Raw genomic sequence first — 121,896 nt, 5'->3', positions numbered from 1 at the left:
GCTTGTGGGGATAGGTTAATTGAATAATCCAAATTGTCACTAGGTGTGAATGTGTGAATGAAAGTGAGTGCGAATGGTTGTCTGTCCCTGTGTGTTGGCCCTGCGACAGACTGGCGACCTGTCCAGGGTGTACCCCGCCTCTCGCCCTATGACAGCTGGGATAGGCTCCAGCGCCCCCCGCGACCCTGAAAAGGACAAGCGGAAGCGAATGGATGGATGGATATATATATATATATATATATATATATATATATATATATATATATATATATATATATATATATATATATATATATAATAACATTTCAAACACAACAAGCAATTCAGTACAAAATGCGCTATAATTTCAGAGTTGAGATTGTCCACCACTGTCAACAAATTCCAAGATAACCAAAGTGTTGAGCAATAAGACAAAACCAAAAAGGGACTCAAAAACAAAAGTAGGGTTGTGTAATTGTTAAAGTACGAGAAAAGAAAAACAGTTGGCACATAAATCTAACAGTTAATGTCAGAGGGGCCAGCGCAGTAGCTGCTTAGGATATCTGATAGCTCGATGTATTTTTCTCAGCAAATTAATCTGTTGTTACAGACATACTATCTGGATAAACTGAATGTAATCAGCAATGAGGTCACCATTTCTTTCCCAAAACAGAACAGCAGAAACTGGCTCGAACCAGCGTGCGATGCTTTAGATGGCGTTTACTTTGAAAACTTTGTGAGAGAGTTCTACGAAGCTTTGTCCCTCTGATTGGGTTGGGTTTACAGGGTTAGGTTAAAGCATGAGTCATGAGGAATGATAATTGGTTGTTTTAGGCATGAGAAGTGAATCAGAGACACAGGAGGGTGAGCGCCATCAAGTATGTAACTTTCCCCTTGTTAAAGTGAAGGAATAATTGTGTATTTCCTCATTTTTTCTTTTATTTTTGGTTTACACACACACACACACACACACGTCACCCATCTTCTATATTTCTGTATAGACACTGTTGCTTCTGCTAAAGTGGGTCGCTCTAAACAACAAAGTGATGATAATACTCTTAGACTTGGTCCTGTTGTGGCATGCTACTTGGTCATCATTTCCATCATTATCGTTTAAACAACTTCTTTAAAAAATAGGTTAAAAAAGTTCAAAAGTAAATCATATATGATTTTTTGTTATACCAGGCCACACCTGCAGAGTCCTAACATGATCACGCTTGGCCTCAAACTTTAAGGAACGGGAAAACTTTAATTATTTACAAAAAATATAAGATCAGCAGAATTAAATTTTTACAGCTCGGTGCCATAAATAATAACATGAGGGGAAAAGGGAAAACATATTTACAGTGGAAACTATGGCCTCCACTGCTGTGAGTAGATATGGTTGTGGTAAACAGGAATCATATGAGCAGAGCAGAGTAAACACTTAACTGGTCAAGAGCAACATGGGGTTTAAAGTTAAGCGAAAACTGTCTTTAATAAGAGAACTGTTTGCACGTTGCAGAGCTGAAAATGCAATTTTAAATAAACAACGCTTGTCAGAGTTACTTGGTGTGACACTTTTGCCTCTCAGCAAGGGCACTCTAGTGGTCACTGTGACCACTTGGCTGCTGAGCTCGGTCAAACTCAGAGAATGAATGTCCTCGGGAGGATCAATACATGTGAAGTACCTCGATAAATCTTTCTTCATTCCCACCGACTCACAGAAATATAAGAGGTCTATAGTGGGGACAAGGTACAAGCAGATAATTACACAGAGAGCAGAAAGAATGGGGCCTTAATCAAATAAATTAGATGTGACATCAAACTAATGTGAGGATAATTTTAAACAAGGCTGTCTTCGAAAAGTCGGAATAATTCAGCAGTGCTGCTCTGCACGATTAAGTGTCCAAACTTCCAGATTGACCCATTATTTTCTCTATGTTAGTTCATATTAACTGAGGTAAAACATTTTGTATTCTAATGGGGAAAAAGGTGATATGAGGGAAACACATGATGATGAATCATTTGCGGATTCAAAGATTTGCTTTTACAGTTTGTTTGTTTTTTATTCAATTGCTTTGGCACATTTTTCAAAAGATTTTTGAAGTTTATTTTCTCAGTTCTCTTCTCTGCATTTCCCAAAACTGCTCATACATGCAGGCAAATTCAAGTTTTTCTGTGCAAATGAATAAGTGTTTAAAGCCAGGCAGAAAAATGCATAGACATTTAGTTTGTTTGTTCTCTTCATGTTTCCTTACAGTCTTGTCCTTCGTGTTTTCAGTAACAACAAATGCATTTTGAATAAAACTGTTATTCCTTCCTGAGAATACCTGCTACATTTGTGGTCTGAAGTTTAAATGTAGACTCATCATGGACATAAATGTCACAGTAATTTGGGGGTTTTGATGATTTCTTTGAGCTGTTCTTTGTGCTCAAATATACCCAAAGAGCCCAACTAAAATTTGGTTAAATGTGCCTTAGAAAGTTGCACCCCAATCAGATGCTTTTGGTAGACATCAACAAGCTTCTGGCATAATTCTGGCTGGATATTTGACCACTGTTCTTGGCAGAATTGACATAGGTCATTTAAATTGGTTGTTTTCCTAGTGCAGATCCAGCTTTTAAAGAATTTTTAATAAGGTTGAGGTCAGGGCCTTTCAGAAGCTTAATATTAGCCTGCTTTATCCATTTCAAAATCAGTTTTGATGTGTGTTTGGGATTATTGTCTTGACAGAAAATCCAAAATAAATTCAAACCTGTGGATCCAATTCTTTTTTCTTTTTTTTAAGTGATTAAAGATGCATGCTGTATAATTGTTCCACCCTGTAAAACAAAAAGCTCAACAAAACCATTAAAAGTACAAAGCTACCATGACATTCATGACCATGATTAGTGTATGTAAACCTCTGACTCCACAACTGTATATGAGAGTGTGCACGTTTATGGTTTTACATTCGACATGCAAACAAAATGTTTTCTGTGATTTGCATGTTTTATGAGTCATTTTTCCTCTAAATGGCTGCACATTACAGTTATAGTTACAGAAAAACTGAAAAAACAGAGACAAAACACATCAGCTATCAGTGCCAAAAAACACATACTGTGGAAACAAAACACGAGTCTGCTACGTGCAATAGAATGCTACAATAACAAAGCTGTGCTGTGAAATCACTGGATCCTTTTGCCCGCAGGCTCTATTAAACCTCACACCTAATGCTCTCCCTTACAAGGTAACAGGGGATTTGTTGCATCCAACCTCTGCACTTCTTCTGCATCCCTCTGTATTCTGCTGACTTCCCGTTGGTACACTGCCATATCTTTGCTCCTCTTTCTTTTTCACCAGCTAATAAATGTTTGTCTGAGCAGACTCTTTCATATTCTATACATATATATGCACAAAAAAATTATTTCTATTCATAATTTACACCTGTGAGTTTGGCAGATTGTGACAGTTAACCACCCCATTTTCTGAAGATGATGACATATTCAATTAAATGACGCTAGCATATTCTTAAGACTAACTGATCAATAAATTGTGGTCAAATAACGAGAAATGTTCTTTCAAATGTCCACCAGTAATAAGATGTTACTGGATTGTTAGATGTCATCCCTCTCTGTATTTTTTGAGTATTGTGCAACTGAGAAGACTAAATTAAGTGGCAATATCGACACCCAGCTAATTACCCTGTGACCACAGGAGGGCAGTGTAGTTCAGATGCTGGCTGGGCTCTCCATGTTTGACAGCACAGATGTTGACAAGTTATAATTAGGGACTGACATCTTGCGCCTGAATAATAATACCTCTCTCTCATTACATTTTAACGTGAAGCCTCTGATGCATGAAGTTTTAGCTTGTGAACATTAAGGGTGCTTTTTTATATATCTATTACACGTGTAAATGTTTGTGACAGAATAGGTAAGACTAGGAGTTTGTAAGACGAATGTTGCTGTCTGGCGACGCACACTTTCATAAACACACGTAGATTAAATGTTTCGCATAAAATATATTTTAGCGGAAATCCTACTGAGAGCCCCCAAAAAAACCTGTGTTTATATTTTCTTTACTAAATAAGAATTTCTGCCAAACAACATGGCAGCTATGGAGTCTATGTTGGAGTGATGCCTGTGCAGACTGGCACCATTACCACTTCAGCACACTAAACTGGATACCACATCGGATCCTAGTTGGACAGGGGACAGTTTAATTACACGCTCCTTCACTTCACTGACTGCCTTGTGGACCTGATAATGAACACGTCAAAACCTACCAGGAATTGAGCTGGTATATTAACCACCTTATTAGTATTAACGTTGGCGAGGACACGCTGTATCCTGAGTGCTCGTAAATGATCACAGTGGAGTAGTGTCGCCCCCGCTCCACAGAGCCCTGTCACAGAGCCAAAGGGTAGTTTGTCTGTTAATGCAGTTACAGAGCACTGGACTTAATGTTGCCCTGTAAAGAATTATGAAAGCAAATAAAAAAGGTTTCCCCAACACCGCACCTGCTACAACAGGGAAAAGACTAAATCTCCCCAGCTTCAGATTTAATTTTTTCAATTGTATAGAACAGATCTGTTTAGTGTTAAAACTGATAATCACATTAATGCTGTGTTTAAATCTCTGAGTGAATGTGCAGTATTCTATATGGGCTACAAATAATTAATTCAATTTATAAAATATTGCTCATCTACTGCAGATCACCTGCTTTGTAAAATTATGTATCAACCTCATAATGATTCATCTCTGATGATTTATGTTCAATTTCAATGACAGAAACGAATCCCGAGAATGTTTCTTTCTTTTCACAAAAGCTCTGTTGCCCACCTAAGCTGCTTATTTTCCTTTATCTTTCTGCTACACTGATGCAGGACCTAAATAGGTCTACAAGCAATTTAAGAAAAAAGAAAATTAAGTAGCTTCTATGTCTCTTCGGCTTTAGACTTCACACTCACCCCGAGGCCTGTTTTTCCCTCAGTCAAACTCACCAGGCCAAGGATAACCCCGAGCCCACAGCAGCTCGTGGAATCTGTCTGAACCCTCCATGCCAGCAATGGAAAGGCTTGCACCGAGCTCTGACACAGAGAAGCTTTCTGTCTTTTGTTCTACAGTCCCAGCCTGCACACTTTCAGTCTTCCTTGCTCATAAGCTATCTTTCTATTGTATTCTTGCTTCGTATGCGTATGCAATAGCCCTGGCAAGCAGTTTAGCATTCCTGCATGGCAGACTTCCCACAATAAAAACTGCCAGATCACAGATTTGACCACAGCGGAGATATGACCTGCTAATGCCCCCACCTCCTACTTGAGGTGGGGGCTTTCCAAGCTTCCAAGCTTCTGTCTTGCACAAAAATACGTTGGTTTTTTAGCTTATAGGTGGCATAAATAAAGGGGGATGGTAGCTATGGGCTTTATTCCTACTTTCACAATCACAGGTGAGCTCAGTCGTTAGCTTGGCAAGTGAAAGCCCCCAGCTAACTCAGAATAAGGGAACACCAGGTTTGACAGAAGCATTAATATGCAGGCTGTCAGTGTGTTTTATTGACACTGCTTGCACAATCACACCAATAGGTTCAGATGAAAGCTGATAGTTAAATAAGGAACAGCCTGATGGTGGTGTTTACCTCTTTACCTCTTGACCTGCACCATGTGGCACCTATGCTGACATAAGTGAGGCAGCTTGTAAAGGAGCGTTGCCCTGAGCCCATTTCTCTTCAGCTACTTCACACAGCGATTATGTTAGCGCAGGCCATAACAGAGGCTTTCGGGTGCATTAGGAGCTTTACATCTCTATGCCATCACTGTGATCATGTTAGCAGAGCAGATTGTGTGGTCAAGCGCTGTGTGCTCCTGATCTTACTGCTCAGTGCAGCAGTGAGTCATTCCTCTGAGGAAGGTTGCAGGTTCTCTGCTGCGGATCAGAAGTGAATCCACAGCCTGTACAGCATAGAACGTGAAATGACCAAAGATATTTTCTGCATTAAAGTCAGGCATTTTTTTGATTATTTCTTTGATTATCAGTGATAATGTAGCACCTCAACATGAGCAGATGCGCTCATGGGGAATAGGCTGCTTTTGTCAGCCATGAAACATGACAGAGGTTTCAAGCCTTCATCTACATAGTGCTCAGGTTGCAGTTTTGCTTTCAGCCTCTTTTACATGTTTGGTTAAGAGGGTTAGCTATTTCTTTTCCCCACTGAAGATCGGCCGTAGCTCAGGCTGCTTCCACATCAGTGACGTCAACACAATGCACAACAAATTCTGAAAGCAACACAATGCTTTGGCATGTGCAGCTGTGCTACCCTGCACCTACAGGGGAAAACAAATTACAAAAAAAAATATGTTTTCGGAGGGGGCTACACATCCCGAGAGTGGGTCTTAACCTGCATCCAAATATAGTGCTCAGTGTGAAATGTTCTGGACTACAGAGGTGACAAACTGAATGTTTTGTTTGTTCATTACTGCACATGAGAAAATCTTCAATAATGGATGCCCGCTGGAGAAAAACAAAATCTTAACCCGGATGTGATACATGTTATGTTATCCACGCATCGATATCCATAGTTTGCAGAACAGATCTGGCAGGTCTTCGCCCAGCCTGTCGCTAACATGTTCTGATTGTTTGACAGTGCTGAATGGGCCCAGGGCTTCTGGGAGCTTATGACGACCCCTGTTGAAGGTTTTTTTGGGGGGTCATTTTGCAGCCTTTTCAGGACTTTGCCTTCAGTGGTAACAAATAACAGTCCCATAGATTGCTAAGTACATCCTCAGAAGACTAGAGTCACATCTACAGTATAGCAGAATCATATACTATTAATTGCCTCAGAAAAAAAACACATGTCACTGACACATCGTGATTTTTCTGTTGCGGCTTTTGTGTCTTTCTGATGTCTGACTCATAAAAACTGTACTTTTTCAGTGAGTCATCAGAACTGGACTGCCACTTTTTGGAATGGCAGTGTAATAGCATTGCTTTATCCTGGCTGCTAAAACATCATACACTAAAAGCCACAGCTGCACTGAAGGTCGTGTGATAGGTCAGAGTAACAATTGGCATTATGCGCTTACTGGAGTTTTTCCAAGGTGCATGCCAGCCAGACAACAGACTAACTCCAAAATAGCAAACTGCACAGGTCTTAGATGGTTTGAGAGCTTGAGTGTTTGTGGTTGGTCATGTCAGGAGTTGTTGCTGCGGCCTGTTGATGGGATCACCTGACAGTATCTGAGGGGGGAGGTGGCAGTGAGCTATGTATGGCTGGATCCATTTATACTTGGGCTAACATACACTGTTTCCATCTGTCTCTGTGTAGGTTCGCTCAAACCAGACACTGACAATTTAAGTCATCTCCCATTTGAAGATATTGAGGAACAAACTGCAGCCATGACTAATCATTTCTCAAGCATTCACTCATCAGATTTTTTTTTTGTTCTTTTTACAATTTTATGCACCATCTCCCCCATGAAGCCACAGTCAAACAGAGCAACAGAAGAAGAGCGTGCCAAATTATTTTCCTGTGTGTTTCTCTTGTGTTTCATTGCATTTTAAAGACAATATCCCCTTGATCATTATGATTTAGTTCCTTCTCTCCTTTTCTAGCATTTCTACAAGCTGGTGCTGACAGGCCAGTCATATTTTTTGTGACATCATTCCTAATAAAGGAAATTATAGTTAGCTCAAGATTTAAATCAAGCGCTTGAATATGTCACTGTCATGAAATTACATGATTCAGGCTCCTACAAAACTGATGATTAAAGGATTTGTTTCACATTATTCAGTATTTCCACTTCCTAACAGAGGATTTACCAAACTTACCATCAGGCAATGTTGACTTCATTAGTTGACATTTTTATCACATGAGCTTGATGGGAGCTCTTTAAAGGCTTTAAAGGCAAGCCAAGAGCAGCTGCTGACAAGCATCTTTCCTTGAAAAGACATGGAGATGTAATCATGATCAGTCTGTAGAGTGAAGACATGGAGCACATCGAGCATATATTTCTAAAAACAGGCCAAATTTATACATTTTCCCTGCTGTAGAATCTGTAGCTGCTATTTTTCACACTGCTTTCATTCTTGTGTATTTAGGCACAGTTCAAATTTCATCCTCCACAGATCGCAGCACCAGAACAAAAAATCAAAATACTCCACTGCCTTGCTCACCACTTACCTTTAGCCCCTCGAAAGAAAAATGAGTTCTGAAAATTCAGAAAACTGCGACTGTTTAATCACAGCGTTAAAAGAGAGAGAGAGAGAGAGAGAGAAGCCCTTTTTAGTCTTGGAGGAGTGTAGACAATCAATTGAAGATTGCTGTCTTTATAATTACGATAATAAAAATTATTTTTGACTTCATTTTTACCTGCTGTCATGTGAACCAAAGAAATGAGATGTTCATAGCATATCAGCATTTGGATTTTGTGGTTTTTACGCACTGTTAAAGTTTTTATATGGACAAATGTCCTTAATCAAGCTACGCGAGACCTCATGTTACCTAACCAATCTTTGACTATTGACCTTGTTCGGTGAAGTGTAGCATTTATTAGTGAGGAGAGGAAGACGAAAATGATGATATCTGAACAAGAGGGGAAGTTGCTTAAATTCCAGTGCCACAATGCTCTGTGATGAACAGCAATTATCCTTGATTATTATTCAAAATTACAACCAATGAGACGGCATCATCCGCTGTGCACACTGTGTGCCAGGACAAGCCTTTATGATGACCGTTTATCTAGTGTGATCAGAGGGATTTTCAGGCCATTAAAATAGGATTCACCAAGTGTTGTGTCTGTGTGATCTTAGTCTTGCGAGGGTGATTATATGTGTACAAACCACTCGCAAAGTTGAATACAACAAACAGAGAAGTGAATAAAGTAATCTGTGATAACACTGGGTGCTGCTTTGTGTAGCTGCCATTCACACTTGAATGCAGACACAGGGTGGTAGCTGTCTGATGTTTTCGGTTTTATTCACATAGTTATGAACTCAGAATCATGTGTGCAAGAATAACTCACACAAACATGCAATTAATTTGCTAATTAACGCAGAGTGAAATTTCTTGGAAATGAAAGGTCATGCTTGACATTCATATTAGCATCACAGTTCCTGTGATTTTCTGACTTTACAAATCTTGATTAAGATGTGTGGATGTATCCACACGTGACTTGTTTATCCAGCTACAGAAATAAACCCACTGTAATGCACTTTGGTTCATGATCAGGTTGGACTACCTTTTCCCCTTTTCTTCATGGGATAGATTCATAAAGGGTCTGGAAACATTTCTCAGGGATTTGAGATATTGTAGCATTACTCAGCTGCACATTCATGATGAAAATTTCCTGATCCTAAAAGTCTTTTTTCCTGTCTTCCTTCTCTCACCCCAGCTGGTCACGGCAGATGGCCGCCCCTCGCTGAGCTTGGTTGTTCTGGAAATTTCTTCCTGTTAAAAGGAAGTTTTTCCTTACCAATGTTGCCAAAGTGCTTGCTCATAGGGTTGTTTACTTTTTCTCTGTGTATTATTGTAGGGTCTGCCTTATAATATAAAGCGCATTCAGGTGACTCTTGTGATTTGGAGCTGTATAAATAAAACTGAATTGAATTGTTCCATCATAATATTACACAATGTTCAGCTGGAACTAAGAGGTCCAAAGTGGGCCATTACACCAGCACCAACAGCCTGAACTGTTAATACAAGACAGGATGGATCCATGTGTTCATGTTGTTTGTGCCAAATTCTGACCCTGCCGTGTGAATGTTAAAGCAGAAAGTAAACTCATCAGACCAGGCAACAATCTTCTATTGTTCAATTTATTTATTTTTTTACTAAAACTTGTGTAACTTTAGGCTAAAATTCCTGTTCTTAGCTGACAGGAGTGGCACTCAGTGTGGTCTTCTGCTTCTGTAGCAGAAGGGTTGGTTGCAATGAGTACTTATTTGAGTTACTGCTTATTTTCTCTTTTTTAAACCACTCTCTGTAAACTCCAGAGATGGTAGATCAACAGTTTCTGAAATACTGAGACCACTTCGTCAGGCAACAGAAGTCATGTTATATTCAAAATTACTGAAGTCAACGACCTTCCTCATTCTGCTCAGCAGGTCATCCTGATTATGTCTGTATGCTTAAAAGTACTGAGTCCCAGCAATATGACTGACTGATTAATTGAACTGATGTAGCTAACAAAGAGACCAGTGAGCGTATAAAAATATTGTAAAAAGCAAGCCGTCCATTCACAGATCCAGCGGAGACTTAATTATTCATGCTCATAAAGAGCATGTTCATGGATGCATTGTGGATTTGACATTTTAAAAGTTTGTAGATCTTTGTTAACACTTTCTTCTTTTTGAGTATTTTTGTACGACATCATTCTGTCACTAAAGCATTTTTCTCTGCATCTATAGAAGATTGTGCAAATAAGTCTGATCTACGCTCATATTTCATTAACAGAAGGAACCAGGCCCGGGGATCTCAGCTAATGTAGTTTTCCATCACTCCTGTCTTGATGATGTTATACACACAACAACCTTTGTCTTAAATAGAAGCACAAAGGCATATCCTTTTATAGTCCTCCCCTATTGTTGGCACTGTGGGGGTGGAGGTGACACCTGTGAACAGTGGATAAAGGGCCTCTAATCACCCATCTCTGACCGCAGTGTCCAGGATCACTCTACTGTGTGTCAGTCCTCCCCTTTGTCTCTTCCAATGGCCCCTAAGAAGAAAGAAGAGCCAAAACCTGCCGCACCAGCTGCCCCCAAACCCCCAGAGCCTGAGCGCCCCAAGACCCCGGAGTTTGACCCAACATCAGTGACGGTAAAATATCAACAGATATTATTATTGTACGCACAGATTGTGGATCGGCTTCAGATAGAGGTTGTTGGTGAATTTAACCCCTTTTTTTATTCAATCATATTAGACAGATAAGGAGACTTCATTTCAAGAGTCCAATGCTGTTACCTATGCCTGTGTTTAAAGTGCATCAGAGACCCCATGTGACATTTACTTGGCAGTGCAAGACAAACAGGAGGGTAAAGATTTTTCAAGGCATTATGGTGATTCTTGTAATATTTTTTCTAACCTTCATAGCTTTACAGAATTTTTCATAAACTGCGCACATCTTTGACAGTTATGGGGGAAAAAGCACATAACTCACTGTCAGGGCGAGGTTCAGAAGCAAACTACTTGATACGTCAGACATCATGGAAACATTGTCTTCTGCTGACTTGGCCCTTTCTCAATGGATAAATGTTTTCTTGGTTGAGCGAGCTGCCATGTTACAATGGACCGTGGTTAAATCCACAAAATATGATCTTCATTATGTCTGCAAATAGCAGACCACCCTCACCATTCCTCTGTGGGGAAAAAGGGGTGGAAAAACTGGGAGGAAGAAAAATACAGATAATTATAGCCATCTTCATCCATCTTTAAACATGCTTAGATACGTTTTTGGATAATATTTTTACAAAACCTCACAAAGGGTCTAGGGGTCTGTAGATGTAGCCTGACATGAGACAGAAACAGGGGCGTGCCCTGACAGTTCAAAATATGCTTGAAGTGCAAAACTTCAAAAGTTGTTGTGGTTACTGAGGCCAAAGCTATTTTTAGATTTAAAATAACAGATTTTAATGGAGCACAAAGCTGATTGTAGAAACGAGCTGTACAGCTGGTTTAACATTCAGTTCTCTTTCTACTATATATTCTACCACCTGAGTGTCAAACATGTGCAGTTTCCCAGGAAAAGCAAAGATACTGTGCAGGACCCTCAAGCACCCAGGTCTCTGGTAGAGGACCCGAGCTTGAAGGATAAAGACCGCCCTGCCCTCTCTCTCTCACACAAACACAAAAATTTAAAAATTTAAAAATGAGATGAAACAGATGGGTTCCCCTTCAAGGTTTTGTTCTGCTTGTTCTGCTGAACAAATAGAAGAATAATTAGAAGCATATATAAATCGCTGGATCTCAGGTTTTCTAACTCTAAATGGTGTTTAACAGATTTTATGTACTTTACACTCTTTATATCTAATAATGCTGCTCGTGTGCATATGCACATGACATTATGGCCTTGTTACTTCCCCGTGGAGCTGACAGCACCAAAGATTCCACGTTACATCTAAAAATAAACTCAAATGACGCCGACACTGGTAGACAGTATACATCTAGTAAGAAGGGGGTTTTAGCCTCAAGGTCACAACTCGACCTGCTAAAATGGCTTGCTGTAGGAGGGTCATCAAGTTCACCGTCTTAAATGAATTCACTGTGTTTGCGGTACTATGTCCCAAATGATCAGCATCCCTCAGTCGCTTTGTTTTCTATGTCTTTTTGCAGCTGGAATTTACTCCTGAACAACTTGAGGGTAAGGCTCAGGCGGCTGTTACAGTTGTCTTCTGGGCTGCATGGTTTGTGAGTTATTTATAGAGTGAATAAATTGTTTGTGTGATCATGCCACCCATAAGTGTGTGAGAAATGTTCAGCAGCAGCTGGTGATACACTAGAGCCAGCATATGCTATTATATTAAAATAAACATCCATCTGTGTCAGTCGCTTTGAAAAGGCTTTAAGATGCATGTCAGTCTAGGTAGAGAGGAACATCTGAGGGTTTGACTCCTTCATTAGCGGTGGGCTCTTTTATGTGAGGCGTGCAATTATGCTGTTGATCGTTACACAAACAGAGAGCATGTGATGCCTTTTCTCAAAGACTTTGCATGTTCTCTTAGATTACAATAACAAGATGAGAAATCAAAAGGAATAATGCGCTTTCTTTTCATTCACAGACTTCAAAGATGCTTTCCAGCTGTTTGACAGGACCCCAACCAGTGAGATGAAAATCACTTATGCCCAGTGTGGTGACCTAATAAGAGCTTTGGGCCAGAATCCCACAAATACAGAGATAATGTACGTGCTTGGAAAGCCCAAAGCTGAAGGTTAGTAATGAGACAAGTGTGCAAACTGAGTCATTGCTGTTGTTAAGCGTTGGAGCTGGATGTAGTTCAAGAATCTGTACAATATCGGACTAAATAAAGTTCACCACTACAAAGGAATTCCGTCTTTCTTTCTTTTTTTTTTTGTGCTTTATTTGTTACACTTTCATTATTTTCTGCAGATATGAATACCAAGATGCTGGACTTTGACCAGTTTCTACCCATCCACCAACACATCTGCAAAGCCAAGGACCGTGGAACATTTGAGGACTTTGTAGAGGGCCTCCGGGTGTTTGACAAGGAGGGGAACGGCACGGTCATGGGTGCAGAACTCAGACACGTTTTGGCAACACTGGGTGAGTTAATTAACAACTTTAATTCATGAATCTGTCATCATAAGGAAATGTACTGAACTGACTGCTTTCCTGTGTTCTTCCTTGGGGATCATAGGTGAGAAGATGAGGGAGGACGAGGTGGAGCAGCTAATGCAAAACCAAGAGGATGCTAATGGGTGCATAAATTATGAAGCTTTTGTTAAGTACATTATGGCATCTTAAGAGGGGCCGATGTTTCTTTCAGCCTCATTGTCATTCTGGTGCTACATCGCAGTACATAATGAAATCAATATGAGTGAGTAATGAGTTTGTCTCTCCTTCATTGTGAATTCTTGACCGCAAAAGATTTCTGTACATCTCATCTTGTATATTTTTCATTTCCATGCATCTTGGATTGATCTACAGCATAATTCATCAATATTTCAATGTTTTATTTTTTTTTCTAAGGTCCCTGATGTTAATGCTGTGCGCACACTGCACATTGCCCCTGTTTATTTTGTAGAGCATGGTAAATAAAAACACTCATTGTGGCTGTACTCGATTTTTCAAAAACGAACGCAGAAATGTGTGTTATTGTCTGCGCCTTTCACATAAGGCAGTTCATTTTGCTTCAGATTGAGTCATAATATATAATATAGTGCATTAAGAAGCAAATCAGAGACTCCATGGTTTAGTAGTTAGCACATTAGCCAAATCTAAAAGCTCACTGGTTTCAGGAAAAAAAAATGCTGATTAAAAAATGTGGAACCATCCACTGTGGTGACCCCTCATGAATAAAAGAAGCTATACTAACAGACAAATCAATAGAGTGTCCTGTTTGTTATTCTTAAGATAGCAACAGGACAACAATTAAAATAGGAAACTATATAAAATCTCTGTAGTTTGCTGTAAATGAGCATATATTTGATTCAATTACTTCTTCTAAAAATGTTATACCTAAATTTCGTTTCTCAAAATGTATTTTATTTTGTCAAAGTCCCCAAGAGAAAAGCATCTTTAGAGTAAAAAAATAAATACTGACATTTAAAGTCTGTATTAAACCTAATATAGGGCAGCAGCACTTACTACAGTGTCAATCACAGGAAATTTTGAAAAAATAGTACTTTCCCTAATCAGCCAACAGAGGGAGCTGTTGCTCAAAAAATTTCTCACTTGCGGTAAATGTGGGGATTCTGTAAACACTGACGAATGAAAAACAACATGCCATTCTTCACCTCCAGCCCTGCTACAAATATACAAATGAGGAACATTAAGGTGCCACAGCCTATCCATCCTGCTAGTCCCACATTACGGAAAGTCATTTAAATTCTGGTTGGCATTTTATCCAATGGCAGGGTTAGTTTCATAATGCTCGTTAATCAGCGTGTAAACCCACGCCTCTAGTAAGACCCATAATGAGCCAATTTACCATAACTGATAAAATTTTCGCTGTTTGTGAGCATTGTTATGTAGTACTGCTTAAATACTATTTTGGTGGTAAAGTTCATACAAGCTTAACGACATCAACCCTGTACAAGGATCTTCCTTTTATTTCCCCAAGAGGAACAAAAGCGCTCAGATTTCTGAACAATATCGTCATTGTCATGTTGTAGATTAGGTTGAACAGGTGCTCTATGGACCTACGCAATAATAAGTAAAATATTCAGCGCCGTTGCTTTATGCCTGCACCATTCAATTAAATGAATCACAATCTTAGACATTATTTATACTTGTGGGGTTTCGCTAGTTGTGAATGAGTTGAAAAGGACCCACTTACTACATTCGTTTGTTACCTGAGGCCTGAGGCTACAAATACAAACATGCTACGCCTACATTATTTTCCTGATATTGCTGAAAAACAAACAACATATTTCAACATAAGTCTGAAATCTGAATATAAAATAGAAATTTCTTTGATTTTTCGCTTGTATCTTGACATTACAGTAAAGACTATCCCATTTTGGGATTAACTCATTTCGAAACAAGTTCACCGTGGCATTATCCTTCACCTTAAATAGCTTTTCAAGCACTTCTTTTTCACTGCTCTGCTGACCTTCATCATAATCTTTTTCAGTCTGCTTTCCTCATCCAGCCGCTTCAGGCTATATAGTATATTTACCTATTATGTGTTCACAGCCAATTTTCCACCAGACGGCTAGACTGGCACCAGTTTATAGTTGCTGGGACATATTGACTGTATGGTTTAAGTAATGCAGTAAACTGGCAGCATCATATTGGAATAATTTCCACATTAATTCCGTTTAATAACAAAACTCCTGGAAGAAAACAGTTTATATATTTTAATGCCATTCACCCTTAAGGTTTACCCTTAAGGAAAAATCAAGTATTCATGTTTAAAAAGTCCTGGTTTACTTTGAATTGCCTGTTACCTGTGTAATTGTAAGCATGGTGCTTCTCCAGAGAAGAAAAAAAGAAAGAGATGCTTATTCTGTTGTGTCAAATTCGTTTTTAAGATCAAGAGTTTTAAAGCCAGAGAGCATAATTTACATTAAACCCCTTGCTAACTGAGTTGACTCAATGCTGATTAGGCCCATCATCACAAAGTAACATTAAAGCAGAGCTATAAATCCGGTGTGACTGAAGACATTAATGTGCTGGCACAGTGGTTCTGACTCATTTCAAGTCAACCAGTAAGAACTGTTTTGCCAGTGGTGAAGATGTGAGCAACTGCCAGTGGGAGTAGCTTCCCTTTACGGCTTATTGACAGAGAGCTTTAATTTCTTTTGTAATGTTTTCAGTTTCCAGGTGCTGTTGGTTATTTTTAAGCAACAAAACTACTTGGTAAGGCTTAGAATAATATTAGGGATTGGATTAAAATATATCCTCTCGCTACAATGTCGAGAATTTCTCTGCCAGAAAACCTTGAAGGCAAATACCACCAAAAACATTGTTTTCTTAGCCCCACCAGGCTGGTAAATGTGTTTTTAAGGTTTACTCCACCCTCTATGTGCACATGTGATGCACACCATCTTTTAGAAATTTGTAGTCTTGAAGTCTGAAGTTGAAAACGCAAACTTAATAAAGTTCCTTTACAGCCAGGCTGAAGGATGCTGCCTGTGGGAATTGCTATTAACTTACCTTTATGTATAAAATCAGCAGGGTGACCTTTGCAGGAGTTTTGGCTTAAAGCAGCAATAATTAAGTGATGGGAGATACTTCATTAAGCGAGGTCATTTATTAGTTTATCTGAGCTTAAGATATAAATATTATATTACAGATGGGTTTATTTTGAAATTCGAGGCTTAGTGGCAGCCTTTTGTTGTCATGCTGGTTATTTATTTTTAGTTGATGCAATGTGGAATGCTTGATTGGGCTACATCAGAGTCCCGGCCGATTGTTTGGGGATGTATAACTCAAATCCTGAGGGTTCTGGGGATAGGCTGTAGTTTCTGCTCCATTTCACTCCAGTCAAGCCTGAAGTGTATGAAACAGTGTCTAGCAAGTGCTCTCTGAGTGTGTCTTCCATTCTGTGAGTAAAAACTACAATTTCAGATCAGGAAATGCCAGTGAAGCAGCAGTCGTTCAGTCTATCAGAAAAATAAGTATGAGATTGGATCATTATAAAACTGCTGTATTTATTTTATAAAGTGCCTGGAGGTGAGGGAGATACACAGCAAATGAATCAGCTGAACAGATTCTATTAGTGCAATCTGTGACTTTTGTAAGATTTTCAAACTGTATGGACCCAATGCACTGAAATGCCCCCCTCCAAAATATATAGTGTGTTATATAATTTAAAGTAAAATTTTAATCAAAATCTGGGTTGTTCAACAAAGAGTTTTTATAAAATTATGTCTGACATCAAACAGCACTGAATACACATCATGTACAACAAACGATGTACAAAATAAACAAGATTTGGTCGACAAAGTCCAGTGGAAATAATAGAAATACATAGGCAGTTAAAAAGTCAGTATGTCAGTAAACATGGTTTCTCTCTTTGGTGAGTTCAAATAAAATATAGTTTTATTTATATTTTATTCACATTTGTTTAAAAAAAGTTTCTTTATGAAAATACGTCACAGTTGTAATGTAATGTGGTACACTTTGTATGTATGTAACATATTGAAGTCTTGGGAGGATGCGCAATGTCATGGCTAACTTATGACGCCCTTGATCAGAGTTATATATTAATGGGTAAATAATGAGAGGTGATCAGTATTTACCAGCTAACATCAAGCGTCATCAAGCAGCAACAGCAAAAATGAACTAAGATCAACAGAAACAGATGTTGTAATGTAGCAAAAGTTTACAAAATACTTTTTTTACATCAAGATGTGATTAAATATTTTGTGTTATGTACACCATCTTCACATGGGTTCAGTTTTTGAAATAAATTCTGGATGTTTTATGTGACACTTTTAAATACAAACCCCGATATCAATGCAAATATAATCTGAAATAAATACAGAAACGTAATAAATAAATAAAACATGGGAAGGTCATTCACTTTCTGTCCGAAGCTTGCAAAATCTTCTTAATGACCCCTCTGGAGTATCACAGTATTAAGCGTTATTGTTAAATCCACACAAAACACACATCAAACAGAAATGAGGGGTGCTGATTTTGCCACCCATCAAATGTCAGACAGTTTTTATTTAACAGATGTGTAGCTAATCTATCAACACAGAAGGGAATATGTGCATCAAAATGTAAGCTTGCTGTAATTGATCGATAAACCTTTTCATAACAAACGTTTCCTCCCTTATTATTATCTGTCCATACATGGCTGTTTAAATTACTATTGGGTGAGCAGCCTTAGGAGGTGTAAGAGCCGGGGTTACAGGCAAGCAGAAGGTTGATCTCACCAGAGCAAGGGTTTAGGAAAAGGATCGGTCCTCATATTGTCAAGCTCCTCTTCCTTTGACCCAGAAGCTTAGTATGTGACACTGATTATAAGGAAGCCACAAGGATTTCGTAAAGCCAAAAGAATTTAATCTGCTTCCACTGTGCCTGCATGACAAATCCATGCGCAGCACTTAACAGATTACATAAATGAGAATCACTTGGCTCCATAAAATAATGTATATATAATCATACCTTTCCTCGTCTGCAAGAGAACTCTAAGTTGGGAACGCTCATTTATCGCTCTCGGGGAGTTCAAACACATAATACGTTAAATTGCTCTTTATGTCAACACCTTCCTTGCACAGTAAAAAAAAAAAAGCAACAAAAAAATAAGACCAAGTCTAACAAAAGGAAATAAAAATAGTTGTAAAATCAAATCCTCAGAACAAAGAGGGGAAAAAAGTATTTACCAATGTTTACAACAGTAAGAAAGATGTAAAAAAGAAAGAAGAAAAATGATTTTAAAAAAAGACACATTATAAAAGCTTCTTAACAATGGCTTGTTTGTATAAAATAGCCACATCTCACATTAACCAAAACATCATGTGTTGAGACTGTGTTTTAGTTTAAAAAAAAGCAGTTGATGACTGTACGTTAAATTGTTTTCACTTCAGAGTGTTATGACTCATTTTTTATTATTTTGTTTTTACTCTGTGCTGTTTTCTGTTTTCTTCCTTACCAAAAAGCTTCTTTCTGTCAAATTAAGCTGCTGATAAAGAGCAGGTAATTCAAAGAGCAGTTTAGCATTTTTATCATAATAGATACAAATGGCAGTTTTGGCAACATATGAATGCGTCATGGTCAGTCAAATTTCAAGTACTCATAACCAGTAACAACACTAAAATTATAGGGTCAAACCTGATGTAATGTGACCATTAAACCATTTCGTTGTTTCGAAAAAACCCAGCCCGTCTACGTCCCGAACGGTACCTTATAACGAGAACTTCATGTCATTTTTGTGCAGTTAAAATGAACTTTTGTCACCAGGCAAAATAAATCGCATGACTCCTTAGTCATACCGGACAAACAGCGACCTTGCTGGAGGAATCAGTATGGAGATTGCGTGTTTCTGTGGTCACACGGCTGTGGTCTGTTTGATGCTGTGGAAGCTGATCCTGGTCGGAGAGGTCGGGATAGACATGGCTCGTGCCACTCGAACTCGAAGAGCGTGGTTGTCCTGCCAGCGGTGCCACCGTTTTCTTACTGCTGAGCGAACCTACAACGATAACAAGATATATAGAGAATAAAAGAATATTACAATAAACTTCAAATTATTTTTTAAGATATTATACAACATTTTGGGAAGTCATTTTAATTGTTTAATGTAAAGATAGAGCCATGTGAATAAATAATTGTTTTAGAAGATTCTGTGCAGTCCTGTGAAACTCCATTATTCAGTTCAGCTTGTAGAAAGCACCTTTAGCGCTCCTTAACTTGAAGTATTGTTTTCTGTATGACTTCCAGTCTCTGGAAGAACCCACACTTCTTTACAACACTTCAGTTCATTGAGGTTTGTAGGCATTTGTTTATGCACAGCTCTCTTAAGGTCCTGCTCCATCATTTCAGTCACGTTTAGGTCTTGACTTTGGCATTATAACACTTTGACTCTTTTCTTTTTCAGATTCTGTTATAGATTTGCTGCTGATTTAGCTATTGGACAAATGGCTTCACATTTGAAAGAGTACTTTGGTATACAGAGGAGTTTGTGGTCGACTCAGTGACCGCAAGGTACCCAGGTCCTGTAACAGCAAAAAACAGCCGAAATCATCAGCCCTCCAACACGGTGCTGACAGTTGGTCTCAGGTGTTTGTGCTGATTTGCTGTGTTTGGGTTCCTCCACACATGGTACTGTGCTTTATGGCGAAACATCCCTACTTTGGCCTCACATGTCCAAAGGACATTGTTCCAGACGTTTTGTGGTTTGTTCAGTTGCAACTTTGCAAACCTAAGCGTTCCTGCCATGTGATTTTGGAGATGCTTTCTCCTGACAACCCTTTTAAACAAACCGTGCTTGCTCGTTTTTCTTCTAATTATACTTTCATGAACTTTAACACTTAACATGCTAACTAAATCCTGTAGAGTCTGCGATGTGGTTCTTGGATTTTTTGCTGTTTCTGTCACCAAAGAGGTTGTCACACTTGTTGATGAGCAGCTGATCGAGTGCATTTGATTAGCAGCACCTGGCTGCTACTTACAATACCCACTGCATTCCTGTGGAAGCAGTAAGGGTGTGCTAAGTTTTTAACAAGATTATAATGAGTCCTGTTAAAACTCTGATTTTCTCATGACTGTAAATGTATGACTTTAACGGTAGACTATGAGACCGTAAACACATTAACTAATTAACTAACTAATGAAAAATAATATTCAGGTAAAAATGTTATATTAAAAAAATATAACTTTTTTGCCAATAATTTAAAGGGCTCTGTTCCCACAATGTGTGTCTTTATGTATAAATTAAACCCCATTATTATACTGATTTAATTTCTGTTTCCTCTCGATTACGATCAAACGTGACATAATCGTTATACTCCCCGTCTGTTGTCCTTTTGTCTCGATTTATAGGTTTTTCTTTTATTAAAAATTTCTGAATGTGATTCTTAATAAAAGTCACCTTCACAACCTTCCACCATGATCTGGCGTTATATTTTAAAATCAAATAAATGGTGATTTCAGCATATTTGGCCACAAAACCTAATTTCTGTCTCTGCTGCTCATCCACCTCCCCGTGTCCGTATTCAGTCCTTTGAATCCAAGTCAGGTACAAAGTTTTCCACACTCACATTAATTTTAATGACTGCAGTCAATGTTTTTCGATGCAGGTCCTGCCACTTGCTAGGACTTGACATCTTCTTAACACTTTTAGGCAGTTATTTGGGCACTTATTTTAAAGACCCCATTTAAAAGAATGGGAATTTCAATGGTCCCCCAGAACATAAAAATTGCATGCATCAAATCATTGAGTGAAACTGCTTAAAAGGCCTGGCAACTTTGCCCTGGAAAAAAAAGGTTTCTTTCTCAGAAGTTATACGTCTACTTCACTTGTGAAGAGTTACACAGCATTTTGGCTTCACTATCGGCTCAATCAAGAGTCCCAACACAATCCTCCTGACTCATTCCACCAGACCACTGAAGAAAAGCCAGTTTAATTAATATGGGTACAGTAAACTAAGAAAAACAACACTACGCATATTTATGTCTATCCCCAAAATGTTGAAACTTGACTGTGCACTTGTAACAACATGACTTACTAATTTGTTTTATGGTTTGGCTGCAAAAATTTCTGGCACAACTTCACCTACTTCCAAGGTGCATGGAGAGGATGAAAGAATTCACAATGCAGGAACTCCAGCAACACTTGAGGGAAGATGTGGCCTGATGAAGGCCCTGATGAAGGCCACAAGCCGAAAAGTGTCAGTCAATTATTAAAGTTGTTCATCTTCCCTCAAGTGTTTCATGGTTTGGCTGCCAGAAAGCATCTGATTGATTCATTTGGGTTAAGAGCGGAAAATGCGGTCCCTCTCATTATGAAATCCTCCAACAGAGTTTTATTCAGGAATCTTTCTTTCCATCACAATGATGCATATGCCTCAGTGTTTCTGTTTGCTTTGATCAATTCAAGATCTTTGACTAAAGAGCCTCAACAATTCCAGATAACATCAATATTAATCCAAAAGTCTCAAAAAGCAAAATCCTTGCTACAAAATTACAACCACGTTACCTCAACTCAAGATAATCAACTCAATCAGTATACCTTTAAGTCAGGGGTGTCCAACTCCAGGCCTGAAGGGCCGGTGTCCTGCAGGTTTTAGATCTCACCCTGGGTCAAAACACCTGAATCAAATGATTAGTTCATTCCCAGGCCTCTGGAGAACTTCAAGACATGTTGAGGAGGTCATTTAGCCATTTAAATCTGCTGTGTTGGATCAAGGACACATCTAAAACCTGCAGGACATCGTCCCTTCAGGCCTGGAGTTGGACACCACTGACTTAAGTCAACGCTTCAAATTTCCTACTAAACATGCTAACACTATGCCTCACTATATAAATAAATGCATCCTTTAGACTTGAAGGACGTAATGTTTCATTTGATTTCAATGGCTTGCCGGTCTATAATTGACCCAGTATCTGAAACTGTCATGGACCTGGGTCGTTGACCTAGTGTTTTGAGTTTGTTTGGCTTCATGAGGCATTTTGTTTTGCATTGTTTGCTCTTGTTCTTTCTTCATGGAGTATTTGTGATTATTATGTTCAGTTTGAGAGCCCTGGGGTTATTTCTTCGTACATCAAGTTTTGTTCCCTTTCGTGTCCCGTTTGTCTCGGTCTGTGTGCATCCTCCCCAGAATCTCCTGTGTTAGTTATTTGTGCCTCCCTGTGAAGTCTCTCTTGTCTCCCTGTTTATTCGCCTGTTTCCCAGTCATGTCTCTGTGTGTCTGACTGGTTGCTCTCACTCTCTTGCCCCCTGTCTGTGTCTACCTACTCGTCTCTTTCTCCTCCCTCTGTTCCCTGTATTCAGTCAGTCTGCGGCTCAGTGCATGTTTCTTGTTTTATTCTGACAGTCTCTTGTCCTGTGTGCATCTTGTTCAGTTTTGGTTCCCTTGTCTCGCAATGGCGTGTCCAGCGGCCCCCAACCAGACTGACCACCCCAGGTGCCACCCCAAAGGCAAAACAATAAAATTCAATCAAATATCAAATGTCCGATTATGTTTTCACGGTGAAGCTCAGATATCCGAGTGTAAGTGAATGCAGCATCGGCTTCTGCGCTATGTGCATCACGTTAGCAAAGGTAGGAGAGCCAAGCACGAAAGACGGCACTGCAGGAAACAATTTTTCGGTGAAAGAAAATGAGGACAGAATAAATGTCCCGGTAAGTAATATTAAGTTTGTTGAGTTTAGTAAACTTCGGTGAAATTAGAATACCAAGGAAAAAATAACACTTAAAGAATTATTGCAGCCGTCGAATATATCAGACAGTATGCTACAGAGGGGAGCTAACATAAGAGTTATGAGTTATAAGATATAATCCAAGTCGTAACATTGCTGTATGGAGCTGCAGATTTGGTTGCAGGTTAACATAGCTGGACTGGCCATCGGGCATACCGGGCATATGCCCGATGACTTATTTTTTATTTTTTTTTGTAATGGCATGAACAATGAGAGGTGGTGGATTGGCCAGATGCAGGTCGATGTGTAGAAATAACTCCGTTGTTTGGTGGTGGCTATGGCGGGGCTTCCACAGAGGCAACAGGTGGATGAGGGAAGGGGAGGCAGGAGGAGAGACCCGAAGCAGCCGCCAGTCCGAGTGTCAGGTGAACTGAACTTCAGGTAAGAAGTTATGACCTGCAGTCTATCTGGGTCAGATATGAACTAAGTTTAGGTGGAGTTTATTTTCGTTGTGCTGACTTTTTACTGTCAGTTGCAATAACTCATACTGCGTTCTAGCTAGCTTGGAGTTTTTATACAGCTGTTCGGTTGCTATGATGTTACTGATAGTGAACTTTATTTTATTCATAAGGTTAGTAGAGTTGCCAATGGCTCCTTAAAAAAATGGAATGGTCCCTCAATCAGAGAAAATATTACACGTTTCGTATTGAGCTGAGAAGAGACGCAGTTTGTCCCGAACTTCAGCTAGAATGGAAAAAGACACAAAGCTGGATTTATTCTGTCTTTACGCTGCACAGCTGCCTCTTCTCTCATCCTGCCTCTCCTGTTGCTACTTCAATCATGAAACTGATCGATGATCAGCTGATCGGCTTTTCTCTCTTGTTTGTTTATCGCCCACTTTGCGCCAGAAAGACGAAACCAGCAGATGTTGCGCTAAACAACAGCAGCACGTTTAAGCTTGATCGGCTGTTGTTAGAATTTATTTAATATTAATTTCTAGTATCAGCTGATGTTTGCTGGAGCCACAGCTGTAAAGCTGCTGGTCATGATGTCGGTTTGGATATCTGGTGAGAGGGAAACGTGAAGACCACCCACCAGGATCCTTTTTTATGTAGCTGACAGCTGGTAACTGTGCAGGGGCGGGTCTAGCAAAGTTTTGCCAGGGGGCCAGGTAGGGCATTAACAGGGAAAGGGGGCACAAAGAAATACTTTTCTTTCTTATTCTCATTTAAAATATCTAGCTTTTATTAAATAATTATCTAAATCTTACAACCAAAGTTTTTATCTGACGTAAAATGTATAGAAATCATACATATACCAAAAAGACTGTACATCACTGTCACAACAGGGTTTGTTTTCATTCAAAGGCTTTATGGCTTTAATACCTGGTGGGTCGGTCTGTAGTCAAAATGCCCGATTTTCTGTCCCAGTCCAGCCCTGCAGGTTATACTGGCAGTGTCACCATGCCAGCTGAATGTATTTCATCATCAGCCAGTGTTGTTCTTTATCAATATTACCAAAGTTTACCATAAGGCAGCATAGAAAGTTTTATTCAAATGTTAGTCTTTTCAGTTGTTTCTCCACTTTTTTCCTGTTTCAAAATCAAACACCAGTTTGTGAGAAGATTATCTTCTTTTTTTAACAGGCAGAGAAAGTTTTACATTGGAACTGGCTAATTTGTCAATTGTTTGCTACAAATGTTCGTATTTTAATATTCAAAAATGTTTTTGCCCAAAACATATGTGCAGTATATGTCAGTAAAAATACTATGCAAATATTGCTGTCCTTGAATGCTGAGTAAACACTGACAAAGCACTGATTGTATCTCTTGTACTTTATCAACGCAGTATCTAAAAACTTTGCACTGTAGTGGTTAAAATCTCATTCTAATAAGAGTTAAAAGTGCATTTGGTTATTAGGTTTATAGGATTATTGAATTATGGTTAATGGTTGGTAGAATTTTTTTTTTTTAAACATTATCTGCCAATTAAATCTGCCACCCTTCTCCAAATCTGTGCCCCTACCTGGCCCCCCCAACAAAAATTTTCTAGACACGCCACTGTTGTCTCGTCAGTTAGATTATGTCCAGCCGTGTTTCCCAGGTGTTTCCTCTCTGCCCTTAATCCTGGTGTGTATATGCCTGTGTCTCCTCCGGCCTCTTCTTGATCTCCCTCATTCCTCTGGCTGTGTATTCTGGCTGTTTAGTTTCTTAGTGTCATTCCAGTTTTGTTTTGTTTAGTTTTTCAGTTAGCTTAGTTTCTGAATCCAGCAGTAAAGTGAGTTCAGCCCTGCATGTGTGTTCTGCGTTTTTGGGTCCTATTCCTGCCTGCCTCACACAGCGTTATGACAGAAAAAGGATGTTTTGACACAAATTCTTTCAATTAACACTTGTTCTGTGTCTAGATAACTGACAGTAGTAAACATAACACGGTTTGACTTTGACCACTGCAGAAGAAATTAATAATTGGATCCCCTGGTACTGGATATTTTTGTCTTATGAACCACGTCAGTAGCCAATTGAATCAATTTCAGTTTGAGTCCTGCAAATAGATCTATTAGTCTCTCATTAGTCTTGATTCTACTTGTGTTAAGCTCTATTTATGTCAGATGATATATAAACTATACTGACCATTCTCAGATCCCTGTCCGTCTTTCGGCAATAAAAAGCTGGATAGCTCCAAATTTCCTTCCAACTAATGAAGCCAAATCAGGGGTTATATTAAAGTGTCACACCCACCCTGACAGCTCACATAAAAAGGGAGCGTAAGTTTTGATGACATTTCTATATTTGTGGTATTTGTCATTTTGTATTTTGTTTTATATTAGTGGAGCATTTTGTAGCTGTGGTTTGAAAAGTGTTCTACATATTTATGCACTATTTCTTTTTCTAAAAATGATACTAAAACCAGACAAAGACAGGAAGCCAGAATGTCCATATGGACAAAAACCAAAATCGGAAAACAACAAGCTGTGACAGAGCTGGGTGGTTTTTATGCACTATACTAGCAAAATCATATAATAAATAGCAATAGTTAAGTCAAGCCTCCTAATTTTTCATTTTTTAAATAAGGACCACTTTACAGCAGTCGTTTGTAATGTGGCCTAAAGTCACACAATTGCTTTTTTCGTTTTGTTGTTTGCCACTCAGAGTCTTAAATTGCAATTAATATCTGTTCAAATAGGATGACTCAATTTCTTCACATCACGTCATTAAATTAACAAACTCTTTACCCCCGAGTTTCAATAATTTTAGGGATGAGAGCGCGCAGCAAGAGAGTCCTTCATTTTTTTTCTATCACAATTTATCACAATTTATGTGTAATCATAATGGCGTTAATGACTTTCAACCAGCTGGAGTTTTGGTAATTTGCTTTTATTTCAATCAGGCAAAAATGAGACAGCCTCATAAAAGTTTTCTATGCTGTTATTTCACTGACTGCACGGAAACTCTTTGGCATTTTCTTTTCTATTACAGCTACTTGATCCTCCCCCTGGTTGAACATAAAAATGTTAACTTGGAGGCAAGTTAGAAAAACAATATTAAAACGAATTAAGGCTATCAATTTATGGTTTTATTAAGCTTGTGTATCAAAGAAAAAAACCCAAAGACATTGACAGTAAAATTAACATCATAAATAACGGGCGTTTTGCTAAACTCCAGTGACTCACCTCTCCGTTTAGAAAGCAGTAAAACACTGACACAAAGAACCCCTGCAAAATAAGACACATTAGAATTAGAAGCAGAAAATGTGCCTGTATTATGTAATGGCACTGTAATTAGACGCAATCATTATAAAGAAAAGGCAAAACAAATTTCCAAAGCAAAATATAGAATTTTTAAAGCTCTACTCGAACCCCCCCTCCCCCTACTCAGCCCTACATTTAAGCACAGGAGATAAATAAATAAATAAATAATAGCCACAGAGCAGAAATCATGCCCACATGGCTCTGTTATTCCTGACAGCTGAGAGCACTGAACATGAGGTAGGAGGGCCATGTTGTGTGTAAGCGCAGCCAGGATGCTACTTCAAATCATCTTCCCACAAGAAGCCTTAGAACCTGAAAAGTCGCTCTTTAAAGTAGCGATACAACTCTGAGATAAAAACACATTAAGAAATCAGAATGATTCATATTTTTAGCTTTGTGGGCAGTGAGTGTGAGCTTTCAAACTCTGGCCACTGTCACACTGTATTATTAATCATAATCTCACCTGAAAAGACTGTAGAAAGGAGTTGAAATAGATGAACACAATTTGCGAGATGTCATCCTCCCCCGGATTCACAAAGAAGAGCATGTAGGTGATGCCGAGCAGAGGTAGCAAGACTAGTGTTGCTTTCACGGCTTTTCTGTGAAGACAGAGTTGGAGTCTCATTTATAGAATTGCAAAAATTGAGCCTTGAATGTCAGCCCAGTGGATTCTGGAAAATGCATGACTCTGTGTCAGCGGCAGACAGGGATAAAAATAAAAATGTCACCCTCCACCACATGGATGTTTCAGATTGGAAGATGGGCCCCTTTTCAGGGGTAGCAAAAATATGTATGTCACATATAATTCTAGCTCTTCTGTAATAATTTTGACAGTGTGAATAAGAGCAAAGTTTAGCTTTCTTGGTTTTGCAATGCAACAATAAGCCATCACATCTATAGATGAAAATGTGGATGATTTATGTCCTCCTCCACTGCATCCATAAACCTCCTCTGTGGTCCTGTCACATGTCCACTACGCCTCCTCTGAGCACGTCCAAGCCAATTTTGCTTCGGCTCTCTGAATTTGTTTTTCAAAATAAAGCTCAAACTGTCCCATACTTTGAAATGTTCACAAGAGGATCCAATAAGCAGACACAGCAGGCACTGGCAAGTGGATGGATAAACTAGAAACCTTAATCTAGAACTCATAGACAACCAAAAGCAGTGTGAAGTGTGATGGAAAAACTCAAATGAATCCAAATCCATGGAATCTAAAACCCAACAGGAGCAATCCAAAACACAGGGAGGCAGCAGAAAACAAGGGAGTCTCGAGAACAGGCGAGAGATGTAACAACGCCTATACGGACTAGGGAGAGGGATAATAAGACACAGGAGAAATCAATCAAATCAGGGTGGAAAAAGAAAGTGAAAACACATAAAGCCACATGAGGAAAACAAAAGGGCAAGTAAAAGAAAGAAGGACAAAAAAAACCAATACTTGCAGAACAAAATACACACAGGCTCAGACAGGGAAAACTCTGAAAGCACTCACGTGAGAAAAAGATTCAAGATCATAAGGGCAACAGCCAAACCTAATTCAAGGAATAACAGAAAAGACCATGGTGGGGACTTTTAATATGAGCTATGACAGTCCCATAATTTAGGGATGACCACAAACCTTTCTTTGCCCTTACTGATTATAATTTTCATTTTAAAACAATCGGTTTTTTTAAGGTCAAGAAGTTCAGCTTGAAACCCCTGTGCTTCATTTGCTTAAATTTGTATGGCTCACAACAACCACCAGCAATCCAGCCCCAGCCTGAAAAGACTACACTCAGATTGTCTGAGCCGTGACACTGAAAACACTCTGTGCGCTTGAAATAATCCCCACTGGAGAAAAACACACTTGACACAGTAACAGCAGGTAGGTAAACAAGCTCACTCTTTTAGCAATTTCAGCCATTCCAGATCTACAACCTAACAGCATAATTCAGGTATGCACTCAGCTCGTGCCTCTCAAGCGCACGCTAAATCTCTGCTCTCTTCTCAGGCACACAGAATCAGACAAACCCAAGGTTTTTCCCCTTTAACTGTTACTAGTGCGTGTAAATGAAAGAACTTCTTGCATGAAGTATTGCAACTGAGTTCACTAAGGTTGAGGCGTTTGTCTTGAATCTTTATTTTATGGGTAAGAAGCACATTTGTAGTACTTTTGCAGTGTCCTGTAATAAGTTACAAGACAAGACAATATACTTATTTTGTTTCAGGCTTATATTATTATTATTATATACTTTATTAAGCACACTGGTTACCAGGTTAGACCTGTGTTGGACCCCTGTTTGCCTTTAGAACTGCATTAATCCTTTGTGGCATAGTTTGAATAAGGTTCCTCAAACATTCCTCAGAGACTTTGATCCGTTTTAACATGACGGCATCTCGCAGTTGCTGTAGATTTGTCAGCTGCACATTCATGATGTGAACCTCCCATTCACCAGATCCGAAAGGTGCACTGTTGAATTGACATGTGGCGACATTTGGCATTTGCGAAGTGAATTTATTGTCATGTCGAAGAAACCACTTGGAGATGATTTGAGCTTTGTGCCGTCAGATGATGGGTACACTGTAGTCATGAAGGGATGGAGGTGGTCAGTGTTTAAATGATGATCATGTAGTACAACAGGGCCCAGTGTATGTCAAGAAAATATCCCCCATACACCATCACAGCACCACCAAAAGCCTGAACCATTCATACAAGGTTGGATGGATGCTTTCATGTGGTCTATGACTCTACCATCCAAATTTCACAAGACACCAAATCACAGCACAGTTTTTTAGTGAAGTTAGTTTCTTTTCCCACAAAATTTCCAATACTTAGCCTTAAAGTCATAAGGCAAAAGTCACAACCACAATAACAGATTTCTTCCTTAATAGCAGTTTGATTTAATTATCATTAACACCGGACCCTTTGATCACCAAACATCTGTTCACTGATAGGATATTAACGCTCTTAGATTTGTATGAAATGAGGTCTGATGCTGATGATAAAGGTTTAAATGAGTCTAATCACTCTAAAAATGTGCTTCTTCTGAAACACTCCTTAATGTCCTTGAAAGAAGGAAGACAAAGTGTACTGCTCCTAAATTTATATGCAGTTACCAACAGAATCAACTCACCTGTACTGTATTGTTTCTGATGTGGTTGAAGCTCTTAGTTTGGTCATAAGAATTCGAACTATATTGAAGAGGAAAACAAAGTTTATCTAGAAGAAGAAGACATAAGGAAATTATTACTTTAAAATGCTGTGCTAATGACTTATATTATACAGAGGGGAAAATATCAGACAGCTCAGTCAGTGTTGAGCTGGGAGAGAAGAAGTAACACTCGTCACAGCATATAATCTTCCTTAACAAGACAGTGATTAATCATATTACATGTTGCTAAGGACTTACATAAGCACAAACATTTATGTGAAATCAATTTCTTATTTTCAGAAGTCTTTTGTTTGGAAACCCTTAAGACTACAGTTCTGTGCAAAAGTCATGAGTCATCCCTCATTTCTTTATATTTAGCTTCAAAGGAGTCAGAAGTTTTTCTTTGGACATTGAGTCCTTTTTAATTAATTTTCAGTCCAGTCCTTGCACCTGACCATTTTCAGTGGGATGCTTTTTGTTTGTCAGTTCACTTAATGCTGACCACTGGCCATATGTAAAAACATGAAGCTGTGTCCTGCTTTGGGGCTGTATTTTTCATATGGAATCAAAAATGCAGAAAAGTGAAATTAATTGATATTGATTAACTATGTAATATCATATCTAAAGCATCTGATTGGCAACAGCTTGGGGTTTTTTTGTATTTCAAACAATCTATATACTAAAGTCTTACCTGGATAGAAAAACACAGTGGAATACTATTAGTCATGGATTGGCCTCCACAGAGCTGAGACCACAACATTGTTGAAAAAGTGTAGGATCATCTTCATGGAGAACAGAACAAAACACAACATCCAAAGAAAAGCTTTTGATGTCCTTCAAAGAAGCCTAATTCTGAAGACTACTTAAAGAAATTACAAAAAAAGCTTGTCTAAGAGAGTCCAGACTGTCCTGAAGAATACTTGAAAGTCAATATGTTGGTATGACCAGCTGGTCGTGCTGCCTTTGAAGCTTGCTGGTATTGTAAAAGTTCTTTTTCGAGCCTGAAGGCTGCTTAAAGGAATTGCTGGAAAGCTTGCCGAAGAGAGCTCAGGCTGTGTTGAAGAATAAAGGTGGTCACACCAAAAATGTTCCATGTTTGCACATTTCAATAAATGGCTGCACAAAATATTCAAAAGTGAGGGGCTCAGTACTTTTGCACTGTACTGCTTTTGTGACTTTCTAATCTAGTCACTGCATAGAAATGCAAAAAAAAAAAAATCAGTATAGGGCAGATTTTCTATGTTAATTAGCAAATAATGTCAAATTAATGGCAATAAATTTACAGTCCGTTTTCTTTGTTGTAGCTCACCAAAAGCACAAGAATAACAGGTCCCTGGTAAATGTAGTCCATGTATTTTCCAGGTTCTTTACCAAACCAGCATCTGTTGACAGGAAAAGAAGAAGAAACGTACCGTTAATTAAAGAAATTATCCAGAAAACATTCTAATTATGTGGCCACAAATTATTAGGGGATTTCTTACTGTTCATTTTCATAATACAGCTTTCCTATGGCCCAAGCCACAATTATAGGACACGGAATACCTGGAGTAACAAGGAAGAGTCGTGTAAGTGGAAATAAAATAAAACGTATTTGGTAAACAGATTTTTTTTTTCATGGAATTGAAGAAAGAAGGTCAGAATAATAAAGACAAAAATCAAAGATTGTTTTTTTTTTTCTTTGCTTTTCGGTTTTTGTTTTGTTACATGCACAGCCATGGGGAGGGGGAGGGGATAACAAACTAACACGCTTCAACTACAAAGAATCAAGTTAAAACAGAACATGCTCCAATTTTTACTGCCCTCAAGGGTTATAGAGTAACGGCAACAGTAGCATAATCTCTGCCAAAAGGGGCTTCAGAGTCATACCATATAACTCATGAATCACAACTGCTTCCCCTAGTCCAGCATGTAATGTATATCTGGAAAAAGTTTTGATGTTGATGCTTTGACAAAGTAAATAGAAGGTTTTTCACATATAAAACAAACAACATGCACGTTCAAATCAAAACAATCTTTTTTAACTGCTTTAATAAAACAAAAAAGGACCAGTTCACCATACCTCTAAAATCAGTCACTGCTGAATAAAGGCCATGCGTTAACGTGTCAAATCAGCGTGTTAGGTGCCAGGCCTGACAAAGTAAGACCAAGTGTGCTTGAATAGGCTGAGATTTCTTATAAAAAGCATTGACCTCTCCAGAAAAGAGCAACTGCACTGACCGTATCAATCAAACGCGAATGCAATCACCGTTCAGAGCATACTAATTTTATTAGCTGTCTTCAGACTGTTTTTCATCAAATTTTTCGTTACATGTAACATATAACAGCTTTGCAGGAGGAAAATGTCCACAAATCGGACGAAATGTTCGTAAATCTGAAAAGTATCAGTAAAATCACTTTAAATAAAACACACATCAAAAGCAGTTTTGATCCCAGCTCATCAGACCTGTGGTAGCGGACAGATTTCATGCGCCCCACTTCTATCACCTCCTAATGAAATTAATTAGAAGCCTCTCCAAATGAAACCCAATGAGAAAGCACCTGCAATAACCCCATTTAAAATAAAGCATATATTATATTGTACATACTCTATGATTGTTAATATGAAATTAACGACTTAAATGGATAATACTTTATATATAGAGGTGGAGTGGATGAGTGGACCTGCAAATAGGAACTACTCTGCTAATCTAATCTTTTTGAGACAAGCTGCCAGTACTTACTATTATATTCTTATTAAAATCATATTAGAGAATTAAAAATCTGATGAATATGTGTGAGATCTTTTTTTTTATTTCTATTTCACTACTACCTCACCGACAGACCACAGTACGTCAGGCTGAAGGACATCACGTCTGACACTGTGGTCAGCAGCACAGGAGCACCACAGGGAACTGTGCTGTCCCCTCTTCTCTTCACCCTGTACACCTCTGACTTCTGCTACAACTCTGAATTATGCCATATTCAGAAGTTTGCAGATGACACGGCCATCATGGGGTGTATCTGGGATGATCAGGAAGAGGAGTACAGAAGTCTGGTGAGGAACTTTGTCGCATGGAGTCACACAAACCACCTGCAACTCAACACCTCAAAGACTAAGGAACTGGTTGTGGACTTCGGGAGGTCCAGAGAAGGTCCACTGCCGGTTCAGATAGAGGGGGAGGAGGTGGAGGTGGTCAACAAGTACAAGTACCTCGGGCTGTGGGTGGACAATAAACTGGACTGGTCATGCAACACAGAGCACCTGTATAAAAAAGCCCAAAGCCGACTGTACTTCCTCAGGAGGCTGAGGTCTTTTAACATCTGCAGGAAGCTCCTGAGGATGTTTTACCAGTCGGTGGTTGCTGGAGTACTTTTCTATGCTGTGGTGTGCTGGGGGAGCAGCACAGCAAAGAGGGACTCATCCAGGCTGGAGAAACTGATCAGGAAGGCTAGCTCTGTGGTCGGCATGAAGCTGGACACTCTGGTGACAGTGGCAGAGAAGAGGACCTTAAAGAAACTGATGGACATTATGGACAATGCCAGGCATCCTCTGCACACGGCCATAAACAATCAGAAGAGTCTGTTCAGTGACAGGTTGCTTCTCCCCAAGACAAGAACTAACAGACTTAAAACTCCTTTGTCCCACACGCCATCAAACTGTTTAACTCCTCTCTGGAGGGGAGAGGGAGGGGAAACAGGAGGACAAAGGAGGGGGGAACAACTAAGCTGTAGTGCCTCTTCACCTCACTGTACAATACCTTGTGCAATACTTTTTGTAAATAGTCAACAGTGCAATAGACTCAATACTTGAAATGTGCAATTCACTTGTATTTTTTATTCCTATTTATTCTATTTATCCCCTTTGTATATTTTATTTATATTTGTCTCTGTATTTATATATATATATATATATATATATATATATATATATATATATATATATATGTGTGTGTGTGTGTGTGTGTGTGTGTGTATGTATATGTATATATATATATATATATATATATATATATATATATATATATATATATAAATAACAATTCTGTAACTGTAACTTCGGTCGTTGCTGTGCTTTTTGGAAGTCGAATTTCCCAGAGGAACCCACCCGAGGGATTAATAAAGTTCTATCTTATCTTATCTTATCTTCAAAGCTAACATTAGCTTCCCAATAATATCATCCATCTGTCATTCACCGTCATCTACTCTCTACATCTGCTGATAAGACTTCATATTTTAATCTTGTGCTCACAAAGCTCCATTAACTCATTTTCTCATGACCTAGTTTGAAGTAAAGTATGAGGGGTTTTTTCTTTCTGCTGAGCACACTATGTCCATTACATAAACAGAAGGAGAAAATCTCAGTGTTTCCGGGAAGCATGCGAGCAGAATACTTTGTGTATTTCTGTCCCTGATGATGTTGGCTCTGTACAGCATATAATATGCTTGATTTGTCAGTCAAGGTGAGATCATTTATAGGGTCATGATGGGATATCTGCTGTATATTCAGGACTCAAAGTCAAGCACGCTGCATGCCGGTTCTTTCATTAAATTAAAGTCTTATCTCGGATATGAACCACTAAAGAGTTTCCCTCCTCTTCACTGGAGAAGTGATTGTACTCTCGGGCACATGTTCAGTTCAAACAATAACGCCTGATAACAGTGTTTTGTCACAACCTGGTTTTCAATTAATGCAAGAAAAGTGAAATTCTCCTTTTGAGTATATGTATTGTTTGACAAACTGTTCTTTTTCTAATTTTGAGCACATTCACCAGTCACTCTGTTAGTTACAGCTTGCTAGCGCCATGTTGGATCCAATTTTGCCTTTAAAACTGCCTTAATATTTCATGGCATAGATCGAACAAGGTTGAATTCCTCAAAGCCTTTGGTTCATACTGACATAACAGCATCAAACACACAACAAAACCAAACGTGTGCCATAGTCAGCTCTACAGAAGACAAGCGAGTATTAAAGGAGTGACGTTTTGATCACAGGGAGAGAAAAGAAAGAGCGCTAACGTCACTCAGAGAAAGATAAGAAAGGCGGGACAGGAGATGAAGAACAGAGGTTAGATTTAAAGGTAAGGACTGCTCAGTAGTGTTTGATAAATTGGATATGCAAGTTTTCAAATTTTTTAATCAGGTATGTACAGGTCTGTAAATGCGACATGTTTTTTTTTTTTTCATATTGTGAAACATGCTGCAAAACAAACTGAGCAAGACTAACTGTGCTATTTAACCTCCTAGGACCTGGCATCCACATATGTGGACATCACATTTTGGGTTATTTAGACCAAAATACAGTTTTGCTCTACAAGGGCCTGATATCCACTTATGAGGACATTATACTGCTACTGTTCTATCAAAATTTTAAATGAATATCCTCATATGCGGCTCTCATTTTTCATAAAAAGAAAAACAAGGTAAAAAAAAATGCATGCCGTGGAAGAGTTTAGGTCTTAGGAGGTTAAAGGTTGCATGAAAATACTCTGCAGGTTAGTGCAGGATAAACTGGTTAACTTGCTGCACTGTGGTGGATTTAGATCAGCTGATCACAGCCGCTACATTAAGAAAACCTACTGGAGCTCTCAATAGAAATTATTGTGAGCTGCGATTCTTTTTCCCCACGCTGAACCACAACTAATATTAGGGTTCCCTCACCTGCTGAATCCCACTTTAACCTCTTCGCTACTCATGTTCCTCGTTAGAGGCAAAGTTACCCTCTACAATGTAGGCAACAAAAAACAGAGCTATTTTTCATTTTCCTTCTTTTTTTCTGCTCATGTTCTCTTTAACTGATTCAAGCTGAGTACATTTAAGGATTATTTCAATTTACATAAAAATTGTATACTTATATACTAGTATTTTATCATCACATTGCCACCTCTGTTCATGCTGTTTCCACCATTCTGACAGTGCTGCAGAAAATATTGAGAGTCATTAGGCCAGACAACATTTTTCCAATCTTCTGTTGTACAATTTCGGTGAGCCTGTGTGAATTGGAGCCTCACTTTCCTGTTCTTAGCTGGCAGGAGTGGCGCCAAGTCTGATCTTCTGACGTGGCTGCAAGGTCTGAAGAGCTGTGCATTCAGAGATGCTCTTCTTGGTTGTAATGAGTGGTTACTGCTGCCTTTCCACTAGCTTGCAGCAGTCTTTCCATTCTCCTCTGACCTCTGATATCAAAGAGGTATTTTCACCCAGGGAACTGTTTTTTGTTTTGTTTTGTTTTTTTGTTTTTTTAATCGTTCTCTGTAAATTCTCAAGATGATTTATTAAAAAATCCCAGCTATGTTCAAAGTCGCTTAAATCACCTTTCTTCCCCATTCTGATGCTTGGTTTGAACTTCAGCAGGCCGTCTTGATCATGTCTACATGTTTAAATGCATGTGTGCCCTGGTTGCTGATTTAATGATTACCTGATTATGTATGTCCTTCAAGAATCAATAACACAAATAAATAAATATTTGACATTCGTACGAGCCGCTTTCCAATTTTTTTTCTGCTGTACTTTAATCTTCTAAAGAAATGTCTTATAACCTTATCAGCTAGTTTTTAGAGAGATCAGAGTATAGTAAAATGGAAAAAAAAAAACTTCTATAAATACAGTGACAGATTTTAATAACACAGTGGATAGAAATATCATTGCTGTGCCCTGTTTTTAGATTTATTCAAGGCCTTTGAAATGGTGCATTTTACACAATCCACTCATTTAAAAGTATTGGTTCATCAAAGGAAAGCTTATGTTCATTGTGTCCAAACAGATGATAGCTTGGCTTAAGGTAAAGGTAATGTCACCTAATAATACTTTGTCTTATTTTGTTTCATTTTACCATTTTATTAAACTAAAGTCTGTATATTCAGCCTGTTTATGCTTTGAATAGAGTTTATAAAGCACTATGGTTTTTCCATAGAGTATGAAATGTGTTTCATAAAAAAATGCCTTGAGCTGAATATAGCATGACAAATGCATTGATAACAATCATACTTACACCAGCCGATAAACAGGAAGACCCACTTTCTCAGCTTATCAGTTGAATATGTCATTACAATGGCTGTGTGAAGGTAGCATCCTTCAACAAACATCCAGAAAAAGTTTGTCACCACAAAGTAGTTGTATATAGTCGTTATTAAGCGACACCAAGGCTGAAAAAAAAGAATTCAGAAAAGATTTTAAAGACTTTGTATTGGTAAATTAACACCTCAGTGATACTTTCAAACCCCATAACACATCACTACTGTTACCTCATTGCTCTCATGGATATTGTGGTCAATCAGCTGAAGCAAAAACCACATAACATTCCTCAGTATAAAGGTGGTGATTAAGTTCCAGTGGATGATGTTTCGAAGACATCGTATGCTCCTAAAACAATAAGCCAAACGCAGACGGCTGATTAAGATGTTTTGAAAAACAAACTCAAGTCAGGTCAGTTTAATTACTGCATCTAGACCGTTTAAGCACACGACACATGAACCAACGTGCTATCACAGAAACAATACAAAATGATTTAAGAACAAGAAATAAAATATAATTATTTAAGCTACTAAATTAATGAAATTAATGAATGAAAATGGCACAATAAATTAAAACTACAGTAATTTGAGCTGAAAAGAAAAGCTAATAAGAAGATGTAGGTTTTCAGTTGGATTGGGTTACTGAGGAAAATGATCTAATCCAGAAACAGAGACAATTCCAAGGCTGCGACTAAGACTGCAGGGTGATCTGCACAAGCCAATTACTGTAAGACGTTAATCAGCGGACATAAGTGAGTAGGGCTGTGCGATATGACCAAAATCTCATATCCCAATATAAGAATTCTATCGTCCGATAACGATATAAATCACACAAATGTAACATTTTCTGTGAATCTCGGGCAGCTCATCTTGCCTTAAGTGTTTCCAGCTGCGCGTTGCGTACCTGGAGTCGAGTGTTTTAACCGATGCATGAAACTATACATTTTTAGGCATAAGTTGTAACAGCCGCTGTTTTCTTTGTGAGTATTTATTACACGGCGTGCTGCGGGGAAACGCCTGCTCTAACGTTTGAGTCTAAGGTTTATTTTTTAGCACCTGGTGGATCTTTTTTACTTCTCATCAGTAAATAATCTGCTCTTTCACGTGATTCAGCTTATTTTGAAAAGTCTCAACAGGATCTTGAGCTTTATTGTGAAAGGTTTATGTGGAACATAAACAAGCGGACACGCGATGGTGTTACCGTCATTGTTGCTAATGACAACGCATAAAAACAGGCGCTTGTCCGTCCACAGTGTGGTTATATTAAATATAAGAGAAAGAGAGAACTTTAAGAAATTAACATAGCCACTACAGTGACCATCAAAACCATAAAAAAAAATATTGCCGTAAACAGTTTATTTTGCGACACCACGAAACAAACGATAGCGTCAAATGAAACGATAGACGTTTTTATATCATCATCCGATATATATCGTTACATCATATGCCCTATTAGTGAGTGGCATGGGATGTAGGACTGTAAAATGTCTGATAGATAACCTGGAGCGAGCCCATTCAACCTCTTATATGTGAGCCACAATATTTTGAAATTCAACCTGTATGTCTCAGGAAGCCAGTGTTGCGTTTTAAGACAGGGCTAAATACGACTGTGCTTCTGACTGTGCTTCTGTGTACCTGTCAGAAGTCAGCATTTTGAACCAGTTGTACAATGCAGCATTAATTCTAAGAAGTGAGATCGTATGAAGAAAAAATTTAGAAAGCTGTCGCACAATGCAGGAGAACGACTTGGAAAGATAGAGGCAGTGTGGTTAAGGACAAAACTGATAGTGCTGAACAGGATCCTTCATCTGCTGGAGTAAGGAGAAATAAATAAAGCATTTGTTTCTCAAGGCCTTGACAGCCTCCTGATATGTGTTTAGAGAATGTCTTAAAATTTCACAAGGCACTTTTTTTCTGCTTCTTTTGTGCTCTCCTGCATCATTGTCTAAGTGTCAAAAGTTTAAAAGTAAAGGACAGTTTATTCACAGTGAGATGACATTATAGGCTGGAATATTGACAGAATAAGTTTATACTTGGGATGAAGCCGCTGCAATGGTTTGCCCGGTTATTGGCTTTTACACCTTTGATCAATTTTCTGGCAGTTCTGTAATTGCAGTCAGTGTGTGAAAACTGAGCCTTTTTTAGGCCAATCAATTTTTTCCAGTTGCCAGTTCCTGTTTGCAGGCAATTATTACGAGATTAGTTTCGAACTACATAAAACTTCATGATAAACTAAAAGTGTGCTAACTCTAAAAATGCATGTATAATGTTTGTGTGCTCAGATTTGACACAGTTATGACTCAGGGAACAGGCACTTTCATGCAAATTAGGGTTTTACTTTTTTTTAAAATGTAGACATCTTCAGCTTTAAAACACTGCTGAAAGTTAATCTTTGTACAAGATTTAGCACTGACTTATAGTTGCAGGTGATTCTTCAAATGCATTTCCCAAAATGGCCAAGAATAAATATATATGTGGAGAAATAGTTGCTGATTTCTCTGTGAAGTCTAGGGAGATTTAACCTCAGAAGACAATAACTATTTTAGTCTCCATGAAATAATCGGTATTTGCTTTCAGAAGCCCATATTGATCTAACCTCAGTACACAAAGTATCTCAGGATGCTGGTGTTTGCCCTCTTTTGTCATAACTGATATATCGTGTGTGTGTGTGTGTGTGTGTGTGTGTGTGTGTGTGTGTGTGTGTGTGTGTGTGTGTGTGTGTGTGTGTGTGTGTGTGTGTGTGTGTGTGTGTGTGTGTGTGTGTGTTGAAGCCAGGATATGAAAAGAGATACAACTTCAAACACAAGTGTTGGGAAACGCACATTAGGCCCTTCCATGCCTGAGTGCTCCATCGCGGCTGAGCTGCAGAGTTCTATTCATCTGACATAAGCAAGTTAATGATAAGCAGTGTGAGTATGATGTGGATTTCACTGATTGTCTTCCATGAGGTGCATACAGGACACGTTTCAAATATGCACTATTTTTGTACTTGCCTTAAGCACAAGAAGAGAATGAAGGCCACGACAAGAGCTCCCACAGAGATGCAATGGCCTAAGTAGTTGATGATCAGCGCTATTTTATAATGCATCGGATATTTTCTCTGAAAAGACAGCCCATGAATTACTTCTTTATTGTTACAGCTGCATAATAGAAACAAAGACAAAGCAATGTATAAACACAGTGGAAGAACCTATCTAGTGCATGCAGTTTAACAACAAGAGTGCCTTTTCCCTGCAAATTTTAGATGTTAATACATGTTCAGTGCACTAATAGGTCGTCACAAGTAATTACATGCTTAGGTCGTGACAATAGTAGAGGAACCAAGAGGCAGTGGCATGCAGAGTGCATTCAAAGCCAAGCTTTTACATTACTGATGCAAATAATCATTCATCTTTAATGAAGCAGTTAGCAAAGTATTCTATGCTTGAATGAAAGTAGGTTTTTTGTCTTTTAAACTGTTCCATTTGCAAACATTATTGAGAGACCTAATGATCCCAACATTGGTGGAGCAAATACGTTTCCCTTAGGCTGCAGTTAAATAATTTTAGTCCGAGATTTTTGAATTTGAATGATAACAAGAACATAATTTGTATGAGAGGGCTGTCTCTACATCATTTCAGCTGCTACTCAATCCAGGCTTCATTGTACTGAGATTTAACTATGATTATAAAAAGCAAATGTCATTGACATACTTCAGTCTTGGCTTAAAATTATCTAAGAATATAGAGCAAGACACAGAATCGGAGCCACAGTACGAGGTAATCAGGCCAAAACTTGCTACATACAGTGCATCGCTCCTGCAGTTTGTCCTCCGGCTTTGTTTACAAAGACACAGACAATACTGCTCAAAAAGAACATGTTTTAAAGTGGGGGGGGGGGGGGGGGGGGGTTTAACCGCACCGCATCATAAAGGGACATACGGTTCTGTTTGGTTCTTTTTCATTGTTGCATCCGATTGCAATTTTTCTGACGATGATGAGTGTTTTTCTGAAGAACTGCAGGATTTACTCCCGCCTGCAGTCACCTACCTTCTCCTCCAAAATGGGTTCACAGTTGGAGTAATTACTCTTCAGCGCCCATGTTCCGTTATCCATACATTCCCTGTAAGCGCTCCCTGCAAGAAAAGAGAAAACGGTAAAGCTTTGGCATTCTCGCAAACATATTGTTTTAAAATGCACGTTGAGCTATAAAGATAAATACAGATCTTGCATATTCATAATTCCAAAGCACTGCAATCAGCTAAGTCAAGAGCAGGCATAAACCAGTGATTTGCTGTTACAGTAAAGTGTTTTCCAAGTAGGTAAGCTAAACCATCCTTGTAATTTCTTCAGAGCTCAGTTCAAAGTTGAGCACTACTATCCGTCTGACTCTCACCCAGAATACCAATTTAGCAATACAAATTTTTATTCATAGGGGGAAATGCAAAGCCTCTTACTCTGTCAGTTTATTTGCATATCTCTTAAAACCCGCTCCCCATAATCAACTTTGAACTGCATTTTCCATTTTGAAGTTCTTCCTTGTGCATTCAGTGGGTTCTTGTTATCTCTTTAACACTAGGAAATGTATAGAGGGCAGGGGGGAACACAGCAGCATGTTTCTGCCTTTGTATTATTATGATGGCCAATTAAAGTATTCATTTAATCAATTTTATTCCTTTATTTAACTAATTTGTGCAGTTTTCCAAATCCATGCAATCATTAATGTAACTTATTATCCTGCAAGGTTTTGATATTGTCCTGAAAATAAGCATTGTTGAATGAATAAATGCATTCCTCTGAACGTTTAGAAAACTGATATCATACCCAACTGTAAACTGCAACATTCACATTAACCCATCTTAATTCAAACATTCTTGTCAACAACAAAATAAAAAGCGAGGACAACGTCCACCTCAATTTTTGAAGCAGTGGCAGGAACAGAGTAATATCCTTTGCATTCAATTTAATGTTATATAATGTGACAGTTTTGACAGCAGAGACCACAAAACTGCTTGTGGCAGCTACACAAGACAAGGAGAAATAAGATTTAAAATGAGCTTGGTTTAAGCTCTTCACTTGACTGATGGCGACACGTCGTGACTGCAGAATGTTTTGTGCTCTTCATGAGGGAAAATCCTAGTTCTCAGCCATGTGAGAGGGATCGACTTGTGCAGGCATAGTGGCAATTAAAGTTTGATTCAAACAAATGAGAGAACCTGCATTTTTTTTTAAATTTGTTGTTTTTACAAGCAGTGAAGACGGCAAGGATCTCTAACAGGAGCATTACTTCAACACATTGCATTCATTTGGAGGCAACATGCATAAAATAGCTGAAAAGGATCATTTTAGTAAGATAAGATAAGATAAGATAAGATAAAACTTTATTAATCCCTCGGGTGGGTTCCTGTGGGAAATTCAGTTTCCAAAAGCACAGCACCGACAGAAGTTACAGAGTTACAGAATATTATATACACACGCACACATATATATAAATACAGAGACATATATAAATAAAATAAAATATACGAAGGGGATAAATAGAATAAATAGGAATAAAAATAAAAATACAAGTGAATTGTATTTTTTATAATAGTAGAGAGAAAAGGAAGATTATAGCAGTTTAAACTGAACTGCAGAATTAGAAATGTCAGGTGTGGTCGTGCTCGTCTTGCATTCGGGTCCATCTAGCAATCATAAGGTCAGTGGTTCAGTTTTCCACCTAGGCATCCAGCTGTGGGTGTGAAAGCCACTTTAAAGGCATAGAAAAGAGTGCAACGTGAATGTGGCTTGTAGTGCTCAGAGTAGAAAAGACACTCTTTTGAATTAAATACTGATTAAATACTGCATCACCACATGTCTGTGAAGCACAACGCCAAGATATTTTAAAAACATGCCGAGACTTTGATGTGTAGTGTAGTGTCACCATAACCACTTCACTCATTACTTGCAGTTTGCAAATTGTCTTACTGAGCTACTGCAATGGTTCTCAGGGAAGTAAATTTAAGCTTGTTGAATTAACAAAAATAGAACAGCAAATTATTTTTATTTCAATCTGTGGCTGCTACTGAGCAGCAAATAAATAAGGTATTAAAAACATTTTTTCACATTTATTACAAAAGAAGAGTAATCACAGGTGTCTCAGTTTAGGCGAATAAAGCTAAAAGTCAGTATGATGACATTAACAGGATGACTGTATTACTTAAAGGTATTAACAGACAAAATTCCTCAAGGCACTTTTGATTCATTATTTTTAATCTGTGTGAAAAAAAAACACATATTTTAAAATCTCATTAACTTAATATCCATTTTAATAGGACGTGACGCCTTCAAGTAAGCTAAGCTATTATTATAACTGCAGCACAAAGTACTTTCCAGTTACTTTCCAAGTATCCTACTGTGTTTGCGAATCAATCAGCGAAGGTGAAGAAACAGAGGAAGGGGAGCAGGTTGTGGATTTCTCCCTGTGAGCTACACCACTGAGGCAGGACTAATTCAAAGCACTGGTGCAGGGAGAGCACATTTCTGACAAACCATCTGTGCAGTGGGCATGATGAGGCTTTTTTCTTCGCATTATCCTTACAGGGTATTACATTCACGCAGTTAAAAAAAATCTCTAAATGACTCATTCTGTGAGTTTGGGAGGAGGATTAAAAGCTTCCATGTGAGGTGCTAACAATGCTGTAAGCGACTTAACACTGACCACGCTCCACTGGGGGTAAAGACGCACAAGAACATGGAAGAAACGTGCAACTTCCAACTGATATAGTCTTTGCCAACAATGCCCACCTCTTCAGCTAGCCACTCTGCCAGTCCTCTTTCTTGGAGGCATGCAAACAAACACTGTACGGCTGTTCAAAGATTAGAAAAATTGGAAGCTCTAAATGAGGAAAAGAGCGCTTAAATTTAGTCTGGATTGGTCATTCCTGCATAAATGTTCAGATAGATGATTAAAAAGACTAAATATTGCTTGATCTTGATTGAAATTGTAAGATAAATCTGGCAAAAAAAACCACCTAATCCAAAGAACAAATCAGTGCCTTTTCACTTCAGCTAAACTTGACCTGTTTCTTTTATCTGTGGGTTGTGCTGTCAGCTGTGCTATACCAACTGTGAAGCGACAATAAACAGGAATATTTCACTTAGTGTTTGCACAAGGCTGTCTTTCTTTTTGTGGTGTTTGATTGCTCTGACTTCCACTTATCCCAGGTGGTTGGGTTAAAAAAGAAAAGAAAAACTTGATACGACTTTTACGCCTCCTCAAAAGACCAAGCCGCTCTTTATAGGTTATCAAAAATTACCCACTTTTTTCTGCCGTTTTGAGAAATAGTCACTAAATCTGAGGTTTTTTATGTGGATAGGTTTCAAAATATAGTGAAATTGAAAGGCTACGATATCTAAAAACTGAGTGAACGCATCACATTAAAGCCATGCACCTGAGCCAGTTACAGCAGCTTTTACTTCGAGCCATATGAAATTTGATTTCATGAGCTGGGTAGATGGAATAAACTAGGCCATACAATAACATGGGAATATCATAGCTCATTGCACTTTGATATTTTATTCAAGCAGCAGGAACTAGAGCAAAGCTGCCATATTACAGACATCTACGTCCGAGAACAGGCAAGGACATAAACTCAAGAGAATTAAAGAAAATGAATGAATTATTTACCAGCCAGTTAGTCCAATAAATGATTCTAAGTAAACGGTGGTCCCAGTTTAATGTTTATACTAAACTGTGGCCACTATGGGCCTCTGCAAGACATATATGTGTATATACGTCTTACTTGGTTTTGAAAAAGAAGAACTCGGGTGAGATAAAAAGGCTCATTCTGTTGCATTTATCTTTTAAAATCGGGCTGGTCTTGGTGGTGACTCACTCTTACTAGAATTACTAGGTGGGAAAATTCCATAAATTAATTCCTACATGAACTGTATTGGTATTTATCAATGTAACAGTTAATCCAGCAGTATGTGCAAGCTCTTTAATCAAAATTATGTTTTTAGTGCTAAATTATTATCATTGCTATTATCAATGATTTTTCAAATTCCCTATTTTTTTAAAAGCGGGGAAAAATAGTAAAACCTATTATTATTCTTTGATTAAGATGACAAATTACAGTCATTTGCTTGGATTTCTAAACAGAAAAAACGGTCTTAGTGTTCCACTATTATCATTAATTAATTTCTGACTTCTCGGATGAATTCAGTGTGCCGGCTCAAGTTTGGGTAGAAAGACATTAATTCAGTTTGTTAATTGCCTGATAAATAATTTGAGAGATTTCTAAAATATTTGTGCTTCCTTATTTTTATGACAAGTGGCCTAATAAATTCATTAAGTACTGTAAGTCTCGTCGTTTTGAAAAAGAAACTCTGACTGGAACAAAAGGGTGACATCACTCATTCTGTTGCTTTGGATTTTCAAAATCCTGCTGAATAAACGGCTTCTTTGCATCTACGCTTTGTGGTAAAACTACAGTAAAATAAACACATTTTACTCTAAAATGTGTTTTTCTCTTAGTTAAAGTTATGTTTCACTCACTCACTCTTACTAGAGTTGCATTGGGAAACTTACTTTCTGAACCACATGACTGATTTCATTCAGTTAGTTGAGGTTTTTGTTAAATTCCCGCAGAGCTTAACAATTTTATTAGACCACCACCCTTGTTCGGTTTATGCCACAGCTGACCTCAATTAACAGCACTGATAATTACAAAAATCATTATTTTATGTCTCTGTAAAAGTTAATCCTCCAGCATGTGTGAGCTCTTACTATCTAACACAACTACTGCTCTTGCTCACTGAAAGTCATATATTGCAGTATCTTAATTTGTCATGCTGTCTTTGTAGCCATTGCTTTCCCCCCCATGTGTCCTTTTTTTTCTCCCCTCTTCTTTTTGACTCGTGTTTTATTTTCCATCTCTGCTGTGTTGCATCTGTGTTTGTAAGGGTTTATGCGGCGCCCTCCATCTCCCACTCTCCTGGATCCACTCCAATCAGTGTGCACACATGTGGTTCAAGCGCTCAATTTTGTGCAGTATGCCCTTGTCTGCAGTCATTGCTCGTTTCAGCTTTCTGACTGCTGCTGTGGTAGTTATGCTAAGGCCTTGTACTCTGAGTATGTCTTTTGGTTGGAACCAATTGAACTCTGCGATGGTTAGACTTACAAACGCATTCCCTGCCTGCCCACCCAAGCTTCCGCTCGTCAGTTTATCTACAGCAACGGAGGAGTGACGGGAGAGTCACCTGCCCACTCTCACTCAGGCTGCCACACCACACACTATCTGCCGCTGCCATCAATCCTCTGTCTGCCTCTCTGCTCTCTGAGCCTGCACGCTCTTTCTCCAAAGAGCCATCGCATCCACATACAGCTACTTGAGCATTCGCACTAAAAGCTTGTTTTGAGTCACTGCCAACCTGAGTATGTTTGTCCTGCCTTTTGGTTCCAGAAATTCTTATCATCTTAATGCTTGGACACAGGTTATCTCTGGATCTGTGGGGTTCTTTCTCTAATATTGTAAGCTTTTACAAGGACATGGTTTTAAACAGATGCTATATAACTGCGAAAATGGCTTCATAGTATTATTTTCATATGTATTTACACTATTTGTCTGCAGCTGTTTTATAATATGAGTTTTTAGGTTGCTTGTTTAACATTGTCAGGACGGTTTCCTTTTTTGGGATAGCATCACATGTGCTTTTTTTATGTGTCAGCGACTGACCTAGCCCTTTTTCTCTTGCAAATGAGTCCTTTTCAAAGGGCATTTTTTTTCCTTTTGATCACATGTCTGCCACAAGGAGTTGGCCTAAATGGTATGTCAGCCCAAAACACACAGAGAATACACTTGTGATTGACTTGTGCTGATGAAAGCAGGAAGCAAGCATTCTCTGCCTTAAAAAAAAGTAATTATTTTTATTTTAAAAAATATTTTACTGCCTCCAGCTTCCAAAATATTATATTTGACCCAGATCACCGGTGGTTCAGATCATAAAATGTCTCCAGTGAGCCCAACCCGTCAACACTGACATGTCAGCATTAAAATGCAGCTGTTCCGAAGCCCTTCGTTGACCTCAGTTTGATCAAAGACAACATGGCAGCTAAACAACTTTCCAAAAATCTACTGTCTCGTCCTTGTCACATTAACTCTGTTATACATTTTGTCAGAGGTGCTGATCCTTTTCAAATCAAAACAGTCTCTGGCTCTCTGGCATTATCAGCACACTCTGAGGCTGGATTACCTGAAATAAATCTCTGGGTGATTCATTCTACGACATTACTAAAAGCCCAGACTTTGTTAGATCAAAGTCAAGGATACATCACAAAGTATTTAAACTCACTTCGCAGACAAGGCCCTTTTGGTGCCATTAAGCACTGAGCTTTTTTGTTGTTTTCACATGCATTTATGTCTACCAGTAATCAACACCTTAGTGCAAGGCCTGTCACCAGCTTGATAAAAAAACAGTGTTTGCGTTCAAGTATTATATCATATCTTTTACCGAACAAAAAAATTAGATGTTGCCACTGTTAAAATGAAAAATAAATGCAAACTTTTAAAGTTTATAAATCAAACACCCATTTAGCAGACTGCGGTGAATATCTCTGTTTTATAATCAGACTCGTGTGAAATCTACGCACACTCATGACTTCTATAAAGGGAACAGCCGAAGGGAAGCAGTAGCTCATGCACAGTTGTGCTGCACACAGGCTTGTGCAGAAGTGTTCCTGACATATTTCTGCTGACAAAATTAGTCATCCATTTCTACTGTACAACAGATCTTATAGCTTAAATGCAACATAGATCTTGAGAACACAGCCACCATGGATAAGAAAAACAACTTGTGTAAATATGTACTAAAGCCATTAACACATGGATGTTTAAATTTAGCGCAGGGAATCTGTCTGAGTCGAAAATCCCACTGTAGCCTTGGTGTTTTCTCAGAGTGACTTTAAGCCTTAGTGTCATGCTCTTCCTCCTACAGCTGACAACAGCTGGAGATGTGGCTGCAGAAACGCTTCACTAGGTTTACAGAGAGAAAACTCTCAGAAAGACCGGGACGTGGAGCAGCCTCATGGGCCACCTAACCACACAAGCCCCACTGAGCTAATCAACAAAAGACATATGGGGCTACTCTAAAAGCTTTGGCTTTGATGTCTTTACTCTACATCCATGATGAATACACAGAGCAGGAACGTCTTTCTTTAAAAGTTCACTTGCAAAAATCAAATTTGAGTTTCTTAAAGTTCGACTTCCTTTAGTAAAAAGCCAACGTTTGGGCAATGATTTGTCATAAAAATCTAACAACGTTATCTGATTATTCTATATAGGCCATAAAGTCTCATTTACAATTTATACAGTTTATATAATTATTTGGGGGGGGAACACTGAAATTAGTCTATAAAACCCCTTCACTGCTCATTGTATTAAAACAAAAAAGGCAGATTTGCTTTGCGTCTTAGATAGATGTGGGTTGGATACATCACGAAATAATCACTAAATGCTAACAATCTGTACAGAACATGTTTATAACAAATGGCCTCATTTCAATCCAGAAATTATATGAATTCAAAGGATATTTAAAGGAATTTAAAGGAAACTCTTGGTCTCAAACATGCTCATTCCAGTATATCATGACTTTTGCAATGTTCTAATAAGTATATAATTACTTTAATATATAATTACTCACTCCATTAGTACATTACCTATAATAGAATCAAAAACTATATGCATGTACAGTACTCATGTCTTCATATTCTGTCAGAAAAAGCAGGAATTGAGGTGAAATGATTTATTGAAACGTGTGTGTGGTCATGGAAATACAGTGTATAAGGCTCAAAAGGGAATATTTTGGTATGAACAGGTGGACATACCAAAAAATATTACTTTCAAGTATTCTTCAGCACAGCCTGAACTCTCTTAGGCAGATTTCTTGTAATTTCTTTAAGTAGTCTGAATGTCCTTTAGAAACTATTCCTTCAAAGCTCTTCTTTGGATCTTGGCTGCCTTTTGTTCTGTTCTCTGTCACGATGATCCCACACTGTTTCAGCAATGTTAAGATCTGGGCTCTCGGTAGGCTAATCCACGAGTAACAGTATTTCCATTGTGTGTGTCTGTGTTTTTGTATCCAGGTATACTTTTACTGCACTGGCAGTGTGTTTGCCATCATTTCTGTACTGCGGGCTCAAGACTTTTGCACTTTACTGTATATTTCATCGTGAAGAAACAGAAATATGCAAACAGAAAACTAACATTTGTTAAGTTTTGTATGGAAAGGTTGCTCAGTCTCCTACTTTAGTCCAGACAGAACTTTAAAAAATATATCATGTATTTGCTCTGTTTTTTCAGCCCCACCCAGATCCAATGAATAATGATGCTGGTGATACAGTTATCTGAGTTTACATTTATGAACATTTGCAGGTTAATATTAGCTTTTACCATTAAGCCCTATTGTGCCTAATAACAGGCGTACGCAGCCTATGAACGCTCAGTCCTGCTAGTGAAAGAAATGGTCTGTTTTCTTTTATTAATCAAAATCTGCATTGTTCTGTCAAGGCATTATTGGCATCTTTAGTTCTTGTCAATAATTTCAATTGTCCCCGAGTTCAGATTGCTTGGAGCCGCTGACATGTATGACAAATGAGAGAAAAAGTAGTGCTTATTTTGGTGCTTGTTTTATTGCAGTGTCGCCCATCATCATCAGAGGTTAATACTTTCTATTTATTAGCTGTCTGTAACAAATCAGCTGCTTCACTGGCTTGGCGACAGCTCATTTAGTTTTAAGGCGAAGCAAAACAAAGACCTCGGAGTAGGTAATAGCAGGCAGCTGAAGGTTACTGAGCACTTCTGTAAGGTTCATCATGTCGAACAAGTAGATTGTACACAGTACTGACAAGCTGAAGAATGAATCCCTTATGAAGGGAGGAAGAGAGAATCTATGACTGCCACTCTACTTCACTTTAGACGCTTCAATGAATTTCAGAAACGAGCTAATGAGAATGATCACATCGGTGCATACTGAATGTGGTGAGTATTAAGTCTAACTTGTTTATTCCCCGTACCATATGTTCTTTTCAAATGTGCTCAGTGCTTGGGATCATTTTTTCAGTCCGACTTTAAAGTTTAAAGAACCGACTTTTCTCAGTTCAACATGAGAGAAGAGGACAGATTTTGTTTAATTTTCACACACGCACCAGGAGGGAGACAGAGCGCCTACAACCATTACCATTCCTTCAAGTGAAGATTTCCATTTGTTTGTTTTTTTTAGCTTCATAACTGAATATACAGATTTGGAAGGTTATGGGAAGAGAAAAATAAAGGAAGCATCTGACCACTTCTGTTTGAGAACATGTCAAAGGCTGGTGAGCATTATTATTTGTGGCTGTTTATTGCTGGGAAAAGGGCAGAACTAATCAGTTCAACATCAGAAGACTGAGGAAACCAGCAAATACTCACATCTGAGAAGTGGAGACCAGAGAGGTTTTGCTAGAGTGCTAGAATTTGACGATAAGTAAGTAAGTAAACACAATCAACTTTCAGCTTTCATAAAATCACGAGTAGTAGCTTCACTGGGCATGCCTTATAAGTACCACACAATGAACATTTGCTATGAAAGAGAGATTGGGTAGGGTTGTCAGGGTGTCTCCTCTTGTTTAGCAAGGACGACTGAATAGCTTAAAAAGCCTTGAGTAATGACCACTGAAGCAGACAAGTCAGCAGAGCCCGAGGAAGAGATACCGGGTAATCTTTTACTTACAGCTGTGGCTCTTAAGCTTTCCTTCTTCTCTCCATGCCCTCTTGACATATTAGCTGTAACTGCAAATGCAAAATTTTTGTGCCTGTTTGCTGTCAAGCTTTCAACCCTCAGCAGCTGCACTGAAGCCAGCTGGTGAGAGAAAATTAGCAAAAACCCACGTACTAAGACTATGTCCCTCCGGGAAACAGAGACGGCATGAGGAGGATAGTGAGAACATTACCCCACAGTACAAAAATGAAAAGTATGCAAGGATGGCCACAACCTTACCAAAGACTTGTTTATAGCTGCTCAGTGAAATAACAAAATGGCTTTTCAGTCTGACCGTTGCCACAATCGAGTCTTGGTCCTGTAGTCTTTGAGTTTTAACTCTTCGGTCTCTGTTTTCCACACGCAAAACTGTGCACAGAACAGTCACAACAGTAAAATCACTGACAGTTGAATTAAATCCCATTTATAATCTTGTAACAGTGCAATGTTCTGGTTGTTGACATTCATCAGCAAGCGAAACACTGATGCGGACCAAGCACCCGCACCAAATGCTGCAACACCGCTCCGTGACAGAAGGTGCTTTCCCACTGCACACCACAATTTGCAAAAACTAATTAGGACTGCCTCAAGAAACAAAACAAAAGAGCTCAAGGCATTTACTCAGAAATTTCCGTTATGATGAAGCCTGCAAACTATATGACTGTTATGGCAAAAACCACGACAGTTGCTTTGTTCAATACTGAAATCAGAGGTATTCAACATCATTACACACAGGCTACCTCACATTAATAATCAGCGGAAGGTAAAATTGTAATTCAAATAAAAATTTGATTAATTGCACAGCCATAAATAGGACCAGAAGGATCTGCTGCCAGCATGCAGCGCTGACAGGTAACAGCTGTTTCAACCACGTGTGGGTGTATTTGCTTTAATGTTGAGGCTGATTTAGTATAAAATCCAATATGTTTTGGAGGAAACACTATTGCTCTTGGTCCCACAATACAGTGTTTACAATTTTGAAATATTAAGCTTAGATTAAGATTATATATATTGGTGTCAATATAGAAAAAAGCTATGATGTCACATGAATAATGTCTTTTTTACTGTTTCAATATTTTTATTATGTTTTTTGTTTTCTTGTAAAAAAAAAAAAAATTAACCACATGTTTTGATTTGTGGGGAGAAAAAAATATTCTGTCAAGCCAAAAGATTTTCACACTTCAATATGAAGCTTTAGCTAAATTTTTAAAAAAAAAAGATAAAGGTATTTATGAACCTTAGTCCTATATGAATCAAAGGTGTAAACATATGGTATTAAGCACATATGTGTTATCCCCGCCTCAGTCCTGGGGGATTTAACATCGAGGAAATTTGTAAAATGCAGCCCCAGATATGAGATATGTGACCGATTTTCCTTTGATGTATTCAGCAGTGCTGCACTCTTCTCTTTGATTTCAGACATATGGTCATTTTCTCACTTTGGACAGCAACGGTAAAATAAGAATCCAAAAATGAACATCCCTGATACCCCAGTAGCTAGTTATTCTTGCACGTACGCATGCACGGCTCAAAATAGTAAGTAACGAACAAAAGCTGGCTCGCAATTCAGAGTGTGATGACAGTTATGAACAACAGGGAGATGCATCTCCAGGAGGAGACAGTAAGAAGGATGCAAGGTTAACTGACAATTCTTCATGGGTGGCAGCTGCACTGCAGGAGTCTCAGTGGTATACAACTGAGAAAACTGTTACCTCTGTTAACAGGTACTGAGATTTTAAGACTTTTTTAACAAGAAAGGCGGTCCATGGTCTGAGTTTGGATGTGTGAAAACGCCACTTTGAGATAGAGTGGGGAGGATGAGGGTGGAAAATTAATTTGAGGCATCTATCGAGACACAAGTGCAACACTAAAACGAATGCAGTTTTCAGGCCATATGGATGTAAATGTGTCATTTGGTCTGAAATGATAAAATGAAAATGTTTGGAAGGAGGACTTGGATTTACGAGTGAACACAGAAGTAGGAATGAAAAGAAAATAAACCATAATAAATAATCATGACATGCTTTGCAGATATTTGTGTTATTTGGTAGCTTCAAAATGTCTCCGGTACTTTAGTGTGTCATCTGTGGTGAGTGCAGCCAGCGAAGGCTGGTGCTGATTGGACCCCCTCTGGGTCTTGGTGTGCAATGGCTAGTGAAATGTTTGCAACACATACTGTCCTGAATTTGCTGATTGAACCTCTTACTCAGTCTCACCGTGGAGAAGGGGATCAAAGGTTTCAAAGGGCTAGAATTCGCAGTAGGAGAGGTATTTTGCAGAGACCTGTGGTGCCATCATCAGATTGAGCAAAGAAAAAATAGCACAAGTTGTGGCAGACGCATGTGCATGTTTCTCGGCATTAGAAAATGCACATGAGGTAGATTGCATCAGTAAGATAAGTGTCACAATAAGACATTTTGTGATTTGGGAACACCTAAACAAGTGAATGCAACAATGAGCGTTGACTGTCTACATGTAATTTTCTCCAATTTCTTCTCAGAGCTTTAGGAGGAAGGAAAATGAGTTTCATATTAATTCTCCTCTGAGTGGGGACATGACAGCTCACAGACAAGAAGATGCAAAACAGCCATTATAGCCATTTGAACTGTCATTAAACTTCAGCGAGTCATTTGGTCATGCTGTGCAGTGAGTAAGCTTTTGACAAATAAGGCAGGATTTCTTTTACACATTCCTCGTCACACAACCAGTCCTCCTGAGAATCTGCTCTACATTTTAAGACTTGTGCTCATGGGTCCGTCTGCCACCATAGGCTCTTAAACAATTTTTAATAGGGAACATCTACAAAAAAAAACTGTGCTAATACCAGTTTCACAATTACTAACAATGCCTGTCTATATTTATCCACCACCTTATATTAGTGTCATGTTTGCCTCCAGAAGGCGAGGTACAGAATTAGCTGTGATTTAAAATAAAGAGACAAGCTGTATCCCCCAACATGCAACACTACATCAGCTTCACTCTCTCCACTGTCAGTCTGAACCAGATACACAGAGCAGCACTGATATGTCTCAGACTTTATTAATCCTGATAAGAGAATCAATAGAGCTCTATTGTAGAAACAGCTGCCCTGATTTTGATTTGTGTTGACTAGGATGGTACATTATGTGCTAACAGGATGTCGCCTATGTGAGAATGAACACACACTCACTGGGAGGAGGTGAATTTACAAGAACAATATGAGCGATTCACTGAATAATTAAAGTTGTGCTCTGGGTGAACAGAGAAAGCATACAGGTCACACATTTTTTATTTATCTTCCAAAACTAATACTTCAGCACTAGTGCCACTCTTCAGTACTGCTTTGGACTGCTTGTTTTGCCTGAGGCTTGATAGAGAGCACATCATATAGTCGTTAGAAAGCACACCGTATCTAACAACTGTGGCCCAACGGTGGCGATTTTCATTTCATGTAAACCAGAGGAACGAATAAATGCGCTGCAAGAAAAAAAACATGAACAGAGGAAAGTTTAAAAATGCATAAATGCTCTTAAGTCACTCTGCGCAGACATTAATATTTATACAAGCCAGATGAAATGGAAAAGAATTTATAGCTACTTACCTGAACTGCCCCGCTAAGCCTCTTAAACTTCTAATTTTTGCAAAAGAATCGCAACATTTTTACTTTACACTTGCTCAGCTTCTCATTTGAAAGCACCACAGAAAACCTACACGGTTTCAAGCAAGATGTGGCATTTATATCTTGTACTGTTCAACAACTGGGAGTACAAACCGCAAGGGATTCTCCTTAAAATATCCTGGGTCATTCATTTCTAATATGCAGGCTTGTATAGAAGCATGAAATACCTGGCTCTTGGATATATGCTGGGCAAATGGCTGCTGCTAGGCATGTGGTCAAAGTGATTGGCTTAAAACACATCTTGTTTGGCTTCAGTTTGCAAATTGCTGCGCTGCATTTTCACAGTTCTTTTTTTTTTTTTTGCATTGTTTTAATTAACACCTGCTCATGGGATGTTAGGGCCTACTTCTATTCTTAGTCTGACCTATTTTGTGGTTTAAAATTTGTATTTTTTTTCCTGAATGCAAATGAGGGCTGCTAATGTGACCTAGGAGGATGAGAATAATCACCTACATTGTCTCTGGTGTCACATCACTTTGCTGTGAAAACACGCAGAATCCTGCAGTTAAGCTATCAGTTGTGAAGAGTTTTGTAATGGCCTCCCTGCTGTGTCGAACCGCAATCTATTAAATATTCTGCTTTGGCTTCTTTAATAGTCTGACTTGCAACAATAAATGCATTGTTTTATGTTTGACATCCTAAAAAACTGAAAGTCTATTTCCTGATTTGACAGGAAGAAGAAAAAAAGATTTGTTTACATAGCTAAGATAATCCAAGCATTTCAAAGCGTATTAGCTGCACATGTCACATGTCAGATCTGTGTTAAAAATATAACAATCCATGTAATTACAAATGTTGGTGACAGTGAAAGAATAAAACCTGTAATCTCTGCTGTCACAAGAACCAATCCCTGTAATTAACTTACTCATCAACTTTTTCGCGCAAGGGCGAAAAATCTGTCACCTCCTCTATCTAATTTCTGAACTGCACATATGTTTGAGACAAACATTCAAACAATATTTTATTTACTGTTTGATTGCTGTATTCATTCACTCCTGGGTGATGCAGGAAACTGCAGCTGTACAGTTCTTTGTACTTCTCCTATTATCTAACGGGAAACTCTTCACACAGTTCAGTCAGTATATTACAGCCTCAATATCTAAACCTGAGCCTGATAAAAATGTAATATTGACTCACCAGGGTGCTATCTAAACCTTCACTGGACAAGGTGTCTCAATGCTTTTCGGTATGCTTTTCACACTGGTGGATCAAACCAACAGGCGTGTTCAGCTAATACTAAGCAGCAGCAGAGCAAAGTTGAATCAAAGGTGATCAGACAGCAGTTGATTGTGGGTGTGTATCAGAGGTTTGGTGGGTAATGACACTACACCTGAGTCTATTACAGAGATAACAGTAGTGTTAAATGAAAAGTCCAGATATGGACACTCTGGACACTCACACTTGGTGCATGTCGGTTATTTTGTGAAATGAATGGTGCTGTTTTCTCGGCAACAAGTTCATCAGCCTTATGACTAACACAGGAGTTACATAAGGTGACAGTGCTGGGTGGCGGAGTTGTGATATGCTGTTCTCAGCTCTTAGCTAAACTGTTGGCTGACACAGATTAGTTTGGAAACTGCTCAGCCTGTCAAGCCAGCAGATTAAAACCATCCTCTTAGCGTATTGTTGAAATCAGAAGCAAAATGAAAAGTATTATTCTGAAATCCCACACCCACCCTCCCCCCAAAGAAATTGACCAGATAAGTCATTTCCGCAAGCTCTTATGAACTAGAGTTGCATTTTGGAGATAAGTAGCCTACAGGAGCTGAGTGATCCAGGGTGACACGCAGGTAGGGACGGGGGTGGGCGCCTAAAAATTGTATCATGATATTTCAAAGACATCTGCAAGAATTATATTTCTGATGATGTAGAGAAATAATCCTCAACAATGTTTTATCTGAGATTGCAGCTTGCCTGCAGCACTGTTTATTTGTGCAAACAAAATAATGGACATTTTCTGTCCTTCATTTCCAATGAGCTGCTGTCATCGATGACAGACGATCTCATTCAAAGTGTGCTTCTACTGAAACAAGGTGCCCCCAGCAGCAGAAATATCACAGTGCAATAGTAGTGGCACAGCATTATATTCAGTGATGCAGCATAAGACAAATGTAAGTGTAAAAGGAGCCTGGTTAGTGGTTTCAGTGGAAATTTTGGTGGTTTGCATTTGGATTGTGGGGACACACAGTTATTTGATACTTTTAAGCAATTATTAAAGTAACTTGTATCTAATCAGCAACCAGCACAATAAAACTGAAGCTGAAAACATTTTCTACCTGGGATGTTGTTACTTAGGTCAAACAATTTGCTTAATGTCCTGTTTTTCCACCATTTCAATTGACATCATATTATTACATATACTTGCCCAAAAAATATGAAGCAGCACTGGTAATTTCTACCATTTGTGCTTCCTGTCATAGGGAGTGAGGCCCGCGAGTGCTACAATGATGCTCAGTTATACCATTTTTGGGCCTCCTTGCATTTCATGGTGTGTTTTCACATCAAGTGATGAAAAATACTTTGCTAAGTATTGTGCTTTGTTGGAAGATGTTCAAATATCTCCCTTTTTACTAAATGTCTGGGTGTGTCTTGTTGTTTTGCGCAATAAGGAATTTGCACAATAACCATTGCTATAGCAGTGATATCACAATATGACACTTTTTACACATAAAAGTTTTGTATATTATGCTGTTTTATATTGTATGATGCAGCCCAAGTGGAAGGCGTCCATAGAGTCCATTGTTTGGTCACACCAGACAAATCTCAAACCCCAGTCTAACTGTTAGAAGTCGAGCATGTGAATACTGAACACCTGTTTAAGATAAGGAGATTTTTAAAGAAAGCAGGCTAGTATTAAGGTCCAATGTTTAGTAGACCCATCCATCCACCGCAACCTCCTCCCAATGGAGGCTTTCATTGTTTCATATCCTCTCTTATTTTGGACACTAGACGGTGCTGCTATGATAACAGTTATACAATAGTTCTAATGGGCAGTCAGTCTCAATTTTACAGCAGATCACCTTGCTCGCTCTCTCGCACACACACTCTCTCTGCTGATACTGGAACACCAGTGCAATGCCAAATTGTCCAGCTGTCTATTGGAACAAACAAAATTCCCCCTCCAGTAAAATCAAACCAAGAGATGCCCTCACATACATGTAAGTAGCTTACAGAAGCAGAGATTTGAGCGATCTTAGGTGTATTTGCCCTTTAAGTGAAAAGCACACACGCACATTCTTAAGCAGCTGTTCCTGTAACAGGAGGTTTAATAATGATCACTGATTCGCTGTCTATGCCGCTTTACTTGTGAACACAGGGGGGGTACTAATAATAAGCCTGTGGAAAAATTATCTAATTAGGGTAGAAATGAAAATTCATAAGACGGTGGGCTAAATGAGAGATCATTAAGCTGCTGGATTTGTTTGTTATTGCTTATATTAACGGGCGGTTGTTTGCAGCACAAATCATTTTTTTCATGAAGTCTTGCTGTAATTAACGCACTTGCTAATGTTGCGCTCTTTTGCTTTGCGCTATTTCTTTTTCCACAACTGTCTAAATAATTTTCCACAAAATGCTCCACAGTTTCCCACACGTTAAGGAACTTTTTTCCACGATGGAAAGACTTACTCGTTGTGTTGTACTTCACCCCATTAATGTACTCAGGGCAAGGTCTTTCTACAATCCTGCCAGTGCTGCTCCGTGGCCAGCAGGTTCCAATCTCATCGGTTGTGGCATTGCAATATAAACCTTTTAGGGGGGAAACATAATAAATGAAAATAAAATAAAAGATAAAGGTCGACGCTTAGCTTTCTATTTTTAAGATGCAACAGCAAAACATCTCAATACTGAGGAAGGAGAATGAAGCAATTCCGCCTTACCATCAGTGCTCAGCAATGACAATGAAGCATTTGCCAAAAAAGTGTCCTGGAAAGCCTCTATTAAACTACAATTTAGGTCCCCGAGCTCTCCAAATATGATCTCATAAACGGTAGCATCCATAGTGCGAGCCGCCACTTTTGGTCTGAATAATGTGCAAGTCCGAGAGGAGATAGGCACACTGCTGTGCCCAGCCGTGTTCGTGGGCATGTGAATCGGTGCAACCGTAATGACAAGTAGAGAGCCCGGCGCGCCTTCTGGAGAGCGCGCGCCTGGCCAATCAGAGCCGCGGATCCGCTCATCCCTCCACGTGAAAGACAGCCGTCACACCGCACTGACCGGATCATGAGCCTTGTTACTCTGACATTTCACACCTGCTACCCACCTGTCATGTTTATTTATGAGGAAAAAGTCGCTGCGTTTGAAATGCAAAGTAGCGTGTGTGGGAGAGATTTAGAATGAAATGTACAGCCAGGTTACCTGTTGTTGCGAGTGAAACTTGAATGGAAGGGAAAGAAACAGAACAGAACAGAAAGCAGCAAGAAGAATACTGGGTTCAGTTATTGGTTTTATATTTGTATCATAGAGCCCTTTTTTCTGTATGCAAATAGTAAACGGACGTTTTCAGGGCAGGAAGCTGAAAAGCTGATTGTATGTCGTACAATAATTAGACTCGGTGATGACGTCGGCTCCTTTGGCTTTTGTTTCTAAATAGCACTAAGGACACAACTCTGTCGGTACTCTTTAAGATGATGCAGAGCTTAATCTGGAATGTTTGGACATAACCAAGTTTAACTTTTGCTTTGGATTGCTGTTATCATTTCCTGTTTTACTTTGAAATCTGTAATTCTTATGTGTTTTTGCTTTACTTTTTCCATTATTGTCTTCACCTTGTACACCCTAAAAAATTATTCAGGGGCTTAGTAAATATCATTATAATTCTAAGTTAGATGACCTTGATTAAATCTTTGAAAATCACAAAAGTGTTATCTTGAGTTGAAAATACTGAAAAGAATGCTTAAATTTTCAACACCAGTTTTTGAGTTGAACTGAGCTCTTTTGTTCAAGTTTATTTAAAAGAAAAAATTCTGTATTTGAAACACAGGGTGCATTATTTAAATCTACTCAATATATCTCATAGAAAGTACTCATAATAACTGAGACACTGGTATTCATACTTATCATTGTCTTTAACTTTAATTATTAATGGTTCAAAAATCAATATAATTTTGTCCCCCAATACTAACTTAAAACTTTGAGTAAGACTAATGACCTTTGGCATGTACCGCACGCGAGGAGCATGGCCTCATGGGAGATTTTCTGCACGTTGAACGAGACAGACACACATCCACTGCAGACTTGGTAACGTTTTCAGGTAAGTGACCAATTCTTACATTAGCTGTCTTTATCCACACCGTTCTTTTATAACATGTTCTGAAGAAAGTGTTTGTCATGGTGGCTCACTTTTCGCAGCGTGTTTGTGCACGTTAATTTAAGTTTTCAACCCGTCTTCCAGTCAAGGCGGCGGGAAACCGCACCCTTTTATCCTTTTACGTTCTGAGTCGCTATCTGCGTTCCGGGTAATTTGACCGGAATGTCCCGGTACCAGCGACCTGACCGTTTAATTGGGGGCATTTTAGGAACCACGTGAAAGCAGGTGTGCTCAGACATTTCTAGAAAATGGCCCTGTTGAGTCGCGGTGCGGGAGCTGCGGTAGTCACGCGGCCTGACTCACTCTGTCAGGTTGTTCAGGAGGAGATGAACAGACGTCATCAATGGCTTTGGTAACTAAGAAGACCTGCCCGCGGAACAGTTCATAGCAGCAACCATGCTGCTTAGCTTTCTTGTTCTATGTGGGGTCTTTCAGAGCATATAAGACGCTGCTTTCAGCTTTGTCCCGAACAGGGCCAGTTTTTGAGAGAACACTGACAGGACCGCCCGGGTCAGCAGATTACCTCATCCAGGGCCGGTCCAAAGTACTATGGGGCCTTAAGTAAATTTAGACTGGGGGCCCTACTTCCTTTCAGATCCCAGAAAATAATGAAAAAAAAAAAGCTTTGGTCCTTTTGGTCAAGCCAAAAGTACCATCATTTCCAGTATAGTTAGTATAGTATAGTTCCAGAAACACTCAGTTTATTTAAATCCAGGTTGAAGACTCACCTATTCTCTGCTGCATTTGAATAAAGCACCAAATCCACACTTTTAAGCTTAAATTTCAAAACTTACATTTAACTACTGATTTTATCTACTGTTGTGATTTTATATACTGTTTTGTTTGTTAGTTAGTTTGTTTGCTTGCTTTAATCAATTTTAAATCATGCTTTTTATTTGTTTTTGTTTCTCTGTAAAGCACTTTGAATCACCTTGTTGTTGAATTGTGCTATACAAATAAATTTGCCTTGCCTTGCCTAGTTACTCCCAATTTACATAAATAAATGTTTATTTCAATCCAAGCTAAACTTTCTTATAAGAGATTGGTGTTATGGCAGATTACTCAGTGACATGTTTTGTAATGATAAAGTTTTGATTTGTATTTTTTCAGCACCATCTTCACCACCAGGAAAAAAATCTGCATCAACTACAAAGTAAAGCAGGTAATTTTACTCAGAGGACTTGATGTGTTAAATTTTGGAAGGATATGATATTGTTTTATACAAGCTGAGTAGTGGATGGTGATACCACCTAAATATTTATACTGGTTTTGTGGTGGGTTATTTTAGTCATACAAATGCCAAATCTAAATTTTGAGAATTTTTCAGTTCGGTAAATATATTGATGAGTTCATGGCCTGTCATCCAGTGTCACCATGAGTATAGGCGCAGCCCTTTAAGTGGGTATTCCCCTTGTGCGCGCAGCACTGAAGTATTTTAGTCCACGCCCACCTGCTGTGTGGGCCTCACCCTGGTCTAGTATAAGTTACGGTGAGACCAGGAAATCGGCTCTACCGTTTTTCTTCAGCCAGCCAGAAGATGTCCAGCGAGACCATCCGTCTGTGTCCATCCTGCCAGACCGGCTACATCATGTCGTATGACCGACATGCCGTCTGCGTGGGCTGCCTCGGTCCTCACCATGCGGACCTTGCCCTCACACCTTAATCCTATTGCTGCTCCTGTTAGCTCCTCCCGCCAGAGGAAAAGCAGCGGAGGTCAGCCTTTTTCAAGGCTGATGCTGAGGAGGCGTTCCCACTAAGAGAGGCACTCGCTGGAAGAAGCCATCGAGTTCTTCGATGGTGGGCCGGAATTGGATGATTCCACCCACCATGAGGAAAACGGCAGTGGTGGCAGCTCCACTGCCTCCCAGCTGGGCAGCCTGGTGACAGAAGGGTGGATGAGCCGACGCTCATCCACCCCTGCACCCCTTCACATGTCGGCAAGGACGCCGCTCCCAGTTGTTGGTGCGCTGCTCCTGGATCTGCCTGGCATCATCCAGGAGGCAGCTGGTGAGAAGGAACTTCCCGTCCCTCAGCCTGCTCCACCCCCATCTGATGATCGTGGCTCAAGAGTTGGGAGTTCGCCTTGTAATCGGAAGGTTGCCGGTTCGAGCCCCGGCTTGGACAGTCTCGGTCGTTGTGTCCTTGGGCAAGACACTTCACCCGTTGCCTACTAGTGGTGGTCAGAGGGCCTGGTGGCGCCAGTGTCCGGCAGCCTCGCCTCTGTCAGTGCGCCCCAGGGTGGCTGTGGCTACAATGTAGCTTGCCATCACCAGTGTGTGAATGTGTGTGTGAATGGGTGGATGACTGGATATGTAAAGCGCTTTGGGGTCCTTAGGGACTAGTAAAGCGCTATATAAATACAGGCCATGATCTGGCGGGAAGGTATGGCTCCACTCACTCTCGTTGCCCAGATCCCATCTGGCCTCAGTTCCCAGGGATGATGACCAACCTCTCTGAGGCAGCAGCAGAGCCAGCGAAGATTAGAGCGCCGGTCTCTACCTAGGGCTTCACAGAGGGCTTCACAGACCGGAGTTTTCCGCCTGTTCCCCCTCTGGAGCCGAGCCTCGCTTCAGTTTTCGGCACCAAAATGACCAAGGTCGTTGGACAGCGACCGGCCCATCCCGCCAAACTTGACCAGCTGATAGCAAGGTTCACTGATCGCGCACATCAATGCACTGTTCAGTCAGCTGCATTGACTAACAACACTGATTTGCTAGCGTTTGTCATCTCCAGGAAGGTGGAGGAAGCAGAGCTGCCAGAGGAGCTGAAAGGCTTTCTCTGTAAAGCCGCTGACACGATTCTGAATATGTGCGCCACTTCAGCGGTGTGTTCCTCTCGCATCGCTGCCTGGCAGACGATGGTTCAGAGGGCAACCTGGCTCCGCCTCTTCCCTCTAAGATTATACAATCTCACAGGGAAATAGTGCAAGCAATTCATAACATAAAATTTAGAAGCTTAGTGGAAGATAATACTTTATGTTGAGGGTTTAGTCTGCATACTGAACAACTCCACTTATATGGATTTATGTCTGGATGTGTAAATTAATCTTTTGCATGTTAGAAAATAAGGTCCAGGTTGCAAAAAATGGTAGATTTTTATTTTTTTATTTATTTTTTTTGATTGAATCAGAATTTTGGCCTTCAGATTTTTTGTCCTCTCCCATCCAGGTCAGTGCAGCGTTTCATAGGATCACGACCCTGAACCTTGAACCAAAGTTCATGTCATCGTTGGACTTGTATTCATCCAAACTCCTGTCCTTGTTTCAAGCCAAGAAAGGTGCTGCTGGACAACGCCACAGGGCACAGTTAAACCTTCTGCTTCAGGTAAGGAAGATTGCATTTTCTAACCACAAAAACGTTCCAACACAGCATTGAAGAGGCCCTTCCACTAAAAACGGCTTTTCTTAGGTTTCTGTTCAATATTTTAGCTCCACAGGTGTTCTTACCTTGATGGTGGGTGTGAAAACAGGTCAACAACAGAAAAAAAATAGTTATGTTTAAGCTAGAAATGGTAAGTCATGTTTTAAATGTGCAAATTTTGCCTCAGTTGAGACTTCCTGTTTTACAGAGTGGAAATGCCATCGAGAAAAAACGAGAAGTCATCATCAGATGTTTCATTGACCATCTGGGAGAGGATCCAAGTGCCTTAATCAAAACCTTTGAGGTTGGTGCAATAAATCTGTTTTAGGAATATTAGTACCGTATTTCCCGGACTACAAAGCGCACCTGAATATTAGCCGCACAAGCTAAAATCAGGGGAAAATCCTGGTTTGTACATACATTAGCCGCACCTGACCAAAAGCCGCAGGTGTTTCAATGTTGACTTATCATATGTAAGAGAATATGCACAAAGGGAATTGTCAGGAAAGAGATGGCTGTTTGGAGACACACCCCTTTTATTAATATCTTGAAAAACAAGTTATGGGTACATATTTGCATAACTTTTTAGGTATATGTACAAGTAGCGGTAATTACAAGTAGGACACATGTACTGTGCTTCATAAATGAGTAACAAATGTAGTACATAACAATAACCTGCAGCACACCAGAAAAATAGATTCAGACTACCTTTTAGGCTCAGGTGCAGCGACACGGCTTTAACAAGAAGAAAAGTCAGTCATTCACCACCATCTTTCTCTTCTTCCTGCGCACTGAAACCACCAAAGTCCTCTTCTCCAGTGTCGGAAACGAACAGGCTCAGGATGGCTTCGTCATCCACTCTCCGCTTCTCTCCTTCGTTGTCACTTTCAAAACCAAAGAAATCCTCGTTGTCAGTGTCAGAGTCGAACACCCTCAGAAGGGCTGTGGCGGTGTCCTCCTCTCCATCATGCAGCAGTCCAGCCCTTCAAATCCGTTGGTGATCGTGGATGTTTTCACACTTTTCCACGCTGTCAGAATCCACCGGTGGAGTTGAGCATAACTTGCTTTTCGCAAGTTTATCACCGCTCGTCATCCACGCCTCCCGCTGAACGCGTAGCGCTACTTTGAAGTTTGTTTTTCGCGCTACTTGTACGGCACTGTGTTGCCTGGCGGATGGACATGTGACCAACATACCACTCTTGAACCCCGATACTGTGTGTCTGATCACATGCCCTTCCGCCAGGCAACAGCGGAACAAACAAAACAAATCTTACGATATGACAAAAATCATGGACAATCCAGAGAAAAGCCGCACCTGACTAAAAGCCGCAGGGTTCAAAGCTGGTGCAAAAAGTAGCGGCTTATAGCCCGACAATTACGGTAGTTTATTTTAGCTTGTGAGATCATAGAAAAGTTTTAAGATACTGTTCTAAAGAAAAAAAAACACTTCAAAGCATACAAAAGAATAGCATTTGCATTTGCTATTGCTATAAGATTTTGGAGCACAGTGTCTACATATTATGAGTACCGGTGATGTCATACAAATGAAACTTTTTGTTTCAATGTTTGGAAATATGTGAGCTTAAAACAGTTGTTTCTCTTTTTAAAGGACGGTGCTGATACTGTCTTTGTTGAAGAGGCTTTGGCTGAGGAGGTGATGAAGATTTACCTGCTGCAGAATCAAGACAGGTCAGGCGAACCTACTGATGTGGGTATTGTTATTGAAGGCGTTACTGTTCTGGGCAAACTTGGGAATCTGAGCAAAGCCTGTTGCTATCTTTTGGGACTGTGCTATGCTCTGGATCTGAAATACCCCAAGAATTTCAAATGCACATTTGAAGCATTTCGAAAAGTGTTCATGGAGCTGGATCCAGGAAACCTTTCTGTCAAGGTTCAAAGACTGAAAAATGACCTCTGTTCATTGTAGACAAAATTTCACAGGGCTGTTCTTAAAGTGTTAGACTTGTTAAGTGACATGTAATGCTCATCAAAAGGTTCAGTTGCGACATTACATTGTTTTGACATTCCTGTTCATAACTAATGTTTGTACCATAAACTGTGTTTTTGTATTAACTTTCCAGATTCACATTAAGGTGTAAATGGTAGAGTATCATTATGGATGTTTTTTGGTCACTCTTTAGTTATAATCTTCCCAATTTTTTGGAATCAAAATAAGATGTTCAAAAACTATGTCACAGTGCAAATGGGTTTTTTTTTCAGGATTTATATCTTTTTGGGATCTTAATTTTATTTTTGTCATTTGACCTTTTCTGAAAAGGTAAAGCACTGCGTTCACTTGAGCCACTTTTATTCTTTGTATGGCAGGTACATTTTTCTTGTTGTTAGCATCAATATGCCAGTTTTACAGAGTTTTATCAAGCATGCCAATTTGGATGCAATTTTATTATATAAGGCTGTTGTGACTGAAATTTTATCCAAGTTTTATCCACTGAATGTAGAACAGATTTCAGCTCACTGTGTTCAGAGAAGGAATCTGCTAAATGTGTGATTCACAAAAAAGCTGTTTAAAATAAATCATTGTGAACAATGTTGAATTGACGTGGTTCTTTTTTCCTGTGTGTGTGTGTGTGTGTGTGTGTGTGTGTGTGTGTGTGTGTGTGTGTGTGTGTAAATAAACACTTAATTGTAATTAACGTTTTTGCTTAAATTAACTTAAAAATATTAAGTAAATTGCACCATTATTTAAAAACAAATAATTGTAATGGTGTAGGTTAAATGTGCCAAGCATTTCAGCATTTCCTAATTAATATTTTATGTAGTTTGAACTTTTGGTTACTGTTGTTTTAACTTAGATTTTCAATTGTATTTACTCAATTTTGTATGTTACTGTAACATCTTTAATTGTTCATAACAACTTATTCCATTTTAGTTGGATTTACTCAATTAGGTGTATTTAAGAGATGTGATTGTTTTTGCATTTACTCATTATTTTTGAGTGTAAAAGTGTTGCACCAAAATATTTAAGTAATTATCAGTTTTAGTTCTTAGAGTGTAATATAAAGCACCTTGAGGAGAAGCTGTGATTTGGCACTATATAAATACAACTAACTGAAGATTGAATTCAACTGAATTAAGTTGAACTGATTTGTTTTCTGTCACTTTTGCACACCATCCTTAACCTATTATGTAATGGAGTCACTATAAGGCAGTATACTTAAACCTGACTCTCCAACTAGATGCTTGTACTCCTTATACTCAAGCCTTCTAGTAATTTCTTGGTTCTCTCTGGGGGTTTTGTTTTTTTTTTTTTTTTGGCTTTATCTGCATGCAAAAGGACATACAAGCTCCCTGACCTATATGCTTCAGCCAGAACCCCTTCAAGTTTGATTTCATTGTTGTGTCCACAGATTTTCAGAATACGTGCCCTTTCTGCTTTCCCCTTGTCTCTTCTGGTTATCTTGTGTTTGACCCTTGCTGTGATCATTAATCTTTGGATTTTTGGACTTTTTCTTGCCCCTGGTGTCCTGGATTTGGGTTGTCTCCTCCTGTAAATCGTTACGAGGTTACCCGAGGACTGTGAAAGAACCAAATGTGCTTCTAGTAGCAGAAAAGCTGTATCTCTGGCATTAAAGTCTGACACTTGGAAGCCAACCACCCACCTCAGCAGAGGGTTTTTGTGAACGTATCTTGTCAGCTCCAAATGTGCACCTGATACATTTTTCCCATTCACAAAAACCGGAAGCATTTAAACAAATGCCATGGTGCAGTAGAGGGTAGTCTCTTTGAAGACTGAGGAAAGTACAAACTAAATAAAAAATACTACTGTGTACCTTCAGAGTCTGTACACTCACAACTGTTTATTTTTCATGAAACAGAGCCCGATTTTGCACTTTTGTACATTGAGTAGTTTTTCTGTAAAAAGGTGAAAATAATTATGACCACAATGGCACTGATCATGCAGACCAACACTCCCTGCCAGGTTTACAGTTTTGAGTACCCTTTGAGTGAAAGTACAGTTCATTCCACAAATGAGTGACTCAAAATACTGAATGCTTCTTATTAAAGATGTGGTCTGTTTTGCTTTAAACAGTCATTTTTTATTTATTGTTATTTTTTTCGACAATTTTGATGTTTTAATTACTGCAACGTAAAAGTGAGATTCACGCAGCTCTATTCCCAATAATTTCTGCTAACTATGGGGCAAAACAAAATAAACTGTATCAATAATAAAATCTCAAGGCTTACATTATTTGATTAAATCTTCCAGTTTCTCATAAATTCTGGAGCTGCAAATATAGCACGACGAAAAATTCAAATGTTTTGTCTCAAACTTCGATTCAAATTAATGAAAAGTGTCTAGACTGCAAATGTGACTCATAACAGAGTTTAATATCTTGGCTGTTTACTGTTAAATGTGAGACGTGACCTTTTCACCAGCGAGAGGCTTTCTGTCTAAGCTCCCTCTTAGCTTCCACATGCAGAACTCCATGTCACTTTACGCTCCAGTCATGCAGTCATAGATCGGATTGTTGGGTTGACCTGGCCATGTGATGAACACTGTTGTAATTACCCAGCTATAAATAGTGCACCAAAAAGTTGATTAATTCTCCCACAGCATCCACTCTGTGTTATACTGCTTCCAGGTATGGGAAGGCAAAAAAGCACTTTAGGTTGAAGAAAAGAAAACATCTTTCATTGTTTGATTCTCGGGATATCTGAGATTATTAGCTTTGTGAATAGCTTTAGAACAAATTTCTTCCATTTGTCACCTGGAGAACAAAATGCTTCCAATCATTAACATAATGTCAATAAAGAAGTCGCTGTCTCTTTGTAACTTACCTAATCTATTTTTTCCTGGTCGTAAGTGAAAAACAGATGAAAGCCTCTCTGCTGCTCACACAGAAAACACTTTCCTTCAACAAAAAGAAACCAAGCTTAGAAGACATCAAACCTGGCTCAAAGTGAAAATTTCATTACTGGATCCTAAAAAAACCCAATGCAAGTTCCCTTTTTTTTCCCACTGAATTTTCCAGCCAATCTAGGGTAAAAAAAAACAAAAAAAACAAAAAGCAAACTGCACCACAAAACTGCTGAAGCCACAGTTTAAACTTTAATCAGTGAATTTTCCTTCAGGTACAATGAAATCGTAGCAAATGAAATTTAACAATGATTGTCAGATGCAGCCCACAGATTGATTTGACCACTGAAATGACCTAAAAGTTTTGCAGCAACACACAACCTAATGTTTAGTTCTCAGATTGGTCGAAATATGCGCCCATATGCTCATAAGACATTTTTCACTTCCTGATTTCTTCGTTTTTGTATATTTGTAACACTTTAATGTTTCTTTAAACAAACCTTGATTTTAAGAAAAGCTCCTCTGAGTATGAATGCAGAAGGCAGTTTTTTAAACTATGATTCCATTTATTTTTTCATTTATTAAGGGAAAAAAATAACATTCAAACCTACCTGGCACTGTGTGAAAATTATCCAGGAATAGAGAAAGAACTAGAAAGGCCAGCCTGTCAAAATTACTTCGAGGGGACATCAACAAAGGCGGTCACAAAAAAACCCCAGAATAAGATCTAAAGAACTGCAGGCCTCACTTTAGGTCAGTTAAGGTCAAAGTTTGTAATTCAGCAATAAGATAGAAACTGAGCAAAAATGGCATCCATGGGAGAATTCCGAGAAAACCACAGCTGACCAAAAAGGAGCAATCTTGTCTCGCATTTGATGATCCTTGAGATTTTTTTAGAAAGTATTCTGTGAATTGTAAAGTCTAAGCAAAAAATACTTTTTCACAGCAGTGGACTGTGTCTTATTAAGTTGCTGGGCTGGCAGAACAGCTCCAGTGTGATTTCTAGAAGTCTCTGAATCTCTGTTTTAGCGGTGAAACAAAAAGATATTTCCTCATTTGTGTTTTAATGATGCTGGAAAGCATTTTGTTCAGAGGGGTTCAACGAGGATAAGAGCCGGCCGTGACCGCGAAGGCCAAATCATATGATTTACAACACTGACATATTCATCAAGTCATCTGGTGACCTTCCATGCCCTGTGGATTGGGGTATTGTCACTTTGGAAGAAAACACTCCCCTCAGGATAAAACCTTTCATAATAGGTTAGAGGTGACCAATTAGAGTTCCTTTGTATTGATTTTGACTGACCTCCCTGCAAAGGGGACATGAGCCCAAACAATGCCAGCAAAATACCCTGCACAGCATAACCAGAGCCCTTCACTCTTGGCCAAAAGATCTGATTTTTTTTTTTAACATAATTTTTCAGCTGCCTTTTGACTTCAGTTATTTAAATGTTTTGACCTGATTAATGCCGATATTTTACAAAAAGCATCAAGTAAATTTGTTTTGGTCTTAAAACTTAATGCTCACAATTTTTCAGTGGAAAATCAGAAGAAAATGAATCTGCTTTAAGAACATATATAAATGTGATGCATATATTTCACCACAGCAGATTTGTGATGGAATGAAAAACTTTTTTCTGCTTGCATGCCATTTCATTATATATAATCATCCTCATGATTTCAGCACTTTTTTGTTTGAACAACAGTGTGTTCACTTTGAGCTCAGATGAGGGACATTTCATCACGGTTGCGCGGCCCCATGCTTGCATCTCTGAGCCTCAGATCTGGGAGCCCGAGTACCTCAGGACCCAAAGGCACTTAAACCTAACCCCACATAACTCAAGCACACATTCTGATTTCTAAAAGCTTGTTGACTCTTATGTGGGACTTCTCTTTGCTATCCTTAGCCTAAGGGTACTTGATGACTCAGGGTTTCATTTGGTAATATAAGTAGATAAGATGCAAGTTTCATCTGCCTCAGGATGACTAATCAGATATGCCGTATCAGAGTTCCCTATATTACTTGAAATTCTCTTTGTCAGTTACTCTGAGTCTAATTGACCTGTTTCTAAAGACTGCAGCCTATACAGCTGAGCTATTCTGCACAAAAATGGTCTCCTTCGCTTTGCAAAGACAGAACCAAACTCCTAAGAAAGCTATGATATGTTGGCTAAATATGCACAAGAGTAGCTCGGAGCAAGGACAAACAAGAGAGCAACCAACCGCAGAGAGAAAACTGTAGGGGGGAGGACACAAAGTGCACTTCAGAGCACCTCGATGATCTTCCAGGTTAAAAACAACTGCACACAACAAAAAATTATACCGGATAAAAGCAACAAAAAAGGTCAAAGCAATAACTTTTTGGTGAAAAATACAGAAAGCCAATGGATACTATAGAGGGCAGTGACACGTTTTGACTGATTTTAACATGACACCGTACATTATCGAAGGGCTTAATGATAATGAGCAAGGCTGAGAAACTTTGCATGGCTGCAGGGTGGAGTATGAGCTACTTACTGCACTCTATGAAATGACAGCTGCCAAAGAAATACCCTTGTGAGCGGTGTTTTAGGCCTCACAGCATGAAACCATCTGACAGCTCAGCTAAGCAGTCACATCCTGATTCCTGCTAAGGTGGCATAATTGATAAGCCCTGCTCATTGTAGCCATTTAACTCCCAGACCATTTGGCTGTGGATGTGAGCGGTCGAGTCCACTTTGTTGATTCCCTGCTGCCGCCAGCTATGACACACTCCTCTAAGTATCACACACAAAAAACCCCACTAGAACGGCAGGCTGATTGATGCTCCGTCTGAAGTGAGTGACCGCGCCGACATGAAGCAGCGGTTAAACACTCCATTTCATTTCTGTTTAAACACACTTTCATGTTTAAATACCATAAGTGACCTCTTCGGGGGCAGAGGGAGGCAACCGCACTGCAATTAATATTCCAAACGAAATGAGCTGTTGTCAGCGGCGTCTTTGTAAATAACTGCCTACATTTCTCTGCGAGCTCGGCTTCCAAGAGCGAGTCACGATGAATGCAGTGCCTTATCACAGGCAGAGAACTTCCTATGCATTATGAAGGCTGCATGGAAATCCCACATCTTTTCAACGTGGCTTGCAAAAACAGATCATTACAGTGGGCTGAGTTCAAACCGTGATGCTGCTGTCGCACTGTAGATAAACACGCAGCTTTGTATTACTGACGCTGGCTTTGTGTGTCATGTCACTTTGTTGTACTGCAAATCGTTCACCCACCACCCTGTGAGTAGGAACACAGGTTTTAATGTTTGGAACAGAAGCTGAAAAACAACATGTTGCCTATATTAACTTTAAGAAGGGATTAGATGATCCGATTCCACTGAGCACCTGCATAATGATAGTTGATGCGTAACATAATTAGTGAGATGATCACAGAGAGTAGCTAGTAGTTTTGTGCCATTCATTTTTATTGGTGCGCTTATAAAGGCATCAAGGACAATTTTGTGACATTATGACAATTTGAATATAATTAAGGGAATAGAAGATTCAAGCGAAACTGGCGTGTTGCATGAATTGCGATGGTATAAATGTCAGTGTGGGTGTTTTTATGTCTGCTTTTGGGAATGAATTCTTAGGGTTCGGGGAGGGGGATGCTAAAAACAGCACACTGAAGGAGTTTCACAGTCACTAAAAACAAACCCAAAAGAAAAAAAATCTAGTGAAGAAAATTAGCTTGAGGCTGTTCTCTGTATAGAACAAAACAGGTAAAAAAAGAGAGAGAGAGAGAGAGAGAGAGGAAAGAAAAGCAGAGGTGCGTTACTTTGCTATAAGAGGCTCTATAATGAGACCATGAGATGTGGGTGGTTAGTGAATACCCCTCCAGCTTTCGAACAAACACTCGCACTAAAGTTCAACCGAAGCCTGGACTTTTTATCCTGATAGATGTGTTTGTCTTGTTTGCTTATTCGTCGATGTGTGTGCGTTTGCATGTAGTTTCCCTCTTATCTACTGTGAAGAGAATCCAATTCAGAGTGTGTGTACCCCCCAACACTGAGCTAAAGCTAAGGATCTGAAATGACTCCTAGTAGTTTGGACTCTAAAGTGTGAGTTATTGAGGCATAGATGAGAGAAGACTTTTCAGCTGCAGCCTTTGTTTTTCTTTGTTTTTAAATCTTTAGTCTCAAAGCATGTAATTTCCTCCCTGAGCTTTATAAAGAGTGGTGCTACCTGAATATATCTATTTTGGCTGTCACAGCTTAAATTCTTTGTCAAATAAATTTTCCCAAATCACCACTATCAGAGAACACAGATATACAATTAAGGCCCGTTCTCAGACAGCAGCGGTGGCAGCTGCATGCTGCGCATACTTAGGTCTCCCAAAAATATCAAATTCACTTATAATATTTTATGGACAATTTACACAGTAAATTATGCTCTTTGAAACACGACAGATATGCTTCTATGATCTTGCTGAATTCTTCATCACTGAACACTGACGCAAATGAAGCCTGAGGGAAGGATTCGGCTCATTGTTTCTCTTTTTCATATAAAGGTTTGTCCTTTTAAGTTTCCTGGAATTGTTGAGATGTTGTTTCTGTGTGAGTCACTATATGATACATTATTTGACTGTACTTCAGACTACCTCCAACCTGGCAACCAGTTTTGACATACAACATAAAGCGTCTTCTTTCAAGCTCTTAATACTGCCATGACCTGGAAGACTGACAACCTACATAGACATACTACATGTGTCTGTAATGATATCTCCAAAAGACTCCACATAAAGTTTACTTATTAATTGTATGCTCTTTTTTTCCCTTGTAGTCCCCTCACCGTTGCAAAGGCTCTTCAAACAGAAATACATTCGCTTGTGAAAGGATGCCTTGAGGCCACATGTTCTTCTCTGACTTCACTTTCTCACATTTTTCCAGACACTCTATATTGTACGTTGCTCGAGTGGTCCACTTACTTTCAAGGTTAATTTAAATTGTGGTTTAAATGAGCCCAACTCACCGCTGCTCTGTTTGTGCTTTCTGAAAACTCAAAGCAACACCAACAGAACACCGTACCGCCTCAGATATGGTTCTCCCCTGAAGGAAAAACAAAGTAATTCTGTGCATGAAATAATTATTCAAACACAGTCTAAAAGAAAAGCTGGTAGAACAAATGAAGCTTTGTTTAGTTTACAGACTACAACTTAATTCTTTGTAACTTTGCATTATTTTTGGGCGTTCTTTTCACACACATTTCTAGTTGTCTTTTTACACTGCAGGACGGAGTACAAGGCAATGCCGGGGTAAGCGTGAAAATACTTTTCTTCACCTATAAAAAGATATGCATGACAATGAACAGACGATAAAATGCAGTTTGTGGAGAAATGCTTGTCCAGTTTAATAAGAAAAGTGTCACAATGGGAGGCTGCATGTGTGAGATGCTGGATCTACTCACAGAGGATAAAGAAAAAATGTTGATCTCAACCACTTATTATCCAGAGGCTGATTCCATCCATGATCCTCATCATATTATTGATGCTAGACTGGCACGCCCTGAGTGCCTTTGTGAAATTGCTTGACAAAAAGGACTGCCTTATGGGATCTTATTCCCACTGAATGCTTCGGTTTAACCTTGTGTGAAATGCATATGCTTCCGAGGCTCTTTTAGACCATACGTATTAGTGCCTTTTATAGTTTTCTACAAGTTCTACTAGTTTTAAATGTTACATGAGACATCTGTTTTAGAGACTTTTTAGGAAGCTCTCAGGAAGAACACAGTGTAATAGGAAAAACACACAAACATTACCACAGTTTGAGATTCGCTTCAGCTAATGATGCCGCACAGCGTTCTTTTTGGTCCATAAACCTAAACGATTAACCTATGCCACAAGAGCATTCTCGGTCCAACTTTTGAAGATTTGAAATGTCCCCCCTCATCTTGCTGCACAGTTTGAGGTGAAATTGTGTAATCATTCAAAATGTAAACATTTTCATTTAAAAGAAGTTCTGCCAGACAGGAGAGCTTGTCTATAATAGTGCCCCCAATGTGAGTGAAAGCACTTCAAACACAATTATGGCAAAGCAGTAGTATGCAGTATGAAAAGCTGGGTTTCTCCACAAACTATACCCTGGGGACAGATCTTTTGAAGCCTCAAAAGTCTCAAGCAGTTTCTAAAGTCTCAAGCAGATCTAAAAGCCATAAGCCGAGGTTGTTTGATAGACGTATCATTTTATTTAAAGACTTAATGGCTTGGAACTTCTAACATTATGTTGTGTCCTTGTCAAAGGTCTTTGGAAAGTTTTCTTGATTTTATACTAATTTAATCTGAATGAATATTTGCACAAGGGACAATACGTGCATCACCAGTGAAGAGTGAATAATAAATATTAGCCACTAAGATGATCTCTTTGCAGTCCTTCTTTAGATAACCTCTGTGCATTTGTAACTAAAGAATGAAACTTCAGTTCATTGCATTAAACGATCGATATAAATCAAATGTGCACATATTGTGTTCATACATGTAAAAAGTGTATCAAATTTTATTATTTTTTTAATGTATAAAGTTGACAGACTCAGTGCATCCTCACTATTGTCAGAGCCTTTTCTGATCAATTAAGCTCAATTGTTTAGCTTTTTGGTCACTGCGGCACGGGTGCGGTCTCTGGCCCGCTGCAGAGGAGGGGTGGCACGGAGGCGGGGCTGAACAGGTGTTTGGGACGAGTGACTGATTGTGACTCTTCTTGTGTTTTCAGTGACAGTCGAGGAAGGAGAGTGGAGTGACCATTGAGCGGGAGTGTCTGTGTCCCTTGTGTTTAAGCTGAAACCACAGCAATAATAAAATAAGTGTGTGTCACCATACCCACAGTGTGTGTCCGTGTGTTGAGGCCCAGCAACGTCATTTGGATTTTGTGTGTCCTTCTTGCAGAGGTGGGAGGTTCAGTAGTAGAAGTACAAATACTTTGTTGCCGCACTTAAGTCGAATTTTTAGTATCTTTCACTGAGAATTTACTTTTCAGCCAACTTTTACTTTCACTCTCTAAATTTCCAAATATAATGTTATATCATTTATAGAATTACACTCATGGGTTCAAGTTGACCAGAATGATCCAGAACAGTGTTTTTGCAGGTGTAAGTGAAGATGACATTGCAGTACTTTAGCATCTAGCTAACACTTCACTAATGTAGCAATAAAAAAGGAAGTAACATTTTTAAGTGGCAGGTATTTTCAACAGTTCAACAAATATCAGTAAACATACAAACTGTTTCTATGCAGTTTATTGCGCGGCATGTCTGTGAGCCAAATGTCCAGCTGTTGTATTTCCCATAGAAAGAAAATAATGTGAGATAACATCACTGCGAAATGGAGAAAGATGTAAGAGAGGCAGGGCAGGAGAGGATAAAAAGAGGTTATACTTAAAGGTAAGAGCAGCTAAGTGACATTTGATAAGGTGAAAATCTAAAGTTCATATGTAATGTCCTCATACATTTTAGAATTTTTTTGCAGATATTGGATCTACACATGATGTGTGGCTTAAGTTAAATTTTTCATATTATGAAATGCTGAGCAAAACTAATTGAAATATACTAAATTTGTCTCCATTATGCAGTATTCATGAAAATACTGTGTGAGAGAGTTTGGTGCTAAGGTGTTTAGTTTGCAGTACAGGGGTCCTTTCTTCGTACCTCGCTTACTACATCCAAGATCAAATCATCGCGCCAACTTTGAGCTCACTATTCCAGTTCTCCGAACACACCTGTCGTTGACGATTAGTATAGCTGGATGAAGTAATGTGAGATCACTGGGTGGCTTAACAGGGGCTACGCATCGATAGTAGAAACATTGATCGGCAACCCTCTGATTGGTCGGCGAAAATGTCAAAGGAGAGCGCTCGGTATTTTTCGGCAGCAGAGCAAGAACTCTTGAGTGAGGGATTTCAGGAGTTTCAGAGTTTAATTAAAACGCAAGGGAACACTGCAAAGGCTGCAAAAGCAAGGAGAGAGGGCTGGCACAAAGTTGCTGACAAATTAAGCTCGTAAGTAATTTAATAATAATAATAATAATAATAATGGATTGAATTTATATTGCGCTTTTCAAGACACCCAAAGCGCTTTACAATGCCATTATTCATTCACTCTCACATTCACACACTGGTGGAGGCAGCTACGGTTGTAGCCACAGCTGCCCTGGGGCAGACTGACAGAAGCCAGGCTGCCATATCGCGCCATCGGCCCCTCTGGCCAACACCAGTAGGCAGTAGGGTAAATTTATTATATTACATTATATCCTCTTTCACATTAGAGCCACAACAGGACCCACTAGAACATGGGAACAAGTAAAAGTGGAATATAAGAATATTCTACAGAATGGTAATATTTATCACTTATATTGCCTTTAGTCTCTTGAAAAGAGACCCTGAAATAATCTGTTTGTTTGTTCATAACAGCAACCAAGAAAAGGGCAGAGCAAAAAAAGACAGGTGGTGGTCCTGCACCCCCTCGTCAACAAGTTGGTTAAGTAAATAATACCCTCACGGGAAAATCGATATCTCTCTATGAGCACACTGTCGCGCTGAGCTAAAGGATCCTGTCTATCCCGCAACATACGCTGTATTCTGAGGACTCTCCTTATCAATCTTGCACCTTCCACAATGGGTGGCTCGCGTATACGGACAGGACATGGCTGCGACAGGCTTCCCAAATCCACCTTCGCTTTTATAGCCGTGGTCTCTCATCTTGATTACATGAAGTAATTTACTATTACTACTCTGAACTGTGAATTACATCTGAAATAATCAAATACATGAAATAGAATGATTAATGGTACATTTCCCTTTTTTTAGGAAATGACCTGTATGTATCTGTATGAAATCAATAAAAGAATCAAATACTGCATTATCTTTAGTTACATTGATAATATTTATTTATGGAAAAACAGTGGAAAAATATCGCTGTTGCTTTCGTGTAAATGAAGCCGCGATCTAATCCTGTTTACATAAAGTGAACCTGCTCCCAAGCAGGTTTACACTTACGGATCTGTTGCTATGACAGCAAGTCCCGGATGAGCTTCGGAGAACCTGTTAAGGTTCACAATTGAGGAGGGAGAGTACAAACCACTCTTGGTCCAGAAGGTCTTGGTCAAACAATGATTTTTAATGAACACACGTGTGGGAAGACACTCTGTACGCAGACAGCCAGTAGTCCTCGACTTAATCAAAGCATGAACAGATATTTTATAGCATCAGGGTTTGATTTACTGACGCCCCTTCATGCGTCACAGATACATTTTATACATAGATTTATACAAGATGATCTTCTGACTTTTACCCCAGAAGATCATCTTCTATTTTCCTGGCTGGTACTTTCCGTTCTTGTCTTAAAGTGAATTGTTCCTCTTTCTTGCCGAGACATGACTAATCTCTCCTCTAAATAAATCTAACTAATGTGTGTGTATGTGTTGACCTCACATGCTCTTTGTGTCACCTCTTCACCTACTGTCTGTGTCTCGTCCTCAAATGCTCTTTCTCAATTCACCTGTTGCACTTCTGACCTTTCACCAGGACAGAGGCTCACTGAGACTATGTGTATGTCTTCTACTAAATAAATGTTTTAACCAAGAACCTCTACTAAAACCTTAATATAAAATGATCTGATATATAAGTGTTTTGTAAGCATGTATTGCAATTCCTTCTATGGCTCCAAGTCACTTGCACAATAGATTGTCCGAACATCGCGCCGAACAAAGCTTCCGACCCCCAATTAATTGACCGAGCTCCAACTCTTTAATAAGCACAGATATGCATTGTGTATAAAATAGTCATAACTGCTTAAGACCTTCTTAAAGCTATCTGTTACATTGTTAAAGCCTCGTCTTAGCCTGCGGCTCAAAATAACTTCCACTTCTGCAAAACTCTCCAAGCCTATTTCCTGTCCTGTTACTTTTAGCCTTTCTGAAAGACACACTGTTTAACCCCTGAATGCAATATAAACTCCAGATTATATTATTAATGCAATGGTAATGATGACAATTATTTAGCAATAGCAGTAAAATAATTTCCCTGCTCCACACTCCCTCTCTCGACCTCTGGAACACCAGAGGTCGCAATACATTGTGTCCTCGCTCAGACCCTCTCTGGTGGTTCAGCAGGCCTCGAGATCTCCAGGATCCTCGCCCCTCCTGTGGTCGCTGAGATCTTCTGCAAAGGAAACAAAACACCTTTTCCTGCATCTCCCTAACTTATCCTATCTGGGACTCTTTAATCAAAAGCCTGATCCTAATTATGTTCTTAACTTATTGACTTGTATTTATGTATATTCTTCAACGTTACTCATCACTTTAAAACTCTTTAAGCCCTGCTTTCACGTCCGGTTGCTCGCTCTATTTTTCCCTTATCTGATCGTCAACATCCTGTGCACAAATTGTCGCTGCTGCAAGTTCCTCTACTCTAAAAGATCCAAAAGAAAACAACCACTTTAATCAATTAAGTTTAAGCATATAAGCAATTACTCCTGTATACATTTCATCATAGCTAAATGCTGCCTTGAAACAACTCCTGTGTGTTAACACTAACTTCATTTTAAAACCTCACATTTCCTATGTTATAACCCGTTTTTGGTATAGCCTTTTTATTTCATTTGCTCCCTTTAATGTAACAATACCTTCTAATTCTAATTTATCAGACTTAACCAAAATATATGCTTTCCTTCCTCTTTGGTCCTTCTTTAAGTTCAGTCAAAAAGCTAAATGAATTTGAGGCCTTTTGCCTGGAATCAATACTGTCATGTGTGTTTCTTAACTCTGTGTCTGTAAGCGTGTGCAATCCTTCAATGACTTCAATAACTCATATCAAAAAATGCAATATATAAAAATCATTTCTATTTATAAGCTCTCCCCTTTATCCTAAAAATACCTCCTATGTAATATCTGTATGTGTAAGCCTACATTATAACCACTACTTCTAGAAATCAAAAAGAAATCAAAGCTGTTCTACTCCTTCAACCCTCACTAATTTTCCCTCTAAGAATTATTCACAGCTTTGAAAAACCGGCATTGTATCTTCTAAACAGGATTCAGTTCTGTCATGGTCCTGGGCCATGTTGGCCCAGTATTCTTGGTTCCTTGTATTTCCACTCCTTATTTAGGCCATGTTTTCTGAGGTGTCCTGTTGTGGTGTTCCCTAAGTGTTTTTCCCTTTGTGACTCTTACCCCCTTGTGCCCCTCTGTGTATTTATGAGCTCTCGTCTCTCTTTGTGTTTATTCCATGTTTCCCCCAGCCTGTTATGTCTGTGTTCTCCCCGTGCTTTCTCTCCTCCTGTCTGAACCTCTGTGTACTTCCTGTTTTACTTTGACAGTCTCTCGTCAGTATGCGTAATTTTGTGTTCACTCCTGCCCTGTCTCGTTATGTTTATCAGTGTCACCTGTGTTCCCCACCTGTGTGTAATCTCCCTGTGTTCTCTGGGTGTATTTAAGTTGTGTCTTCTGTTATTGTAGTTCCTGGTTCGTCTGTATTGTTTCCCCTCGGTCTCCCTGCGTCTCTTGTGTATTTCCCCGGACCTCCCTGCATCCTCGTTTCTGGTTTGTGTTATTAGCTTACCCAGTTTAGGTTTCCGGTTTCTTGTTTTTCCACCAGTACAGTTTTGTGCCCACCGTTGTAAATAAATATTCACCTGCACCAGAGCTGCCGCGTTTTGGGTCCTTTTCTACAACTCCACACGGCTTGCCTCGCAAACTGTGACAAGTTCACTTTTAATCCTTTAACCTTAACTTAAAAATAACAGTTTCAGTTTTACCATATCCAAATGATCAAAAACCCCAAAAGTCCTAAAATGATCCTAAATTATTAAACAATTAAATTAATAAACCCTAAACCCCCCTTTATCTTGATACATTTCATGTGTCAAGATACTATACAAAACTTAAAAATGCTCAGTTTTCCCCACTCATGATCCAATCTATGTCATAAAAATAAACTTAAAACAGAACAGTTATCAGTCATGTGTTTCTTCAATTAATGGTAACTGAGTTACATCAAAAAATATTTCCCCTTTAGCATTTGGCATTCTCCCAACAATGTACTATAATCCCATAATCTAACCCCAGTCAACAAAACAAAACAGAAATTTTCTCTGGTAAAAGCAAATTGTTCGTCCACATTTATTCATCCCCCTCCTTCATCCAGTCACACATTCACTCACATGCATTCACACCATATGTTTGCTAATAGTGGAGCTTCCCGCGTCAGATTTTCCACCCTCAGCAAAATGAGCTCAGTCATTTTTTATTTTCCATAGGAAAATATTTCTTTATGCTTTTGGACTGGATTGACTCGCATAAAATCCTTTTTACAGGGACTTACGACCTGAATTGTCCCCAGGTAGCTTTTTCCTCAGCCAATTGTAATCTGGAAAGCCCACCTTATATTTGCTCTTCCCGATCATTTTCAGCGCCGTTATTCACTGTTGCAGGCCTGCTTAAAACAGAAATGGAAAAATAGAGCTGATTGTTAGCTCATAAAAACAAAACAAAATCACCTGACAGGTTTTCTTTAAGTGCACTGTTACAAAATAATGGGCCCAATTTTAGACATGTCCATGTTTCCTAAAACTCCCTCTATTAAAAACAAAAACAACAACCCAAACCTAACTGACAGAATCAACCCATCACCACAACAACCTCAACAACCTTAAACACACAAGTCTTGCCACCACATAATTTCACCTCCTCAATACACCGAAAGTCTCATTAAAACCACACAATTTGCACACAAAAATCACCCCCTTATGCTCTTAAATTCAGCATAAGACCCCTTACGACATCATATAATCACTAAACTATAAATTCCCTACCCCAATCTGCACTTCTCGTCTGCCATGCTTCCTCTTCTGAAAGTCACTTCCTCAGTCACACACATACAGGAAGCTCCTACGTCACCACTCACTCCAGCTAATGTGCATACTGAGTCATCTCTCAAAAAGCTGTAACAACAGAAACATATGTTTAAACATTCCCAACTCATTAAATCATTTTATTTCTTTCTACAGTGATCACTGGTTTTGATCACTCAGTACGAGAGAGCACTCCTAAGTCATTCTTTTTAAAACTACTTTAATCACTTTTTGTTTACATAACTCACTCCCTTTGTCATATGGCTTCTTCTATTCCTCAATTACAAACTCAAATGCATTTTATTAAACATTCACACCATTGTATCATTCATACAAAATAGCAAGCTGTTCTTCATTGCATATGTTTGTGTTCTTGGCCAGGGTTAATCAGTGTCTATGCATTAAACTCCATGAGCTTGTCTTGTCTTTATAAGGTTAATGCATTTTCTGTTTGTGTATGTGAACTTGCATATGTTGCTTTTGCAGTGTGTCAGACTCCTGCACAATTCTCCACTTAAGCCGTCAGTTTCTTTCCCAAATCTGCTAACCCAAATTCTAAGTTCCCACCTTATTAACACCATTCCTGCTCCTTAGCCAGAAGTTAGGGCCCACTTGTCATGTTTATGGAGACATGGCGCTGTAAACAATTCAACCAGAAACTTGCCTTGGCATGTCCAGTCAAGTTAACCTACAGGTTTCTTCCGACCGCTGCATGGGGAGAATTGATCCAGGTCTGTTTAGCCCCTAAAGAAACACAACTGAGACATTTTCATTATTATCATAAGTACTTAAACTACCCGTTTCCCTCTCTCTGGTCAGAAATCCCAACTTATGTCATGTATATATGTGTAAGCAGGTCTTCATTGCTTTTCCTATGTATTTTGTTAATGTTCAGTGAGTGTAAGCTGCTTTCTTCATTGCCTCTGTATGTTATAGTCAGGTTTAATTCATGCATCTTTTCCCTGATTTCTTAATTCAAAACTATCTCACTTCTGATTCTTTCCAGAAATAATTTCACATGTAACACTTTGTCTATGTATGTTTTCTATTCTTGTTTACCTCTTTGTTTGTGACGGTGGACATCTCTAAACCATCATGAGTTCAAGCTTCACTTTCAGTCCAATTACACCCTGTATTCTCACAGTCGAACTCGTCCGGCTTCACCTTTCACTGGTCCCTGACCTCTTCTCTCAGTGTCCTTTTTGATTAAGTCCCAGCCTGGCAAAATATCACATTCAGTGCCTTTACACAGCCGTGTGGCACTGTTCTTACCAGCCTTCAGTCCACCGTGCATGTTCCATCACGTAGTTTCTTCTTTTCTGTTGATCCTTTCACTCGTCTCTTTCAAGATTACTCCAAGCATGGCAAATCTGACAATCAGTGTCCAGTGCTTTACCACCGTTCATTATCCCACTGTTCAACTGCCCAGCCTGTAATTTACAGTACATGTTTCCACCTCGTGGTTCCTTACATGCTGCTGCTGGTGTCGTCAGTGTGGTTTCAGTTGCACTGTCTTTTGCCTGCTATTAATTCTTCTCAAGTCCACGATGTTCTGTCGGTCTTCATCAAGAGATTAACTGTCCTTTGAGCTTCTTCTCAGGATGGGGACAAGTGCGAGGTCAAGCTGTAAAATTTTAAGCCAAAATCTGGCCTGTTTTCTCCCAATTATGCTACTCTAGTGGTTTTGGTGCCGTACTCAAAATTCCAGGTTGAGAGAAGTCCACCTTTATTTATCTGTAATCTGTGTTGACACACTAAAACATACAATTAATATCCTTTTCATTTCTTTTCTCAAAACCTCCATTCGCTTTATCTGCCTAGAGTTTAACTCATCTGTTTCTCTCTCTGGGTGCTCACTCGTCACCTTATATGGGCATGCAAACTTCCTGTCACCCACACCATTTCCTGTTACACACACACAGCACGCAGCTGCTCAGAGCAGCTCAAGCTGCTTTGCTGTTTCTCCAGGCTAATCAAACTTATTTTATATTTACAATCTACAAACCCTCTGTAATTCTACTAACTTTTGATCTAAAATGTAGCATCATTCACACAATGATTTCATAATCCTCTCACACACACCTTTTAAATAAACTAAACTCTTATAACATCACTCATGCATCTCTTAAATTAAAAACACTTTCAAACTTTAAAACATCCTACTTTACATCACCAAAGAAATACCTCTCACACCTTTATTCATCATTCAAAACCTTCTAGTCACCGCATTCACACACTTAAAGTGTGACCAGAGTTGAGGAATATAACTCAAAACACACTTTCCTAAGAGTATTTTAGACATGCTTGTCATAATCAAAAAGAGCAAGTCAAAAACAAACAAACAAAAAATTGAAACCTCCATTAATTCTCACCGCACACACAAGAAATTGAAAAAATAAAACACACCAGCAACTATTGCTGGAGAGAAGTTACTACTGAAAGTAATATGTTAATCTTAAGTATACACAGTGCACTCAATATATTTATATATCTACATCCAACTTCAGTCAATTACTATACCTCCCCTACGGCAACTCAAAACTTTATTTATAGTCCTCTAATAAACATAAATGGCATTTTAAACACACACTCAACAATGTTTGCAGCAGTATTTGTAAAACCAACTGTGGCTTAAACAGTTCACTGCTTACTCATTTGCATTTTCACACTCACACACACCGTCTAAAAATAGCAGCAGGCAGTCAGTGCATTACTGACTCGACACACAGAGATCTCTCACACCAAATTTTCTTATTCTATATTACAACGACGTCTTATATTTACAACCACTGTCAGATCTGTCAGCTTTAGCGCCTACACAATTTCGACAAATTTAAAATAACCGCCCAGCGGATGAACTCCCTGAGTTTTTTGCGACCAATTAACCAGTATCTGTCCAACAGTTTCTGGCCTCATCTCTAAAGTCCCTAACACAATTTAAAAGCGTCAACCAACCCAAACTTTGCCTGAAGCTCTATTTTTGGCATTTCACAGCCAAGGCTTACCCTGAAGTTTTAAGTTAAAGTTACACGCCCGAAGTCCAACTTCTTCTGACCAAAAAAGCGCAGGTACCGTTCCAAACGGTAAGGAGACTCTAACTCCTAGTTATTCTGGAGTGCCCCAAGCTCCACAGTGACCAACTGACTATCCCTCTTCGAGGACAATGCCTAAGCGTCCTTGGCATTGGCAAGCGTTACCTCTGAGCACTGCGCTTCCTAGAACCCCCTCGGTTCCGTTCTAAGATAATTTATAATACTTTGGAACAACAGTAAAACACCCAACAAAGTGTAAGACTGAAGCAGGTCCAACCTTATAACCAAAAAATAACCAAATTCCCTAAGATACTAAAATCATTGAGCAGTCCAACTGCTTACCACCACGGTCCAACCGTATTAAATCCTTTTAGCGGTCCAACCGCATTCAATCATTACCAGCAGTCCAACTGCTTTTAAATCCTCAGTACTGTCATGAGATTCTCATCAAAATCAAAGCAGACATTTACCGGCAACTTTTACTGAATAGACATTTAATTTTATCATCCAATTCAGCACACTTCGGATAAAATCAACAGGCCTGTGCCTACCTCTTTTTAAAGGCGCCTGTCCCCTCAGTTTGGTTGCCGGGTCACGCCTGCCTGTCTGACCACAACGGACCATACATCACCGTCTACACCTCCAATCCTCCCTCCTCAACCACCGGACGAAGCCCCCAAATGTTAAGGTTCACAATTGAGGAGGGAGAGTACAAACCACTCTTGGTCCAGAAGGTCTTGGTCAAACAATGATTTTTAATGAACACACGTGTGGGAAGACACTCTGTACGCAGACAGCCAGTAGTCCTCGACTTAATCAAAGCATGAACAGATATTTTATAGCATCAGGGTTTGATTTACTGACGCCCCTTCATGCGTCACAGATACATTTTATACATAGATTTATACAAGATGATCTTCTGACTTTTACCCCAGAAGATCATCTTCTATTTTCCTGGCTGGTACTTTCCGTTCTTGTCTTAAAGTGAATTGTTCCTCTTTCTTGCCGAGACATGACTAATCTCTCCTCTAAATAAATCTAACTAATGTGTGTGTGTGTGTGTGTGTTGACCTCACATGCTCTTTGTGTCACCTCTTCACCTACTGTCTGTGTCTCGTCCTCAAATGCTCTTTCTCAATTCACCTGTTGCACTTCTGACCTTTCACCAGGACAGAGGCTCACTGAGACTATGTGTATGTCTTCTACTAAATAAATGTTTTAACCAAGAACCTCTACTAAAACCTTAATATAAAATGATCTGATATATAAGTGTTTTGTAAGCATGTATTGCAATTCCTTCTATGGCTCCAAGTCACTTGCACAATAGATTGTCCGAACATCGCGCCGAACAAAGCTTCCGACCCCCAATTAATTGACCGAGCTCCAACTCTTTAATAAGCACAGATATGCATTGTGTATAAAATAGTCATAACTGCTTAAGGCCTTCTTAAAGCTATCTGTTACATTGTTAAAGCCTCGTCTTAGCCTGCGGCTCAAAATAACTTCCACTTCTGCAAAACTCTCCAAGCCTATTTCCTGTCCTGTTACTTTTAGCCTTTCTGAAAGACACACTGTTTAACCCCTGAATGCAATATAAACTCCAGATTATATTATTAATGCAATGGTAATGATGACAATTATTTAGCAATAGCAGTAAAATAATTTCCCTGCTCCACAAACCGAACGATCCAAGATCACGCGAAATCGTCAACAATCAAATCCAGCTAACTTACTTAGCGAGGTACGAAGAACGGACCCCAGTGGTGAAGTTTACATTAATACACTATGTTGGACTGGGACAGAGCAGCTGTGGTGTTCATGGTCAGTGTCATGGCCAGTGTTGGGAAGGTTACTTTTAAAATGTATTCCATTACAGAATACAGAATACATGCCCCAAAATGTATTCTGTAACGTATTCCGTTACGTTACTCAATGACAGTAACGTATTCTGAATACTTTGGATTACTTAATATATTATCATGCTTTTTACAACAACGTGAATGTACTATTGCTGTGTGATTTATTACCATTACTGAAGGTCCGCGGCTCCGAACCTTAGTAAAGGGACCTCTGACTAATACGGCGGGGTCCGTGTTGGGCTTTTAGCCGAAAAATAGCTTTACTTTGTTGTGTGGGTCAACTTTTCTTGCGAGAGACAGAGAAAGGCGTTGAAAGACTGCTCCAACGGAACTTATTGTTTTCGGAGGAGAACACTGTGTACAGTCGAGTCTTAATAGCTTACTTACAACTGGGCTCCTCAGGCACTCTTCTTGGCTGAAGTGGTTATTATTATATTTACATGCTTCCAGCTCCCGTTTTTTCTCGATGACTGCTCGTACCTTTCCATTATCCTTTTTTCTCCCTCCTCTTGCTCACAGACACATAACGGGTATGGCAGTCCATTCTCCCTGCAACACGGACTATACTGCCCATGAGGCTACATTCTTTCGAGCTATTCTTGTAGCATTCTGCCTGTTAGCTTAGCACAACAACAACAACAACAACAACAAAAAGGTGCTCTCTCACCCAGGAAACACACAGCCGCGCGAGAGATAGAGCGTCGCCCTGTAACCATGGCAACCGTAACGCTGCCGCCTGGAACAACAGCACGTAGCTGTCAAACAAAACCCAAACAGTCCTGACCCGCGACAATATGAAACAGGAAAGTACCGCAGTGTAATCCATTTATTTCAACAAAGTAACTGTATTCTAAATACCACCTTTTTAAACGGTAACTGTAACGGAATACAGTTACTCATATTTTGTATTTTAAATACGTAACGGCGGTACATGTATTCCGTTACTCCCCAACACTGGTCATGGCTGTCCCTCCCCTCCCCTGGTTTTGCCAGCAGTTTCTTCCTATTAAAAGGAAGTTTTTCCTTCCCACTGTCGCTAACTGCTTGCTCATAGAGGGTCCTCTGATGGTTAGGGTTTTCTCTGTCTGTCTCTGCTGTTTTTGTGGGGTCTTTACCTTTGTAAGGTCTTTACTTGTATCTTCAGACAACAGTTGTTGTGATTTAGTGCTTTATAAACTGAACTGAATTAAATGGAATTGAATTTTATTGCTTCCACATCCAGCTCTCAAGACTGGTAGTGGACATTAGCATCAGGGTATCGGGTTTTGATATTATTTCTTGTAATTTGTATATAAAATTCATATTATTTGATTTTGCTGTTTGCTATTCCCCTGCTAAATTGGCCTGTTTTTCTTGCCTCTAAAGTAATAATGTAACCATGTAACCAAGCCCAAGGTTCCATAAGGGGAGAGCTGCCATTAACAACTGTAGCTGTTGAGTGCAATTGACTAACAGAGCTCCTCAGTTAAGTTGCATCATCAGAGGTATACAGGGTCAGGATCTGGATGTCAGTAGTTAAAGCTAAGCACGCCCCCACCATTGGCTTAAATTAGTTTCTGTATTTCTTTTAGGATACAATTCTTAGAGTGTGGGACTCATTATCACCAGTTAACCTAACCTAACCTAATTAACTACATGTGTTTGGATTGTGGGAGGAAGCCAGAGTAACCCAGAGAGAACCCACAAAGAATATGCAGTCTACCCACACAAATGCCCGGGGCAGATGATGGATTCAAACTCAAGATTTTCTTGCTGTGTTGCTACAGTGCTAACAACACCATCACGCTACCCAAGTTGTTTTAAAATCTGAGTTGTAATGCTTCAAATTTAGCATTAAGTTGCCATGTTTGGAGGAGAGGGTAAAGTTCTAAGCTAGATTACTTGGAAAGGTGTGTGTGTGATATGATTTAAAGCACTGCATTTTGAAACAGTCTACAATGCAAATAACAAATCAAAAACTGTCACTCAGTGCTCGTGATGCTGTGAAAGTAAAGACAACACTATGTAAATAAGGAATGATACAGAACATTTTTCAGTTCAACTTTTCATTATTCCACCACTGCTTCAACACAAAAACTGTCACTTACTAAATAAAACAAACACTAGAGCAACTGCAGTTTTTGGCATGTCTGCATTGGCTTCATGTTTCAGCTCATTCACACACTGGGGAAAAAAAACATTGTTAAATCAATATTGCACGTACTTACTGAAGAAACTAATCAGTTGAAACTCAGAATAAGGCCAAACAGTATTATTAAGGTCATAAATTTAAGCCCTCATAATATTTAAACTGGTGGGTTATAAATGGGTGTATGTATTACCCTTATGCTTGTCATGAATAAGGAAATAATGTTTAGTTCTGCTGTAAAACTGAGTATTTTCATGTGGTGAATTTTGGAGATTCGGCACAATGACCACTTGAGGCCAACCTCAGGTGGTCATTAGACCTGGAGTTCCTGCTTGGTTTATAATATGGACACGAGCTGGGCACTGACTTTGCCTGCTTGGTTTTTATATTTCATTTGACATACTTGTTAGGTGAGGCTGTGTGCAGTCAGGAATAGGACCCAAGGTGCAGACTCCGGAGAACAAAACCAAACAAGGAGCCAGAAACAACAAAACAAAAAAAAAAAAAAAAAAAAAAAAAGTGCAAACACTGGAGCCCGGAAAGCAACAGAACAAAACACAGAAACAAAGTCCAAAACAACAGCACCAAGGCCCAGGCAAAGTCCAAAAGCAAACAAACAAAAGAGCTCACGAAAGGCGCAGAGGCCCAGGCAATAGTCTCAAAAAAAAAAAAAAAAAAAAAGTTCAGGGGGCCGGCCCGGAGGCTGACGGCACAACAGTCCAAACCCGGGTAGGTCAGGGGGGCGGCCCGGAGGCTGATGGTCCAAGAGCCCAGAAAACAGTTCAGGAGGCCGGCCGGGCGGGAGGCACCGACGGCGGCGTAGTCCAGTGGGCTGTCCATGACGGCAACGACGTCCAGTCATCGGCCGGACAGGACGTGCAGGCCGAGCAGGACAGGACGTGCAGGCCGAGCAGGACGTGCAGGCCGGACAGGACGTGCAGGCCGGACAGGACGTGCAGGCCGGACAGGACGTGCAGGCCGGACAGGAACAGACAGATTGGAGACCTCAGGGGCAGACAAAACTGAACCCTCGGAGGCCGGACCAGGCGGAGCTGCAGGGGCAGACAAAACTGAACCCTCGGAGGCCGGACCAGGCGGAGCTGCAGAGTCAGAGGCCGGACCAGGCGGAGCTGCAGAGGCAGAGGCCGGACCAGGCGGAGCTGCAGAGGCAGAGGCCGGACCAGGCGGAGCTGCAGAGGCAGAGGCCGGACCAGGCGGAGCTGCAGAGGCAGAGGCCGGACCAGGCGGAGCTGCAGAGGCAGAGGCCGGACCAGGCGGAGCTGCAGAGGCAGAGGCCGGACCAGGCGGAGCTGCAGAGGCAGAGGCCGGACCAGGCGGAGCTGCAGAGGCAGAGGCCGGACCAGGCGGAGCTGCAGAGGCAGAGGCCGGACCAGGCGGAGCTGCAGAGGCAGAAGGCTGAACGGGCTCCTCGGGCCCTCCAGCTGACGTGGCAGGAGGCTGAACGGGCTCCTCGGGCCCTCCAGCTGACGTGGCAGGAGGCTGAACGGGCTCCTCGGGCCCTCCAGCTGAGACAGGTGGCTGAACGGGCTCCTCGGGCCCTCCAGCTGACGTGGCAGGAGGCTGAACGGGCCCCCCCTCGGACCCTCCAGCGGAGACAGGAGGCTGAACGGGCCCCTCGGACCCTCCAGCGGAGACAGGAGGCTGAACGGGCCCCTCGGACCCTCCAGCGGAGACAGGAGGCTGAACGGGCCCCTCGGACCCTCCAGCGGAGACAGGAGGCTGAAGCAGTCCCTCGGACCCTCCAGCGGAGGCAGATTGCTGGACGGATGACAGAGGAGAGGAGTGACGATGGCGTCGCTTCCTTCTAGATGAGGGAAGTGAAACTGGTGGAGATACGGAGACCTCCTCCTCATCCGACCACATGGCCGCCAGAAAAAAGGCAGGCGAATGGGCAGGCGAACAAGGTCCTGGCTGGTGTGAGGAAGGAGAGGCAGTCTGAGGTAGCGACGAGGCAGGTGGTGAGTGTGTGTTGTCCTGGGGCGGCGGTGAAGAAGTGGAAGTGAAGGTAAAGAGAGCAAGCTCGCCAGCCCTGACTTGCTCCCTCCAGGCAGCTATGGAGCTGCCCAGCACAGTGTCCATAGAAAACTGAGTAAGCCGAGGGTTGCTCCGAATGATGGCATCCACAGCACTTAGCCCAACTGCCATGGTCCTCAAATCATTGGCCTGAGCAATGCGGTCAAGGAGCCTAATCATCCGCTCCATCTCAGCATCGAATCCAAAAGCTGAAGAGTCTGCAGGGTCCATGTTCTGGTCGCGATCTTCTGTTAGGTGAGGCTGTGTGCAGTCAGGAATAGGACCCAAGGTGCAGACTCCGGAGACAGACGTGAACTCAAAAAGGCTTTAATGCTGAACGCAACATGACATAACTAGAAAAACTCAAAATAAACTTACACCGGTGGACAGGCAAAACACACAGCAAAATAAACAGTAGATCGCGACATGGACACAGAGAAACACAGGGCTTAAATACACAGAGGGAGCAATCAGGGAATGGGTAACAGGAGGGAAACACAGCTGGGGCAAATCAGGCCTAACGAGACAAGGGGAAGCAAAACCAGACACATTAACATCAGACATGGACTTTCAAAGTAAAACAGGAAACATAACACAGACTCACGGGCAGGCACTATAACAAAGGGAACAGAGACGTGGGACCAGGGCAGACACAGACACTGACTGGATGTGGGGATACAGCAGAAAGGGGAGACAGCAACATGGAACACAGACAGAAAACCAGAACACAAAAACTCTAACCAAACCCCACCCAGAGAACCTAAACTAAGAATAATCCTAAAACCCATACAGCAAAACAAAATCAAAGAACCAAAAACACAAAACACTGGGTCAACGACCCAGGGACCCTAACAATACTTAATGAAAAAATATTTAAGCGTCATTCTGGCTGTTTATAATAATCAAATTAGATTTTTTAAATCTATGTTAAGTACACAGATGTTCCTTTCTGACTAATTGGAGGAGCAATTTGGTGCAGCCAATCTGGAATATGAATTCTAGTAATTATGATAGTAATCACTAGAATATAGACTCCAAGATGTTTAGCCCAGAAATTGATATATATCAAATTATTTAACTAATCATATGCAGTCCAAGTGCCTGCCAGCACCAGCACCCAGACTCTGCAACATAAACTGGATTTACTGCAGCACTTTAATTAAGAACTGATTGACTCAAGCTGAGGTCGTCGCCATCTGCATTCTGGATAATAGAGGTGGTACTATTGGCACAACTGTCATATGACAGGCAAAGCAATTCTGCAATCCCTAAACCTTTGACCAGATGTCATTATTCGGGAGGTTTCTCTTTGCACCTCTCTCAAAATTGAAAGCACCAGGGCAAGGATTCTGAGACAGTCTAAAGAGGATTTCTAATAGAAGCCATCCTGGCTATTTGAGAGGCTGAATAAGTGGAAGAAAATACAGAAAAGCCTTTAGATCAGAGTTTAAGAGTCCACATCTTCTCAGTTTCTTTCATTACTGGGACTGTGAAACCCAAACTGATGTGTATATGCCTGTTTGTGTGCAATGCAGTAAAATCCTTTCCCTCCTGATTTTGTTGTTCTTAATTCCTTTCTTTTTTGGACCTTTGATTAATCAGTGTTCAGAGTACGAAGTGGTATTACCAGGCAGTACACTAAGCATGCAGACAGAGCCTTCAATCAAGTTACCCCTAGCACCCTCAGGGGGAATCAGACTATATGTTTCAATCCAATATCCTGTCTCCTTTATTCCAGATCCTCTGTAGTGATGTTTAATCTCTGTAATATATCAATAAGTCTCTCTGTGTGTGTGTGTGTGTGTGCGTGTGTGCATGCGTGCGTGCGTGCGTGCGTGCGCGCTCTTTGCTTTTCTCACTTCACTTCAAACTTGGTGATGAGCCAAGTAAGTGCAGTGTCATCTCTTTTGCTGGGCACCTTCATCAAAAAGTGATCACGTGGTTATGTTGCTATAGACTGTATGAGTCACACAGGCTTAAAGACTGTTTAGCAACTGCTTAAAAACCCCATAACAACCATTGTTTGCAAGGGAAAAATGTATATTGGCCAAACAGTTGGCAATTTTTGGAGAATGTTACTGACATTAATGGAAGCTATTGGGAGCTGGACCTGAAGCCTTCTAGCAAATGCTTTGGCATATTCCCACAGCCTCCCTCAGTTTGCATATGGAATATCCCAAACTATCAAAGATGCAATCTGTTAGCAATCAAATCAATCACAAGGACATTTTAGGTGCAGGACTTTTGATTTCACATAGAGAGAGCCAGCAACTTCCAGGATCCACTCACCAACCTGTTGGGGAACAGCCAGTTTTCCCCGGCAACCTGTGATTGCCAGGAGGTTGACGATCAGTCCCTCTGCGTGCATGACGGAGACTAAAAGATCAACATAGCATGCAAACATGTACTTAGTGACAAGTCAACACAGAGGTGATTTACACCTGTTGTATTTTTCATGTCCATCAGATGATGACTCCTCTAGTTGCAACAACACTTAACACTAACAGTAAAGGCTTTAGGAAAACAGCCTTTCTTTGTGGACTCAATACTTTACAATTAATTTACAAATGACTTTGTGGGCTCAGGATCTAGATTCAGGTCAGACTGACTAAGATATCAAGTTTTGTAAATTATAAGCCTTATTAAGACTCAGAAATGAGGATTATCCAGGGTATGTAAAAGCAATGACAATAGCGAAAACCCTGAACTTTAGGGATTCAGTATTCAGTAGGGATTCCTCATTCTATCTGTGATTAACACCTCTTATTCTTGAATTGTGACATGACAGCTGTCATACTCCTTTAAGTAAAATAGTAACAAATAAACCTCCAACTGACTGTGACATATACCTTTTTTCCTTTGCCAACAGCGGCTGCGCTACTTTATTTACAAATCATGGTGATTTCATCGTCCTTTTATTCTGTTTAATCTTAAAACTCATAAACCCAATATCCCAAATGTATCATCTTTGTTATATAATATTATATTAAAGGTTAGGCTCCATTCCCTCATCGACCGGCAGATGGATGACATTAAAGGTTGTATAAATGAGATTTTAAACATTACTATTGCAGCAAAGCAGTCCTTGCTATGGAAAGACACAGATGAGTGACATAAATAACCCTTCCTCTTGTGAGTTTCTGTCTTCATTTTTTTTTTGTAGCCAGTCCCCTTGCCAAATCATATTTCATGCAAATCTCTTCCTTTGAGACAGTCAGCGTCTTCTGCATTCATAAAGAGTGCGGACCAGCGTTGTAAGTCTGAGCCCTATAAATACCTTTTTTATGTCGCGTACCTCATTTTGTTTGCATGCTTTTTATTTAGGCTCAGGTGTGAATCTGTACTTGTGCCATTCGCTACTCTCTGTTTTACTGCCGTGTGTGTGTGTGTGTGTGTGTGTGTCCGTGCTTGTTTATCTGACACATCACTCAAACATCATTTTTAAATTGCTGGTTTCAAAGAAGCTGTCACAACCCTCCTGTTAACAAAGCTGCCTTCACGTCTCAGCTGAGATTTAATCTGCGGTGCGGTTCAGTGTGGGATCGCTCCTCACTGAAGCTCCTCAGTCGTTTAAGACTTGTGATCTCAGCAGCTTTTTGGTTTTTTTAATATTATTATTTATTTCCATCTTATATCCAAAGATGCAAAGGTTTTTGAGTGCATATTTCATACAGGAAAACACTAATGTCACAGAGAAGAAATCACGCCCTGCTCCGTCTTCGGATGAAAAAGTGTTTCTGACATATCCGTCGAGGTTTTAAAAATAATAATAAAAACATCATGCATGGAAGCCTGTGGAATTAAACTCACAGAGACCTTCATATGCAGTATATTGGATTGTGATCCATTGCCATCTGCTCTGTGTGGTTTCTGAATGTGCTGTAGCTACCCCAGCAACAAAAACGCCCTGCCTTCAGGCTTTACTTTCCCTGGAGATGTCAGAGTCCTGTCAGAAAGGGCAGCTCTGTGAACAGAATGCAAACAGGACATATAGTACTGAATTCGTTAATCCCTAAAGGTGTGTGACAGACTTAGAACAGACATTTTTTTAATCATCAGTCTTTATTATTCATTGCTGCAGTTATCACATTGTGATATTTTACAATAAAAATGTTTTATTATTGGCATTCGGACAAAAGCAAATAAAGCTACATAAAGGCAGCATTTTTATAATAAGGTGTTGAATATATCCCGGTACACAGAATATATCCCAACACACGCCTCAAGGCATTGAGTCGATGTTTACCTTTAAAAAAGCCACACAAACATATTCTAATTAAACAGACTATGTGCATCGAATATTCTTATTTGCCTTTAGCTCTTACAGCATAAATTCCTCACAGAAGTCTGGGGACAAGCGCTGTCTTATGGAAAACTCTTGCAACGAGGTCCCTTTTCACAAACATAAAGCAAAAACATAAAAGCTGCATTATACGTTACAGGACGTTAATAGTGCTTATAATAAATTCCTTAGAATATTTACATTACTGTACAATACCAACTGTCCAATAAAGCAATATAGTAGGAAACAGAAATATATGGACTGTCCATGGATAACAAAAGGTCTGCAAAATGCATGTACAAAGAAAAATGCTCTATACAGAGAGTTCTTAAGAACGAGAACTAAAGATGCTGAAATCAGATACAAAAGATATAAAAATAGGTTAACTAATATACTTAGATTTAGTAAAAAGGAATACTATAAGAAGCAATTAGATATAAATAGAAATAATAATAAAAGATTATGGGAAATCCTGAACAGTGTTATAAAATGTGGGACTGGACAAAAGAACTATCCCAAGTATTTCATTTGTAATGACCATGAAGAATACAATATGGATGTTGTGGCAAATAGTCTCAATGAATTCTTTGTAACTGCTGGACCAAATTTAGCAAGAACAATCACTGATCCTGGGAAAGCACAGGAAAAACCCGATACACTGATTGACAGAAATCCATATTCTATGTTTCTCACAGCCGTTGATGAAAATGAAGTTCTTGAAATTGTCAAAAAATGTAAAAATCACAAATCTTTGGATTGTAATGATATTGATATGATAGTGGTTAAAAGAGTCATTGAGGCTATTATAAAACCATTTACATACATCTGTAATTTATCATTTCAAACTGGTCGATTTCCAGACAGAATGAAAATAGCAAAAGTTATACCTCTATACAAATCTGGAAACAAACACCATTTCACAAACTACAGGCCTGTCTCTTTACTACCTCAATTCTCAAAAGTTCTTGAAAAACTGTTTAAAAACAGACTGGAAAAATTTATAGATAAACATAAACTACTCACTGAGAGTCAGTACGGATTCAGATCAAGCAGATCAACATCATCGGCACTATTAGATTCAATAGAATACATCACAAATTCCATAGACAAAAAGCAATATGTGGCTGGGTTATTCATAGACTTGACAAAGGCATTTGACACTATAGATCATGATATATTAATAAGAAAACTGGAACGTTATGGTGTCAGAGGGGTAGTTTTAGATTGGGTCCGGAGTTATTTAAGTGACAGAAAGCAGTTTGTGAAAATAAATGGTGGTTGCTCCTTATGTATGGACATTGCTTGTGGTGTACCCCAAGGGTCAGTTTTGGGTCCAAAATTCTTCAACTTGTACATTAACGACATCTGTAAAGTGTCCAAAGTATTAAAAATGGTTCTCTTTGCTGACGATACAAACATTTTTTGCTCTGGTGATGATCTGCAGAATTTATTGGAGGATATGACTAATGAAATAAGTAAAGTGAAGTTCTGGCTTGATAAAAACAAATTATCATTAAATTTGAATAAATCTAAACTGATGTTATTTGGAAATAGTAGTTTAAATACAAATGCAAAGATTCAAATAAATGGTGTTGATATTGAAAGAGTCAGTGATAATAAATTTCTGGGGGTAATAATAGATGAAAAACTTAACTGGAGAGCTCACGTAAGATATATTCATTCCAAAGTATCACGAAGCATTGCAGTACTAAACAAGGCAAAACAGGTATTCGACAGAACATCACTTCATATTCTCTACTGTTCACTGGTTTCACCATACTTAAGCTATTGTGCAGAGGTCTGGGGCAATAACTATAAAACCACATTACATTCACTTTTTACTCTTCAAAAAAAAGCAATTCGAATCATCCACAATGCAGGTTATGGGGAACATACAAACTCACTATTTTTGCAGTCTGAAATATTGAAAATTGACGATATAGTGAAATTCCAAACAGCACAAATTCTATTCAAAGCAAAAAATAAAGAACTGCCAGGTAATATTCAGAGTATGTTTTTTTTGAAAGAAGGAAGTTATAATTTAAGGGGTTTTTGTAACTTCAAAACAATGAAGGTACGTACTACAAGAAAAGGCTTTTGTGTTTCTGTCCATGGAGTGAAACTATGGAACAAACTGAATATGGAATTAAAGCAATGTCCAAACATAAAACTGTTCAAAAAGAGTTATAAAAATATGATCTTCTCGATCTATAAAGAAAAGGAAAATATTTAAATTAAGTGAATGTCTCTATTTAAAAACAAACAAACAAACAAAAAATTCATGATGTGATATTATAGTATATAGTATATCAGAAATCTGTTCACTATTTTTATTACAAATTATATCAGTAAGGAAGCTGACTAAATATCCACTGATAATTTATGGCAAAGGGGTGGGATTAAATAAGTGTATACTTCTTCCCACTCCCTTTCAACATGTAAATTAATCAGAATGTTTTTTTTGTATGTAATTTGTATAGTATTTTTTTTCTCTCTTATTTCTTTTCTAAATGTACTTGTATATTGTTCACATGTTGAAATAAATTACCAATCAATCAATATTCTGGACGTGTACAGAATCAGTAAGAAGCGTCACAGCTTCTCAAAAGCGCCTCACTACAAGTGATGTTGTGCAGAGAATTATCAGCAAAACTCTCTCTTGATTCAGAAAATTGCTCCTGTAAGTCTTATACTTTATCACTGGGTTAATATTACTGACTGCTGCTGAAGTCACTCAAGAGGAAAGTGGTTAAATATTATTTGATTGTTAGATTTTGTATGTAAATAATAGAGATAATAACTTTGAGATTGATCTTTTGAAAAAAAAAACCTTAATAATGACTGAAAGAAATAATTATTATTAATAACTGCTATGCTTGGATCAGCAGCGGCTCACCAATACTGTATATCAAAGGCTAGAATCCTTGCTCTGGATTCAACACCACCCCAGGCAATTCCCTGCACATCATTCCACCTCACTCTCTCTGTACACTGTCCTGTCTACTTCCTGCACTGTCCTGTCACATAAAGGCGAAAAGTTCCCCCCAAAAAAATAACTGCAAAGTTGTACTTTTGAGCAAGCACAAGGATAAAGTTGGCCACTAAAACGAAAAGTGCAGTTAACTTTAAATCACATTACAGGACACTTTAGTAATCTATAAATGCATTTCCGTTTCCATTAGCGACGGAGAAGTGATAGGCTGAAGCCTCAAAGACCCACCTAAAACACCATTACACCAAAAGGTAAAAAAAACGTGTCAAGTGTTACGACTGAGAATTGGAATTGGAGGTGAGCTTCCCTCCCTCCAAGACATCTACAGGAAGCGCTGCCTGAGGAAAGCGGGGAGGATCATCAAGGACTCCAGTCACCCCAGCCATAAACTGTTCAGACTGCTTCCATCAGGAAGGAGGTTCTGCAGCATCCGGTCCCGTACCAGCAGACTGAGAGACAGCTTCTTCCACCAGGCCATCAGACTGCTGAACACGTCATAGACACCTCAGCTTCACTACTGGAACTTCAACATTATGCACTCCACACTGTATATAAATGCCACTTGTTTTGCACATATTAAACTCTGTATATTTTATTATTATTTTTTTTTTTTTTTTTTTATATATATATTTTTTTTTTTTTACTATTTAATTTGTAAAAATGTGTATATACACACACACACACACACGTAGGAAAATATTTAGTATACACATCCAGAAATGCATACACTATTATATATTGTACATATATTTATTAGTTTCAGGTTGGCCATTCTTGTATTTTGCTCGTTTGTGTTGTTGTGTTTGTACATCTCTGTTGCTTGTGGGGCTCGCACACAAGAATTTCACTCGCATGTGCTGTGCCAGTGTGCCTGCACATGTGATGTGACAATAAAAGTGATTTGATTTGATTTGATTTGACTGTTGTCGTAATTATAATAGGTAAATCTGAGTGGTGCTCCTCCATGATTGGTGCATCCAGGGTGGATGGATCGTACCGATTGGCTAACGACCGGGAGGCAGTGCATAAGAAGACACCGCCAGGGACTGCCAGGTCATTCATCCTCGGCCCAACCCAACCGGCAGACCGTGTGTTCACTGTTTCACTATGTCGGTTTAATGTAGGAGCATATAGGGGTGGACCGTCTTTTTGTTTGATTAGTTTTCTCCTGTTTTTGTTAGGTAGGGAGGAAAGTAATTGTCGTTTGGTTTAGTTCTTTTGACTAGGTAAGTTGTATTTACTCCTGAGATAGGCTACTTGTTGTTTGTTGTTTTGGCCTTGGGTTCACCCCGAAGTTATAATTCGCTCCCTTCCTTTGTTTAAATTCACTCATTGTAAATAAATCACTGTCACAAAGCATTAATTGTGTGACGTGCTGCTTGGGGTTGGACGGGGATGGATCACCCTTTATGTAAACACGAGTTTACAAGGAATGAATCAGAGGTGAATAACAGAGCTGCCAAGGGTTTTTACTATGATTATTAGATAGTATCTGTATTAAACAGTTACCTTTGGGAAAGCAGGAGAAGATTTCTCATTTGTTCTGCTTTTCATTTGTTCAGAGATATTGATCATTATCTCATTTTGAATTTTTTTTTCTTTTTAAATTGTGGAATGCCCTGTATTTTAGACTGAGCTAAATAAAAATAATTTTTAATCTATTCAGTTTGAAGTATTAAAAAGATTTGCTGAGGGGGTGTTTTGCTTTTTGCAATCATAAAAACAGTCCCTTTCCACAACCCAATCACTTTTTTATGAAGCCACTTTGGAATTTAGAAAAGACCAAATTACAAATAAGTGTGATAAGTAGCCATAACAGACTCCTCAACGCTATATCAGCAAATCAACACCTAATTGTTATTTTCCAGATTAATCTGAAGCTGCAACTTTATTTTTTAGTTTTCACACATATAACTAAGCGCTATTTTCACACATATTTCGCTTACTTTTTTGAAACACTTTCCTCCAACCGGACTATAGAATGCATCAATACATCGTGATTCTCATTGTTGTGTTCTCTCAACTATAAAGTCAGATCAAGTCAGTACCTCCCGCTGACAAGAAGCTGAGTTTTACTGGGAATGGATCATTAGTTTGTCAATGACACAAGCCAGAGCTCTCCACAAAGGCACATACTGCATACTGTATGCTGCGCACATTTATATTCAGTTCCATGTCCATATTCACATCCATATTTCAGAGCTGTGTAACTGAGCTGTAGCTCTCTGAAACCTCAAGTGGAACACTCCACTTTTTCACAGCGGACATCACTTTGCTTCTCTTGGTTTTTTGTTTTGTCTTTTTTAAAAGACATTTTGCATAAATTTGATCAAATCACGGCATTAATACAGTAAAAATATTCATACTAAAGATATAAAGTAAACTAATATGAACATCGCTTAATTTTGGGAATATGAGAAACTCTGAATTTTAAAGCAATTTCCTATTCTTACTATTTTGTTTCTGCTCTTGTATATTTATGGAATTTATCACATAAAACATTAACTGACCTATTATATGTTAACACATATAGACCCACACAGAGCCAACCACAGCAGTTTAACATATTCTATTTACAAAAGGACTGATGACAGAATAAGAAGAAATCCTGCAAACAAAGTCTTGCTGTTAGTTGCTGCCAGAATAACTTTGAAACTAGCAGATAAATTAGCAAGAGTTCTGTCCTTGAGTCGACTGATTTCCTGAAGAGTGGGCAGGCAGGTGAGTGGATTTATTTTGCAAAACTGAGTCTCCTTCTTCTTACAAAGGTCACGTGAGGGGAAACTCAAACAGACCGGGGTCCAATAGTGAGTTAAACTTTCATAGGAGCAGACAGAGGAATGATCCAAGCTTTTGGCAGTGACACTCGCACACACTGGGAGATTTTCCTAGAAGGGGAGACGAGACCAATGTTAAGTACTCTAGTACAAAGGACAGGGAACATTTCCTAACAGCGTGGCGTTACCGCTTCAACAATCTGGCGAGGGTGAAATGGTAAATGGTAAATGGCCTGTATTTATATGAAGAGGAAGAGCGGGTCTTTCAATGCTGCAGGAGGGATGGAGAGATGAGAGGCAGGTGTGTGATGAGGTCACAGTTCCAGGTGGTGGCCGCAGTCCACACAGACGCACAGGAAAGAGATGAGGCTGCTGTGAGGAGGTAAGGAGGTAAGGGGACCATGACAATAAGCTGACACCTGAGAAAACAGTCATGCATATATTTTGGAATATTCATGCTAAAGAACTTAAGATTCACTCTTCAGGCCAGAGTATGATGGGGTTTAGTGGGGAGATAGTGTGGACTGCCTACTTTACTGGTATTTTCAATTTTAATCTTTAATTCAAATAGAAAGATATTAATCATTTCTTCTAAGACTTTCTTTGACTCCTGGCTCGTGGGGGTCTTCTGCATACACAACACAATTTCTTGGTTCATGGTCTGCTGCTGATGAGCACATTATTAAGACGACTGTGGCTCACACAGACACCTCCTGTAAATGACTGGAATTCTTCATTAGCATGCATTCAATATCACGTTTAAATGGGAATGACACACAATGCCCTTTAATATGTGAACTCCAGCTCAAAAATTTGAATTTACCTTGGGAAAGCCAAACATGAGCTGGGGCTTTCAGTTATTAAAGTATTAGTAAATAAACTGCGGGTGCAGTATTGTGTGGGCTCTGCTCGAAAAAAGAGAAAGCTGTAGCGTGTTTTGAGTTTTGCTGACAGGCACCTACCCGTCTAACTAGAGCAGTTTGGTTTGCCTCATCGGTGTATTACCCACAGTAAATGGTGGTCAGAACGCCCCCAGTATCGATTAGCAGATGGGACAACCACAATGGAAGTGAAGACATAGAAAAGGCCTGTCTAAAAAAAAATCAATATCACTGTAGGTGTGTGGTGTGTGGTGTGTTCAACTGCTTCACCTTAACATCAAATAGCCCTATCCAGCAACTCCAGTGCTTTTGCTAAGACCAAAAAGAAACAAAAACAGCAATTTTGTCAAGCAGAGCACAGCAGTTACTGGTGTAGCTTTGATTACTAACCTCTTAAAACACCAAAGTAATGAAATAGTACAATCTAATAACTGTTTGAAGTATTGGTACTTCACACAGTAACAAATGCTACTATATTAAGAAAGTTTATCCTATTTGAAGCCAGGAAAGAAAGGCAGCAAAATGCAAACTGGCTCAGTTAACAGGCTTATTGCAAATAATATCACAGTTCTAACACTAAACCAGGATCCAACCATTTTCTTCCACTAATCCAAATCCGTTTTCATGGAGTCTATCCCAGATGACATTGAGCAAGACCCTGAACAGGTCACCAGTCTGTTAAAGGGTAAACTTGGAAAGACAGACAACCATTGACACTCACAATCACATCTATGGACAATTTAAAATCACCATTTAACCTAACCCCACTAACTGCATGTCTTTGAACTGTGTGGGGAGACATGCTGACCCGTGTCATCATGCTCCACACAGAAAGGCCCCGACCTGGGTCACACCTTCAGAGTTAAGTTAATTTATGTTTAAAAACTGTTTTAGTTTTTGTTCTTTCAGCTGCAGCCTGTGTGATCTTTAATGGATCTTTGAGATCTTTTAAAAACATACAATAATCCCAGGCTTAGTGTGCATGCAAATTTGACATAAGACCTGCAGGCATCCTGTCTTCCAGTTATATATAAATGCATATAAAACAATGAAATTAAAGACATTATATGTTATCAATCACTATAGAGCTTCTGTAACAACCTCTGGGCTGCTGGGCTAACAGGTTGTCTTTGACTTTGTGTTTCATGTTGCACATGCCCAGTGGGTGTGGCCCAGTCATCAGAGATTGGGAACACCCGAGCTCAGCGTTCCCCAGTATAATGAGAGAAGATTACTCTGCATTTCATGTGCCACATGCAACCATACCAACATGATCTGTTATGATATAACTCACAACTTTTACTTACTCTGGTAATTCCGCATGTTTTTGTTCATTTCAAAGAAAAGGTTTGTTTAGTTTTTGTTTTCTGTTTTTCACTTGATCAATTGTGTCATCTTTGGTTATTTGTCACTGTTTTTGAGCCAGTTGTGACACATCTCACTATCTGCTCCCAGAGGTCTAAGGGATCTTCTAGGGCCAGTGACACTGATTTCTACAGAACTGATTGGTGAGTAGGTGGTGATTTCGTACCTGCTGATCTCTAATGTGGACCCTCCGCAGCATAAGTTACCATGGCAATATACCGTGGAAAACCCAGCGTTAACACTTACCTGGATACGACAAAAATCCTGCTTCATCCTACAGGTTTCTGATAGAAAAATGATGTTTAGATCTAAGTTTGATCTAAATAGGTTTCTCTTCTCTCTTCAGCTCCTTCAGGGATGGGGAACAAAGACATAAGACATGCTGTGACTGTCATATTCACAACCACACAATTGAAATAACAATTTGTTGTCATTCAAATGACACATACAGATTTAAGGTTTCACGCCTTCTAACACCATCACTGTGTATACGTGAACGTGCAATCACTGGAGTTTGTTGAGTTCAGTTAACTTGGTTCATTTGTTTGAACACACTCTGACCTGTCTGCTGCAGCCACTGTTGGTTTGATAAATGAGGAGAATGAGGGTGGAGATGGCTGAAATACAGAGGCCAAACAAGTGAACCATCTGCTGCGATGGCATGGCATGCTTGTAATGAGTCATTTCATTATTGTGCTGGTGTTTTTTCCCCTTTGCATTTGTACATTTGTACATTTTCTCTGCTTGATACTGGTTGACTTAGCTCTCATTTTATTAGAGCTGTGTTGAGTTAAGGGGCGAGTTGGGAGTTCGCCTTGTAGTCGGAAGGTTGCTGGTTCGAGCCCCGGCTCGGACAGTCTCGGTCGTTGTGTCCTTGGGCAAGGCACTTCACCTACCGCCTACTGGTGTTGGCCAGAAGGGCCGATGGTGCGATATGGCAGCCTCACTTCTGTCAGTCTGCCCCAGGGTGGCTGTGGCTACAACTGTAGCTTGTGTGCATTTGTACCAGTGTGTGGATGTGTGTGTGGATGACTGGACTGTAAAGTGCTTTGGGGTCCCTAGGGGGACTAGTAAAAGCGCTATACAAATACAGGCCGTTTACCATTTAAGGAGTGTTTATGAGTAGGATTCTGCTTATTTCTTAAAATAGTTTATTTTTACTGCGCTTTATGTTTTGCGTTGTTAAAACACACTTTTTTTTGACAGTACACCTGTGGCTGTGTGTTCTTTGACTTTGTAGCAGCCTACAGATGTATAAAGCTTCTTCTTCTTCTTGTTCTTGCTGTTTCGTTTAGAGGTCATCAGTGAAGGACGGTGAAGTATATAGGATGCCTGTCCACACAGAAGTAAACATTAGGCTTTTGTTCACATTTCAGCACCAGTAAAGGACTGATTACATTTACAGAGAGTGCAAAATGCATCATTTTCTTGCTTTTAAATGACATGTGCAGCATATTAAAAAAGCTGTATTTGACGGGGACTACCAATACTGTCACCTTGGACCAGAGAGTGTTCTCAGGGGCTAAAGTGGGCGGGAACAACACTGAATGGCGTATGGCACACAGTGTTTCTGCTAGCTAAGGGTAACAACTCTGTATCTTCCATGGAAGAAAAAAATGTGGATGTGAGATCATTTTACTTTTAGAAATGGAGAAAAATGTAAGAAAGAGAAGACAGGAGAGGACGATTCGATTCTTGAAGATGAAGTCTGCTCAGGAAGTGACATGGTAAAAAAAGAAAGTACACCCACTGTCAGGTTTTATACTGTATATCAGAATAAGATGTGATTTAAAAAAAATACAGTAAACTGTAGTATTCAACAGGTTTCAAAATAAGTAAATCCAACCTGAGATGAACAACAACACATGACATCTTAGACTGTTATTATTAACTGAACATCTGAAGCCAATATACACAAGCAGAGTGTGTTACAGTTTTAGTCTCTCACTTTGTTGTTGGAGGAATTTTGGCTCTTCTCTCTACATTGTTGCCGCAGCTCATTGAAGTTTGCGGGGATTTGTTTATGCACAGCTCTCAGCTCCCACCACATGTTCATTATGTTGAGGTGTGAAGTGTGATTGGGCCATTGAAGTACCTTGATTCTTTTCTCTGTGGGATCATTTTCCTGTTGTATGATCCAGTTTAAGACGAGCTTTAGCTGTCAGACAAACATCCTCACACTTGACTCTAGAATAGAGACAAGACACTTTCCCCTATGAAACCAGAATATAATGCTGCATGACACAATTTTTCACACAACGCTTCTGCATTTTTGGTTAATTTTTTGATGAATAATGTAATGGTGTTGTCATTTTTTGTCATTCATCTAAGGTTGTATTTACCTCATTTCAAGACCTGTTAAGGACAAGGTTATTTTTTATTGTGGCATGATACACGAAACCAGAGACCTGACAAAGTGTATTTTCTTATGGCTGTTAAACTATTATAGCTATAACATCACTATGAACTGAGTTATATTTCTTGGTTAGAGCTACTTCTAGACGTCTTTCACCTGAGTTTATTAATTTGCTGTGAAACCTAATCAAAAACAAAAAAAACAGCTGTGTGTGATAGTTGGCTTTTATTAAGGTAAATGATTTCTAGATACCCGTTAATACCCATTGACAGTGTAATGTATTTCTGAAAACTCTCACTATGGGAGATTTTCACTCTTTCTCTTTAAGCTAACACACTATGTTGGTGTAAAGTTTTCAAACACCCATTTTGACCGTGTTGTGCATACCACTCACTAGCGTGAGTTTTTGCATGTATGCTGCATGTGTGTCGTGAAAATGAACTATGTAACACTGATCCTAACTTTAACAGTTGTTTGATTATCAGTACTGTGTCTGCTTTCACGTTGTATCCTTATCAAGGTGCTTACTTATCATTACCCAGATTTTAAATGCCTGAAAGTAGAAAACGTTTCTAATTGCTGCCTCTGATCATTTATGCTGTCAATAATACAATGTATGAGATATATTGTTGATTTGGTTATCTGCATCGGCAAATAATAGTCTATTTAGTCTCTGCATATCAATTAAAAACTGAAACAATCCCTGGACAGTAAATCCCTGAAATAATCAAATGTGTCAAACAGATGGATGCACATTGTAGGATGTACAAAGAAACGGCTATCACACAACATCATTTAAATGTAAATGAAGGGGTAGCTGAATCTGCAGGATTTCTAAGCTCCTCTGCTTATTAATACAAACTTGTTGCCGCAGAAAAAAAGAAAAAAAATGCACAAATCCACCAGTATCTTGAAAATTTTGCATTTTGATGAGGATAAACAACATATTGTAATAAGCATTTATGAGTGAAAATGTGCTGCATTTTTTGGAGCTTCTACCATTTAAATTTGACATAAGCTGATGCTAATTCCAGGATCTTGTTCTCTGTCACAATTCAGTTTGGCTTAACAGCAGGGGAAATATCGCCTGGAATGACTTATACAACTAAGGATGCTCTTTGTCTACCTTTTATTCATCCTCCCCCTCTACCTCTCCCTGCAATGTAGCCATTGATTCATCTCAGACACAAGAGTGACCTTTGACCCCTTGTTCTGATTCATAATTGAACAATTTAGCATTTTATGTTTGTGCCTGTGAGTAGCCACTGCTGCCAACCAGTAATTAGAATTTTACATTTTGCACTGACCCACTTTCCAAGTGAGATTTTCAATCACGATTCAGCCAAGATTGTTGTTTTTTTTTTGTTGTTTTTTTTGCAACTCTGTTAATTGCACCATTTAGTAATAAAACAGAGATCATGCCTTCCATATGTGATTATAATTAATATATCTCATTTTTTAAATATGAACCAACATCATGACTGAATCTGTGCCAGTTTCTAATCATTTTCATTTTTCTCTTTTCTCTAAAATGAAAATACAGCATTGTTATGTCATGTTTTTGTTCACTGTAGAGAAAAGGACTGACACACATGGCCAGAACCAGAAGAAAAATGTTCCTTTCATCTGAAATCTTACCTACTCTTCATCCAGTTTAAGTTAAGATTAAAGATTGGAAAATCTGCACATCATATGGTTGTTCCTTAACTATGGAACAACCATGTCCTATGGATGTGTGTATTATCATCCTGGGTGATGCCACATCCATTATGATGTCCAGTCAAAGGATAAAGATAATCGCTCACAGCAACCTTGTAGTAAACCTTCCTAAAAGGTTTGGAGTGATAATGTAACAAAGCATAAAAGCCCACAGATGGTACATAAATACTGTATTTTGATTGGTAGTCGGTGATATACTAAAGCATGGTAATTTGGTGAATATAATTAAGACACAGTAGCTGTCAGCTCAAGCTGGAGGATGAAAGCCTAGGCCCAAAACTACGTGCCAATCCCTGTGCAAACAGTGTAACAGAAGAGGAGAGTAGTTCAGTGTATGAACCAAGTGTGAGTGGCTGAGGAGTGAATAGTGAGCTTGGTAGGCAGAGGGTCAGGGAAGGCTGAAAATTGCTCTTTTCTGTGGACTGCATCCTGGGCAGCAAAGTTGACATCCTCAGGGGAGCTAACTCAAAAGCAGGGAACACAACACCAGTAAGATTTTGCCAGCTAACTTTCGCTACATAGGGTGGAGAGGGTTTTGACAGGAACCTCTCTTATTTTGGAGCTGCCTTACTGTGAACTGCATGTGGTTTCTTTTTTGGAGACTGATGAGGCCAAACCAGCAAGTAAAAGGGAATGAAATAAACAGTGTTGGGAAGGTTACTTTTAAAATGTATTCCACTACAGATTACAGAATACATGCCCCAAAATGTATTTTGTAACGTATTCCATTACAGTACTCAATGAGAGTAACAGATTCTGAATACTTTGGATTACTTAATATATTATCATGCTTTTTTTACAACTACATGAATGTACTATTGCTGTGTGATTTATTACTATTACTGAAGGCTCGCCATAATACCGCTATAATACCAACTCGCCATAATACCAACTAGATTTTTTAATCTTAATATAAAATGAGTAACAGCAGGTGGACATTAGGTGAGGCTGCACTTTTTGCAGCAATCTCGTATAGAAAACTATTCCGCGCGTATATAAAACAGGTCCACAGCTCTGAATCGTAGTAAAGGGACCTCTGGTTAATACGTCGGGTTCCGTGTCGGGCTCATAGCTGAAAACTAGCTTTACTTTGTTGCATGGGTCAACTTTGCTAGCGAGACACAGAGAGAGGCGTTGAAAGGCTGCTCCAATGGAACTTATTGCTTGGGAGGAAAACACAAACACAGTGTACAGTCGAGCCTTAATAGCTTACTTACAACTGGGCTCGTCAGGCACTTTTCTTGGCTGCAGTGGTTATTATTATATTTACATGCTTCCATCTCCTGTTTCTGCTCGTTGAAAGCTCGTACTTTTCCACTCTCCTTTTTCTCCCTCCTCGCGCTCACATACACATAACGGGTATGACAGTCCATTCTCCCTGCAGCACGGACTACACTGCCCATGAGGCTACATTCTTTAGAGCGATGCCTGTAACACTGCCTATTGCCTTATTAAATAAATAAAAATATTTCTTCACGTCATTATGAAACGCTAGATTGAGACACAGGCATTTGAACCTCTTAATGCATGTTTTGTTTGGGTTTCCACCGGTGTGGAATTACCAGAAATAGAGAGGGCATAGCCTAACATTTGAAACAGGAAGAGGCCGCCGTGTAATCCATTTATTTCAACAAAGTAACTGTATTCTGAACACCTTTTTAAACGGTAACTGTAACGGAATACAGTTACTCATATTTTGTATTTTAAATACGTAACGTCGGTACATGTACTCCGTTACTCCCCAACACTGGAAATAAACCCCTAAAGAATTAGTAATAAAACATTCTAAGGGTGTCCTAAGTGACCCAAAGGAGCTGAGCTTCCTTAGGAAACGCAACCACTGCTGGTATTTCCTGCCTGTCTCAACTGTGTTTTCTCTGCAAGGTTTTAACAAGTAATCCAAGACTGTACCCACGTTCTTAATATCCTGAGCAATCTCCACAGCCTTACCATTTATAAAGGTGAGGGCTGCTTTAGCTATGTGCCTTTGCTTGTTCTAGAACATTTAGTATAATCACAATAATGTTTTGGTATGCAAGAAGCATAAATGAATCATCCAGCTGTCCATCCAGTCATCCAAAAATCAGCAAATTTTAATTTTCTAAACAGATATTAAACACAATTTTATTTACAAAGTTGCTTGAAATTACTAATATATTAGAACATATCTAAGTTTTCTTGACTGCAGCTGAGGGTGGAGGCTGTCATTGGCCTAGAGGTGGTGTACACTGCGGACAGGCCACCGGTGTATCACTGAATGAACAAATAATTTCATCAAAATAATTTAATTTCAGAGTAATTAAAAAAAAATGATTCAGAGAGTATTTGCCGTCAGTTACAACCAAGAACCAACCTGTCAACCTCTGTTTGCCACCATCACGGGGGTGTGCCCCATCTCAACCTGCTCCATCCACTGTGGGAGAAGAAGAAGAAAAAGCCAGCCTGTAGTTAAAACCAGTAAGCAAACAGGAAAATTCAGCAACATTGTGATCACAGTTCTTGTTGGTGGTGGTCTTATTATCTCAAGGAAGTTTAATTACCTCCACCAAGGAGGTAATTTTTTTGGTTTTTGGTGTGTGTGTGTGTGTGTGTGTGTGTGTGTGTCCGCGCTTGTTTGTTTGACACATCGCTCAAACATCATTTTTAAATTGCTGGTTTCAAAGAAGCTGTCACAACCCTCCTGTTAACAAAGCTGCCTTCGTGTGTGTGTGTGTGTGTGTGTGTCATAATTCTGTCTGTAAACATGATAGTTTGAAAAGTTTTTAATGAATTCTCATAAAATTTTGTAGGGGTGTAGAGGGGCCCATTAAAATCTGACCTTCAAGGTCAACTTAATGATATGCTGCACTGTAAAAAAAAAAAAAAAAAAAAAAAAAAAAAAAAAAAAAGATTGTAATATAAAAGTATTTTACAGTTTTGTACTGTTCTTCTAGAATATCATTAAATTCACATAAATAGACTGTGATTTTACATTTCAAATGTAAATTAATGTAAAATCACTGTAAATGTATTAAAACATAATTTTCTTGTTTTTTAAATGTATTTGTCTGTACATATGCATATTTAGATTGTTAAAAAACATTCACAAATGTATCATAATTTCACAAATATTTGTCCGTTATTTGAAAGATTGAACTGTTAAATTCAAATGTAATGCTATGGAAAAATATATAAAATGATTCTTATAAACTTTTTTACATTAAATAATTATTATTATTATTGTTATTTAGGGCGATCGTGGCTCAAGAGTTGGCAGTTCGCGTTGTAATCAGAAGGTTGCCGGTTCGAGCCCCGGCTCGGACACTCTCGGTCGTTGTGTCCTTGGGCAAGACACTTCAACTACCACCTACTGGTGATGGCCAGAGGGGAATTATAAAGTGGAATTGTAAAGTGCTTTGAGGGTCTCAAAAAGTGTTATATGAACGCAATCCATTATTATTTAAACCAACTGTTAACTGCATATTTCTGTACATTTTCTGTACATTATTATTCATATTGACGCATTCATTGACCTTGTTTATAGGTAATTTCATTGTTTTATCACATTAAAATGTACCTAATTTAATGTTTAAAAGCACGTGAAAAAGGCAAAATCCCATGTAAAATTAGGGCAACAAACTGTGTTGTCATTACTGAAAATAACCATATTTTCATGAGAAAGTTATTTTCTGTTATTATTTTGGTGCCCCACACTGAAAAAAATGTTTTGTTCAATTTACTCAATTTTTTTATGACAAGTGGTTGCACGAAATAAATTTGTTTGAATCCAGAAATATTTTTTAAGTACACTGAATTTAATTTAAGCGAGTAAAACCAACATATATTTTTAAGCTACTTTAACTTAACTGTTGTGGATACGTCTTAGTCAAATATTATTAGTAAGTCCAACTAAGGTCGTGTTAAATGTACCAGAATAATTTGTTTCCTTTACACTTATGTCCCAAACTTATATTCAAATCAATCAAATTGTTAATTTCTCTCTATTTCAATTAAGTTAAGTTTACTTAAAAAATATTGCTTACCCTGATTTGTAGTTTTTAAAAACGTCAATAATGAAAACTACAACATTCTTTCACATCATTTATTAATGCAAAATTTGTTGCAAACAGAATAAGAATCCACATCTCTAAGGGAAATTGCTGCAATTTGTATAATACAAATTACAAAACTTTTGCCTATGAACTAGTAGCTTTAAAAAGCTGTATTCAAACAAAACAGAAACAACAGACAAGAGAAATGTTAACCAATGTTTCTCTTCCTCTAAAAAAGAAAAAAACAAACAAACTCCTTACATAAAAGAATAAAACACTACCAGCAGTATAATGTATCACAATTAGAAACTGATGCATCCACAAACTAACCAGTTTCAGACTTGCTGTTCTGCAATCCATATTTAGAAATTGCATTTTAATAAGGTAATTAGACTTAAAATTAAACTTGTGTTTTCCTTACTGCTTATTGACCACTGTCTTTCCATTCTAGTCCTTCCTTGAAGATTCTGAATGTTTTACATATTTTCTGACCTAACATACTCGCTTCAAAACAATTAATAGTCTTTAAAGTGTTACCAGTGTGCTGCAGTGTGGTAATCATGAATGGTTTTTTTTGTTTTTTTTATCCGGTTGAGTTAACACTGATTATACGCAGGGCAGCAGCTATAACTGAATAATTACAAAGTTGCTCTTCAAGCTACTCAAATGTACCACACGTGAAACATTCATTATTGAAAGTTAAAATGTTCAATCGAAACATAACACAGAACAAATGATGGTTGTACAAGAGTTTCACTCCTATTCACAAGAGCACCAGTCATTGGTAATTTACATAACAGCATTCTCTTGATGTGTTATTTTAGAAATCTTCCTATCCAGTAGCAATTTTGTTCTTCAGCCCAAAGACTTTGGGGGAGAGCTTTACACCATCGAATCCCATCAACACTTTCTAAATGAATTCATAATAGTCCTTCAATTCCTTCAGAGGCAAAGTGCCCTGAGAACTGCTTCCCTTTTCACTTTAACATCACTTTCAGCCTGTTTAAAGAGAGTTGCTGATTAAACCAATTTGGAAAAAAGAACAATGTCTGACATTCGCAATAAGTAAATTTTATCATATGTCAGTTCAAACATAGTAAATAAAATTTATATATGAAATTTCAAAATTTAGATTGCTTGGCTGGTCACCTAAAACGGCTTATTGGACTCACCAGTGACCTGCCACTTAAGACAAAAGAAATCCAAATAGAATTTGCAATATTCAGATTTACCTCTTGCATGATCTGCAAGTGGTGGGCAAGTTTCTGCCCAGAAACACCGCCCTTCTTCTGGAAAACTGTCATCAACTGAGGTGTAATTCTGTCTAACTGTGCCGCGAAGGTCATCTCTATCTCAGTTGTATATAGCATTCGTATTCTATTTTTATCTTATTGTATATTTTTATTCTATTTTATTCTACTGTATATAGTATATTATTTTATTCTATTCTGTACAGCTGTGTACTGTATTTATTCTTATTGTATTCTAATTTTTGCGTCATAACTTTTGCACTGTCCACTTCCTGCTGTGACAAAACAAATTTCCCACGTGTGGGACTAATAAAGGTTATCTTATCTTATCTCCAGTTGAAGTGTTGTAATACACTGGAATTCAGCATTTACCTGTATCTCTCTCACACACACACACACACACACACACACACACACACACACACACACACACACACACACACACACACACACACACACACACACACACACACACACACACACACACACACACACACACACACACACACACACACACACACACACACACACACACACGCTACAATGCAATTGCCATCACTTCATAAAGCATGATTATCATATGGGTTAGTATACAGTGCATGAAGGATGTTACTACTGTTAATCAAAGAAGAAATGAATGGCATCAGTCCATTTAACGGGTTTAAAGGGTTTTAAAAAGCAGATATTTGTCTGTTTCAGGTGGTTGGCAACACATTTTCCTGTGCTCTTTGTCCACTGGTGGGAGTGTCTCACCTGTGAGGTCAGCGGGGCAGAACTCTGCCATCAGCAACAGAGAGCAGAGAAAATTTAGATGTGCAACTAAAAACATGCTTGCCATGTAAGCCCCAAACATCTCTGAAATTGCTCTGCAAACTTCAGAGTACTTATACTTCAGGAGTCCTGTGGGTACCGTAAAGACTCATGTATGCAAACAAACCACATTTTTTTTTGCAATCTGATCCTTTTTCTCTTGGCTGTTTCCTTCAGGGATCACCACAGTGAATGATCCACCTCCATCTAACCCTATGCTCTGCATCCTCTTAACTCACAAGAACTAAATTCCTGTTTTTCATTTCACTTTCGCAAGTTTTTTTTTTCTTTTGTCCTGGATAAAAGAAATTTAATCATATATATTAATTGATATTAATTAATATCAATATTAATAATCACAAGAACCCTTAAGATGAGATAGATAAACTTGTCCCTGCAATACTGTGACAAATACTGTTGTGATAAATATGTAAGGAATTTGCATGTACTTACCAAAATAACACCATCTTCTTGAATAAACAGTAACACATAAGGGGAAGAAAATCTGCCAGAAAAGGAAGACAAATAAAAAAAAATAAACTTTAGAAAGACAAACAATTACCGTTTCCAAGCCATTAGTGCATTACTTCATGATACTCCCTTGTAACAAAACAAATCTTACTTGTGCCTCTGTGCAAACTACAGATGGCACGATACCACTTTTTTATGTCCGATACCGATATCATAAATTTGATTATCTGCCGATGCCGATATGAATCCGATATAGTGTATTTTATAATAAATAAAACTGTTTTTATAAATATTTTGCTGCATTTTGTATAAGTTCATACTCAGTTTTAAAAACAAAACATTAAAGCTATTCTGTTATACCTGTATGCAAAAAATACACTGCACCCAAAATATTTTATACTTCAGCAATACTGATCAACCTAAAAAACTTACACCATCCTCCTTATTCAGGTATTCTAAACAGTACATAGAAATATTAAACTAACTAATAGGACTGCCAACTCCCAGCAAAAATATTAGGAAACCACCCCGCACCCTTCGCCTGATAATGCTTAATTGACGTAATCTACTTTAATGCACAGAAATCAATTATTTTTCTATAATAATTTGATTCAACATTTTTCTTCAATACAGTTGCAGACAGCGCAGACAGCGTACCTTCCCAAAGGAAAAAGTGCTATATGTACTACTATTACTAGGGCATATATTAGACTTAATATTTACTACATACAATAATGGATCTCTATACATTTAACCAGATCACCACTTTGGTAGTAAGATTTAGAATAATTATTTATTAAAAGCTAGACATTTTAAATGAGAATAAGAAAGAAAATTATGTCTTTGTGTCTCCCTTTCCCTGTTAATGCCCTACCTGGCCCCCTGGCAAAACTTTGCTAGATCCGCCCCTGCACAGTTACCAGATGTCAGCTACATAGAAAAGGATCCTGGTGTTATTTGTCTCTCATAAACAGTTCATAACTTCCCTTCAACTCATTCATGTGACCTAAAATGTAAACCTGTTTCTTCATTACCTGTTCAGCTCTAATGATTCAGTAAAAACTTCTCCTGGTTTCACCTTCATGTTTCCTTCTCACCACATATCCAAACTATCATGACCAGCAGCTATTACGGCTGTGGCTCCAGAAAACATAAGCGGATACTAGAAGTAATATTAAAAAAATTCTAGCAACAGCTTATCAAGCTTAAACGCGCTGCTGTTGTTTATCTGCCGTTTTCCTCTTTCTAGCGCAAACTGGGTGACTAACAAATGAGAGAGACTAGCGACAGAAAAGCCGATCACCTGATAATCGATCAGTTTCATGATTGAAGTAGCAACAGGAGAGGGAGGGGGGAGAATGAGGGAAGAAGTTTTAGCTGTTCAGCATGAAGACACCGAATAACTCCAGCTTTGTGTCTTTTTTCATTCTAGCTGAAGTATAAAACAAATCGCTTCCTTTCCCCCTCAATACAAAACTCCGACAGCCAGTCCAGCTGTGGCTCCATACATCGGTTGTTAAGCTCAACATGGAAATACTATGCAAACATAAAGAGATGAACTTACACACTTGCTTTACTTCTCTGTGTTAGTTTTCTCTGAGATTAAATGCAGCGGTTTGGAAGCACGTAGCGAGGCTTTAAATGCTAAACCAGACCGCTGACAGGTCTTGCACTCAACAGCTCTATCAAGTGAAGCAACTTCTTTTCTGAGTTAATTTCAGTTCTGACAAACATCACTCTCAGTGCCTTTTGATCTCACATTTTTGGCAACCACTGAGTTATTCTCCTCCACAGTTTACAACCATTATTTTTTTCTGCACAAAAGACGTTGTGCAACGCCAATCCTACTTATTTCCTACTGCACCCCTGACTGTGCAGGTGCGTTCAGAAGCCCCCTCCCCCGCCCGACTATTCCTTAATGCCAATGTTGTGGCGGGAGGGACGATTTCTCAACTTAAAACTGCAGGCGACTGTACAGTGAACTTTACAGCTAACTACAGAGAAATTGCCTCGTTCCATAATTTGTTAGTACAAAGTGTGCCACAAGAACTAAGCTAAAAACATATGACATTTTAACGCATCAATACAATTACTCTTTTAATAGAGCAGTAGCTAATAGAGCACATAGCTAGCTTAAGTCAAATTCATGACAAAGTTCAGAGGTGTACAACTACTTAGACTTCTTTCTCCATGTGCACACGTCTTAAAGAGTCAACATGCTTTGACTGAGGTAAAAAAATAAAACAAAAACGACCGTAAAAGGTTTACTTACCGAAGCTAGACCACCTTTATATGAAGTTGTGCGATTAACTTGAGCCCGCTTACAGCACACAAAGAGTCCGCTTCTTCAGTCCGCGTGCAAAATGGTGGCCTGTCCTAACGCATGCGTAAAATGGCCCAGCAGGAGGCTATGAAAAACATACTTAAGCATTTTGAGCTACATTTAATTAACTAAAATTAATTGGATTAAAACGCAGGGAATGTATTCTGGAGTTACTCGAATTATATATGTAGACAGGAATTACTCATTTGAATTGAAAAGATATACCAAAATATAATATGCTATATTTAAAAGGAGACAATATCACTTTTTTCAGTGCAGCTGCTGTAATATTACTGTTTATTTAGGTTTTTTTTTTACGGTGTGGTTGAGAATTGAGAAAATGCCTTATAACTTAGGAAATATGATTCTTACAAGTTTGGTGTGCAGTGTTAACATATAGAAAATAACATATAATGATTGAAAATATGTCCCATTTGACCTCTGACCTCTGCTTCAAGGTTCATAGATTGATCTGAAGTTCAAAGTGATAATAATGCCAATAATGTATTGTCAATAATGTATTGACAATATATGGGCATATAGGGAATGATAGAGGGAGAGATGTATATGGAAGAATATTTTTTTAAACTTACTCAATATTATGTCATATCATATCATTCTTTTCATATCATTGTGCACTTGTTTTTACTGCTATACAAACTTCTTAAAGTACATTTAAAAAGAAGAAAGAAACCAAATTGAATATAGACAGAATGCAATAAAATTCCCCTAAAAGTAAGTGCTGCCCAGAGAGTGAGCTGCCTTGGGAGGTTTGTGCTCTCAGAGTTAACTTTTTGCTATCTCCTTCTTTATCAGTACCTCAAAATTCACATCTTCCTTTTCATTTCTAAACTTAAAAGTTTACTTGTTAATTCTAACCCAACTTCCAGATGTGTCTGTGATGAAACCTTTGCAAATAAATCCCCTTAAGATCACTGAATCCCCTACCTGAATCCTTTTAAGTTCTCAAAGTGGATATATTCTGCTAAATAGCTTCCACATCTGGCAGCTGTTCATAACAACAAAAAGCCTTGATGAACCCATTTGATTCTGCCCACTCCAAACGGCAGACATAGTACAGAACCAGCTGGAGTACATATTGAGAATTTTAGCAGCTAAAGAGCCCGATATATTTTTTTCTAGTAATTGATGAGGAATAAAACTTAACAGGGAGTAATTACTGGAAAGGAATGACTGAAAATGATTCCTGTGTAAATAGGAAAGTGAGTCTTGACACGGAAACCATAACAGCTTAATGATATTTGTGATTTTAAATGCTACAAATGCAGGATATCACATCATATCAAGACATTGCAAGGTTTTTTTTTTTCTTTTTCTCCACAAATCCCAGTCTTAGTAGGGTGGAAAATCATGCAAAATAGAGAAGCTCGATGAGCTATTAAAATAGCACAGAAAAAAAATACAATCATGATTGTGCCTCAGTAAACCAACAGCATACTAAAAAGCTCAGGCATGCAGATACTGCATAAATGAATAAAGTAAACAGATAACACTGAAACATTATTTCACCCTTTACAAACTGTATTTAATTATCTCATTTACACCAAAAACAGACAGCACTTCATTCACACTCACAGTTCTTCACCTTAAACTCCCACATGCTACAATCCATATTTTTTATTTTGTTTTTTACCTCCGCCACTCTGAAAGTATTAGATGCCATGCTGCTCCTGGCCAGGGTTGAAATGAGGGTGCACTCAGTGTTTCCTGACACTCTTTGCAACACCTCAACTTGATTCTGACATCCATGAAATTCTTCTCTGTGCCCCGGACATCAATTGTATGTCACTCTCATATTTAAAACTGTCTGTCTCCCTGCACTTTCCTCCATCCCTGGTTGATCCTGGTCCATTAGCGCTGAGCGGTCATCCCCTCAGTGTATCTCCGCACCTGTTTCAAATGCCACTTCTCATTGAATAAAGCTCAAAGAAGAAGTTTAAATAAGGTTTGTCAGGGTCCCTAGAGAGCCGATGTGAATGTAAGGCTAATGTTATTGTGCACCATTTTCTATTACTTTTGCTGCCTAAGTTAAGAACAACAGAGTCTGTGATTATTTTATTTTCTTTATATGTCTGCTGTCCTCATTTAGATGCTAACAAATAACTACACACCAGGGTAAGATATTCAAAATTATTATTATTCACTGATTATTCCTCCCAATGTCCAAAGACAAGCACGAGGTTAACTGCAAATTCTAAATTGGCCATAGGTGTCTGTGATAGACCAAGGTGTATGCAGTCTTTCGTCATATGACCCCTGCAAGCCTGAATTGGATGGATGGACAGAAAGAATATTCTACTGGATTCTTTCTCTCTACTGGAGTATTTCTCTATTTCCTCTATCAATATATTGTACTTTTTTACAGCCTTTTTGAAAGTCCTGGTTGAACAGTGTTTCTTAAAGAAAAACTAAAGTTTCAATAACCTTGATCATAAAATCTAATATAAAATTAATGGTGCACAATTGTTAGGTTAGGACCCAAATGCAGGACTCCAAACTCAGGGAGATGCTTGATGCAAAAGTCATAAGGTAACTAGGAATACAAATACTCTAGGAATGCTAGGAACTTGGAATTTACTACACAAAGGGGAAAATGGAAGACACACAGCACAAGAGTATGGAAATAATGAGGGAAATCACACCAAAGGACAACAGGAGACAGACAGTTTGTACACAAAAGATGACAAGGAAACAGGCAACACCTGGGGAACATGCCAGACATGACATATTTGGGACAAGGACCTAACACAGTAAAATAGGGAGCAACTAATACATCGGCCAGAAGTTAGACTTGCAAACTTGACATAATTAATTTAATTTAATTAACATAATTAACAGACAACCCAGAAAACCACAGAGACAGGACACAGACGCTACCCAGACATGTGGACACAACTAAAGGAAAGACGGGTAAACAACAAGGAGATGAGACTGACTTTACAAAAGGAAGAAAGGGAAGAGATGAAGGAAACAGGAAGGGAAATGAGCAGGGAGGAAAAAAGTTTCAATAACTAAATTTAAAATTCCCAAAACTCAGGAAGCTGGGAAAATAGACACAAAAAATCAGATGGGTCAACGTAATTATTTCTTCGTTCCTGTAAAATGCTCATTGCTGAACCCTAGAACGTCATATAGTGCCTAATACAACATACAGTACTTCCCATAATAAATAAATGTATTTATTATGGGATACATTTATTATCCCTTAATAAATGTATTAAAGTACACAACAACATCTTTTTTATTTTCCCCAAAACAAGATCTGTCAAAATGACAAAAGGTGTCATAGGACCCAATAAAAAGGACTCTAAAAATAGTGAAAAATTACAGAATTGCCTTTTGAAGTTGGAAAATGTTTTACATAACAGGTGAAGATTATTGCAGTATTCAAGCATAAACTCTGTGCTCTCCCTTATTTGGGCAGTCCTTACAGGGTCAGCGCTTTACCAGCTAAAGAGTTCGTTAGAGCAGCAGTGTGATTGTTCAGAGATAGATTTCAGAGAAATCTGTCAAGGTCGGGTAAATCAGCAGGTTATCATTCTAAGAACGACTTCACTTCACACATTTAATATTCATTTAAGATCCCTTTGTAAGGCACAGAAAGACTGTGCTCAAGAGAGAACTTTTAATTGGAAAAATCCACTTTGTCCCCGGGACAAAGTTGTGTCCCTCACTGTGAAATGTTTGTCTTTGAGCTAATTAGTTTCACTCTGAATCCCTAATTTATGATATGCCCCGCACTTCCACCTCCTCTCATCTGTCAAAGGCTCTTTCAGACATTGCTCTTTCACCAGTTCACCTCCTTTAATATTAAGGTGTTAATCCCCAGAAGCCTTGGCGACACACATGACTCTGGTATTTATTGCATGTGTTCCTTGATTCCATGCCTTGGAAATTCAAAGATGCATGAACATATACAAACTCTGAAAAATGCACACAGACACACAAAACATAGAGGACCAGTGACTCTAATTCTCTCTCTTGTCCTTTCCAGTAATTAGTTTCCCTCCTACATAGCGACCGTGTTTCCCTTTTTGTCTGAGAGTACTCGATAATTGTGTTCTTCGGTTTGTGGGGTGAGACTAATGCAGGCCATAATAGATAGGTGTATTTGTGTCCAGTAACTACAGCAACCAATGAAAGAAAAGGGTCATGCAAGTATACATTAAAACCATATTTGAGCAAACTTTGAAGAGTCCATTCATTTTTGATGTTACCGGTGGAGGCATTGGTTTGATGGCACTTTAAATCAGTGGTAGAATACAGCTAATGTAAAAACTATAAAGTAGAAAAGGAAGATTATTTTACATAGTCCAGGTAATAAGTCTTATGTGAAGGAAACTATAAAAGATATCTATGAAAACATAATTTATTCTGAGTCTTTGGAGAAAAGTGAAACCATGAAAAATGTCTAAAATATAAGTTAATAAAATGTAAGATAAAGATTTTTTTATTTCAGTAGATTTAAAACAAGTCTGTCTGTCATTATGATCACGTCATGGTTTTGAAGTGTGGCAAGGGTTAAAAGCTACTTTTTATAAATGTATTTTAAATGAAATTAAAAATATTTCTGCAAGTTTGTCTGCAAGTGACACTGTTGTCGCCTTTCTGCATACCATAAAATGCAAGCAACACTTGATTCATGGGCTCTAAGGTTTTCTCCTTTGACATGATTTATCGGTCAGTGGTAAAGCAATCACAGCAACAGAGAAATCACTTTCAATAACAATCGAATCAAAGGCGACATCCACGCCAGTGATGAAAGACTTTACATAGCCTGATTGAGCCTTTAATACAGTGCTGTTAGGTTTCTGCACAACTGAGGAAAAAACAACAGATTTTACTCGTAGTCAGTGTTATTTCTCCTTACAGCAATTCCATCTGGGATTTGGCTTGTCACACAATGTGTACTCTCTTTTTGGCTTTTTTTTTTTTTTTTTTATTTTGCTCGACAGCTTACAAATTCCTTCCTTCACATACATTTTCCCATGTGTTTTGTGTCAAAACTGATAACTCACAATTTTTTTTTAACAACAAATACCCGGCTCTGCTCTACCTGACAAAATCTCTACAAAGTGAATGATAAAAAAGATGAATATGTAATTCCAGTTTTGCATACAATTTTAATTTGTCCTTTTTGTAGCCTCGCTCAAGGTTGGTGCTATTTCAAAAAAAAAAAAATGTGCAAATTAAAAAAAAAGAAAACTTTAATATTTAAACATTTAAATATTTTATCAGTAATGGATGAAGGCTTTTATAAAGATGTAGGCAAAGAACTGTCCCACTTCTGCTTACTTGTGTGCCTCTTTCTCATTCAATGTACTCATTTCGCCATGCAGTAATTTCCTGATAGGAGATGAGCGACAGCATGGGAGGACAGAAACAAACTAAAATAAAGGAAACACAAACTCTGCACACACTGCAGTACTGATGTACGCATAAGTTTAACTCTACGAATAGCACTACAGTGGCTTTTAAAATGTAAAAGATGGAAAACAAGCAGTTTTTATACAATAATTATGATAATGATATTTCCTGTAGGTCAGTATCCATTATTCTAGTCATTATCTTTTTCTTTTTTTCTTTTCTTTTTTTTTTGAAAAAAAAAAACAAAGGTCAAGTTAACTTGACTTACAAGGGAAATTGGCTTGCTGGAAACCATGCAAAAGCTTTAATCTCACTGCACAGTAAATCCAATTATTTTCAGGCATTGTGCATGTGCATGTAAATGAACTCTGCAATAGCATGCTTTAATTTTAGTGTATAGATCCACCCTACTCGGTTTCATTTTACCTTTTTTTTTTTTTTTTTTTTTTAAAGGACAGCTTTCTCTGATAATGCTGGTGACTGGAGAGTGCTTTGTGTGCTTGTTTACCTTGATCAGTAGCAATGCTGTTTGGTTTGCATAGGCTATTTACACTTATCTTTCAGCTTGGCACAACTTTTTCCCAGGGTATACTGAAATATGTGCGTTTCCTCATGAGTTACACCCTGCTGCTTTTATTCTACAAACAAGGCGCTTTGATGTTCTTATTACTACTTTCATCACCTCCATGAAGGGGTATCTGCACCCTGCTAGGTTACCCATTTAGCAGATCTCCGGGAAGTCTGTTTGCCTCCAAATGCCCAGGTGATTTTTATTTTGTCAGCGGTTTGATTTACACGTGTTAGAATGTGAATATTTTGTATTCAGACAAAGCATCGCCCTTGAAATCTCTAGTTCATATTTTGTATGCAAGCATGCACCCCGCATCGCGATTCAATTAAGAGTGTATACTTACATATGCTATGATTGCGGTATACAGCAGTCACAAGTGACCTGCTAATCAGCTTTTGTGCCTTAAAGAGAAAACATGTCAATCAGATTCCTTTCCTAAATTAAATTAAGTAGAGATGAGTCATAAGGGATAAGCCTGAGGCACGCACAGAAGATTACTATACTTTGAGTATTTGCCAGAAGGTGATCATGCATATTCTCCATGTTAAAAGCAAATAAGAAACCAAACAAAAGCCTCAAAATAAAAGCTTCCTGTAACACGTGTAACACACGATACATTCCCCAGGTGCTTGCTCTGCTCCAGTGTTATAAAAACTATCCTCACTTTATTTAACAAAAAATAATTTCCCCCAGGGATCAATAAAGTATTCTGATTCTGATTCTGATTCTGATTTGATCAAAATGGTTATTAAATAAAGGTTATAGTAGTGTTGTATTTCATTTTAAATCATTTTTACACAATACGCACAAACAGTAACCACAAATTGCTGTGCTGGATTTGGACAACCTGTCAGATTTACAGCAATCAAAATCTTCTTCCCTCCATTAAATTGGAGGCTGTATCAGCACCGCACAGCACATTTTTCTTGATTGAGTTCTTTGGTCCACAGTAAACTCTGACTTATCTACCTTTCTACTCAAAAGGAAAAAAATAAATGGGAAAAATAATCATTTTAAAGACCTTTTCAAATGAGCCCTTTAATAAACTCGAAAAGAGGTACCATCACACAGATTGGC

The 121,896-nt window shown here is 39.0% G+C and overlaps 3 protein-coding genes and 1 long non-coding RNA gene across 4 annotated transcripts; 2 read left to right on the top strand and 2 right to left on the bottom strand.

The window, feature by feature from the left end:
• The first annotated feature begins 10,603 nt into the window (after window positions 1–10,603).
• myl13 (myosin, light chain 13) lies at window positions 10,604–13,829 on the top strand. The gene is made up of 5 exons (XM_085389352.1): window positions 10,604–10,756; window positions 12,269–12,296; window positions 12,715–12,864; window positions 13,044–13,217; window positions 13,312–13,829. Exons 1-5 carry the CDS (start codon window positions 10,649–10,651, stop codon window positions 13,416–13,418), a joined length of 567 nt encoding a protein of 188 aa, XP_085245478.1. The 5' UTR covers window positions 10,604–10,648; the 3' UTR covers window positions 13,419–13,829.
• A 3,267-nt stretch (window positions 13,830–17,096) lies between these two features.
• crhr2 (corticotropin releasing hormone receptor 2) lies at window positions 17,097–58,269 on the bottom strand. Its single transcript, XM_085389147.1, has 12 exons — window positions 58,083–58,269; window positions 57,832–57,951; window positions 40,821–40,906; window positions 39,786–39,892; window positions 37,024–37,141; window positions 36,771–36,924; window positions 31,288–31,348; window positions 31,116–31,188; window positions 29,789–29,874; window positions 27,139–27,274; window positions 26,598–26,639; window positions 17,097–19,260 (listed from the first exon to the last, which is right to left on the bottom strand). Exons 1-12 carry the CDS (start codon window positions 58,201–58,203, stop codon window positions 19,120–19,122), a joined length of 1,245 nt encoding a protein of 414 aa, XP_085245273.1. The 5' UTR covers window positions 58,204–58,269; the 3' UTR covers window positions 17,097–19,119.
• Window positions 58,270–58,990: 721 nt separating this feature from the next.
• On the top strand, window positions 58,991–63,074 carry LOC146647989 (uncharacterized). The gene is made up of 3 exons (XR_014908465.1): window positions 58,991–59,455; window positions 60,623–60,674; window positions 62,680–63,074. It is a non-coding gene; the product is annotated as an uncharacterized LOC146647989 (long non-coding RNA).
• A 24,921-nt stretch (window positions 63,075–87,995) lies between these two features.
• On the bottom strand, window positions 87,996–89,834 carry LOC146647988 (uncharacterized). The gene is made up of 4 exons (XM_085390043.1): window positions 88,781–89,834; window positions 88,514–88,621; window positions 88,229–88,463; window positions 87,996–88,152 (listed from the first exon to the last, which is right to left on the bottom strand). The coding sequence occupies exons 1-4, from the start codon at window positions 89,832–89,834 to the stop codon at window positions 87,996–87,998; spliced, it is 1,554 nt and encodes a 517-aa protein (XP_085246169.1).
• Window positions 89,835–121,896: the final 32,062 nt, after the last annotated feature.

Source organism: Rhamphochromis longiceps, linkage group LG18, assembly GCF_057381845.1.
Source record: "Rhamphochromis longiceps isolate RC_006_pf linkage group LG18, R_longiceps_female_GT1.1, whole genome shotgun sequence".
Lineage (NCBI taxonomy): Eukaryota > Metazoa > Chordata > Actinopteri > Cichliformes > Cichlidae > Rhamphochromis > Rhamphochromis longiceps.
The sequence above is the reverse complement of the archived record's forward strand: the minus strand, read 5'-3'. Positions and strand labels throughout refer to the sequence as shown.

What these genes read in the sequence shown, in the direction of transcription:
- myl13 (XM_085389352.1), top strand. Translation starts at nt 10,649, where the DNA reads ATGGCCCCTAAGAAGAAAGAAGAGCCAAAACCTGCCGCACCAGCTGCC. An exon ending in TACTCCTGAACAACTTGAGG is followed by an intron (nt 12,297 to 12,714) that starts GTAAGGCTCAGG and finishes TTTCATTCACAG; the next exon opens with ACTTCAAAGATGCTTTCCAG. An exon ending in TGGAAAGCCCAAAGCTGAAG is followed by an intron (nt 12,865 to 13,043) that starts GTTAGTAATGAG and finishes TATTTTCTGCAG; the next exon opens with ATATGAATACCAAGATGCTG.
- crhr2 (XM_085389147.1), bottom strand. Translation starts at nt 58,203, where the DNA reads ATGGATGCTACCGTTTATGAGATCATATTTGGAGAGCTCGGGGACCTA. An exon ending in ATATCCATGAGAGCAATGAG is followed by an intron (nt 36,925 to 37,023) that starts GTAACAGTAGTG and finishes CTTTTTTTTCAG; the next exon opens with CCTTGGTGTCGCTTAATAAC. An exon ending in CCTTTCTACAGTCTTTTCAG is followed by an intron (nt 26,640 to 27,138) that starts GTGAGATTATGA and finishes CTTATTTTGCAG; the next exon opens with GGGTTCTTTGTGTCAGTGTT.
- LOC146647988 (XM_085390043.1), bottom strand. Translation starts at nt 89,834, where the DNA reads ATGGACCCTGCAGACTCTTCAGCTTTTGGATTCGATGCTGAGATGGAG. An exon ending in CCGGCCTGCACGTCCTGTCC is followed by an intron (nt 88,464 to 88,513) that starts GGCCTGCACGTC and finishes CCTGCACGTCCT; the next exon opens with GTCCTGCTCGGCCTGCACGT. An exon ending in TTTTTTTTTTTTTTTTTTTG is followed by an intron (nt 88,153 to 88,228) that starts AGACTATTGCCT and finishes CTGGGCCTTGGT; the next exon opens with GCTGTTGTTTTGGACTTTGT.